This window comes from Adiantum capillus-veneris, chromosome 30 (genome assembly GCF_014529385.1).
Source record: "Adiantum capillus-veneris isolate H3 chromosome 30, ASM1452938v2, whole genome shotgun sequence".
NCBI lineage: Eukaryota > Viridiplantae > Streptophyta > Polypodiopsida > Polypodiales > Pteridaceae > Adiantum > Adiantum capillus-veneris.
Genome location: NC_140960.1, coordinates 746718 through 890896, shown reverse-complemented (window position 1 = coordinate 890896; position 144179 = coordinate 746718). Strand labels below are relative to the sequence as shown.

Sequence of the window (144179 nt, the reverse complement as noted above, 5' to 3'; positions counted from 1 at the left end):
AAATTTCTTTTAAATGACCCATGTTTTTGTCTTATAAGACTACTTCTCTTTTTTTACTTGTGCACAAATTTAAATAGTATGCATGCTTAGACTCATGTTTGTGATGAAAACATCTCTCAAACACCAAGTAGAATTTGTCACTCTACTTTGGGAGAATGAAATGGACTAAAGGGCAGACATGTTTGTGGCAACTATGTCTCCCAAGCACCAAATGGATTAGTCATCCATCTTGGAAATATGTCGTAGAGTAAAAAGGGATCCTCTACCCGCTAAGTAAGATTGACTAATGACTAAGGCTTTATCTCTTCTACCTCATAGTCGAGGATGACTATGATTTCAAGAGAAAGATACCATCATAAAATCTAATATCTAACCAACCCAAATGATTTTCTCATATTAAATTGATCATAATGTGGGATAATAAATGGGAACAAGGGTTAAGATATAGACATGTGCTTATAGATCTATCTCAACACGGGGCCAATGGTAAAGGGGGCCAAATGAGAGATGGTCTATCAAAGAGCAAGGCTACCAATGGAGCTTCGAAGACCTTAGGGTTAGCTTCATTAAAGACCTCCAAAGGTTAGTGTTTAAAGTCCTTTGACCTAAGTTAGGGCTGAGCTTGAGGTGGGAACCCAACCCAAGCTCAAGATGCTTGTCCTACTTGAGGTGCTTGTCATGCTTGAGGTACTTGTAGTGCTTGATTAAGGTGCTTGAGGTGCTTTGTTGTGCTTGCTTGAGATTCTTGTGGGAACACCCCCAAGCTAGAAGTTCTTTGTCATGCTTGATGAGTAAGGTGCTTGAGCACCAAAAGTCAAAGTGATCCCTACATAAGAGAGGGCGAGCCTGTAGGGGCTACTGAGAGAATACACACATGCACACTCAAGGTAACCCCAAGCATGAAGAGGCATCAAGGACACATGTCAAGCTCCTACCCATGTTACCTTCATGAGGTGCTTGAACCCTATTGGCCAAGCTTAAAAGGGGTCCAATGATAAATTACTTGAATTAACTAATTGTTTTTCCATTTATAAAGTCCTCTCTCTCAAAGGGGAAAGGGGGACACTTGTCCCAAGACTACCCCTATACCTAGAAATTCCCCAAGCTTGTGATTAGCTAGGCTTGGCATGAGCCAAAGAGCTTCAAGCATGAGCTAGAAGAGGGGGTCAACCAAACCAATAAGAGGCCTTTCTTGCAAGGTATACTCACCCACACACACTCACAAACACTCTCATTGTATGCTATGCAAAGTGCAAGAGCTCCATAGTTCTCCCTTAAGTGCTTCGATCAATGCATCCTTTTCATTCATGCGCTCTTCATTTTTTATTTCCAAGATTCAAACAACTTGCAGACATGGCATGATCGATGGGTCCGTTCACACGTCCATTAGGGCTCAAATCTTTTTGAGAGGGAACTTGGGATCACCAACGGCACCATTGATGCCCGGATTAAGAGAGTTTTTTTTTTTTTTGGGGGGGGGGGGGGGGGGGGGGGGGGGGGGGGGGGGAGGTTCTTTGGAAGGAGACAAAGGAGCTTTGAAAGGCCGTTTTCATTGGAGCTCAATGAGGAGCTTGCATGCAAAGTTCAGAAGAGCTTTTGGAGAAGCTTTAAAAGCCATTGAAGGTGCTAACAACGTTTTTTCGTGCCACACTCTCAGCGAGGAGATCCGCACAATGGTGGAACCAAAATTTGCCCCAATTTTTTTGTGCTCGATGTTGTCGTGCCAAGCCGGATTGTAGAAGAGGTTTTATTTGCTATCTAGTATGCCCAAATGGTTGAATGTAGCTTCAATTCCCAATCCGATCTAGATGCACTAACAATGTTTGTGAGCATTGTGCACAACACTTTTTTGGTACTCTTAGCCTCTCCCTTTTCTTGAGGATGATATGGGGCTGATTTTGAATGAACAACCATAAATTCATGCAACACAAATTCAATCATGTCATTGAGAAAGTATGTGCTTAGATCACTCACAATTTCGATCCAAAAGGCCATAGCGCATGAAAATGTTCTCGTATAAGAATTTTGTTGTTGTTTGAGCATCCTTTTTTTGTGTTGCCTTTGCGTCAACCCACTTGGTTAAGTAGTTCGTTGCCACGATAATGTATTGAGCATATGTCATATACATCGGTGGCAAGATAGGACATACATAGTCTACCCCATTTGGCAAAAGCGTGTGCTCCCATTATCGGTCTTAGTGGCATGTCATCTTGTCGAGCCAGTATTTTAGTATGTTGGCATGTGTCTCATTGTTTCACATAATATTCAGCATTCATGCACCAGGTAAGCCACCAAATCCCTACTGGGAGTATCACTTTTGAGGTTTTTTCTACCAAAAAGTGTCATCCTACTGGACCATCATGAGCTTGCTCGAGTATGGATACGTACTCGCTTTTTGTAACACAAATTCTTAAATTATCATCCATTCCTCTCTGATAGAGTTGATTTCCAGTAATAGCATATTTTTTAGCTTCATGTTGTATCGATCATACTCTGGCTTTGCTCAAGTTCTTTGGTAGAACTCCCTGTTCTAAGTACTCCACACCACACTTCTCCCACCTGGGTGCTATTGCTATCCTGAAAAATAGCATGCTTGATTGGCTTTTTGATTGCATAAACATTACATGACCAAACATAGTTGTGCATGCTTTCTGCATGTGAGGCCAGTATACCCTAAGTATCATCAGTTGATGATATGTTTGTGTGTTGGCATTATGTATGCTCGTGATTTGTACATCATCTTGTTGCAGATACATCTCTTTTTCACACGGCTCCATGCATAACCTGAGTATGCCATTGCGTTCTCTTTGATATAACCTCCCTGCAATCAACACTAAGTTGCAAGATTGCTCAATAATTGACGGTTGTCTCTTGATCTGCAGTGAACCTATGGTGAGCAAGGGTATGATTTGTTTCCTCCACCTTTGTACCATCTGGATGTTGAAGAGATAAGAGTCTGACAAATCGTCTTCAACCCCTATAGGAGCTTCCCCATGTAGCATTCGCAACAAATGATCCGCTTTCTGATATGTAGTTTCTTTTTTTACCACTATCGTGAAATCAAACTCAAGCAATATTAGGAACCATCAAATGATACGGCCCATGTTGCATGGTTTGTTCCATAGGTATAACAATGCTTGATGGTCTACAAAGAACACGAATATATTTGCAAGCATGTAATGTCTAAATTTTTTTATGGAGTAGATTATTTCCAAACCCTCTCTCTGTGTGGTTGTACAATTTTGTTATGCATTGTTAAGTTGTCTACTACTGGAGTAACAGATCAAAAAATCCATGTTGTTTTCTCCAGGTTGAGCTAAGATACAGCCAATAGCATAAACCGATGCATCTACATGGACATGGAAAATCTTGTCCCAATCAAGAGGTCTCAAACTTGAAGTAGAAATGAGCTTCTACTTTAATTGTTGAAAAGATTTTTCACATTTCTCGTTCCATTTGAATTTTTTTATGAGTGTGTAGAGTGGTTTTGCAATGATCACTTATATGTAAAATGAATGTGCGATAATACCCACAATAGCCGGTACCTCTCTAAAACTTGCTGGTCTCAAAAGAGAAACAATCACTTGTATCTTTTCAAGATCAGTGGAAATGCCATTTTTGGACACAATATGTCCCAAATTTTTCCATGTCTTAGCATGAAGACACACTTTTTAGGGTTTAGGCAGATACGATACGTTTTGCATTTCTCAAAGAATATCTTTAAGTGTTTGGCATGCTCATTTTTGTGAAGAGAATGCACACATAGGTCATCCATGTAAATCTCTAAGAATTGTCTTAGATATTCTCTGAAGGCATGACTCATCAGCCTTTGGAATGTGACACATGCATTGGTTAGACCAAATGGCATTACTTTATATGCAAACATGCCCCATTTTGTAGTAAAGGCAGTCTTGTGTTGATCCTCTAGCTTGATTGTGAGTTGAATATAGCCTGAAAAGCCATCTAGAAAGTTGTAGGCTTCCTTCCCAGCAACTCTTTCAATCACATGATCAATGATAGGTAAGGGATAGTTGTCTCTAATCGTGGCAATGTTTGAGATGTAGGCATACTCGTAATTTACCATCTTTCTCAGGCACCACAATAATTGGTGACACCCATTCCGTATGTTCATTGATCTCAGAGATGAATTCTGTCTCTTTCAGTTTGTATATCTCTTCCTTAATTTTCTTCACAAAGGTTTCATGGTAAGTATATGGACGTTGTTGGTGCAATTTTGCAACCCTTTTCAAAGGTTTCATTGTAAGTGTATGGATGTTTTTGGTGCAATTTTGCAACACTTTTCAAAGGTATCATATGTTGGTAAATGCTAGGATCCACCCCCTTCAAAGCTTTGTAAAACCAGGTAAACACATCCTTATATTGCTTGAGGGTAGCTACCAATAGTTTTTTGTGGCTATGTTGTTCCACCACAATACATCGATCATGAATTGTATATTTCTTATAACGAGAGGGTGCATCAAATTTTTCCAAGTTAGAGCCCCCTTAGTTTCCATTTTTGTAGTCCAAACCTCCATCAATGTTCATTTTAATTTTTGGTATTCACTCTTGCGTTCTATTTTGGACATTCTTGGTGACTTTCGGTTTCGTTGTTTGGTTGTTTCTTGCTCGGTTTGTCCGAAAACTTGTTAAATTCAATGGTTTTTGTGCTATTTTGTCTTGGACACAATCATCTGCTCCCACAAGCCTAAGATATTGCATTTTGGTCATCAACTTTGGCATTTTTTCTCAATTTTGTTTTGTTTTTTCTCATTCGTCTTCTCTGATATCTCTCTCGTCCCCGTGTTTTTTTGGTTAGGAAACTCGTAGAAAATTGGCTCATCCTCTCTTTTTGCAATTTCGTGTTCAAAATCACCTGAGAGTTCACCTTTTGCATCGTTTCCTAATTCCTTGCTCCTCAAATTGTGGTATTTGTCTTCATCATCATGTGAAAGGTCACATATAGAAACCTTGTCCACTATTCGTTTACAGTCGCTTACCAGTTCTGTTCCAGTAGCTTCCAAAAGGTTTTCAATATCTTGGAGCACCAAAACCATTAGAAAGGGTCTTATATCATAGCCATCTTTGTCGTAAAATGTGGTGTTGGTTACCTCATTAAACAGACATCAAGAGTCGCTATCATTATATCATAGCCATCTTTGTCGTAAAATGTGGTGTTGGTTACCTCATTAAACAGACATCAAGAGTCGCTAGTATTTGATCCCATCCAAAGGGTTCAAACAACTCCTCTGAAAATGGCTCCTTAATGTAAGCTTCATCTTCTACTGAACGCTCTAGGATGCAATCTTCCTTTCTAAGACTCTTGCATTCTGATGCTCTACACATCAAAATGTGAGCATTCTTTGCTAGCCAAGCAGGTAATTGTGTTCCCTTGTCTGTAGTTACAGGAAAGTCTTCTATTGGAGTTTGGTTTACGTCTCTATAACTATGGTCCTTGGTGTTCACCTTTGGTTATGACTCCCTTGTGCCGTAAATAGAAATGGTCATAGCTTCAATCTTGAATCATTTTGAGCTGACCTATAAAAGGTTTCTCCAAAATATCTTCAAAGTTTTTGCCTTTTCCAAAATCTACCACCACAAAGGTATGTTCGTATTCTATCCCACATGAGGATACGATCACTTGTTTTAACATTCCCAAGGGTCTCTCCACATACCCGTCAGCTAATTGCAATTTCATGCACGTTTTTATGAGAGATGTCCTTCCCCATTTCTCCCAAATTCCTTTTGTAGTGATGGCTATTACAGCCCCACTATCGAGTATTGCAACAATGGTCACTCCCTTATATTCCACAGGTAAGGTGGTATTTTGGTCTTCACCTTCACAATAATCACCTACCTTATTTATTGGCACAAGCTCCACTTTTGGTTGCTCATGATGGTTTGTTTTCTTGGTTTCTTCCATGGGTTTGTCTATTGGCTGGACTTTTGCCCCCATCTTCTCCAAGCTTTTGTTCATTTGTATCCACAAGTGTGGTTTGATTTTTAGCAACTCTACGAGGGTGATTGTACACCTTATAGGAGAAGACAATAAATCATGCAAGCTCTTTGTGTCCATCACTTGTGGAATGGACTTTTGATGTGATGGCACAACTCTTACTTCAGATTTTGTCTCATATTCACCTACAAAGGACGATACAGTTCTTATGGTTTTAGATTTGCTTTCTACATAAACCTCTGTTCCTACATCTTCGTACAATGACTGAATATCTCCCGGATAGATTTCATGGTCCAAGTTTTCAAGGATTGGTGCTGACAATAATGTCACACTTCAGTCGTTCCTATTTTTGATCATTTTCCATAATGATTGTGACCACGGTTCATCTACTTCTAAATTGGCCGCATCTCTAAATATATTTCTTCATCTGTTGTGTTTGCCACCACCTTCGTGGTCATAGCTTCTTCCTTGTTTTTTGTCTTGGGTTCGATTTTGTTGTCTAGATTTTGTGCACAATTCGTGAGCACATGATCTCTTCCACATCCATCACAGAATCCTTGAAACACATACTTTTCACCCATGTTTGTTTCTTTTCGTGTTCATGTGTTCTCTTTTCCACCCCCATGTTTTACAGGCTAAGGAAATTTTGGACCTTCAGGCTGCATTGGGCCTTGAGAAGTTTTTGCAAGTCTTTTGTACACCCCCAGTCTTTTGGTTTTGTCTTCTAGCTGCGGATAGGTTAGAAGTCTTTGTTCTAAAGTCTGGTTGTTATTGTGCCTTGCTGCATACGCTTGTAGCATTGCGTCTAGTGGCTCGTTTACCGTTTCCACCAAGACTAAACTGCCAAACTTAGTCTTTAACTCCTCCAATCCCTTCGCGTTTTTCTTGCTTTCTTTCTCATGTTTAAGTTGTTCTTTTGTTTGGTGCAATTTTGTTTCCAAAGCTGTTTTCTCCTTCAGTCTCTTTGCCGTTCATTTTGTTCCTTTTGGCTTTCCATGATTTTCCTTTTGGCTTTCCATGATTTTTCCATGATTTTCTTTGAGTTCTAATTGATGTGTTTTAAATTTTAGTTTGTTCTAGAGGTCTCAAATCGTCAGCTTTAGGTCAATTTTTAGTTGTTTCTTGAGCTTGATCTCGAGTCACTACTTTGACTGGAACTCTTGGCTCAGATTCCGATCCACTTGTGCATGGTAAAATTCCTATTACATTGACGGTCACTTTCCCCGGATTGTCAGGGTTCTTAGCACGGTTTTGAATTAGGTGATCTCTTCCACACCTGTCACAAAAGTCAAAAAGTTTTGTTCGTTGACCTTTATGCGAACACTCCCGTGCCCAATGGTTCATTGACCTTTATGCGAACACTCCCGTGCCCAATGGTTGCCTCCGCATTCATAGCATGGGCCCTCTGGTCGGGTTGTTGGTGGTGCTCTTGTTGGCTAGCCTACTCTAGGTGGATAACCCTTGGGCTTGTACTTCTGGTTTGCTATGAACATGAGTGTATTTTTGTCCATTGTGAACTGATTTCTAGATGTCTGAGCCACATGAAAGTTTTTGGTTGCTTCATTGGCTCTACGGCACACCACTTCAACACTCTTGGCACATTGACTACTTGTGGTTGTTGCAGTCTCATGTTATGATTTTGCCAATAGGTCTGATTCATTTTTCGGACCACTTCCTCCACCAACTGGTCCATGTTTTGTGTGACTGAAGTAAGAGCACTCCGTTTTGCAGTAGATTCAATGATGGTAGATGAGGCATTACTAGGATTGGTCTCTATATCCTCAGTAACCTCACTGTACATTTTGCAACTGTCAATTAGGTACAGTGCTTCCCTAGTGACTTGTTCATATGTCATGCAGGCTTTTAAACGCAAGTCCTTTTTGAGAGTTTTATTTTTCAAACCCTCAATAAAGAGAACCAATAATCAATTGTCATGTGGAAACTCTCGCACTGGACATCTTCCGATGTATTGTTTGAAACGTAGTGAAGCTTCCTTTACCTTTTCATTTTCTTTATGTCTAAAATCATAGATCTGAGAGACAGTGTGTTATGCTTGATTCCATTCTTAGAGAATTCCTCTACAAACTCTTGTAAGAGTTGATCAATGTTCAAGAAATCTCTATTGTTTAGCGGTTGGAACCATGTCAATGCCGTTTCCTCCAATATTAACCCAAATCCCTCGTATTGTGTATGGAAATCCGCTACTTGTTTCGCTCTTAAGACTTTCTTAAAGATGGAGACATACGCATATAGATTGCTTGATCCACCGTACTTCTTTGGCATGCACTTAGCCACTTGAGAAGGTTGCATTTTTTGAATCCTCATCAATCTAGGTTCTCCACCCATAGCATCTCTCATTTCATAACCATTGAAATGTGTTCTGGAAGGGACTTGTTCAAATGCCCTTTCCTCAGGTCTTACATCTCAACTTTCAGTCTTGAAATTTTGTACCCTTGAAATGAATATCGTGTCTGCAATGGCACTACCTTGATGTGTTGACATAGGAACTTGGGAATACAAGAATCGCATAGGTCTTGGTAAGATAGATGCGGTCGACTAAATGAGTCTTCCACATGAGATTTCAAAGGACTCGCTCTCGTAGGTTCCTGTCTCGTGATTTTTAAGACTGTTGGTTTGAGTACGCTAGGGGTGACATAGTACTGATGAAGTGGGCCCCCAAAGTACGTATATCCCTTGAGCTCATTACGACTCACTACGAATATTTCCCACCATACTTGTCTAGCATGATTATTTGTGTATCTCTCTCAACCTCAAATGTAAATACGTACAAGTATTTTTGTCCTGTTAATTCCCTCACATTGGGCTCCTCGCACCTATGGTAGAGCATTTGCTTCTTGTTGGCATACTTATATAAGCCCACACGTGTGTTGTCGATGTTGACATGTGTAGTCACATTTACTAGTCTAAGCTTGGCATTTGGAATGTCAAGCTTGGGCGGCTTTTCCTCGGGCTCTTCGTCAACTTTGTCTTTGGTGCCAATTAATCCCCATGTGTCCACAATAAAAGGATTGAGCACAACAATATACATGTTTTCCTCTTCATCAAAGTATTGATCGCCATTCTAATCTACGGGCACTACGAGCTTAAGCTTACTAGGACTCTCTTCAATTTTTATGCAGTAATGATCCATACCATCTTTATAGATTTGATCTCCTTGCTCATTCTTGAATTGATATTGCAAGTGTAAAAGTTTTTGGTTTGGTGCAGGTTATGATGGTCACGCTCCCATTTTGTTTTCTTCTTTAGAACTCACAGTTTTGGTTTCTTCAGCCATATAGGTGTATGATCTCTCTGAAGAGGTATCAGAAAGACTCTCCTCCAAGATTGGCTTTAAAGTAGGTGTGGTCCCTTTTGACACTAGCTTTGGTTGAAATATGGCTCGATTGGTCTCTATTGCTAGGGCTTCTATTCTAACATAATTTGCATGACCACAAGTACATCAAGTAAACTAAGCTTGCAATCCTGACCGGTTACCTTTTATGGTGCATTCAGTACTTCGACTAAAGGCAACTCCTTGCAACTCTAATCCACAAAACCTGCACAAAAAACTTGGTGGCTATATCTTTACAGCCGCTAGGTTACTCAAAATCTACAAGAATTAGAATTTTGTCGCACTTTTGACACAATTACTATTTTGCTTGCAACTTGCACAATACAATTCCAAATTGGATATTGAAAATACCATTGTGCTCAGAAGACTACTGCTAACTATGGGATGAATCTGGGCACTTTCAGTATCAGGGGTTCATGGATCGCAATCCATATACCCCAGGATAGAGTAACTTGATATTTGACACACAAGGTCCTCACACACTCTTAATTGCTAGGTGAATTTTAGATGATTTGATGACTTGTAGCTCTCCAAAAAGTCCCTTGATCAATCTGTTTGTGGATTTTGGTCTAGATTGTCTCTGACTTGGTTTGAGCCTCCTTTGAGTGTTTTTTGCTATCCTTGTTTTGGGACAAAATGTTTGTGTTGGCCTTTGCTACAAATCTATGAAGTTAGAGTCCCAAAATCTACCAGGGGGTCATGGATCGCGAGCCATGTTCCTCCATATCTGGACCCAAGACTTGGTCAGTATGTTACTTGAAGTCTATGTGGCCTACTTATCCACTTCTTTTGGATTTGAAACCGTTTTACCTTGTCAAAAGAAGGGTTTACTAGCTGCTTGTGGTTTTCAACTTGTTTGTGGATGTTTGGTCAAGTTTTTGTTGTTTTTTTATATGAAGGTCTCCTTATGTGGCCTATGTGGCCTACTTATCCACTTCTTTTGGATTTGAAACCGTTTTGCCTTATCAAAAGAAGGGTTTACTAGCTGCTTGTGGTTTTTGACTTACAACTTGTTTTTGGGTGTTTGGTCAAGTTTTTGTTGTTTTTTTATATGAAGGTCTCCACAAAAGTTGTTTCAAATGGTATCAGCTTCTCACTAGTCAAATCTCACTATCAAATCTCTAAGGGGGTAATGGACCGTGATCCATGTTCCAATGCATCTGGACATGAATCTTTGTCAGTTGTATACCAAGACCATGTACAAGTCATATTTTCACTTCTTTTTGAATTTGGATACCAAAAAGTAAAAAGGACCAATTTTGGTATATTTCCAAGGTTCTTTGTGTTTTTGCCCAATTTCCTTGATTTGGTTGAGTTTTTGTGTCATTTTAACACATTTGGAATCACCCTGGGCCCAATGGTATCGGGTCCTGCCAAAAATGTTACAAGAGGTCATGGATCACGATCCATATTCTTGCACCAATCTGCATGGAACTTTCCAGATTCACTCTTTATGATTTGGTTATGCCTTTTATACTATCGAGGGCTCTCTTGGACCATGGCCGGATTGACACAACTCGGACCTTTTACAGACTTTACAACTTAACATCTTAGAGCTTGCCCATTTATAATCACGGACTTCAAATAATTACAAGGATTTTTGGAAAATAAATGAAGAGATAAAGAAATTTTAGGCTTATGGAAGAAGGGGTCGACTCGAAGGGCACCCTTCTGGCTTGACTGCCAACAACAATAATCAAGAACTAGGCTTTAATACCAAAATACACACAGAAGGGTAGGAGGCAATCGGCAAGTATGTACTATGATGCTAAATGGAAAACGTGTAATACAAGAGTGTGTAGGGGATTTATATGGAAATGTATACAAGATGCTAAGCTTGAGAGGGAAATTCTACTACGAGATACTATACTGAATTGACATGATTTACAATGAGATGTGGCCTCCTTTATATAGAAAAGAATGATATCTTGAGTGGCAAGTTAATGCCTTGGTAAAAAAAGTAGTGGATGTTACTTTACAGTAGTGGGTATCACTTTACACTATTGGGTGTCATTTCCCAAGGTGGTTTATTTCTTACAAAGTGGAGAAGTCAAAATGTGGTGATAGGTGAAACATCTTATTGCACATGCTTTTTTCTGGTCACATAGTGCTAGCACAAATGTAGCGTATGACATAAGTGATTATGTCCCTTGTAAGACTCTTCATGACAATGATATCACCCCACCCTACCTCCAGAATGAGTCAATTCTTCTCGTTGGGAAGTTGGGATGTTGGGAGTTGAGATCATCATTGGCTTGGGTTCTACGAGTTTTCCATTTGGTTTTGATATTGGGGTTTTCCTAGAAATATGCATTGTTTTTTAGAAATCTTCATGAATGAACCTTTCATTTATTTTTTTCAAGTTGGCTCCTACATCCAATATGTCATTACAAGAATTCTAAAAATTTTCATTTAAGATTATAAAAATGGATTCTCTTTTAGTGTTGAAGGATGGGTGTCCTCATTTATAGTTTCTTGGATTTCTTCTTGATGTGACAAGATGAATTCATGTAGATGACTTTCAATATTTTTGAGGTTCTTTTAATTTTCAATAATAAATTTCTTATTGTGACATATTCTAGTTTTCTGTCATCAACTTCCTTTAGAAACTTATAGTTGGGTGAGGTCCAAGCTTGTATCCTTTTGACTTCCTAATGGGGTGACCGTTGGGTAGAACCATTCTTCTTCTAGTTGCTTACCTTTTCTTATGCTCTATATAGATTATCTCTTTTGGGTTTGATTCTAGATTTCCCATTGGAAAAAGGTTAGAAGCTATGTTTGGTACTTGTCTATTGATAGTATTGATCCTTGCTTTCTTTAGAATTTCAAGGTTGATTGGCATACCATGTTGAACATCTGATTTCTTTGGAGGTTTTCTTCTTCAAAGACATTTGATTCTTCATCGAACCCTATATAGTTGACGTAAAACCTTCTCTAGTCATTGTGCTATGATGCTCTTTGTATTTAAATAGTAGTGTCAATCCTTTAGCTATTTTAGCTTTATCATTATCAGAATGAGATCTGAGATGGTATTCTAGATTTGAAATGGGTTCATATTTTTCATAAAAATCATGGATTAAAGAGTGTACCTTTTCTTTAGGCATGAGCAGGGGTAGGTCTTCTACAAAAATATCATCAAAGCTAATTATTAGAGATTCTAAGATAGCTTGAGATTATTTACCTTTACTTTTTTAAGAGTTTGGGTGTGATTTTTCTAGTGGAGGATTTTTTCCAACTACTGCAACATCTACCTTTAGTGGTAGGACATTTTTAACTCTATAGATTCTTCATTGGGCGGTTGAATACTTTGCTGCTTGGAAATAATTATTAATTCCTTAAGGCTATGAACATCTTCTAGTAAGAGACGATTGCCTATTGTAATTGTAGTTGCTAATGTTGATGGATGAAATGTATTTCACACCCCACCTCACCCCCCCCCCCCCCCCCCCCCCCCCCCCCCCCCCCCCCCCCCCCCCCCACCCCTCTAATTGTGAGATTGACTTCCATCAAAGCAGTGCCTCTTGTTTTACAAGAAGTACTTCCCATGGCTTAATGTCTTTCTCCTTTTGAAGGAAATGGTCATAGGACAAAGTGGATGGTTGTTGTGAAGTAGAGGGAAGATTTGTAGGATATTCACCATCTTCATTATAAGAACCGGAGAAAGAGGAGGAAGGTTCTCTTCCTCGTGATAGTTCATTTACTGATCTAACCTTTATCTTTCCACTTACCAAATTACTGATGAAATTGGTATCAAAGAGAGGTTTACTATCTTTGATTTTTTAATCTTCATTTTATTGGCTAAGTCTAAAATGACCATTCTGTCTAAAGCACCTTCTTTACTATCAATAGAGACATTTGTTATCTTTGATTTGTTTCATCTTCATTTTATTGTGGCTAAGTTCGTTAATGACCATTTTGTCTAAAGCACCTGCTTTATCTTTGCTTGCTTATTTGAGAGCAACATTTGTTTCATCTTTGATTTATTTGATAAGTTCAGAATGATCATTTTGTATAAAGCACCTTCTTTATCTTTGCTTGCTTCTTTGAGAGCAACCTTTGATTCTTTTTTATAAGCAGATACTTCATCTTGGGTATTCTTACTTGTTTTTCTAGATATTGAAGTAGAACTTGAATTACTTGCTTTTGATTCTTCAATCTTCTATTCTTGTAAGGAATTTTTACTCTAGGCTCATGATATTAAGAGCTATTAGGAAATCTTCAAATCTTGAATTTAAGCTAGAAGAAGCTTTTGTTGATGAATAGGCTACACTTTGAAATTGACTAATGCTAAATTCAATTAATTTGATGATAGCTCTGAATAATTCTTTAAGGGTTTCATTTATTATTTATTTATTTATTTATTTATTTATTAACCTTTTTAATTCAACTAGAGGAGGTAAATTTAAGCAAAAAATACACTCTATACACTATACACATGAATTCTCAACATCTTGTAGCTTATGATCTTGTAGTAGGTAGCTACATATGCTACTACTCCCCCTTCCTAGTCCGAGTCATCCTAGATTAAGGTTTGTGCAATGTGCATGGGTGCAAATATTATGTCTATGCAAGGCCATGTAATGTGGCCCTATTATGCCAATGGAAGATATGCATGGGATAACAATATGTTGTGCAAAAGATGGTGCACTTTGTCCTTGATTGATGGTTTGATGAGGACCATTGGCTTGTTTTCCATGGTTTTTTTTTTTCTGGTACCCACTTGTACCTCGGTAGTGTAGACAGTTGAGCTGGTTGTCTAGGTGACTTGGGTTGGCTTGCTTTAGTTTTTTTGGCTATTTGGGATGCCATTTTCATTTATATTTGCATTAAGGTTGTTGATATTTTTCTGTTTGTGGCGGCGGCTACTTGGTTTTCTTTACCACCATTGGCAAATTTGTTGGCTTTGGTAACCATATTTGCTACGGCTTGTTTTCCATTAGGGATTTCTTTACCCATACTTGTCTAATTGGTTGTCCATTGTATTTCCAAGTAGGCTAAGGCTCCAACTTTGGTTGTGGTGTTGTATGAATGGGCTATACGTACCAAATATGATCAATTTGTGCCAAAGGAGTGACATAAGAGGTGCCATTAAGGTTGAATTTTAAGGTTTTCTCTTGCTAGTTTGGGACTGCTTTGTACATGTCATCCATGATACACGTAGGATGATGGATTTGTTACAATTTGTTACGAAATTAATGTGGACATTAATGGTCATCTATGTTGATTAAACCATTTGCTTGTAAGCTCGCCATCATCCTTTGGTTTGCAGCTTTGAGGTCAATTTGATTTGTTGTCAAACTGTACATTTGACATCTTTAGGTATGTAGAGTACCTTATGGCATTGGCAGGTACACCGGTGTCAACAAGTGCTTGCACAATAGGTCAATGAGCTAGCTGTGTATATCCATACCTCCAAGCCAATTTGGCTCTATGTGAATTGCTTCAATAGAAGGAGGTCGTGTTGCAAGTTGCTGAAATTGGACATTGTGTTGTTGTTCTCTGTGCCTTAAAATCCACAACCTTGCTTCCTCTTCAGCCCGTGCTTGATTTTCTTGATCTTGCTTCTTTTTGTTTGTTGTTAGATGGATCTTCTTTAGCATTTCTATGGTTAGTGGTAGATGATATTTCCTCGACCTATAGCCACTAATCTAGTTGGGCATCTCTTCTCCCTCTAATGTCACAAGTGTTATGGCGCCACTAGATGATATGTCACTAATCACAAATGGGCCATTACCTTGCTTTTTCAACTATTTGGAGTTTTGTTTTAAGGTGTAGATTAATACATAGTCACCCTTTTTAAACTCCTTACTCATCACATGTTGATCACATGGTATTCCTTCATGTGTCGTTTTTTGCACGTAGATGCCAGCAACATCTCAGAAGTGTACTTCACTTAGCTTTTCTAGCTCGATCACGCCCTTTGATAGCTCATGACCTATCCACTCTAGGTTTTTGCATACTCAAAGTGTAGGAATCAAGAATTCTATGGGCAGTATTAATTCCAAACCCATATTGAAAGGTTGTGTTCCAATTGTTGTTTCATGAGAAACTTGGTATGCCCAAAGAGTTGAATGTAGCTATTGGTCCCAATCTACTCTTGACTCATTCCCTATCTTTGTGAGCATTGTGCATAATATCTTGTTTGTGCTCTCCACTTTTCCGATAGCTTGAGGGTGATATGGTGTTGATTTACAATGAATTAGAATGAACTCATGCAGCAAGAATTCAATCACTTCATTTAGGAAGTGATCTCCCCTTTCTTATACTATCTCGGTTAGTAACCCATATCTTGTAAAGACATTTTTATACAAGAACTACACTGTTGTTTTCATCATTTCTTTGTGTCGCTTTGGCTTCAACCCATTTGGTTAGATAGCATATGGCCACAATGATATATTGAGCATGTGTTCAATATGCAGAAAGTGCTATAGGTCCAACAAAGTCTATGTCCCACTTGGCAAAATCCCTTGCCACCATCATCGATTGTAACAACATTTTGTCTCTCTGCATAGGTACTTTGGTATGTTGATATTCATCACATCTTTTCACATGTGCTTCTGCATCCATGAACAAGGTTGGCCACCAAATTATTGCAACAAGGATTGATTTTGTAGTTTTATCTACAAAAAAATATCTACCTGCCTATCCATCATGAGCTTGCTCAAGAATTTGAATATATTTATCTTCCGTGATGCACATTTGCAAGTGATTGTCTTTTCCAGTATACACCCTCTCATCAATCTCTGAAATGTTTGCGCTTTCCCATTGTGAATTTCCATTGTTTACACATGAGATTGGCTCAAGTACACGTTCCTTTCTATGGGCTCTATACATAGCCTCAATAGTTCCTCAATCCCCTGCTTGTATAGCCTTCCAACTATTAGCACAAATGTTCATGTTTGCTCAATGACTGGTGGTTGTCTTTGAATTTGTAGTGAACCAATGGTGAGGAAGAATATAAAATGTTTGCTCCACCTTGGTACCATCTCAATGTTAATACATAAGAGTCTGGTAGGTCATTATCTACTCCTTTTGATGCTTCTCCATGAGTCACTATCTACTCCTTTCGATGCTTCTCCATGAGTCAATCTAAACAAATGGTCAGTCCTCTGGTGTGTAGTTTCCTTTTTTACTATTATTGTGAAATCAACTCAAGCAATACGATAAACCATCAACCAGTACATCATGTATTGTAGATTTTGTTCACCAAGTATAATAGTGCTTGATGATTCACAATGAGCACAAAGTTGTTCGTGAGAAGGTATGTCTGAACTTCTTCATAGCAAAGACCATTCCTAGCCCTTCTCTTTTCGTGGTCGTGTAATTCTATTTTGTTGGAGTAACAGATGGAAAAATCCATGTTTTTCTCTTTAAGTTGTGCTAAGATGCATCCAATAGCATATGCTGATGCATCCTTGTGGACATAAAATATCTTCATCAAATTAGGAGCTTTCAAAATTGGAGCAAAAATCAATCTCTACTTCAATCATTGGAATGCTTCTTCACATTCTTCAATCCACTCAAATTTTGTGATTAGAGCATAGAGAGATTTGGCAATGAGTGCATATATGTAGATGAATCTTCTATAGTAACCATGATGGCCCATGAAAGCTTGTATCTCCCTAACTTTTGTCAATCTTGGTAGAGAAACAATCTCTTGTATCTTTTAAGATTAATAAATGCGATTCTTGGACACAATGTGCCCTATAATTTTTCCTTGTCTTAACATGAAGAAACATTTCTCTAGGTTTAGGCAGATGTGAGTTTCTACACTTCTCAAAGATCTTTTTTAGGTGTTCAATGTCCTCATTTCTCAGGAGAGAATACACACATAAGTCATTCATGTAAATTTTCAAGAATTGTCTTAGATATTCTTTAAATGCATGACTCATCCGCCTTTGGAATGTGGCAGGTGCATTGGTCATGCCAAATGGCATCACTTTATAAGCAAACATATTGCATTCTATTGCAAAGGTCGTCTTATGTTGATCACTACATGTGACTCTCTTAATCACATAATCCAAAATCGGGAGGGAATAGTTATCTCAAATGGTGGTATTGTTTACCTATTTGAGATTTACACAAAGTTACAATTTGTCATTCTTCTTGGGCACTACCATGATTGGTGACACCCAAAATTTGTGTGTTCAATTGCATAGATAAACTCTGCTTCTGTATCTCCTCTTTGATATTTTTGGCAAACGTTTCATTGTATGTATAGGGATGTTGTATGTGGGGCTTTGCATTACTCTTATAGTATGTTGATAAATACTCCATCCAATCCCTTAAGGTCCGTGTATTACCATGCAAACACATCTCTATACTATTTTACCATAGCTAAAAATAGCTTCTCTTCCTCATCAGTGAGGTTGGTGGCAATATATGTCGACTTTGGTTCTTCTCCTAGTTCAGCTATGTCAATGCACTTGGATTTTTCAGGTTTGTCATCGGATATCCTAGGTTCCTTAAGTTCCCTCATCAATTATTGAACTATGATCTTTTGGTCCTGTATCGTATACTTTTTGTAGTGAGAGGGTGCATCAAATTTGTATGTGTCCGATCCCTCCTCACTCGACACATCACTGAATTCGGCCTCTATATTATTTCTTTGTACTTCGATCAAAGAAAGCTTTGATCAAAGATTTTCTTTGATCGAAGTGCTTAGTGTATATATGCAACCACCGGTGCTCCTCCACCAATATTTCACACAATGGAGTATTAAGCTATTTGGAAAAAGTAATCCTCTTCTCCTCTATAAGATAAGAAATTTTAAGAAACACAAAAAAACAATATTTAGTTATTTATTAAATTTAATTTCAATGATATGATAAAATTGCAATTTTACAATTTTTAGCAAAGTTTTTTTTCTCTTTAATTTTTTAATTGAATATTTTTGAATCAAAATATAAATTAGAATGTGCTCTTTCTGTGTTGGAGTTTTTTCACATCAAAGAGGAGAAAATTAGGTTTGTAACCATCTATCATTGTGTTGGAGTATATACTCACACTTGAATATAGGTACATATCGTAAATAATGATGATTTACTTTTGTGCTAGAGTAAAAGTGTTTACTCACATTGAAGATAATCATTTGTTTCACTTAGATTAAGATTTAGAAATTAAGAATTTCTTTGAGTCCTTGTATTAGAGTGAGATCCTCACACATGGCAAAAGTTTGACGCAGTTTCTAATTGAGGCTTTTTGGTTGTACTTGATGCTTATCTTGTACGGTTAGAAGTGCTTCAACTACGATAATGTTTTTACCTTGTTGTGTTAGAGCAGTTGCTTTGCTCACACTTTTGAGTATATTTCCAATTAAAGTTTTTTGGCCATACTTAATGTTTATCTTGTACTGCTAGAAGTGTTTCAATTACAATGATGTTATCACCTTGTTGTGTTAGAGTAGTTTCTCACACTTCTACGAAGATATGCAATGATCAATATAGATTGTTTTTACCAATGTGATTTGTAAAAAATCATGATAATGTAGCTACAATCCAAAATTGATCATTAGTAACCATCACGTTGAGCTAGAGTATTATGCTCACACTTCAAGATGATTTGATGCAACAAAATATTGTTTAGTTTACAATTATAATAATTTGTAGGTGTAAAGTATCCAAAACTTATTTGAAACACCTTAACAATAAATTATATATGTGGGTACAATGAAAAATTGTTGTTGGACACGAGTAACTATGTGCTTCAATTTTTTGACATAATCGATTAATAAATTGTCTACTTCAAGTGTGATTAATAAAAATATCAATTTACAAATAACAATTGTTTATTTTTTACAATTCTCTTTCGTGCAACATGGTTCGTGGTCATGAGTGGACGTACATGCATGAAATAGTAACAGGACCAACTGCATCTCGCTTGAAGTACAAGTCTTGTCACAATGTGTTTACTGGCAATGCTACAAGGATCAAAGAGCATTTTTTCAAAGTTCTAGGCAATGTCGGTCTTTGTACCTTGCCTCCACGAGACATGTATGAAAGATTTCCGGATTATGTACAAAAAGTAAAGGCTATCCTTGAGGGCAAAAGTAAAGGGGTAAGCAAAAGTGATCGTACTCTAGGAAGAGCAGATCCAATGGATGAAGAAGAACCTATTACAAATGAGGAGAGGGATCCGATGTGCACTAAGAATAGAGAGCAATATTCCTTTAATCCTTGTTTTCAGAGTGAAGTGCACGGTACAACATCCTTCGAAGTAGATTCATCTAGTAATGCATCTAATTCTAAGAAAAATTGTACCGATGGTATTGGAAGAGGGTTATCTATGGATCAAACACTCCATCAAGCTTTTGATAAACAATGGTTATACATGCTACATTTGAAGTGGACACAAGCATTACTCTCATGTGGTATTCCATTCAATGTAGTGTGTAACCCTATCTTCAAAGATGCATTGATGAGCACTACCAAAAAAGGATTTATGATTTTAGATTATAATAAAATCCACAGAGTATGTTGACAAAGTCAAAGATGAGGTAGAAAGCATGCTCAAACATGTAGTGTTGGAATATGTTTTTACTTTTGGATGTACTATAGCTTTGGGTGGATGGACAAATTGTCAAAAGAAGCCTTTAATCTTGTGATGTTGAAGTTTCCGAGGGTCAGTATGTTTACAAGCCATTGACACGTTCTTGAAGGAAAAAACCATTCCCTTCCTTTCAAAGAACTATATATGAGCATGACATATCAAAAGCTGGAGGGCCAAGGAATGTAACAACCATCGTCACTGACAATGTTGCAAATTACAAAGGTGCAGGTCTTGTAATTCAAGAAAAGTACCCAAAATTAATATGGGTATCATGAGGTGCACATACTATCAATCTGCATCTGAAAGACATTGGCAAACTTGACAAAATAAAGACTACTTTGTTGGAAGAAAACACAATAGTAAAGTTCATTAGAGAGCATCAATCTTCATATGCTCTAATTAGAACAAAGTCACCTAACAAGGCATTACAAATCTTTTGTGCGACTCGGTTTGCTACTGCATATTATGTGTTGTCAACACTAAAAGATGTTTGACATGCGTTGGTGGAGACAATTGCCGACAGGCGGTGGCATGCATGGCTTAGAAACTATCCCAGTTACCAAGCTACAGCATTAAGGATTCATCAACTCGTCAATTCTCCAGTGTTTTGGAGAAATGTGGAAAAGGTTGTCAATGTTACTAAACCCTTTGTGGACTTGCTGCGCTTGGTGGATAAAGATTCTTTTGTCTTTGAAAAGTTCTATTGGCATATGTTAGAAGACGTTGAAAAGCTCGAGGACTTTCAAGGCTACACTGGTAGAGTTAAAACATTTCTAGTTTCATGCGCAAAATCTTGATGGGTGCAAATGCACACGTCATTAAACAGCGCAGCATTTGCTTTGGATCCAAAATTTCAGCTCCATGAACAATCCTCCAATTCAGAAGTGATGTGTGGTTTCAAAGCTATGTACATGCAACTCTTAGGGTCGGAAGAGGAAAAAGATGCATTTCATCAACACGTTGACTATCCAAATAAGGTTGGTATATTTGGTGATCCTTGGCACATTGACACCATCAAAAAATTCAATGCACCTATGTGGTGGAAAGAATATAGTGGAGAAAAGACAGAAGTGCAACACATAGCTATCAGAGTATTATTTGTTGGTGCTTCAAGTGGTAGTTGCAAGAGAAATTGATCTGCATTTGACTTCCTACACTTAAAACCAAAATGAGTTGAGGCTCTGGTATATGTGTTTTGTAATATGAGATTGTTGTAAGCTCTAACCAACATTGCTTTGGTATAAAGCAAACGCATGAGGCAATTGCTACTGAGGTGCAAAGTGGTGGTGAGTCAGAGTGTGAGGTAGCTTCAGAATGTTCAGACATGGAAGAAGTTCAATGACATGATTCCAATGTTTGATTGTGACGACATTGTGTAATCACTTTTGATACAACTTACTTGTAAAAATCAGCTTGGTTTTGTTGGCCATATCTTATGATCTCTCTCTTTTTGCCATGTCACTTTGTGCTGTATTGTCTATCACTTTTATTTTATACTTATTGTATATAATTTATAGCCAAGACGAAAAAGACACAAAGCAATAAATATTTGAGTTGATTTTGTAAAATGATTAGAAAATGTTGGCTTGAAGGATTACAACAATAGAAGTGGTATCTTTTGCAATTCAACATGTTGAGTGAGATCTACCAAAATCTCATTCAAGAAAAATTCATTAGAGCCAATAGATGTAGAGTTGGAAGGTGTAGCCAAAAATGCATTGAGATTGGTTGTGGAAGTTGCAACGTCTTCTTCTGCAAGGAGACCAAACTTATTGTTGTACTTTGCAAGCTTGCTTTGAGCTAGTACAAACTCTCTTCTAGTGGTATTGATCTATGTCTCAAGCTCTAATACCTTCAATCTCAAGCATGCAAGAGTTTCACCTTGGCTTGCTAGTTCCACTCCTTAGCTTGCCATCTCCACAATGATTTCATGCTTCTCTAGCAAAAGGACGATAGAGAACGCTTTTGTGATTGTTAGTACCTCTGCTCGTTTTGCGTTGAAACCTTGTCGGCAATGCGACCAAGCCCAACGCTTCGGTGTAGGAGACTTATTATCGCCGTAGACTCGCTTAACCAATATGTAATGTATGTAGGCTTTTTGAATGAAGTATATGGCAATCTGGTTATTATTGGGGATAGCTCATTGTTGACAGATAAATCGTTGGAGAAGAACTCGAGCTAAGCCCACATGTTGCAAGTCAGAGAGCTTCACTCGTGGGTTTTCCTTTGTGTGGCCACTTGTTCTAAAAAGTATATTCCAAACAAAGTAGTTTGCATTGTTTGCAACTCAAGGGCTCACCCTCCAGCATTGATTCATTCTCCTAAATGTTGGCAATAATTGATAAGTCCGACTATCCACATCAAACTTGCTTCCCACTGATAATTCATTGTGCCATGTCGTAATCAAGGTCTTCAGCCATATCTACAAACAAAACACCAAAATTCAACAACCATATAACCAAGGCAAATCTTTTGCAAGTTGAAATTGACAAATTAATACACAGACAATGTTGCAAACGTTACTTAAACCAATTTCAATGATATAATGTAACAACTTGAACTTAAAAACAATACCATAAACTATCACTTGAATCATGATGTGATACTTAAATTAAAATTGCATTAACAACACAACAATAATTTCAATCCAAAAAAAAGGATGTTTGTATTCATTCAACATTTGGTCGTAGAACAAAAAAAGATACAACATTTATGACAACTATGTGGGCTCCATTTACACAAAGGGACAAATCAAAAGCTAAAGGTCAATTTTGGGGATTTCTATCTTTGCCTAAATCAAGAGTTTTATGTATTTTTTTTACAAAGGCTCTTTGATATAGATCACTTCGCTCTCACATGCAATTAAGTATGCGTTTTGGAACCTAGCATAGAGAATATACATTTGTGGATTTCGAAAAGGGAGGAGGGTTGGTGGAGATACACTCCGGGGCAGCCCAAGGATAGTCTCGAAGGTGATTGTTTTGACACTTCAAAGATAAATCTGTTAGCTTTGAAATGTCTTCATAGTTGGGAATAAGCTAGAAGTGCCCCAATCTATAACGCCATAATAAACACCCTTGTCAACAAAAAGCAACATAATGTTGTAAAGGTGAAGGTCGTTGTGCAAAAAATCATGGTGATGTAAGTACTTCAATGTTTGCAGTAGAGCATTAAAAATGAGTAAGATATTGTCTTGGAAGCACTCTATACTGCCAGTTGTCTGCAAAAACTCTTTGATGGTAAGCTTGATTCCATCCGAGTGACATGCTTGTATCCACTGCTCCACATGGCCGTCGTTCCAATATCTGAAGATAAGCATACTTCTAAAGCATCGAGAAAATTGAAGAATGAAATGCCTTTTTTATCTCACATGCAACTCTCTTTGCCTCTCTAGAGTAGATCTAACAAGTATCCAACTTCTAGCCTCTAGCAAGCACTAAATCCCGTGTCTAACTGCTTCACTGCCGAGGTAAAAACAGAATGGGTAACAAAATCTCCATCGCAATCAACAAATCAAAGACCATCTTGGGAGCAATTAGGGGATTAATTTTGCAGAGGAATAATAAAGCAACTCAAGAGTGTTGTTGCAGGTCATGCACCCCTTTCTCAACAACATGACTTTGCTAATCTAGTGGATGCAGCAATGAGAGCTGAAAGGAGAAGAAGAAATCTAGACAAGATTCAGATTTAGAATAGGAAGATTCAGATGAAGATGAAGATGAAGATTCAGGTACTGAAGAGTCGAACACTGATGAAGATGAAGAAGATACATGGAGTGCAAAGAAGAAAAAGAGGTTAAAGGAAAAGAAGGATGACAAGCCAAACAAGCAGAAGAGCAAAGGAAGGAAGAAAACTAGTAAATCAGATTCTAAAGACACCTCTAATATCACCAACTGATTCTGAAAATCTAAAGGAGACCCAATCTTCACCTTTTACAAATCCATCTAAACCACCATTTTTCCATGTATGTCAGAGACCTGGACATGATAATGAAAATTCCTACGATAACCCTAACGTCAGGGGAAGGAGACCAACACATATTCTTGCAAATATGGAATCAAGGGCAAATGTGGTAGCACCACAACCCTTCAAGACCACATTTTAGAATATAGGCCCACCAAGGATAGTTCAGCAAGGAAATTGGCAAAATGTGCACTGGTAGAAACAACAAAACAACCTATTGCAACCCTATACTTATTGTGGAACTTTGGGACATATACAGGGAGTTGCAACATAGGAATGAGAGGGACATCACAATTGTGAATTACACACCTACAAATGCAAGAGCTAGTACCTCCAATGAGAGAAGAATGAAGGCACCTGCACATGTGAATGTAGTGCTCTTGGAAGAGATTTCTCCTGAAGCTAAAAAGTAGGAAAGCCAGTCAAAAGGGGAGAGTAGGAACCGGTCTCTTGAAATGGTTTCAATGGGATTGATAAGTGCAGAAGGTGATAGCCTGCATTACTTTCAATGTGATTAACTTGCATGCATCCGAATTGAGGAAGTGTTGGAGAAACCTTTGGAGGTGGAAAGCTTAGCAATTACAAGGTCAAAAGTCAAATTGAAGGAAAAACAAGAAGAGCAAATAAATAGTCCTGAAGAACCCATTGATTGGGAATCCTAGGATAAGATCAAAATGGGGGTACTAAAGGAAATTCAGTTAAACCAAGACACTAAAGAATCTATAAATTCATGGCCAGTAGGGACAAACTCTCCTTCTTATATGTATGATCTCATCGGCGGGTACTAGTTGTCTAACAAAAGCTAAATTTTTTGTGATCAAACCTCACTTTGTGTTGTCCTATGAGCATCTTGAAGTGACATGGCTAATGTTTCAGGATGGCACAACCACAATTCAACTATTCTACAGAAATATTTCCTAGGCTCTCCTGTTAGTGTCAAGATTTCTAGATCACCCTCTGTGAAAACAAGAGAGCTGGTTGTAGATGCTCCCGTGCCCCTACCATGCCTCCCAATGATGACAAAAATCTAGATCTGTTTGGTGAGGAAACAAAGGAGGAGAAGAAAGAAAATGCATAGCGGGAGGCATAGAAGGCTGCATCAAAGAAAAAGAAAAAGAGTGGGGAAACTTTGATCCTTATGGATGTGAAGTTGTGGGATGATGAAACTGACATGGTGAAGCTTGAAAAAGTGGTTTAAAGTGTCTCAACACCTAGACTTTTCTTGGGTGCTTCCAAGCTTATGATTGTTGGGTTTGGCATCAAGAAATTGGAGACAATGATGACTATTGTGGATGACTTGATGCGTCTCAGCAACATCATTGAGGACGCAAGAGGAGTATTTGACCGAGGAGTCAAGGAACAAGTTCATCCAAAGTTGTGATATTGTTGCCTTCAATAAATCCTAAGTTGTGAGGGGGTTGCGGTTCTGTTGATGAGAGTGTAATAGTACCTTCGTGGGATGGTGAGGCTGAGGCTTGAGCCTCTCGATACAATGTGATAGTGCGTTGCGATTCCGTTGATGAGAGTGTAATCGTACCTTCAATAAAGCCTAAATTTAGGGTTTATTGTTGCCTTCAATAAAGCCTAAATTGTGAGGGTGTTGCGTCCGTTGATGAGAGTGTAATAGTACCTTCATGGGATGGTGAGGCTGAGGCTTGAGCCTCTCGATACAATGTGATAGTGTGTTGCAATTCCATTGATGAGAGTGTAATAGCATGGGATGGTGAGGCTGAAGCTGAGGCTTGAGCCTCTCAATACAATGTGGATCATGATTACAGATGGGTTATCCACAAGGATTTTTCCTACTTTATATTTTTGTTTCTATTTTCTAGACCTTCATTAAATGAAAGTAAGTTGGATTACTTTTTCCCCAGAGAGAGAGAGAGAGAGAGAGAGAGAGAGAGAGAGAGAGAGAGAGAGAGAGAGAGAGAGAGAGAGAGAGAGAGAGAGAGAGAGAGAGAGAGAGAGAGAGAGAGAGAGAGAGAGAGAGAGAGAGAGAGAGAGAGCACTCATGATGTGAGTGTAGAGGGCGGGGGGGGAAGGGGCAAGCAAGGAGGCACATGTTAAGGAAGAGGAGCAAGAAAGAGGTTGCACAACGGCCATTGCTTCTTCTTCATTGACACTTTTAGGCATCAAGTAGATCAACGCCGCGAGAATCCCATGTCGAAGTGCTTCTTTCATAAAGTCGTATAGTAGAATACTTTCAGTCCATCAGTATCCCTGAAATCCAAAAGAAAATCAATGACTTTATTCCATCTAAGTAACATGTGACAAAGGAGCGGAGTGACTCCCCTCTTATTCAGTCTTGTCTGCACCAGATTCAACCCTATTGATCCATGGGATCTCTCAAAATAGACGAATCTAGACTAAAATCCTCAAGGTAAAGTTCCAATATATGAGGAGTATCTACTAGGTCATCTTCCTCCATCCACTTCGCATCCAATGTCGGATAGTTCTTGACTAAGAATTGCCGTTCACTTTACCTTTCTTGTTCCTTTCCTGGTGAGCCGGTATCTGTTCTAGAACAAGAATCTCCTCACTCTCTTCCACTTCAGGTTGCTCCTCACGCTCCCTGTCGATTGGCACCTCACCCTTGAAAGGTCTCAAAAGACTCACATGAAAAGCATTGTGAATCTTCTAAGTATCTCGCAACTTTAGTCTCAAGGATACATCATTTATCTTCTCTTGAATTTGGAAAGGGCCATAGTACCACACTTGTAGCTTTGGAAAAAGCCACTTCTTTCCCTTTCATTTCCTTAGACGTGCCTTCTCAAACCGTAAGAGCACCCAATCATCTTCCTTCAGCTACAAGCTGCATCAATTCTTATCGATTGCCTTCTTATGTCATGCTTGAGACTTCTCAAGAGCCTCGTGCACCTTGGCCAAAAGCAATATCCATATCTAGATTGTATTGATCTGCTTCAAAAATATTATCCTTGGTCTGGGGAATTCTTTGATCTAGCATCTGATTTCCTTTCTTTCCTTGTGTCCTAGGACTTGTGGGTAGCTTTGCTAGCTTCCCCTGTCCATTGGCATGTCAGTCTCAATCATCAAAACCCTGAGATGCACTATCATCTAATTCCCTTTCTTCAAAATCCTCTGATGAACTTGCATCTGGTTCCCTTAGTTCGTCAGAATCTTTGGATGTGCTACCATCGAATTCTCTAGAATTCTCTGATGAGATGCCATCCAGTTCCCCTGATTCCTTCTTTTTCATTGGTAGACTCTTACCCTATTGAGATGGATACTATCATGTTCTTATGATGTCAATGAGCCGCCGTGCATTCCAAGTTGTTGCTTAGCATGTTCCATAAGTCTCTAAATACAGTTAGACTTCTAGTTTAGATAAAAGTCTCGAATCTCTTTTAGCAAACCGCAACAAAACCGTCCAATCTCATCTCTCAAAGTAATCTTCCGAAACAAAGACACTGGCAAATAAGTATCCCAAAACCTCTGCTAGATGGCCTTCGATGCCTTGTAGAATTTATCAACACCCTCGACTACCTCAAATGGCACCTTCAACGTCGAAGAATGAACCATGTTGTTGTAAATATAAGACTTCAACAAATCCAAAACCATTGAATTGGCTATCTCACATTGCCCCTCTGTCTGTGGGTGGAACAAGAATGAGAACTGCAATCGCGTGCCAATGTTCTCCCAAATTTCCCTCCAAAAAAAACTATTGAATTAGGGAAGCTTTGTCCAAAAGAATGGACTCAAGCATGCCATGAAATTAGAAAATTTGTGAGACAAACAGCTTTGCCAAATGATCAGGCTTAACTGTCTTCTTTACCGAAATGAAGTGGGCCTCGAAGGATTTGTAACACACAACATTGTTTTTCGCATCAAATAGCCATCCCATATGGAATAGCATGCAACTGTCTCTCCATTCTATATCCAATGAAAGTATCTACAAAATTAGGATATGTGGCGTACTGATTTACCATATCCTCGAAGCTTCGATGATATATCAAGGAAATAGCCAAACCTAAGAGCTTTCAAACATACTGGCGCCTAATCGCTCCGTGTAAAAGAAATTCATTTCTTTTTCAGATTCCCATCTTCAAATCCAAACAAGAAACCATAGACATTTGCAATAATTTTTTGAAAGGAGTAGAAATAGACCCATGGCAATTCAACTATCAAAGAGAATATGATAAGAACTTATTTATAGAAAAAGCTGATATGAAGACTGTGAAAACAAGTCGTAGCCCCTACTGAGGTTAATATATTCAAAAGTTGAACGATAACAATAACTCCTTCTCATAATAACAATGAGAAGATAGAAAAATAGATTATTACAAATTTTGCCTTGTTCTAATTACTACTCTAGCGTTTACAATTGAAAATTTTGTGATGCTATGTTTCCAAGCCTGACAACTACTACGTTCAAGCAGTTCAATTGTGCCTTGAAAGAAACAATTTCCCTAGACAAAGAGTTTATTTGTTGTTGCAACTCTACAACCTAGACATCTTGTAGCATGTCTTTCACACTCTGTGTGCATTTGAGTACACAAGCACGCAGAGTGTCATTGTCATCAACGTTGCTACCATGGAGCTCTTGCCAAATTTGCATTAGTTCATCTTCTAATCTTTGCAATATTGCATCGTTTGTACTCTCATGTTGACTCTGGTCGATTTCAATTCCCTCAGCTCCACAACAGTCCTTGTTGCTCACTTCAATGCCAATGTCAAGGTCGTCGTCACTGTCGGATATAGTCACCACTTCCTTCGCTTTCGTGTTCTCTCCCTGCTCCCTAATTTTCATATGAAGCAATATTAACATCAACACTTAAGCCATCAGTACATGCGAGAAATTAATAGTTTACTTTTCACTGGTTTCCATGTGTTCAAGAACCAATCCAGACGGGAATGAATAGCACCTTGCAGCACGAAAACGTCTAGTATATCGTTGTAAGTAACTGTGCTCGAAAATGCCATACACTTCCAAAGAGCGGCAATTTTCCATTGTTGCATTCCACGTCCTTGGTACGACGTTATCCAAGTGGACGACGGATGGTACTTACCGCTCTTAATCATGCGGTGCAAGGTTCCAAGAAAGTCATGGCCAATAGGGTGGTGCGAACTATATTTCCAGTACATAAGTGCCATGTCAAACACATTCGTGTGTGTCAAGGAGACTCTATTCTTTAGGTCATTTGCCCCATGGAGCATGTAAAGCTCGATCTCTTTATTAATGTCATCAAGAGATATGTTATGGCCAACATTTTGAAAATGCTCTTTGCCTATGTCTTTTAAGCAGTACCCAATCATTCCCTAGAATGTGTGCATGTTATTTTGTTTTTTTGCCTTGTAGAGAATAGTAGCATCCACATGCGATTCTCTATCCCATCCCAAGTACGTTTTTATCTTTTTGTTGACCAAAATATAGATGTGGATATGATACACATAACCATTTGGAAGTGCAGGTGGAACACTGTGCCACCACGCTCGATGGAGCACATTTCAACAATGTCTCTTTCTCTAGGAACTCTTTCAGCACATGGAGTAGGCCAGTGTCTCTTTCAAACAACCTCTTCAGATGCCTACTCGCAGCCGCCAGTAACTCCTCCTCATTCTTTCTAGGTCTATTTCTATGGACCAGAGAAACGAATGCGTCGTTGCCATCACTGACTAAACGTGCAACTTTCTTCATCCTCGCCATAAGCATCTACAACAACGAACAAAACACAGTGCAACAACCTCCCGCTTTGCAACGTTTTGCAAACATGAACTTCAAATAAGTCAAATAATGTGCATAAGCAAGCTATACTTTGTCTTAAAATATGTATATACCTTCAACACCACTCTAGTGCCTACTCTAACTTTGTTTGTTGTCTGTCGCGTAGCACCTCACATGCCTACTTTTGCTCAGCAGCCTCTCCGCAAAGTCCAAAACACGGCACATCCCAAAAAGTAGCCTGCTCTCACTCTGTCGCCAGTTTGCACAGCCCAAAAAGTAGCACACTCCAAAATGTTGCTCCCCTCACGTGTAAAACCCCTCACGCTCTGCCTGCTGTCTGTACAACGAAGCGTGAGCTACCCCTCACGTTCATCGTCGCCTCTCCCCTACTCTGTCAAGTGCTTAAAAAGACTGCCCGCATGCAACTCCCCCACCATGTGGGTCGTTGCCTCCATGGTTGGAACTACAGAGCGACGCATGCGTGTTGACAACGGGTAGTGCAAAAAAAATGCGGCGACTCAAGTTTTTCACGGTGGCTTCTTCTTTTGTTAAACAACTCCACATGAGGAGAATCTCCCTTGATTCTCTTCCTCAATCCCCCTTTATTCTCCTCCTCTTTTCCTTTAAAACAAGTGACAAAATCACGAGGCCTGCCCATTGAAAATGTACGTGGAATACATAAGAGCAGAAGAAGGAGATAAAATCAAAAGGTTGAAAATTAATGGGTACATGTGAAATTGGCATTCCATCAAAAAAGAGAGTTACAGGATTTGTGTGGAGAGGGGTCAAAGCTCCAAAACTATTTTTCTCTATGTACACCATGGGGCGAGTAGGGATGGAGGATCATTTGCTCTTTATTTTTCTTTCTTGGGGGGGGGGGGGGGGGGGGGGGGGGGGGGGGGGTAATAAGAAGGGGATGAGGCCCCTTTTAGGTGGTGTTTATTACGGGAGGAGTATGTATACTGAGGAGTGATCAGACTAGAAGCAAAATATTGTCCCACTCATGGAGTTCGATCTTGAGTTCTTCACCCAAATATGGTCAAGGATTGAATTGTAGATAGTTGTCGTTTCTTGAATTGTTTGGGTATAGTTGTTTTCGTGGAGAAAGCCATGTAGTTTTTTTGTATTGGCTATTGTCATGGTCGATGTGGATGTTGAAGTCACCTATGATAATGCTCACAATGTTGCTATCAATGGTCTCCATGAGGTTTCTCAATTGTGAAAGCAATGATTCTATAGATGCCTTAGGTGATTTGTAGACATTCACTATATGGATGATGTTGTTGATGTGTAGGGAAAAGAAGGCTTGTAGTATCTCAATGCCTGGTGGTGATGAAAAGAAAGATTTATTGTGCAACTTGATGCAAGTTTTGTGATACATTGATAAACCATATCCATTGTGATGATGTATGGCTCAAAGTGTGTAGGTTGGTAGGGTCCTTGATACGCGATAATGCAGTGTAGACCAAACCATGGGCCCGTATGCTAGTAGGGTTGAAAGCTAGATAAGTCATGGTTAGACCTTGTGATATGTGGATTGTGCGTGCATTGGCAGGTTGTATTGGCAGCTGCTTCCTGGAGACTATGTTGAGCTAATTTCTCCCCACTTGGAATTCTTTTGTTGTCTCGAATATGGATGTCCAATGTGGCTCAAAGTGATTTTTGAGTAGATGTTGATATTGAGATCTTTGTCTGTTTCCAATTTTTCTATCAAAGAAAGCTATCCTTGCAACATGGGAATGTCCATTATTGTCTATTGCTTTAAGGATTCCATTAGCTCCATTCACTAGTCCATCTGAAATGTCGATATTCCCAGAGCACATGTCAGTAAAGAAAAGATGGGGAGTTGCCACGATGTCAAAGCTCTTGTTTATGTGCATGGTGTTGATGAGGACAAGTCTTGCTCAATTTGTTTTGCAAATCTGATTCAATTCAAGATCTCTATGAATATTGTGTTTGATTGGCGCATGGTATCTTAAGCTCGCAACACTTTATGTGAGAATTCCAAAATGAAGTGGCTAGAATATCAAGTGTGTTTTTTGGATAATTAAATATCCAACGATCACTCACAAGGCTTGCTTGATAGAGGTCTCCACAAAAAATTACATATAGCCCTCCAAATGGTTGAGTGTGATTATGCTTGAGCGTCCGAAGCCATGTATCTATGATATGAAGCAATCTATTGCCTATCAAGGATGCCTCATCAAAAACAACTAGCTTGAGATTTATGTACATTTATGATGGATTGCTCAAGGTCTCATTTGAGAGAGCAATGTTGTCATTGAGCATTAATGGAATCCGCAAAGCTGAATAAATTGTGGTGCCACCAAAATTATAAGATGCCTTGCCTGTGTAAGCCATTAGAAGTGTTGTTGGGAGGTTAATGTCACTTGCAATCAATGTGTTGTAGTGTTGAACTAAACCTTGGACAATGGCATGTATTGTGAATGTCTTCCCAATGCCAGCACCACCTGTCAAGAAAATGTGGATGGGAACCTTTGAGTGCACCCTTTTCTTTGTCATGATATCATCAAAAAGTTGTCTTTGTTCTGTATTTAAGCTCATGTGACAAGTGCGTGGTACTCTTCATTTGGGGTTCCAAGCAATTTTAATGATGTTGCAATACTTGTGTTGTGAGGTCTAGTTGTTGGCAAGTCAAGGTCTAGTTCATAATTGAATGTCTCTTGATGATTGCCACTTGTGGAAGAATTAGATGAGGATTGTTGCTTACTACTTGCCAAGATCTCAACTTTCATGAACTTTTCTTTATTTTTAGTATGTACCAATGTTGGACTCAAACTTCTCTCTCCATGTTGTGACACTTGCATCAAGTTCATACTCACTGCTTGTGAAAGGGAGAAAGAGCAAGCAAACCTCATGATAATGTCTCTCAGTGTCGAGCTGTCTATTGAAGTTCGAATACCTTACCACTTGAGACTTTTTTCGCTTGCGTTGCACACCATTTGAATTGGTAAATTGGCTTGCAAATTCGGCCAAGCATAGATGTGATAAATATTGTGGTCTTTTGGTGTATTTAATGACAAGATCATTAAAGAAAATGTGTGTGTCATCAGCATGAAGCATCTCCAAAGTAGCTCGTCTTTTTAGCAACAATGTCCTTTGAGGTTGAAAATTTGCATTGATGAAAACAAACTGTCTGCTAGCGCTATGCAATGGCAAGGAGAGTGCAATATATGCTGCTTGTTGTGCTGAGATTTCTTGGTTGTTGACAAGGGCACTCCCAATTTTCTTAAGTCATTCTAAGGTGGGCACGTTGTTTTCCTTGCAATTGTTAAGAACATTTTTTATCACCTTGCTTGTTGTCGAGTCGTGTTTTGTCATGTAGGATGTGCAATATGTTGCAGCTCCATGAGCATTGAAAATTAATTGGATATCAATGTTACCATCCAATAAGGTGCATTAAGATTTATTGAAATTGTTTGTGTAGATGTCCTTTGGATGTTGTTTAAGCAAAATTTTTGGTTATGAAAGTGTGAAAGAAAGTGTTTCTAGGTATGAGTTTTCATCCATACATAAAGAGTTCAACCATTCATCAAAGTTCAATGCTAGTTCTTGGCCAAGGCTTGTAAGCAATCCATCAAGTTTCTTTTTGTTTGCAAGAAGTATCTTCTTGCACTTGCTTCAATTGGATGCAGTATAATTGTTTTCTTGATAGCAGGACGAGGAAATCCAAACCGACAAGGTTTTTTATGGCTTTTACATGTCTTTCAGTGTGAATGGGTATGAATATTCTTGAGCTCGTCACTTAACTCATCCTTGTTGATGGAGATGAACGTATCAACAAAGCTAATCACGTTGTGATCTTCAGACACGCAACTGTGGTGCGTACTCAATCCAAAGCAAACTGTGGTCATGTTGGCTTCCACTATGTTGGAATTCAGCCACGAAAAAGAAGTTGGCAATTTCACCAAGTATTTTGGAGTTACGTTTGAGCTCTTTCTTTAGTGATTTGAATATATGAACATAGTAGCAAGTAGTAGTTGTCGGATCAGAATGTACAAAGGCACAAATAAAAGCACTATTGCTCTGGAAATCACATGCGTGTATTTGTGGGTTGAGAAGTGAAAGACATCTATGCAGAGGCTCCCACCTTTGCTATGCGCATGATATGGTGATGAAGAATGTGGGTTGACCTATTTGTCAAATCATTGCAAAGACATTGCGCTTGAGTTTGGCCTTGTTATCGCATGATGTGGGCAGAGTCTCAAAATCACGATAGCCAAGTTGAGATTGGAGAACTTGGTCAATGTTAGTATTGTCTTGGACGTCACTTGCACACAACTCTTTTCCTTGCAGTTTTCCTTTTTGTAGACGAACCCATATAGAGCCTAAAACCTTGGCAATGATGATTTTCATGACCTTGAAGAAAAGATTCTCAATGTCCAAAGCAAACCGTCTATCTTTGTGTTTAAGCTCCCATTGCGCAGCCTTTTGATACTTAGTCTTAGCAAGTTGGACATAAGTTCTTTTTTGTCCAAAGAATAGAGATGGAAATGATAGCTCTTCACAAGCATCATCATCAAAGAAGCTAAGGGGACTAAAACCTTCAGATGGTGCAACGCTATGCGTATGCACACTATGATCAACCACTTGTTGTGAAGAGTAGATCCCATGCACAAGTTTGTCAAATTGGTCACCCATTGATTCCACAAATTCACTTTCTTCGTGCAGCTCGATATCGGGGAACTATCTGGATAGTGGCAGCCCAAGATTCATCTATGGAAGTATTATGCTCAATATACAACGGAGTGTGAATCAACAAAGCCAAAGCTCTAAGCACATAAAATGGATGGACTGTTCCACTAAGGTATGCATGATGAAACTCAAGCTTCCGTTTCACCTGGACCAAAATTGTTGCATGTTGATCTGCAAAACGGGGCAATATTCTTTGAATCCTAGATAAGTCTGCCAAAACATTCACCACACTCCCATGCAAAACAGATTGCCCCTCATAGTTGAGCTCTCTTATTTGCGCGAAGGGGATACAAAGTGATACAAGACATCTCTTAATAGGGTTCAACATCATGACCTCAGCAATGGATTCATTGAGCTTAAAAGAAGCATGCATGCAAAGAGGAGGATTCCTATTGGCTCGTAAATGTTGCTTGCAACCTCTACACACTTTAACACCAAGACCCAAATTCGACAACTCTTGTCCCACAATGTTTTGCAAGCAGTCTCCTTCTGATAGAGTCAAACGCTGAAGACTATTCCCAAGGATGAGAGCACCGCAACACAAATAAGGAAAAGAAGGTGTATCAAGTATTTCCTCTGAGTATTTATGTTTTTTGTGTCGTGCACATGAAACAAAGCCCTCATTGGCGCGTGATGATTTCCACAAAGAATAAATCTTTGTTTGGATTTGTTTCAAGTTAAAAGGCCAAGCTACTTCTAGTTGAAATTTTGATGCTATCTCAGGAGCACTACATTGTGGAAGAGAATGAAAAAAATCTTCTAAACTCGACACAAGTTCTTCTGACCACACACAATGCTTCGTCTTGGATAGAAATTTATTTTGAGGGAAGAAGAATGTGCCAAATTCAAAATAGAACACAAGAAAAGCTTCTTTTTCTTTCACTGCAGCTCCAATCGGATTGTGAACAAAATATTTCTCAAAGGTCAAACCATTAAACACATGAACAATGCAGTGTTTCTCTTAGCACACAATAGGCAAGAAAGACTAAACGATTGGACATGACAAGAGAAGTATTACTCCTTCTAAGATAAGATTGCAATAGAACTTGAAGTGAATTTGTGTCTAAGGGTGGAGGCGTATTATCATGCTCCCATCTTTTCAACCAGAAATCTAAGGTGTCTTCATTATTATTTTCAACATCTTGCACAATTTCTTGGACAATAGATTCAAGCAACATATTTGACATCCAATCAAGCTCAAACATATAGAGCAAAGCACACAGCACATCTTGATTAAGAGAATATTTCTTCAAGTAAAGGGGATCAATTTCAATATTCTTTCCATTGACATCAAAACTTGACTTTGCATTAAATATCACAGCTCCTTCATGGACAGGCATTATAGATTGCTTGGGTGGGTGGTTTAGCAGACAAAAAGGTTGTTGATCAAAGTAATTAAATGTGCAAAATCTACCAAGAAAGGAACTATGCCTTTGGTTTGAAGCTAGCCACATAACCTTGCTTGTTGATGAAAAATGTGTCAATCTTCTTAAGATTAAGAAGTGTACACTTTATATCAACAAGGTTAGTGTCGTACAGATGGAAAAATTGTGAGGCAAACGCGGAACCTCATCAACCACTTTACCATGGAGCACGACAGCTATTGCTTTTCCATCACGATCTATGATGGAAATGGCCTATGAACTTTGAGAATAGAGAAAGGAGAACTAAAGAGAGCATTTTTGGGAGGTTACTTTGAGAACATAGAGGGTGAACTTAATTGATGGTAGCAACATAAACATAGTACTTAATTAACTTGGCATGAACAATACTTTTGCAAGAGAGAGAGTTTAGAGAACTTGACAATAGTTGAGGACCGGATTTATGTGGAGCCGGTCCCCCCTACAATAGGCATTTGTATTATAGATTCTCCCATTAAGAGAGACTTAGTACAATACAACTTCTGTGTTCCTTGTGACCTATGTGATGCAATGAAGATGGAAAGCTTCATGCATCACGAACATAACATTAACTTTGTAAAAATCATTAACAATCCCAAGCCTCGGTCCCAAGGCCTCAAACACCTTCAAAGGTGGAGAGAGCTAGCGGGAAATGAGGGTAGGGAAGAGGAAGAAGAAACATTCCATAGGAGAAAGAAGTAGTTCCTCACTTATCATCAATCTTCTTGCTAGCATACATAATAGCATAGTAATGAAGATAGAGAAGATGGCAAGCTTAAGCATTGAAGCATGGCTCTTGGTTGGATTTGCATTCCATAGCCAAGAGTGTTGGTGTAGGCTCTCAACTTCTCTACTAGCTTGGAGAAGAAGATGGAGCTCTTGCACTTTGCACTTCACACGATGAGAGTGTTTGTGAGTGTGTGTGGGAGAGTATACCCCCCAAGAAACCCCCCTTCTTGCTTTGGTTGACCCCCCCCTTGTAGCTCATGCTTGAAGCTCATTGGACGCCAATCACATGCAGCAGGCATATCAAGCAACAAGGGTAGTCTTGGCACAAGTGTCCCCCTTTCCCCTTTGAGAGAGAGGACTTGGTAAATGCAAAATCAATTAATTAAATCAACTAAATTATCATTGGACCCCTTCGGAAGCTATCCAATAGGATTCATGCACACCTTGAGGGCAACATGGGTAGAGGCTTGACATGTGTCCTTGCTGCCTGTTGAGGCTTGGCTTACCTTGTGCGTGTGTGTGTGTGTGTGTGTGTGTTCTCTCTCATCCCCCTAGTTTTAGTGCTCGCCTCCTCCTTTGTAGGGATGTTGTTGACTTTTGAAACACAAGCACCTTAGTCAGCAAGCACAACAAATCACCTCAAGCATGGGTAGTGTTCCCACAAGCACCTCAAGCTCCCTAGTCGGCAAGCACAAAAAGCACCTCGAGCATCTTAGTTAGCAAGCACGACGAGTATACTACCTAAATCTGTGCACAATAAAAAGAGAACTAGTCTTATGAGACAAAAACATTGGTCATTTGAAAGAAATTTGTACATTTTCCTACTCTAATGTAGCATTGTAAGCATTGACAAGGTTCATACTATACTTAAGTTGTATTCCTTGCATCCACCTAGCATCTTCAAAAGGATAATTTTTGAACTTAATCAAATACCATCAGATCATCTTACCATGTCGCAGTACCTTGTCTTCATGCCGAAGAATAGCTTTGGGTTGTAGCACCTCTTCTTGGTCTTCGATTTTGGGAGGGTCTTCAATAATTTGTTCACTTGGTGGCTCTCCTTTGTAGGGATTAAGTAGTCTCACATGAAAAGCATTGTGTATGAGCCAGTGGTTAGGCAACTTGAGTTGATAAGCCATCTCATTGATTGGCTTCAAGATTTTTGCCAGTTTAGCATAATACTTTTGATGGCCCGTAGGATTTTTACCCGTCGTTTGCCTCAATCGAGCCTTGGGAAACTTAAGTAAGACCCAATCATTTTCTTTGAACGTTAAGGCCCTTCTGTGCTTGTCAGTAGCAAATTTTTTCCTTTGTTGAGAGATGGATATGGCCTCCTTAATCTTTTGAAAAGATTCTTGTAGGTCACGGCTATACTCATCGATCGACAGCGAGAAGATCTTCCCATGTACTTTAAGTAGCAAGGGACTTTTAGGTCTTCCCTCAATGATTTTGAAAGGTGCTTTTCCCATAGAAGTATGGACAATATTATTGTACGCATACTCTACAAGAGGTAAGTACTTTTCCCATTGTGAGCGTTGATCTACTTCGATAACATAAGTCTTTAGTAGATCGAGTATCGTAAGATTGGCTATCCCACTTTGGCCATCTATCTGTGGGTGATAGGCCTAAGAGAAATTCAATCTTGTACCTAGATTTTCAAAGAGACCTTTCTAAAAATTATTGGTCAGTCTAGGATCTCTATCTGACACGATGGATGTTGGCAATCCATGGTGTTTGAAAATCTGGGATATGAAGAGAGTGGCCATTTGGTGTGCCTTAGTAGTCTTTTTGACAGGAATAAAGTGTGCTTGTGTTAGCAGCATGCTAACTTGGAATCATTTTTTGGAGCTCTCATTGTAAAAACACTCATTATTTTGATCAATCGCGAATATTGTAACTCTTCTTTTCTGGATAAACTTTATAATTGATGAGCTGGGGCTACAAGCTTCCAGATTGTAAGTTAATTAAAAGTTTTGGATTAAAAGTTAATTAAAAGTTCCTCTAAGATCTCCTAGAGTAAAAACCTTCTTTTTAGAAACCCCATAGCTTAAAATTGTCGTCTTTTGCTGTGTAGAGGTAGCTTGGAGGTAAGTTGTACTTGTCGAGTGCCTTTAGGATTGTAGTATTGTAGAACTAGATTAGAATTTTCAGAATGATTAATAGACGGGACAAGTATTAAGATCAATGCTCAGAAAACCATAAAAAACAAGAAAACGAGTGTTTGTGGACACTTTCCACAACCCCATTGCATGAGAACCTAGGAGTAGGGTAAGTAGGATCCGAGGTGGATTTCAGAACATTGCTCTCTCCGAAAGAATCATTGTGAGTTGTTATTTGAAGTTGCAAAATTTTTGGTCTACGGCTAGAAATAGCACAAAAAGACTCCAAACCACTCAATCCGATTGGAGAGTATGCTTAAAAGTTGTATGAACCAATGGGTAAGCTCAAGGACACATTGAGGTAAACATTTTGCAAAAACTCAGATTATTTATTTTTTCTTGACATTTTAGGCCAAATTAAGTTTTGATTTGATTCATAGGCTTAAAATAACTCATGAAAAGACTCTCCTTTGAAAAAGTGCAAAAGCATGTTCATTTTTTGAGCCTGAAGTAAATAATCACGATTATTTACTTTCAGCTCAAAATTGACCAAGGTTTACACCAGTGACTCATTACATGTGTACAAACAACTTTTGTAAAAGCACAAAAGATTTGGATCACCAAACTGACAAAAAACTGGGTAGAAATTCAAGTTTGTACTTACTTTCGGGAACTTGAGTGTAAATTTGAGAAAAATTTATCCAAACTCAATGAAATTTGATTCATAGGCTTATATTGATGTGATAAACATGTGTACATGCTCAGTTGACCAAAAAGATGTAAAACTTTGCCAAAAGTAAATAATTGTGATTATTTACATATGCCCCATTTTTTAATTTTTTTGACCAAGTTAGCATACCACTGTTTTTACCATATTGTAATAAATCCACAAACCATTTGGTAAGATTTGGATCGTTGGATTGAAAATTGTAACCAAATTTGCAAAGTCAGTCTGCGGACACAAAATTGATGACCATTTGACCAAAAATAGTCCAAACTTGATGAAACTTGGCTAGCGACCTTAAGTTGAAGTGCTTAACAGACCTGTGTCAAGGTTGGAACAAAAACTTGCAAAAAATTAGCTGGAGTAAATAATCGCGATTATTCACATCTGCTTCAAAAATTGACAATCTTGCTCATTTGAGTATACCACACAAATCAATTTTGGTGAAATTTGGATCATAAAAGTGAGACTTAAGCCAGATTCTTGAAATCAGAGTCTGCGGACACAAAATTGTTGATAAACATGAACAAATTTTATCCAAACTTATTGAAACTTGTCCAAGGACCTTAACAGGTTGTACACTTGGCAAACCAAGCCAAAAAGTACCAAAAACTGATAAAAGTAAATAATCACAATTATTTACTACTGCTACACAGAGATATCAATTTTGACTTTTGGACTTGTACAATGTTAGACCAGCATAATACAAGGCCACCGTGGAATTTTGGGTTCAATCGGATCCAAATTGGTACATGTTCACTCTTTTTTCGGGTTGCAGATTAGTCCTTTGACTTTTTGCAAAAGTCGAGTCTGAAAATCTTAATTGCTGACTCCCATAGCTCGATTTGAAGTGATCCACATAGACGAATCACAATAGGTAGCAAAAACTATACAATCTTTGCTAAAGAATAGCTAACTTGATCAAAATTGATATAGGAATCAGGTTGCAGCCAAGGAATTGACAGCTTGACAGAAGTTGCAATCAAGTCAAGTGGAAATTGACAACATGTCAATCCAAAGGTAAGTGCTCTATCCAGGGCTTCACAAGTCTATATGAACCTTAAATCTAGTCGTGTATTAGGAAACCAAGGCATATTTGGAGAAACCTCCAGTAGAGTATCCATCGAAGAGAGTGTGAATCAAGGCAATCCCTTACACACTATCCTTGAAGAAGTCTCAGACACTTTTTCCGATTCAACATCTGAAATATCATCCTACACAACTCACTCAAAAATTGAAATGACGATGCACTACAAGCATATACTCTCATTTTATAAGACTAATAGCCATGGAGTTCAGGTTTACCTGGATCCTAACGAAGAGTATGCTATTCGCATTGATGACCATGGTATTGAGTTCAAAGAAGAGATCAAGACAAACAAACAAGGAAAAATGTACATGGATAGAAACGGGACTCAGTATTTACAAGTCAACAACCCTGACGTGATAGACAAATGGGGGTTAGAAGTAAACACCATAATTCTAGATATGGTAGCAAAAGAAGAACCACCAACTTTAGAATTTGAGGGATACGATCAAGTTGAGTTGAAGCCTTTGAAATGGCTTAGTATATGGATAATTCTAGGATCGGAGTCTATTGTTGGGAGGATAGAAATGTAAAAGATCTTCTGTGGACTTCGCATGTCAAATCAGGACAACTAACATCCATAAAGATCATTTATATCTTCAAGATTAAAGATAAGGGATCGGCAAAGCTAACAACCTACCTGTTTAAGGATTGTTATAACAACAACTTTGTTATGATGACTCCTGAGGAGGTAGAACAAACCAAATATCAAAGGTATTCCATAAGGGATTGGATATTGGGACAAGGGCCATAAACTACTCCAAGAGATGAACACCATGAGAGATCTTCTGAGAGTAATGTTAAGAAACTAGAAACCACCTCATCACAAAGAAAATCGGGTGACATTAAAGCCAGTCCAGGGCTACATGAGTCACTATTTCCAATCAACTGGTTTGATGGACTCGGAACAAGACCAACTACCAGGAGACTGGGATTTGAACCAAATAGACGTGTCAGACCAGCTGATTTTCAGAAATGGGTCAGAAAATACAATGGATCTGGGGATCCATATGACCATTTAGCAAGCTTTAAGCAAGTGCTAAGAGTAGAATGCATATTCGATTTCCATACTCAATTCGAGGGGTTTGGAATGACATTAGAAGGAAAAGCATTAACATGGTTTCAAAACATTTCACCAAGGTCAATCATGGACTTGAACACATTAGGCTCAAGGATTTGTAGCTGCTTGCTCCAAAATGGGGATCAAACACAATACGGTAGCTCAAATCTATAGCTTTAAGCAGAAACAAGGTGAGTCTGTTAGGGATTGTGCAACTCAAATGAAACAATACATTGCCAGATTCCCAGGGCTAGAGATAGCTAAAGAAGAACATTTAGTATGAACTTCACGCTATATTGTATAGCAAGAAGCATACCACCCTAGAAGAGTGTGTGTCATATGCTATTGACTTAGGAAGAGACACTAAAGAAAAGTTTGAAGTGGTGATAGAACCCCACCTTGAAACAAAAGAGCCGAAACTTATAGTGCCGGACAGCGAAGATGCCTTAGACGGAATTCAATTCGCAGAAGAAGACTGGCCAGGACACTTATGGGAAAACGTTAGAGAGATCAATGATGGGAGCCTAACTCTAAAGTCAGCTCCTATAGAGGAAGTTTGGTTAGACAATCTACCTCCTTATATGGACATGGATGTACAATCCTTATATGGGGATTGTGAATCTGAAGCTTCAAAAACGTCTAAACCATTGACCTTGAAAACTTTACCCTCATACTTGGGAGATAACAAAGATTAATCCATAGTGTGTAAGACCACTCAAGTAAAAAGAGCGGAACAAACCCTAGAAGTAAACAACATTCATTCAATCATGTCTACACCCATCCAATGCACTCTTACTTTGGGAGAACTGTTGAAAAGAAGACCATACCTATGGAATGATCTACAGAAAACCCTAGAGAAGGTGGGAATAACGGGCTAATCTCAAAAAAATTGGGAAAATTGAAACACGAAATGGACAACAAAGAGATTAGATATGTTCCAATGAACAAAGTCAGAGAATACTACGAAGGGGAAGAAGGAAACACCACTCTTCCAGTGAAATATAATGACATAGAAACCATGGCAATACTGGATAGTGGGGCAGGCATAGCCATAGCCACGAAAGTAGTATGGGAATCTTGGGGACAACCAGCCATTAGACAAACTCGGATGAAATTGCAATTGGTTGATGGACACATTAAAAGACCCTTAGGACTGCTTGAAAAAGTGATAATTAATTCCTGTGGGATTCAACACACTTTTGCCATAGTAGACTTTGGGAATAAACTCAATTACGAAATCATATTGGGAAGACCTTTAATGCGACAGGTACAACTCATCCAAAATTGGGAAAACAATTATCTGTACTTGAAGCATGTGTGATCAATAACAAGGGTTAATCTAAAAGATCACACTTATAGAGATGACATGAAAATGCCCATACAAGAGTTTGATTCAGTCTCTTTGGCTGAAACTAAGCTCCCATCTTGGTTGAACAAAGACACTCCTATATGGATGTGCGGCGCTTCAAAAAACGGAAGTTTAAAATGAGAAGAATGTATCTTAGAAAGTGATTGCACAGACGAAGCCTATGTACCTGAATCCTTTCCAGAGAACTTTTTTGAGCCATTTGAGTGGACTCAAATTTTAGCTACAATGGATGTATGTGTGAATACGTCATGACTACTTAATTTTGCAATGAGGACGGCTATGACATAATTTCCATCCAAATGATTTCAACCCTCCACATTGAAGATAAAATTCAGGAAACCAAGGACTTGATGAAAGCTCAACAAGTCTTTTCAGACCTCTACTACGATGCAACAGATGAGCTAGAAGAACATTCAGCTACCTCAGATGACTCGGGATCGGAAAAAGAATATGTGAGCGCTAAGCTACTCATGAAAGGAGGGGAGGAAAAGTTTTTTGACTTTCCTAACCAGAAATCGAGAAGAAAGAAATGGTATAGACGAAAAAGGGACACCAGAAATGTGAAAACTAGACCTATGCCATCAGTTTCCAGTAGAACACAGTTACTGATGCAGATAGATGCACATGATTGTGTCAAGGACAAAATCACTGGCAGGTATCCTTCAAACGAAAATCCAGAAATGTCAAAAACATCGAGAAAAACGAGGAAGGATACTCAAGCACAGCCAAAAAAACAGGACAAGGAGTCAACCATGACACGAGCTGAGTGGAAAAAGAAGTATCAAGAGTTGAAAAAAGCTCTAAAGGAGATATATACAATTGAAATGAAACCATAGAAGAGGATGGTAACGATGTAATGAGTGTTCCATCCCATTACAAGAAATATACTCTCCAAGATCAAAGAATCATAGTTGAACAACCTATTAGAGAACTACCAAAACAGGGTGAGTCCTACAAAGGGCCTGAAAACGCAAAAAAATATAGATTTAGCTGAACCGGGAGAAGATCCTAGGCCTACCTACATTGCAAATGATCTAGCAGAAGAAGAAGAAGAGCTTTTTTAAGCTTGCTAAAAGAATATTGAAATATCTTTGCTTGGTCTTACAAGGATCTCAAGGGTGTTGATCCAGAAATCGTCAACATACCATACCCATGAGAGATGGTGCGAAACCAAGTAGACAAAGGCCATACACATATAATGAGACATTCACCAGGAAGATTAAAGAAGAGATTGAAAAACTAAAGGAAGCCGAATTCATTTAGAAAATTGAACACACAGATTGGGTGTCTCCAATTGTGATAGCACCCAAGAAGAATGGAAGATTACGAGTGTGTGTCAACCTCAAGAAAGTGAATGCAGCTACCATTAGAGACAACTTCCCTCTTCCAATCACTGATCATGTTTTAGAACGAGTTGCAGTAAAGAAGCTTACAGCTTCTTAGATGGCTTTTCGGGATACAATCAACTTTTGGTTGACCCAAACGATCAGCATAAGACTGCTTTTGCAAAGGAATGGGGTATTTTTGCCTATCGGGTTATGCCTTTTGGGTTAACTAATACTCCTGTCACCTTTCAAAGATTGATGAGCCATGATTTTAGGGAATATCTTAAGAAATTCTTGGAAGTTTATATGGATGATCTATGCGTACATTCATCAATCCGGGCTGATCATTTTGAACACCTCAAAAAGTTATTCGAAAAATGTAAACTTTATAGGATTTTCTTAAATCCTGAAAAGTGCACGTTCATGGGTAGACAAGGAAAAATTATTGGACATATAGTGTCTAAAAATGGCATAGCTACTGATATGGATAAAATTCATGTTATTGTTGATTTGCCTAGACCAACAACAGTTAAGGGGGTTCAAGCCTTCATGGGACATTGTGGATATTATAGACGGTTCATTTACATGTACACTATAATTGCAAAACCCATGTATAGCTTGATTACACACTTGAATGGATTGATGAGTGTGAAGAATCCTTCATGAAGCTTAAGCAAGCTCTTGCTTCAGCTCCAATATTGAAAGCACCAGATTGGAATAAGATATTACACATACATGTAGATGCTTCCAATCTTGCCATAGGGTGTATACTAGCTCAACCAGGAGACGGGAAAATTGATTTCCTATTTCTTATGCTAGCCGAAGGTTGAATATGGCGCAAAAGAACTATACCACCACAGAAAGGGAAGGATTAGGGATTATCTATGCCGTAAAAAAGTATAGACATTACCTATTAGCAAAAAAAAATGTGTTCTTTGTGGACCACGAAGCCTTGTTGTACTTGGTTAACAAGCCATGCAGCACATGCAGAATAGTGAGATGGTTCATCATTCTTCTAGAATTTGATTTCACTGTAGTTGTAAAAAAGGGTGCTACTCATCATAGAGCAGATCATTTTTCAAGGATTGTTTCAAGAGAACCACCTAAAGGAGTAGATGATGATCTACCAGATGCCTATCTGTTCTCCGTGGAAATGATACCTCGATGGTCAAAAAATATGGTATCATTGATGACCATAGCTCAAGTGGATTCACAAATACCACTTCCTATCACAATCGGATTAATTGAGCAATCGACTATGTATTAATTACTAGCTAGGAGGCTATACAAAAGAAATCGAGATGGAATATTGCATTAAATCCTAAAGACAAAACCCAATACCTAAGTCAAGCACATATTACCATAGTAGGACTTCACTTTGCGGAAGACCAAACTATGTGACGAATCTTGAGACTTGGATTATTTTGGCCAACTATGAGGAGTGATGTTCGCTCTTTTGTAAAGGATTGTCCTCAATGTCAAAAACAGACACCCGTACCTCATGTAACATTGTTCCAAATGTCTCATGTTCCTAAGTGGAGTAACTATCTAGTTACTTACTTATCAAGCCAAACATTTCTTGAGGATATGATTAAACATCGTCAAAGAGCAATTGAAACTGAAGCAAAAGACTATGCTTTTATTGGAAATGAATTATATTGGAGAGGTAAGGATCAACATCTGCGTCTTTGTGCAAATGAAGATAAGTATATTTTAATTATAGAACAAGCACATGCGGGATTAGCTGGAGGTCACTTTTCTAGTGAGACCACCACAAGAGCAATCTTAATGGCAGGCATATGGTGGCCAACACTTTTTGCAAATGCCAAAGAATATGTTCGAAGGTGTGATGCTTGTCAACGAAAAAAAATTCCAACAAGAGTAGATAGCATGCCCTTAAGACCAATGATGGGAGCTAGAGATTTCGCAAAATGGGGTATAGACTTTGTTGGGCCAATACAGCCACCTGCTTATAGAACCCAAGCTCAATATGTCATTGTAGCTACTGACTATTTGACCAAGTGGGCCGAGGCTAAAGCAACTCAAAAGAATGATGTCAAAACCATTGTCGCATTCTTATACGAGTATGTATTCACAAGATATGGACTGCCAATAGAAACTGTTAGTGATAGAGGAACTCATTTCCTCAATGAGGTAATCGAGTATCTACTTAATGAATTTATGGTCATCCATAACAAATCAGCTCCCTATCACCCACAAGCAAACGGACAAGCTGAGCATACGAATAGTATTCTTAGCTCGGTACTGACTAAAGTGGTTAGTTCAAGAAGGACAGACTGGGAAATGAATCTCCATGCTGCTCTATGGGCTTATCGAGTTTCATTCAAAACATCTTTAAATGCTATACCCTTTAACTTTATTTATGGTCTTGATGCCATATTGCCAATAGAATTTCTATTGCCGACATTAAGGGTATCTAAGGATCTTGAGTGGATTGGACATGAATTGTAAGAAAAACTTGAAGATTTAGAGAAGCTAGATGAGCAAAGGCTAACTGTTGTAGCTCACATCTATGCACAAAAGCAGAAACAAAAACAGTTTTTTGATTCCCATTTAATCACAAAAATCTTCAAAAAAGGGGACTTAGTTTTAGTCTATTTCCTTAAGCAACACATTCCCAAGTTTAAGAAAAAGGGAAACGGACCGTTTATCATTGAAGATGTATCTCCAAGTGGAGCAGTTAAGTTGTCCACCCTAGATGATGAACCAATAACTAATTGGATTAGTGGATGTCGCTTAAAGAAGTACAATTTGTCACTAACCAATGAATTGCTAGAAAGAATGCATGCAACTAAACAAAAGAAGATAAAATGACAACAGGTTATTGATGAAGCCCAAGAGGAAGCTCGGCTTTGGGTACTCAAAAGGAAAGCTACTCTCAAGAATCAACAAATACCTATTCCCATCAACACATTGGAAATAGATGACCGACAATGGGAATTGCAGAAAGATGCAGTGTCAACAGATGATGAATGGTTAGATGGAATGGACCTTCGCATCAAAGTACAACTCAACAACCGTATCACCAATGCATTGGTTGATACAGGAGCTAGAGTAAATGCAATCAGTTATTTCACGTACAAGAAAGCAACAAGCCAGTCTTTGACAGCAGGAATAGCGACTATCAAAGGATGCAACAAGAACCCAACACCAACATTGGGAGTAGTCAACTTAAATGTGATAGTACATGGATGTTCATGTCCTCATCAGTTTGTATGCTTACCAGATGAACACATGAATGAGACAATGATTCTTGGAATCCCATGGATGCGGACGTACAAGGTAGTACTAGATTGGGATACGAATCAGCTCAAGCTATCACCTAAAGACGGGCAACTCATTGTTCCAATTGCACCAAGCAAGGAGGAATGGAAAGGAAGTTACTAGTAGAGCAAACCACAAAGTAATCAATCTACTCCATCCTATCAACAAGTAAATGCTACAAGTAACATACAAGGAGTCAGGCAAATTTGGGTACCAAAAGCACAGCTTAAGGACAAGCCATTCAAATCTGGGTGCCCAAAACATCATCGACAATACCAAAGACGGTTCCAAAGATCAAAACACAGAGATGAGCATCTCCGAACAAGGAACCTAACATGAAATGGATTTGGAAGAAAAAGGAGCATTTATCTTCTCCGCAAACTGTAAAACCAATCAAGCAATGGAGAGTTAAGTTTCAAAAGACTCAACCATGACATTCTGCACCAAGCAAACCAAGATATCAATGGTGGGTAAAAGCTCAACAACAGTCAAAAGTGATACCACCAGCTCAGGCAATCACTGTGCTAAAGCATCCTGATGGTACAAACAAGCAGAGAGCACACAAGCTACAAGATTTGCTCTTTGGACGACAGCATCCGAAAGCCTCGACATCAGAAACCCTTGAGTTCATTACTCAAGACCCAACTCTTGCACAGCATATTGGTTTGAACTGCATTGATCTTCAAATCATGGTAGAGCCAACCAAGGCTATGCATAGACACGATTGTTCATCCCATGCACACAGTCGTCCCGGCGTACGCCATCTAGGAGGGGTGGAAGGGCACTAAGTAATTAAGGGCAATGTTTGAAGAGGGAGGAAAAAGTTTGATGTTAATGTGTGATTTTTTGCCAAATTACCTAATAATGCCCTTATAATTCATCAACTCGGGAATTTAACTGATAATATCTCCCCGATGAGTGTAAATAGTGTATATATATACTATCAAAAAATCATCCAAAAATAGTCCTTTTTGGTTATTTCTCATCATTTTTCTTGATATTGAGACTTAAAAATAGACAAATCCAACAAAAACAATAAAGCTGTGTTTTTCAATGGATTTTTTTAATTATTGTATTTTCACTTTGCTTTCTTAGCGCATTTTGTTATTTTCTTTTATTTTTACAATAATAAATAGCAAATGAGCTCAGATGGAAAAACTGAAGATACGCTGATGATCAAAAAGACAAGGTGGACATGCACAAAAAATTCCAATCAAATCGGCAGATGGAAGCGGGAAGCCTAAATTAGGCGGCTAGACCTACTTTTATAGAATTCTTGCAGAATGAGCCATAGGAATCCGATTGGGAAAATTTTTGAGTCTAACATAGATTTCACGGCCTAGTAGGACTGGAAAAATGATTTGGGAAGTCCGTGTATAGATACCCAAGGTAGTCTAAAATCACCTCATTTCAATTTGTTGCTTTTGGAGAGAGAGCTTTTCGACCCTCTTCGCGCGTATTTTCTGGAGTCCACAGTCACCTGTTTTCAGTGCCATCTCACACAAGACATGAGGGGTAAGTTCTATAATTATCAATGATCCATTTTGTACGGCTGGTAGCTAGTCTAAACCCTTGGAAAAAACCCTAGAATCCGAGCAGTGCACGAGACCTACGACCAAAAATCGACAATAGCTGCCTGACAGCTCAACCAAATCGGATGAGACTTGAACTGTAGCATGCCCCAACATAATAGAACACTTCTATATCAACAGTTGACCATTCGGCAAGGGTCGAAGGGGTCCCAACTAGAAAAGCTAGGTTTTTGGCAGATGCCAAAATTGGATTCTGACTCCACAGACAGCTTACATACGAGGTCTATACACAATGTATATGATTGGTTTCATAAAATCGATCGAGCCAAGCCCTCGAAAAGCAAAAAACGGCTCTAAAGCTACAAAGCATCAAATTTGACATACAAGGTCAAACTGACTCCAAATGGGCCAAAATTGGATGAGTTGCTTCACGACCATGTTCCAGACAAGTCCATAGCCTCAAAAGTGACTAGCCAACTCTACAAGCCATGTAGTTACAAAGTTGGTGATTTCAGAGTCGACAAAGCACAAAGTGATGCCGGCAAGACCAAACTTTACCAAATTCAATTTAGAACTTGTTTTAGGTGTATAGAATATGTTTAGGTCAAAATTTCCAAGTTTTGCAAGAAAATGTTGACTGCTATAAATAATCGTGATTATTTACTTTTGCAATATTTTGGCTTGAAAATTATATCATCACCTCACCTATCACTTGTACACACCTATTATATGTTAAATTTCAAGGATGAGCCAAAATGATCAATTATAACTTAAGAAATTGCCTAAAAAGGCAAAGAAGTCCTTGTAGACCAATTTTTGAGTTATGAGTCACATTTTTTGATCCAAATCTCCTCATATCACATACACAGGGTCTACATCATGCTTAGAACCAAGTTGTACCAAAAAATGTTCATTTTGATGAAAAAGTTAATAATCACGATTATTTACTTTTTGGCCAAAATGGAGGCATTTGCAACTTTGCCATCATGGGACCAAAGTACATGATGTCCTAAGCCCACCAACCAAGTTTGAACAAATATGGAGCTCAGAATCTCAAAATTCCTTTACATCTACTATTTTAGAGACCTAAAGCCTAAATCTGACACCATTCTCAACCTGTGCACTCAAATGAGCCCATATTTCACTCAAAATATGTATTTGGTATGTACTTCAAGCCTATAATGTCAAATTTGCAAAAAGTTAAAAAATTTATTCAACTGTAAATAATCACAATTATTTACTTTTGTTGTATTTTTTTTTTTTGACTTCATGAATTTGACCTTTACATGTTTTTATGCATCTATGCATGTTCAAAAATTGATTTGAAGCAAATTGGACTCAATTTGTCAGCAATTCAGAGTGAAGGACACTTCAGAGAAGAATCTGCCAAATTTGCTAACTTTGACACTCTATTCACTTCACATGAGCCATGCAAGCTGTAGAGAAGGCCAAGAAGAGGGTTTCGCAAAAGGAGAAGCTGCAAGAGCTACCACCATACCAAATGGACCCCAGTTCAGTCAAAACAACCAAAGCGACCTACCTGCCAAAGGAACAGTTGGAGGAGAACAACACCACAGTGTTCACGGGTAGATTCAAAAGTAAAGAAGGACATCTGGTAGAATTGCAACTTCTACCAAAAGAAGTCTATGATGTCGCCACAAAGCCCGAGACAAAAGAAGCCAACAAAAGATTGCGGCTTTGAGAGTTTTACGAACAAGAGCCATGTGAGTGGATCTCCAAAAAGCTTATGAGCTCTTGTCCACCACCAAAGAAGATGGAACTGCACAGATCTCTGACCAGCAAGGGAACAAGGTAGAGTTGTCATTACAAAAGAGATGGTGGCAGAAGCTCTCAAACTCCCAACATAAGGAATGACCATGAGGGCAAGAGATAGAAAGATGGCAGGAACCTTCACCAAGGAAACCGCTGCTGCGACATTTGTCAATCTCATCCAGAAACAGGTGGAAGAACCTGCAAGATTATACCACCAACACTTCCACTTCTTCGCCAAAAGACCGCCAAGGTACACAACACCCAATCATGCGGTTGCGACCACTTTTACACAAGTTCTGAAGTCGACAACCAGGCAACCAATCGACCACGCCCAGTACGTGTTGTCCACACTAAAAGGGACAAAGAAAGAGGATAAAATAACATATCTTGGAGCACCAGAGGTACTCACAAGAATTGCCTACCATGCTATCCGCATGGCAGACAACTTGCCACCTGCCCCAGATCAAAACACTTGGATTGTGTCCGCACAACCTTCCCCTTGAGCCACGAGATCAACCAAGAGGACATACAAATCTAATGAAGAATCTGCCAGAGCTCTCCAGATAGGCATAGCAGTGAAAGCTCCGACAATGAGGAAAGAAGAGTCCGAAGGGAAGAGATGAAAAGAAAAGCAGTGGCAACACATCAAGAGGAACCTCAACAGAAGCAGGCCAAATTTGAGAGAGAGAGAGAGAGAAGCACTCTTATAAACGCAGCCGCCAAGCTCAAGGCAAGGACCCTGCAAAGTGGGTACCCATTGAACTGAAAGGACCAAGAACAAAGCACCGTGCTAGGAAAGAGGCCGAAGACCCCACAGAGTTATTGAAAAGAATGTATCAGGAGACAGAAGCATTGAAGATGAAAGAAGCCCAAGAGGCAAAATGAAAAGCTAAAGAGGCGACGGAGCAGCAAAAACAGGCAGAAGAAGCAACCGCACAAGGAGAAGCCCAGCATGAACAAGGTGACATGTCTCCACGACCTTCTTCACCTGCTACAGAACAACATGATCACCCCATGCCAAGCCCACCACCGTCACCAGTAGATAGAACCATAGAAACTGAGCCCAAAAAGAAACAGAGCCTGAACAGAAAGAAGACACTACTCAGGAACAAGCCAAAACATAAGAACCAGAGCTCGAAAGAGAAGCAAGTGCTGCACAAGAGAAGTCAACCAAGTTTGAGCAGACACAGGAACACGAAACAGAGGAAACACCTTCGACCTCCACACAACACAAGACGGCCAAGGCATCGACGAAGCCTCAAGATGACAAAGAAGAAGAAGGTCAACCACAGCCTCAAGGGCAAGAACAACCAACCACCACAACACCGCCGAGAGAATCACAAGAGACTGCCAAGATGTCTAGGCAGCTCACAAGAAATGAGGATTGGCAATCCAATGATGAGGTAATCCTGCAAGTCAATGAATATGCAAGGTAAATGCAGGATATGATGGAAAGACTCCGATCAGCAGCACTTAGCCGCAGCACAAAGGCTAAAGAACTGGAGATGGTGATTGACGCTCTCCAAGGAGAGTTAGAAGACAGATTGAACGTCATCACCGATCTACAAAAACAAGTGCAGGAATTAAAAGCTGAAGCTGAACAATATCAGCTAGCAAGAGATAAACATCAAAAGGAAATGGAGGAGTTAGGTGAACTGCTCATGAAGTTGGCAGATGCTTGAAAAGCCAAAGATGAACAGCTGACACAGGTTACCAACGAACTTCTAACTACAACTCTGTCAGTTCAAAAGATTCAAGTGCAGTTAGATGTAGCGAACGTCTTCCTGCAATATTCAGAGCAGAGAATAAATGATCAGGCAACTTTTTTGCGATAAAAAAATCCCGCAGTTGCCTCAATCAAAAGGAAAGATGAGGTGTACAAAGCATTAGAGAAAAAGAACAAAGACCTCGAGCTAGAGCTAAAGCTGGAGCAGTCTCAACGCAGAGACCTGGCATTAATGCGGGTGCAACGAGAAGAAGAGCTATTAAAGGAAATAGATGAGCTTAAAAGAGTCAACCATCTGCTGAGACATGGATGGTAAGATACAAGGAGGAAGCATGAACTTCAGAACAATCACATATAGATATCCCTCAGTTTCTTTCGCTGAGATGGAAACACAACCAGCAAAAGGGCTAGGTGGTGAAGAGGATTTCAAAGTACCATTAACCGAAGCAGATGAGGTGCCAATGGTCCAGCTGTCAAAAGCTGAGGAAGATGCACTCAGAGAAAAGATTACACAAGAGAGAGATGAGTAGTGGAAAGCAACGATGGATTGGGAGTTGAGAGTTCTTCACTCTATCAATATTACTCAACTCACTCCCAATCAAATCAATGCGCAATGGCATCAGCAATTCCTGCCATATCCTTTGATAAAGGTGGAGTTGCTCCAAGTCATAGAGAGGCTTTACAAAGACATGCAAGTAGAAGGCGCAGACGAAGACCATCCAAAGTGGAGGTTGAGTTGGTTGAACAAGATCCAAGGTATCTGATTCTGTGCACAAGAGCACCTGCGGCACTTCAAAAGGATCCCACTTTTTGTCATGTACCAAGAGTAAGGACCTGGCAAGCAGATGAGTCAATAACAAAGAAGCGGCCAACATGGCTAAACTACCCAAGATTTCCAGCTCCAGAAAAGGGACCGCCGATAGAAGAATACATGGTGAAAACCCTAACGGGTACCATGTCATTCTTCAGAAGTCTTTTTGATCTATCATGTGTGATGCTTTATAAAATTTGCCACATGTTGCTCACCTGCGTCGAAGTATTTCATGAGCCAGAGCAAGCAGGAGCCCCGTGGATGTCATTCCTCGAGGGCAATAAAGGTTTATGCTACGATCTCAGTGATCAACCTTCCAAAGAAGTCCTCTATGGCTTCTACGCCCGCTGCATGTTCTTACCTTCTCATAATATGCTGGCGTTTGAGGAAGCGTTCTACACTGGGTGCTTCACTTGGCGAGCAAAGGAAGGAAGAAAACTAGTAAATCAGATTCTAAAGACACCTCTAATATCACCAACTGATTCTGAAAATCTAAGGAGACCAATCTTCACCTTTTACAAATCCATCTAAACCACCATTTTTCATGTATGTCAGAGACCTGGACATGATAATGAAAATTCCTACGATAACCCTAACGTCAGGGGAAGGAGACCAACACATATTCTTGCAAATATGGAATCAAGGCAAATTTGGTAGCACCAACAACCTTCAAGACCACATTTTAGGAATATAGGCCACAAGGATAGTTCAGCAAGGAAAATTGGCAAAAGGTGCACTGTTAGAAAACAAAACAAGGAACAACCTATTGTGCAAGCCTATACTTATTGTGGAAATTGTATCAAACTGTCATTACCCATCTTTAGTTAGAGCTCGCAGATTATTAGTTTTGACCACCAAAAACCTTGGCTAAGGTATAAAAACCAATTTTTGTAAGTTAATTAAAAGTTTTGGATAATGAAATAACATCGTGACCTAATGGTGCTCACTTCTCTCCTTCTCGCACTTCCTACTCCCTCCTCGGTTATCACATTGCAGTCGCGTTTATTGCATTGCAACCGCAGGTAAGAGGTCTACGCATTCACGTAAACACTTAACGGTATTTTGTAGCTTTTGGCATCGTCCACCCGCGGCCTAATTTCATCATAAGTAAGAATTTACACGTCCAAATCAAAAACTAAGCATAGGCGGGGTATTGGGGCATCATTGCTAAGCATTTAAGTGCATTCTCGGTCAAAAACGACTAGGTCAAAAATCCAATGTTCTTAATAATCGTGATTTTTGCACTTGACCTAGTGGGATTTGAGACCATAAGCATGTGTGCTTAGGTCTTATAAACTTTTCATAGAAGTCTCGTTACGTTTGGATGTCATTTGATGCTGTAACGGATGTGATTTGCTTGTCGGATGAGCAATTGGCTTTTGGTGATTTCAGTCACTTGAGTGTAGCTTGAGTTAAATGCGAGTTTTTTGTTGTTTTTCGAGAGATTGATAACCTCTTGTAGCCTCTATGCACTAGTCGAGTCAACTTTGTCCCATGGATTGACAATCACAGCTTGCTTGATAATCCTATCGGCTATTGTCCATATTCCCGTATTCCCATGGATAGACTTGGGTAATCCAAAGATAAAATCCATGGATATACTCTCCCATGGTGAATTTGGAATAGGCAATGGCTGGAGTAATCCAGGTTGCTTCTCTCTATCATACTTGGTCTTTTGGCATACCACACATTTTGAAACATACTCTTCTATGTCCACTTTCATGGTAGGCCAATAGAAATACGTCTCTACTCCTCGGAGAGTAGGTTGAATGCCTCTATGCCCCGCATAAGGAGGAGCATGGGATTCATACATGACTTTCTCATGAAGGAAGTGGGTAACACATAGCCTATTGCCGTGGAGAAGATAACCATCCTGCAAGGTGAATGGTTCCTCTTTCTTCCCCAAAGCAAGGGCTGACATTATGTCTCTAAAGTCAGGGTCAGTAGCATACTCATCTATCATAGAAGATAGATCATTGTGAGTTGCTATAGACACCGCATTAACTTGTGGTTGTCGTGAAAGTGCATCGGCCACTTGATTGTGCTTACCAGCAATGTGAGCAATATGAAAATTAAATTGCGAAAGAAAATTTTCCCACCTCATTTGTTTGTCGGAAAGCTTTGTTTGTGTCATGAAGTACTTGAGACTTTGATGGTCTGTTCGTAAAATGAATCGAGTCCCCAATAAATAGTGCTTCCATGTGTCTAGGGCATGTAGAACAGCTAAAAGCTCTTTCTCATAAATGCCTAAGTCCCATTCATCCATATTGAGCCTTCGGCTCTCATATGCTATGGCATGCGCTTCTTGACGCAATACTGCTCCAGGGCAATCACCACAAGCATCACATTGGACCTCAAATTTTCTTTTCTTTCGATTGAGGAAAAGCTTGTTGTCCCTCAATGCTTGAAAAATCACTTGGAGATGTTGCTTGTGCTCCTCCAAGGACTTAGAGTAGATGATGATATCATCAAAGAACACTCCAGTGAATTTGTGGTAGGGTCTAAATATTTTCTCCGTTAGACGATTGAGCGTGGCTGGTGCATTGGTCAAGCCAAAAGGCATGATTAGATATTCATAAAGACCAAACGTTGTACGAAACGCGATCTTTAGGATATCTTCATCCACTATCCTTATTTGATGATAGCCACTTTTAAGGTCAATCCTAGTAGGTAGAGCCTTATAGCTTATCAAACAAATCTTCTACCCGAGGCATGGGAAACCTATTTTTGATAGTGATATGGTTTAGTGCTCGATGGTCCACACACATACGGTATGTACCATCTTTCTTTTGCACTAAAAGGATTGGAGAACAAAAGGGAGAGGAGCTAGGCCTCACCATCCCTTTGTCAACCAATTCTTGTACTTGTCTCATGATCTCCTCTTGTTGAGCTTGGGAAACTCGATAAGGAGGCTTGTTAGGTGGTGAGCTTCCTGGTAGGAGCTCAATTCAATGGTCATCATCCCCTCGTTTTGGAGGTGAATTCATAGGGATATCATCGATGAACACATCTTGGAATCCTTTTAGAAAATTAGACAAGTCTAACTCTTCTTGATTCCTACCATTTAAATTTTGATGAAACATTAGGACCTTTTAGGGACTCTTTGACAATAATCATGCACGAAAAAATTGTTCTCTTCATTGATTTATCAAAAGTAGGAGGATTTACAAGTGGTATATGTGGAGGAATGGATCGCAGGCGTGCATGTGTGCAGCGAAGATGGAGAGAGTGCGAGAGAGACAGAGAGCATGACACAGGGATGTAGGGTGGAGCTCCCAAATCTCACTATATGAGCACAGTGTGAGAATGAGTGAAAGATCCTTATTCTTTGTATGTATAAAGAATAAGGAGATAAATGTGGGTTGTCGGACACTAGCCAGCGGACACGGGCAAAGCACGAGAGAGAGAGAGAGAGAGAGAGAGAGAGAGAGAGCATGACACAAGGATGTGGGTGGAGCTCCGAAATCTCACTCTATGAGCATAGTGTGAGAATGAGTGAGAGCTCCTTATTCTTTGTATGTATAAAGAATAAGGAGATAAATGTGGGTTGCCAGACACTAGCCGGCGGACACGGGCAAAGCACGGTGAGGCACACCGCCTTTACCTAACATTATCCCACTAAAGGCTATGTGTCAATAAGTGGCAAGAAGACTAGCCTACAACTAGTATATACAAGAGGTGAGAGAAGATGGCTCTCAACCTATGCCCATTGGCTCACTCCAAACACGTGAGTGCATTTGTAATCGCTCTAGTGGAAATGCAACACCTATACCACTAGGGCTAGGGCCACGATGACACTCTTGATGCACATATCAAGTGACGATCTGTATGGCTACACAATGCACAATCCACAATGCACAATGCCAGTGTCAGTCATTGCACAATTGACAACTCCCATTGCAAATGCACGAACCGCATAAGCAAGATCAGGTCTTGAGACCAAAAGGTCAGACACAAGAGACCCAAAAGCCGACAAAACATGCACTATGTGTGCCAACCTATCCCTGTCAGCAATCTCAATGCCATATGCATCCTCATCAAGAACCACCTGACAATGCATCACCATGTCAGCATCGTCTGGCAAAGACATATCTACTGAGAATGACTGCAAAACCAAAAAATCAACACCATGCAATCACACATAGCTATCTGAAGGACACTCTTGCCCTCAAACGTATTAGATGCATCATAGAACAATGCATCGATCTCTGGCTCAATTGATGACTGACCAAGTTGTGCATCCTCAGAGATACCACTATTTGCGTGAACGTCACGACAAGACAAATGCACAACCTACTCTCCATGCAGCACATCCGCAAAAGAGACACGCCTTGTCTCTCGCTCGAAACATGGCTGCAAATACACAGAGACTACCCCGCCTCGTGTATCAGAAATATGCAAAGGGTATACCAGACTACTCTTAGCACCTCTGGCTATCACCAGTGATCCCCCATGCATCTGAAATGACCACTCTCCAAGCAATACACAATGTCCACTACTCTACAACTGACGCACTAAAATGAGACTCTGGCTGAGTCCTGGTACATAATGTACATCTCCTAGCGTAAGCAATGCACCGCTAGGTAAAGACATGCATACATCTCGAGCACCCTCTAAACTATATGTTGAACCATCAGCAAACTGCACACAACCAAGTCTCCCACTAGAGAAAGAGCAAAACAAATCACGACATGGCATCACGTGAAAAATTACATGCTTGTCTAGTAGAAAACACGTAGACAATGTGCTATCCCAAGACACAAAATAGTTTGAAGGCAAGCTAGACTCAAAAGTGAAATGCCCATCACATGCATACTCTCTAGAATCTGTCCTCATAGTAGAACCATGCATCTACCTCTTCCGCTGCCTCATACACCTGAAGCAACGGTGCCTAATATGCCCATCGTGGCCGCAATGCCAACATGTCAGTCGCGATCGTGAGTGAGAACCGCCTCTAACCTGAAGTGTCTCCATATCCATGCCAAAACTATAGCAAACAATGCTCAAGATCACAAGACTCTCCCACCCGAGAGCAAACCACTGTCTCAAGCAAAGAAGGTAAGCAAACAGTCAAGCTCACTAGCCTCTACAATAGGCATACATATCTGGCAAAATTTTGGCAGAGTCTCCCTTGAACTGGAGCAAAAAACTCAACAGTAAATCGCAATGGAGACAACATCAAATGCCCAAATGGCCAATCCAGGAATGTACTTGTCCGAAATCACCTCACAAAGTCATACACAGACCCAAACTGCTCTAGCCAAAGTATCACTTAACGACGCCACAAATGACATACATGTGTGAGTGAAAAACTACTGCCAAAATGTATCAATGAATGAACAATGTGCCAAAAAACTGTAGCATACACAACCTGTGTAAAAGTGGGGGTCAAAACTCAACCACTATCAAGAGTAACAAGAACTGTACTTGTAGAGTAACACAAGCTTGTGTATGGCTAAAAAATATGGCTGCAAATCAGTCCCAAAACAATCCCAAATTCAACTCTCACATAGCTAAAGAAACAGGTCACAATTGTGCCGCAAATTAGCTTACAATTGAGCCATACATAGGCACTTGCAAAGAGGGAAAGATGGCTAAAAAATTTAGCTCACAAATGATCCTCAAACCTGCTTATAAACCTGTCAAGGTGAGAGCTAAGCTTGATCACAAACTATGGCGTGTAAACTCCAGCCACTATCCCACAAAAGCATACACAAATCAAAAGCTCAAGACATCTATAGTGTTGAAACCAATATGCAAGCCAAAACACTGTAGAAGATGTCCTCAACTGCAAATGGCAACACCTGTGGGAGTACTAGACTCAACCTGTAGCTGGGAGTCAATCTGAAAGCTTCACATGGCCGAGCACTCACAGCTCAAGACCAAAAATGCAGAGCGAAACACGCTCACGATGCATCACCCTAAAGGGAAAACACTGCATCCAACTCTTGAGTGCTACAAGCAATCACAATCTCGATCGCACCAACAATGCGCATAAAACTGCTAGGAAAATGTCACCAGAGTTCCGTCAGCAAAACGGCTACAAAACCAGTAACCAAAGTGACTGCACACTCAAAACCATGAGCAACCAAAGCGCATCAAACCGCACTCCAAATGCATGCACCAATCTCCACATTTTCACATACAATGGCAATCCGCACTCAGCGTACATCAACGGAGTGACCGCACATAAGCAGGCGCCAAAAGAGTTGCAATCCAAAAATTGTGAAAACAATGCTCTCAAGAGAGCTCACTAGTACTTGAAAGTGCTCGCCAAAATGCATGTACAATGGGCGTCAACCATGCGCCATAACCATATGAAAATCGATCCGCAAAGACCATGAATCCAAGCCACAATCACTGCCAAATTATCCTTTGAAAACCTGTGAAAGAAGCTCCACCTGTGTGCTCCTAAAATCGTGTCTCTCAAGATAACCGCTTTGATGGTGTGTAAACGCCTCCGTACTTCGTTGCCCAAATCTACCAAAAACCCTCAAACCACAAGCTCTGCACAAGTTGAAATTGTATCTTCATCTCAGAATTTATGCACCTAACTTCAAGCACCTGCCGTGCTTCCAAAAGTGCATCAAACTTGCACACTATGCAAAAACAAAAAACCAGCAATTTCTATATACAGTCAGTCTGAGCTGAATATCAGCAAAACGGTAAGGAATTTGCAAAAAGTTTCTTTTGCAAAGTTGTAGCTTACGTCGAAACAGATGGGACGAAGAGCAGAATATTCAAATACGTCTTCTACAAGGAGAAAATGGAATCTGAAAATATTGTTGCTACACACACAATTTTGAAGGCAGCACCTTCAGTTACACACAATCTTCCACACACCTTACTAAGATTCCACAAGAGCATACATCACTCTCAATTGAGCTCACAAGCTCCCATTGCATTCTCATAAAGCTTCCAAGATTTCTTAATCTCTCCACCGCCGCCAAAGCTCAAGCCGCCATAGCCGAGCTCTGTCACTTCCGTCTCATCAAGAAGCTGTCACGCACGTGCGGACACTAGCCGACGGACATGGGCAAAGCACGGTGAGGCACACCACCTTTACCTAACAGTAAAGTACGACCAGACTCATTAGCATCTATATACATGTTCTTTCCCTATAGGTGAAGTAGATTCTCCTTTCAGGGAACTTCATGTTGGCAGCCATGTCGTTGAACCATGGTGCCCCTAGGATAGCACCCTCATGTTGGAGAGGAGAGATGAAAAAGTCTTCTTTGTCGATATAGCTTTGGACATGAAGCCTCAACTTCCCAATCAAGGGAGTAACGGAAGCTTGTTGTCCATTGAAAGCGGTGTCGGCCGTTACAGTATCTCCCATCTTGAAAGCTTGAATGCCCAACTTGGTGGCCACTCAATGTAGGGTATGATTTTCAATGTCCTCCCCTCTTGTATTCTCTAGGAGGATAGCCATAGCTTTCGTCGGAAGAGGAGGAAGGTGAAGAAGAAGGAGAAGAGGGTGACGTCTTTCTTGCCCTTTTCTTCCTTTGTTTTCTCTCTTCCCTTTCGAAGTGATGAGGACAAGGACTAAGGGTTGACCGTTTTTTCTTGGGAGGAGTTGGCGACCGTCTAGACCACCGTCTTCGTGGAGCCACATCTTTAGAGGAACTTAGGGATTCATTACTTTCTTGTTCTTTGGATTCCTTCTCTCATATGGGAGAGAGTCTTCTTTTGGGGTCTCATCGAGAGGCCTCCTAAGGTCTCTCTTCTCTTGGAGAGGAAGGGAAATCCCATAAGCAGGAAGTTGTTAACTTTGTCTTGCAAAGTAGGGTTACCCATAGCTTGCTGCAACCTAGTAACGAGATAATTGACAAACATGGGGACATCATCATTAACACAAAATCAAAGTTATCAATGTTCATTCTACTCCCTTGGTTATTGTCAGCCATGTTAATTAAACTTTCTTGTTCTTTGGATTCCTCCTCTCGTATGGGAGAGAGTCTTCTTTTGGGGGTCTCATCAAGAGGCCTCCTAAGCTCTCTCTGCTCTTGGAGAGGAAGGGAAATCCCATAAGCACAAAGTTGTTAACTTTGGCTTGCAAAGTAGGGTTGCCCATAGCTTGCTGCAACCTAGTAATAAGATAATTGACAAACATGGGGGCATCATCATTAGCACCTTCATGTGCAAAATCAAAGTTATCAATGTTCATTGTACTCCCTTGGTTATTATCAGCCATGTTAATAAAACTTATGTGTACTTAGTGTATTCTTTGGCAATTCAAAACCCTAGTTGCTACTCCTCTTAGCCTTTGAAAATCAACACTTGAGTATCTACACCCACGGTTCGAATTGGTTAATTATAGAGAGTAGTGGAGTGGGTCTAATATTGCAAAGTTGTTGAGGGATAGCTCCTTTAGGACTTCTTATGGCTCAATAATGGTAAAGCTATAGGCAAGTCTAAAAAGACCCCATTATTAAGACCAAAGCTTTCGAGGTGTGCACCATATCCCACATAGTGGGCTCAACAAAACCGATAATAGATCCCAGTCCCACTTACCCTAATATAATTAACAAAATCAACCATTAATAGGCTACTTAAGGACCTCTCTTCTTAAGCAAAAAAAGAGAAACCAAATGCTCTAATACCGATGTAATAAAAATGGCTTATGAACTTTGATAATAGCGGAAGGAGTACTAAAGAGAGCATTTTTGTGAGATTAGTTTGATAACATAGAGGGTGAACTTAATTGATGGTAGCAACATAAACATAGTACTTACTTAACTTGGCATGAACAATACTTTTGCAAGAGAGAGAGTTTAGAGAACTTGACAACAGTTGAGGACCGGATTCATGTGGAGAATTAAGAGAGACTTAGAACAATACAATCTTTGTGTTCCTTGTGACCTAGGTGATGCAATGAAGATGGAAAGCTTCATGCATCTCGAGCATAACATAAACTTTATAAAAAGCATTAAATATCCCAAGACCTCAAACACCTTTGAAGGTGGAGAGAGCTAGCGGGAAATGAGGGTAGGGAAGAGGAAGAAGAAACATTCCATAGGAGAAAGAAGTAGTTTCTCACTAATTATCACTCTTCTCGCTATCATACATAATAGCATAGTAATGAAGATGGAGAAGATGGCAAGCTTAAGCATTGAAGCATGGCTCTTGGTTGGATTTGCATTCCATAGCCAAGAGTGTTGGTGTAGGCTCTCAACTTCTCTACTAGCTTGGAGAAGGAGATGGAGCTCTTGCACTTTGCACTTCACACAATGAGAGTCAGTGTGTGTGTGTGTGTGGGAGAGTATACCCCCCAAGAAACCCCCCATCTTGCTTTGGTCGACCCCCCCTTGTAGCTCATGCTTGAAGCTCATTGGACCCCTCAGGCCTAGCCAATCACATGCAAGAGGCATATCAAGCAACAAGGGTAGTCTTGGGACAAGTGTCTCCCTTTCCCCTTTGAGAGAGAGGACTTGATAAATGCGAAATCAATTAATTAAATCAACTAAATTATCATTGGACCCCTTGGGAGGCTATCGAATAGTATTCATGCACACCTTGAGGGCAACATGGGTAGGGGCTTGGAGGTCTTCAATGAAGCTAACCCTAAGGTCTTTAAGCTCCATTGGCTAGCCTTGCTCTTTGACATATCATCTCTCATTTGGACTGCTTTACCATTGGCCCCATGTTGAGATAGACCCATAAGCACATGTCTTCAATGAAGCTAACCCTAAGGTCTTTAAGCTCCATTTGGCTAGCCTTGCTCTTCGACATATCATCTCTCATTTGGACCCCTTTACCATTGGCCCTATGTTAAGATAGACACGTAAGCACGTGTCTATATTCTAACCCTTGTCCCGTTTATTCTCCCACATTAAATGATCAATATGAGAAAACCATTTGGGTTGGTTAGATATTAGATTTTATGACACGATCTATCACTCGGGCTTGAACAATGGGGGCACAAACAATCTTCATAGCTTTGTTGCATGCAAAAAAAAAGGGATTGGGCGTTTGATGTCTTACTTAGCTACTTTTACAACCGCCAGAGCTATACTCAAATCCGAGGCTATTCACATTCACCACCTTGAGAGTGCCAAAGACCTGAGCCAACACAAAATGAGTTAAAGAGTGAAAAAGAGAAGAATTCATTAGGAAGTGATGGATCACCTTAGCAGCAAATCCTAGAAGAGAAAGCTGCTTGCATGTATTTCCTTGAAATTTCTTGTCAAACTCTCGGGCAAGGGGCATATAATTGTGTAGTCCACAATCGAAAGAGTATTAGAAAATTGCTTGTAGACGTTAATGTTGTGAGGTACACATGCATGCATAGAATCCATGTTCTTGGACTTCGTGTTGACGATGTTATGATAATCACCTCTCCTAGATGGGAGAAAGACAAGCTGCAGCAAAGGAGAAATAAACCAGCTCAACACAAAGATACTCACACTACCTCTATCGATGATCTGGACCATCAGCAATAGTTAACAAAGAAGAACTTGTGCCATCACTTTTTGCAATGTTTTCAATTTGCACCATAGTGAACGCGATCGTCAGGACAATATCCACCAAAGAAGAATCTTGATCAACCAAGTCCTTGATTTTGTGCTTAACAAACAATGCCAAGACGCAATCGAATGGCTCACCCTTCACAATAGAGGTAGTGGCATTGACATACAAAGAAAAAGGAGATGTTCCCCCATCATTTGCATTTCTCTTTCACACAACGGCACCCTCTATGCGCACATAATCACCCACTTCAAAACACTCCATAAACAGAGAGATATATCTCTCACTAACAGTGAAGGTGATAGTATGATTAGCTAGCCTATGAATCAAATCAACTTTTAAGAACCTGCTCTAGGCTGCTTTTTGGACTTTATAAGTCCCATACTTAACAAGGACTTTGCCCTCAAATGAAAACCGAGAGTAGACAGAGTCAGAGAGCTCGAAAACAAGCAATAATGGGAGGGGCTTAACAAGAGCAAGCTCAGAATTGAAAATTTCAGCCAAAGGTTCAGCTTTTTCAATGACATGCACACCAACTTTCCCACATTCAAAGACTTCATTCAAATCCTGACGACTTTATTAGGAACTGAACAAGAACCATCATTTGCTCGACCTACATAGAGAGAAAAGTCAAGACCTACAAACCAATAAAACCAATGCAAACATGAAATTACCTCTGACAAAGGAGAGAGTCTTCTTTATTAATTTAGAGGGAGAATACTTTTTCAGCTTGCATTTTGAGCTGAGAAACTTGGATGGTAATGTACCCGACAAACCACCAACAGTAAGCGAAGGCTTGGCATCGAAAAACGAGAGAGGTAAAAGTACTCCCTCTACCTTCTTATTAGTTTCACATATATCAGCGATATCTCCACTAACGGATGACTTTCCACATCTGATGAGAAATTAGAGTAAGATTCAATAGATTCAAAATCAAGGAAGCAAGATAAATAGAGCAAGTTGCCAACCATTCATGGTGGAATCCATTCAAAGCTAATTGAAAGATGTTTAAAAGTTGTATTTAGCGTTTGATATGCAGCAACAGCCTAGCATGAGCTTGACAATGGTTCTATAGTAGAGATTCGCTAGCAAGGCTGAGATGCCCAACCAAAGAGCAAGAAAGAACGACCTAGAGCTGTTGCATAAGCTGATAGAGAACATACGCCAGTATAAAGGTGATTGAGCTCTAAAACGAGTGCTAAGTAAAGTAGGCTGGCAGAGACAAAACTTGCAGTAAATTGTAAAGGAGACAAAGGCTTCTATCTTTTTAAATAGACAACCAAGATGAGGTTAAAGGTAAAAGACCTTTTCACACCTTGTTATGGCTCCACATTATAATATCTTATAATAGGAAGTGAATCAAGGAAGAGAAGGCAAAGATTTATTTTAAAGTTAAAGAAATGGCTTTAACTCGTCTTTCAAGGCAAAATATGTATATAGACTATGTAAGAAAAAAAAATGTGAATATAAAGACCATCCATGATAATTCTCCGGCACTCCCTTCTTTAATGCCTTGGCTCATCCACAATAATTTTCTAGCACTCCTCTTTCATGCTTACCTACATTCTATTAAGAGATGAAAGACAATCATAGAGAGATTTCCATGAGTATTTTTTGTAATTATAAAGAGAATACATATTGACCATTTTTTTTAAAAAAAACTAATAATTAAACTATACATTAAAATACGTTTCACTTAATTTGCTAGAGCTCTCGTTTTAACATTGTCATACCTTTTAAAATACAATCTCAAGAGAGTGGTAATCCAAATTTGTTAAAATTGACAACTTTACCAATTCCATTTCTTGACAAGCAAGAGAATACAAACGAGTGACTTTAATACACTCGTGCCAAACATCTAAACCTCAAATCCCTATCGTATACTTTGAATCATAAGGCTTGCTCTGGTAGTGTGGAAACACACTGTAAAACATGGCACTTTGGAAAAAATCCAAAGTCATGAACACCCATCATAGCAAAACCTTGTATCTTTCTTGAACCACATGACAGAGACGTCAAAATTAAATATACTACTCAAATACATAATTTCTCAAAATTCACCTACTTTTAAGCCTATAAAAAATTCATTACTAAATAATCCTCCAAGAAGTTGGAGACTATTCCAAAACACCTGCAACAAAAACATAACATTATAAGCGCAGGGAAAAGGACACAAGACACATCAGTATGAGAAAAGTTGTGAACACACCTTCCAAAGCATTTTTCCTCGCTCATAAGTCGAGACAACACAGACAACCCTCTGGTTTTCTTGATCGTAGAGCTATGGCATTATGACATCACTATGGCATCATCAATATCTACCCGTCGCATCACACAACGGCTAGCTGAGGCTCAGACGAAATCAGAAGAGTTTCGGCGTACACCCCAAATCAAGGAGCCGAGTTAGATTTTCTTGTAGAAAAACCGACCACGAACATGGAATACACTGATTTCTCTCTCTCTCTCTCTCTCTCTCTCTCTCTCTCTCTCTCTCTCTCTCTCTCTCTCTCTCTCTCTCTCTCTCTCTGGGTACCAGATAGTCAAACAACCCCCCCCCCCCCCACTTGGAGAAGCACGCAAGAAATAGAAAAACATTTCATTATCTCTCTTTCTCTCTCTATGTGCGGGTACCTCGCCTTCAGATCAAGCCCATCTCACACGGAGAAGCATGCCTACAGCGCAAGACAAGCCCGTTCCATAGCGAAGTACATTTCATTCTCTCTCTTTCACTCTCTCCTTTCGGGTACCACACAGTCAAATGGTCCCCCCGCTTGGAGAAGCACACAAGAAATAGGGTACATTTCATTCTCTCTCGTGTGTGTGCGCATGTAGAGAGGACGCAGATCCTGAGCCATAGGAGGAAGGTGTGCGTGTGTGTCTGTGTGTGCGTGTGTGTCTCTAGTTGTGGAGGGGGCACAGAGCTAGAGCCAAGAGCTAGCCACAGCAACTGTGCGGCCGTGGCCTCGACTCCCTCAATCTAATGATCACTCAATAATATGTTGCTCCTAACCCTAGCTCACCCAACGAAAATGAGACATACAAGCTCCCCTTCTATCTTGCCACAGACATAACAATCATTTTATTTTTTTTGTCAAAAAAACCACTTTATTTTTCATAAGCAAAAAAGAGAAACCATCACTAAGGCCTCCCCCCTTTGGGGCAGGCCAAAAATTGAACCGCCTACTTTATCTCTTGTTTATTGGCACTGCCGTTAGGCAGGGTCTATGGGGAGGAATTTTGTCACCATGGCCATAGGGCCTCAGGCCAATGGGGAGTTGCCGAGCAAGGGTATGTTTTTTAGGTGGACGGCATGCATTGGATTGCTATTTTTGTTGTGAAGGCTTGTTACCATAGAGGTAATTCTCAATTAAAAATTGGTGCTAGGAGGGTTTTGTGAGTGCTACGTGCTATTTTTGGAATGCAGCTGTCGCTTTTCGACAGAACAATGAGCTGCAATCGTGCATGAGAACAATTTGCAGGCGCTTTGATTGTCCTCTGAGAGACCAGGTGCTCTCTCTCTCTCTCTCTCTCTCTCTCTCTCTCTCTCTCTCTCTCTCTCTCTCTCTCTATCTCTCTCTCTCACACACACACACACACACACACACACACACATACTTTCTTTACACAAATTACAAACTGTTTGGCAACTCACTAGCCAAAAGGCCGCTCAAGGAGAAGTGACCGGGGATTGCCCGGTTGGTTGTCTGTGTGCTCGATGCACACCTTTGGTGCAATTGCTTTATTTGTGGCATGTTTTAGTCGTCGCCTTTGTCGTCAATTATGTCCATTGAAACTTGTTTGTTGTTTTTTGTTTATGTGTGTAAGGGCGTGTAGTGCATGGTGTTCATGTGCGTGTTGCAAGTAAAAGTGTATTGTGAATGTGTATGTATGCATTGTGTCTCTGTGTTTTAGGTGTTTTTATATTGAGTGCGTGTAAGATGGCGAGAGTGTGTGCATAGTAAGTGTGTGTGTATGACTATGAATACAAGAGAGAGATGTTTTTTTGCTTGGCATCTTATGAGAGCAAGAGAAAACAAGAGGGTGATGGTGTGTGAACAAGAGTGTATGTGTGTATTGAGGGTGGTGAGAACAAAAGAGAGAGGGAGAACCTTTACATGTCAAAAGGGGAGAGGGAATTCGCCTCTGGCGGGCTGATCTGAGATAGAGAAGGCAAGGGAGAGAGTGAGAGGGCAGGAGGATGGGGGAGAGAGAGAAAAGTGTGCGCGTGTATTAGAGATGAAGAGAGACACTGCTCTTTGGTTGATCCAAAGGAGAGTAATGAAATGAAATATTATATCAATGGGCCAAAATGACCATGAATCTGAAACAAGTTTGGATAAAGGAAAGAAATTATACTAAACAAGAACACCAATAGAGATGTAAGAGGTGGGTTGCATGAGCCGAGGGGTACATATACAAAAAATGGGTAGGTGTCTCAAAATATATATGGTGGATATGCATGTATCAAATTTGGTGATGGCTCGCATCAATCGATGAATGATTGTGTCGATGTCCTCCATGGTGAGAATCCACATAGGGAGTCTCTTATGTCGTGCCAATATGAATCTGATCCTATGTTGCAACCTCCTCCAGTTGGGCCTCCTAGATCTCCCCAGTTTGCCTACTCGATCAGTTAGAATATCTCTCCTAGTCCTCTCTGGTTGCGCTCATCTCTGCTCACTCTATGGATGAAAGAACACTGAGATCTGTCTCTGGGTGTGTCTCCTGGTCTGTAGGCCTCTCTCTCTCTCAGTAACCTTGCTCAATATTGTTGAATCTCCAATAGATCATCCATGGAATAATTAACGTACATCAATCCCAGTTTCTCTCCCGAGATGAACTCGCAAAAGAGGCTGGTTCAAAAAGGAAAGAAAGAAAGCTCAGTCCTAGCCAGGTGAATAAGAAAGAAGTTCCAGCCCATTTGATCTGATAATTCATTACCATGGACATTTTGTTCGGTCCATAGTACTTTTGTGTTGATGGTCGTTTAGTTTGAACAATCTGCATTCAAATCTCTCTTCTTTTATTCAATAATACTGAAGTCATGCATAGCCAATTCTGACAAAGCTCTTCTTCTTTGCAGGTATCTTTGATTTGTAAACCAGATGTTCATTGAGCTCACTGAAGACTAGCATTATGGGTTTGTTCAAACTTGTACCGAGTCACCTGAAAACTTAAGACTAGCATTATGGGTTGCCATTAAGTTTTCTCCATGACCCCTATTGTGCCCTGCCAAGGAACTTGTAATGATGCTGATGGGTATATTTTCACTTCATCTCTTCGAAGGTGTCTCCTTGGTTGTGTAGCTTTGAACTACCTCTTGATTTGTACATTACTACGTGGTTATGAGTACATAGTTCTTGGAAAGGGAAGCAAGACACCCGTCGAAGAGTGAATAGTGGCTCAAAAGGAGGCATTGCTTCTGCTTTGTCCTTTCTACTTCCAAGTATATATCATTTAATAATACCTGTGCTAAATTCTATGACATGCTTGAGCAATAATGTTGAAAGAGACAATGGGATCTTAACCTAGTGGTTAAGTGGATGTGTGTCAAGTTCAATTCCCAGTGGCACCTTACAAGTTTTGATTGTGTCTAAAAGAGAAAAAATGGTAAGGAAATCAACAAAAATTATGTGAGGAAGGCAAGTGCCATCACATGTGTATCGAGTTCCTTGCCATGAACTTGATTGTTAACTTCAGTCTTTTTTCTTGATTTTAGAATGATGGCAACTGTCTATGGATCTGTCAAAGAAGTTTGGGTTGTTGATGTAGAGTAGAAAAGTTTAGCTTATTTTCTCTATTCTATCCCGGTTTATTGTGCTTTCTAACAAACCTTCCTAGAAAAATTGGCCCCTCAAAGAGTTTAATACCTCGTGCCTTACGAGACTTGCCTTAAACTACTCAAAGAAGGTTAACTCAGTGCGACAGTGCGAATTTCTACTCATAGGTCAAATCATGCTTGAGTTGTAGCCAACACAAAGGTGACCTTAGTTGTCAGGACAAGGGTCCCGTACCCTAAGAACTAGGATAGTCATGGACTACGGCCAAGGGTCGGGCTAGGCAGTGTGGACAAGGGATCCGTCTAGGGCAAGGGGCTAGGAGCCCGCCTATATAAAGGGAGGTTGGGAGGAGGATCTCAGGTCTAGTTTCCCTAGTTCTTACACTGGTATCAGAGCTTAGGAGTCTCTCTTCCACTCTCTCTCTAGGCGTGGTCACTTTTAGCTCCTAAAAAATAGGGTCTTTAGGTGAGAACCGTGGCTTTAGTGGGGTTTTTTCCATTTTTAGCGAAGCACTACCTAAATCGGGCAGTCTTGCCCGTTTTGGAAACCACTGTGTGGTGCACGGAATCGCGAGGGCTTGGGCTTGAAGGGAGCGCCTTGTGGAGGAGGGGGAGGATACACGACCTCGCGGCCGTAGCCGGCCTGAGCAAGCCACACCCTCATCTCTTGCGAGCTCACGCTGCTGCAGCACGCCGTCTGTGTGTTTTTGCTTCAAAAAAATTCGACATATTCACATTGCAAGGCCTTTTGGCCATTCTAGGTGGCCCTTCCCACATGCAAGGCAGCACAAGGACGAGCCTTTGTGTGCCGGCAAGCCTCCCCTCAGTTCTCATCCTCCGGTGGAAGGCAAACGACCACAAATTTTTGTTGAGCAGGAATAAGAGCCGGCTGCAAACCAGATTTTGCAAGTTTCGCACACCACAAATTCCAACCAATTTGCCGTTTGCATAAGATGCAAATCCAGTTATCCGCCACTATGAATTGATTGGAGTTTTCGAGTGCATCCTCAGCTACAAGCCAATTGCTGATTTCGCGGTTGCTTGGGATTTACAATCCAACTTTGAATTTGGCGTTCGGTTCAGTTGAAGACATAATTACCCAGTTAATTATCGCAACCTGCTATGAGCTCATTCTGAATCAGGGTTTCAAAACGTTTGCAAGATCGTTCATCAAGTCTACATTAGACGACTTGCAACTTGCTGGACTGTACACGATGTGAACAAGTTTATTGGTAAGCTCGACTTTCTCAATACCTTCAATGTCATCGGCAATTTGAAGTTCCTCGGTGATTTCACCTCTTGCCAATTCTACCGTGGCTTGAACTTCACCCTCTTTACGACCGCCGGCGAAGTTAGCACGACTCACCACCGGCCTCTGTGTTCAATACGGCTACGAGCTTTTTTGCACTCTAAGGTACTGTTTTCTCTTTTGTTCTCACAACACAGATTCGCCATGAGTGCGGAAATTGATGATCAACACATGTGTGACTTTGAATACGTGGAATTGGCTCCACCTGTGGATGTCATGGGGCCGGATACTCTCACGGAGGGTACCATCGTGGCAACAGGGATGGATGGTGCAAACCCAGGTGATCAATCTCTGTCTCCTCATTTATCAACCCCTCCTCCTCAGAGCGTGTTGGATATTCTAGAGGATGACAGTCAATTGCCAGATGCCAGGGAGTTTGTCGCTCGACAGGACTGGCAAACTTTTGCTGCCCGATTTCGCAAGCTCGCTGTCAAGGTTCAAATATTGGTTACGAAAGTAGAAAATCTTACACAACTAATTTACAGAATGCTACCAGAATCAGCTCCCCACTTGCCAGCAACCCAAGGGGTTGCCAATCTACCAGTTATGACCAAAGAGGTCCAACATGTCCAAAATAATTCGGTTGTTGGAACAAATCGGAGCACGAACAACGTGGTCATGAAGCAACTATCACCATCCGACTTTCAACGTGCAAAAGTAAAAAATTATGCTTTATTTGGTTAGGAATTCATCAAAAAAAGCAGTGTCCACATGTCCGACAAACGTAAACATGATGCATTAGTTCGTGATTCGACATAAACTCCATGTTTTGGTGCAAGGCACAGTAGTTATATGTTTTTATACGTACAGGTGACTTTTTCAGAGTATTGTCTATTTTTTCCATTTGGGAAGGATTATGCCCTAATTTCGTTTCTGAAATCATCATTTTTTGTACAACCAATTCCACGTGCAACACGATTTCTAAATCGTGTTACCATTGACTTGGGGAGCAAGAGCAGTGGCAACCAAGTTTAGGGCATCTACATTAATCAGGACCTCATTTCATCAAATCACTACCAGTCCCATCGATGCAAGGCATTTTTGGTAGTAACTTTTACGATAGCAACGGGCTTCCACTTTTATATGCAAGGCATGAAAGGAGGAATGACCTCCACCACTTCATGGATTACGCTATCACACTTGCAACTCTGTCTCACGGACAAACTAAACGAAGGGATTGTTTAATATGATTGTTGGTTGCTATCACCACACAACAACACTAAAAGGAACCTACCTCTAGGACTTCCTTTACGGGCAAAGAGCCGATGCTAAGTCTTCCTCATACAATCCACGACCCCTGCAAGCTAGGTGGATTGGAATAAGTTTTATGTTACCTCCCTCATCGGGAGATTTATACCGAAAAACTGGGAAATGCTTATACAATAAGCTGCGAGTCAGGCATACGATGCGTAAGAGCACATAGCTTAGGCACACACTCTAAAATCTTAAGGAATGTTCCTTAGCCCAGCATGCTCTTCTTTTCGTTCTTCATGTCTTTCTCTAAGGAACAACATGAAAATTTTCTACGAAGTTTTGTTACATGTTTCACTAGTGAGTTCTCTTGAGCCAAGATGCTCTAAAAACTCCCAACTAGAAATTGGGCAAGGTGCCATCCACATTAGTCTTCATCGGTTCGACGATTGAACACTAATTGCCATGATGTCTATGAACCACGCACGCTGGCTAAGAGCCATTGCTAAACCTAGGATAAGATCCACTTGTTGGTATTCCTTGGACGATTATTCTCAAGATCGAACAACTCTACCCAGGGAAGTACACATCGACATTACTGGACAAGCAAGAGTCTTGTCATTACGGATGTCTAGGGTGTCATTTTTCCACTACATGTTTTCAGTGCGACACTCAAGTTGAGTTTTTAATAATCTTCAACTCACAACAACTGAGCTCTACAAAGAAGTATCGATGCAGCAATCATTTGCGATAGCATGGTTGTCCATAAGAGCTTGGCAGTTCACTTGTGTGGATTTCCTGCTCTCTCTATAGCACTATGGAGTGTCTATGGACATACTGTTTTGGGTAAGACCCGGCGGGTGATTGTTACATCCCCCCATAGGCATTAAGGATCACAGTTTGATCTGCATTGAGGATCACAATTGATCTCTCCCAGTTATACTTTCAAGGAAAGAATTCCGCAATCTACCATACGCGGTAGCGGACGGACACACTCTTCAAGTTGATTCCAATCATTCTGTACACGGTTGACTATGTTGGTTACTGTTATTTGCTAGTTGAGTAGTTTCTACAAAGAGTCTTACCAAGGGGTTTGACTACGTAGATTCTAATCCAAGGGCTTGGATTGCAAAGGCAACACCCAGGGTTCCTAGTGCAATGCTGTTTGTTTTTTAGGTAGGGGACGTGTTCTTCTCCATTAGCATACAGGTAAGTGTACATTATGTTATCCCATTAGCATACATGTAAGTTTACATTATGTTATTCCATCTGCATACAGGTAAGTGTATTGAATTGGTGTCATTCCATGTTTAATATGATTTGCTTGGTTTTACAAGACGTCTAAGTACGCTTGAATGTTACAGAGCCATGCCAAGGGCATGTCGGCACAAAGTATTTTGGGCCAAGTGTCCAATCTAATCTTTCTGCCTTATGCTGTTACGAACCTACTTGTAGGGTTCAATTTGGCATATGTTGTCACATGGGATACAACATGGTCCAGGAACTCAAGGAGTTCGGTTTAGCCAGTGTGGAGCAAGATAATGAGGGTCCCTCTCACTCTTGTCACGGAGTGTTTGCAGTTCCTCCACACACAAGTACATCTTATACTTGTTGGATGTCGTTTTTTCGACCATCTTTATTTGAGACATATTCCACATGTGGGGAATATGAGTCTCTGGGACTGACACTAGCGCCTAATCCTTAATGATGTGTCGTGGCGAAGCCCCTATGTGCTGGTCGCATCCGTTTACTCAACCATTTGGAGCACACCGCATCACGAACAATTTCAGTGGCCATAAATTGTCGGGTACTCGGTACAGACTTGTTGCGATGACAAGTGCTGTGAAACCACCTTAACGGAGGGTCATTTCTACATATAGCCAAGTATGCTAAGTTACTGGGAATGTCTCATGGTTGGTACCTAGGTGTGACTGAGCTTTCACATTCTGCTATGGTCCAACTCTTGTTGAAAGGCTTTCATTTACGTACCGTGGAAAGTCTTGTCATGGAATTGCGGTTTGGATATATTTGTGTTAAATGCATGCACACTAGGTGTTATGGGCCCTAGTGTTTAACACCGATTTATTTGGAGCGGCATACCAATTCATGGACTTTATTCTCTCTGCACCTTTTTGCACTGCATGTGCAATCTCTCTTGTAGATTTATTATGAGTTTACACCCTGCCATACAAGGCACTGGCTCAGGATGGGTGTCTATGGTTGGATGGTCTAAACTCTAGGAGCTTACTCCAGTCCACCCCGCTTTCAACCTAGTTGGTTGTCTTCACTCCATATAAAATATATGGCTGGATACTCAATGATTGAGTCCTAGTTTAGTCGTGGAAGACTGTCTGTAAGTTGTTGGGGTAAAGCACCTCACTCTTACTGCTACTATTCATCTCGTGTTGGATGGACAACTTACAAATATTTCTTTTGCTAAAGGATCTGCTAAGAGCATACATTAGCACAACGCATTTCTGAATAGATGATTTTCTCCCTATTCTAGAATTGCTTAAGTAAGGATTTCAACTTTGAGCACCTGTTGTGGTGGGGTTGGATATTGTTTCAATAGTTTCATAAGTGAAGGACTTACCAGGTGTGCCGACAAAGTATGTTGGCAAGTAACCTTCATTAGGGATGAACACGTAGTTCTATGTGTTCCAATATGTTCAAAAGTCTGACATAAGGCCACACCCTACTCTACTTCTTTTTAGCTACGAAGCTTTTTAAGCTACTCACGCGAGTTGGAAATCTGGCTCTCAACTTCATGGACAGTTGCGTCAATGTTTTCTTGCATTATTCCAGTACCTTCAGAAGATCTGAACACTGGTTATGCCTTTGGACAACTCTTAGTTATGGTTCTTCCTTTACAGTACTCAAGTGAGTTATAAATGGAGTTACCATTTAGACCCAAGTGCTTGCAAACGGACAACAATGTTGAAAATCAAGATGTTGCTCTTGGTTTCATTGAACCTCCTCACTGCATCACGTTTGGGATACCAACACAGAAAACATCAGTCTTCTTATGAAGATATCACCACTTTTGTTTTCGAGGACGAAAACTCTTCTTTAAGGGGGGAGTAATGTCAGGACAAGGGTCCTGTACCCTAAGAACTAGGATAGTCATGGACTACGGCCAAGGGTCGGGCTAAGCAGTGTGGACAGGGGATCCGTTTAAGGCAAGGGGCTAGGAGCCCGCCTATATAAAGGGAGGTTGGGAGGAAGATCTCAGGTCTAGTTTCCCTAGTTCTTACATTAGTGAACACATAAAATGATAGAAAAAGGTTTTCGACTATAACCCTCGTAATGTGTATTTTTCTTCTTGCTGGGAAGGTTGCAAACGTTAGGACACAATGCAATAAATAGTCATTTTGCAACGCTGTTCTCAAGAAATTCTCTCAGCAAGAGTAAGATACAACACATGGCATTAAGAGATTTTGGAGGTCATTTGTAGGGCTTTCTAAGAAATTCTATTTCTCTCTCTAGAAAATGTTCTTAAAATATACTTGCACTTATTGTGTACGTCCAAAAGGACAACTGGACACTCTCAAAAGTGAACCTAAATTTTCAAAAATCCCTGAAAACGGTCACTTTTTCATTCAATGCGTGTGTTGTTTTCATGAATACACGACGCTCATTCAATATAGCTTTTGTCATTATTGAAATTAAAAAAATCACAAAATTATCAGTTGGTGTTAGAATTTAAAGTTTTTGACACTGCCAATGCGTCCCAAATGACCAAAAATTTAAAAAACGTCTATCTACTTGGCTCAATCTGACACCCAAAGAGGGAGAAATTGTCAAAATATCCCTAAAAAGGAGATTTTGCCTCACGGCACGCTAGGGGGAACCTGGAAAATTCCAAACGGCCCTCCACGTGAGGCAAAAAAAAAAAAGTTGGATCACAGCGCGCAGAGAATCATCTAGAATTCTTCAGATGGTCCCTCGCACACCATGATCCAAAATCCCCTTTTAGGAGTTTTTTAACGATTTCTCCCTCTCCGTGTGTCAGATTGAGGCAAGTAGATAGGCGTTTTTAAGGTTTTTGGACGCTCCAAACACATTGACGGTTTCAAAAGCTTCAAATTCTAACACCAATTGATAGTTTTGTGATTTTTTAAAATTTCAATAATGACAAAAGCCATATTAAATGAACATCGCCTACCTCATGGAAAAGACATTCGCATTGAATGAAAAGGGGACCGTTTTCAATGACCACTGACACATTTTTTATATTTTTCTACAACATAAGCTCTTCTTTCATTGGAGGAGCGCTTTTTCCTCTCTCTTCTAAAAGGCCCTCCAAAAAACCTCCGGAATCTCCTAATGAGAGTGGGTCATATTGGTTCAGCTCTTTGAATACTTTCTCTCCTACGCCACACTTTCAGTAAGTTACTATTGTAAACCACATATCTTCCATAACCCATATCACCATTTATATCATTTACTACTATGAACCGCCAAGCATTATTTACTAACACTTTGAACCAACAATTTTAATTTTTACTTTAAAGCAGTGCCCTCGTCTACTGAGACGACCTTGTTTTTGTTTTTGTCTAGCTTCTTGTCATTTGCCCATGTCCTTGGACTCAACTGTCCTACACTCTCCCAAGTCCTGGTTGTTCCACGTTCATACGCAGGAGGCAGCTAGAGCAAGAGAGATGAGAAGTTTTTGAAATGGCTTTGGTCGTCGTATGTGGGCAACCTTGCAGTGGCAAGTCCACAGCTGTGTCATGGTTGATCCAAGCCCTGAACGATACTGCCATCTCCATCAAGCTCATCAGCGAACCCTCCCTCAACTTAGATCGCAATACGAGTTACTGCGGTAAGTCCCTCCCCTTGTTTGCCTGTGGCAGTACCTGTGAACTACTTATATAAACTAGTCGAGAGCATGAGCGTCGAGCGAAGATTGTGACTATGGCATCCATGGGAACAGATTCAATTTCTAGTATCTTTTGTACAACATCAACCATTTCATCTGTCCTGTATTTAGGTATGCCAGCAGAGAAAAATTTGAGAGGCGTGCTGCGATCTGAAGTGGACCGTTCTGTTTCCAAGAATACCATTGTAATTATTGATTCTTTAAACAACATCAAGGTTTGTTCAGTTGCCTTCAGATTCTGTTTTGTTGTTATTATGGGCTCCTTCTTCAGGGTCAGCATGAGTATTTTACATGCCAAGATCTTTCGAATCTAAAGACACGTAGTGCTTGTTAATCAGTTGTAAATTTACATATTCTATGTATGCCTTTTTTCTGATGAACCTCTCCAATGAGAATAAGGTTTTTCCCTTTAGATAGGGTTTTCTCATTTAACCTGAAACTTGACCCAATGGTAGCTGAACCTAAGGGAAGGTCATGGCTTGGACCGGGTCAATGTTTCAATTTATAGAAAAGCAAATGGCAAAAAGAGATATTGCTCCAATGTCATTTTTAAAACCAAAAACTCAATTCTCATATTTTGTGTAAAGGTCAGATAACAGTGTTTGCTTTGGAAAACGGATTGAGAATAGGGCTTCTCAAATGAAAAGGAGAATTTGTTTAGATGAATAGTGCTTTCTAAGAGAAAGTGATCGATTCTTCTGGTGCCTAAGAGAGCAAACCCCTTGTTCAGTTGGGCTGAGATCCTAGAGAGTGGCACTAGCCTTTGTTGAGCAATGATGAAGCCCTTCTATCCTTTTTTGAGTGCACAGTCTCCTGTGGGAGGAGCTTCTTTTACAAACCCATCATCCACCTCACCATCCATGCCAATCTTAGGTGTGGTAAGATTAGTGCATCCTACCAGCTTTCCAATGACAGTTCTGGTCCTAAATTTGGACCCTCCGGATCAGCCCTCTTCGCTCGCTCCTCTGCTGCTCTTGAACTCTCAGGCTTGTTCTCTGGCTGTTCTTTTGGTGCCTTGTTAGGGCACCTGGCTAGAACATGCCCATGTTCGCCACAACCGTAACATTTACCCTCCTTGAAGTATTCGGCCCATTGCTCTGCCGATAGAAATTAAAGACCAAGGATTTTATAAGTTGTTCCAACTTATGGAATCCTATCCGATAGGGCCTAAGGGGACACGAGATTAAAAGTATCCCAAATCGCGTGGAGATGCTGACGTGGCATTGTTATATGAACGTTTCGCGATTTGCGTTGGCTGTTGACGTGGCACATGTTGCAAGCGCTAGCAGCAGAAGTAGGAAGCGCTGGCTGTTTTGCAAGTTATGAGCATGAGAGAGAGAGAGTTCCATGCAGGTTTTGGTTGTGTGCTATGCGGCACACTTTTCCAAGCTATGTTTTTATTATATTGAGGGTACATATATAAGGGTCACTTAAGTGACCCTAGGGGTGGTTCACAACACCCAAAGAATAAGAACGTATAAAAACTATACAAGAGGGTGGCCATAGGGCCTTTAGACCCAACAACCTCACACTTAAAGGCCCGATGTGGTACCTTTAAGTAACTCCCGCTAAGTGCAAGCAATGCTGATGTTGTGTCTTAGCAGGACACTTAGTGAGAACATCTGCAGGGTTATCCTGTGTTTTGACCTTTGTCAGTGTGACAAGGCCATCATCCAATACCTGTCGTATGAAGTGGTACCGAACATCTATGTGTTTGGTATGAGCATGGAACATGGCATTTTTAGCCAGGCATACAACACTAACTATCACAACCAAGCATTGGAGCACGAGAGGCCAAGCCAAATGGCTTCTTTCGAAGCTTCTGTGACTGAAATATATTCAGCCTCTGTAGTGTTCAGTACAACAATCTTCTACAATCTTGAACACCAAGAAATAACTCCACCAACCAATGTAAAGACATAACCACTGTGGTAGACTTCCAAGTGTCAAGACCTCCTGCCATGTTTGAATCACAGAATCCCCGCAATGACAATGTACCCTTTCCATAACATATGCATGTGTCCTGTGTACTTTTCAAGTACCTAAAAATGCTCCACTGCCTCCTAATGTGGTTTGTCAGGATTAGACATAAACCTGCTAACAACTCCCACTGCATAAGCAATGCCCGATCGTGTAGTAACCATGGCATGCATCAAAGAACCACAGGCTGATGCATAAGGAATACTTTTCATAGCATGGATAGGTGCATCATCTTTTGGGCAATCATGCTTGCTAAGCTTTGTGTGTGGTGGTAAAGGTACACCAAGAGGCTTAGCATTAGCCATATTAAATCTCTCAAGCACAATGCGCATACCCAAAATATGTTCAGCTGCACCCAAATCTTTTATAGAGAAAGCTGAATTCAGCTCCTTTTTAAAAGAATTCAAAGTTTCCTTATGCTTGCCTGCAATCAGCATATCATCCACATATAGGACTAGCACAATAAGATTACCATCAGGAGCCTTTTTAGTGTAAAGGCAATGATTTGCATGACTTCGTCTGAACCCAAGGTTAAGCATAAAAGTATCAAACTTCTTATACGACTGTCTAGGGGTTTGTTTCAGCCCATACAAGCTACGTTTCAATTTGCATACCAAATGCTCTTTCCCTGGAATGACAAAGCCCTCAAGCTGCTTCATGTACAACTCTTCATCCAAGTCACCATGTAAGAAAGCAGTGATTACATCCATTTGATCCAACTCCAAATTCAAGAGAGCACATAAAGCAAACAAAACATGGAGCGTAGTCATCTTCACCACATGGGAAAAAATCTCTTGGAAGTCTATGCCTTCCTTCTATGCATAACCCTTAGCAACCAAACACGCTTTGTACTTGGGTTTGTCTTCTACACATTTGAACTTATAAACCCACTTGTTAGGAATAACTTTCCTACCTTTGGGCAAAGGCACAAGCTGAGAGCTCCCATGTATTATGCGTCGCTCGGAGGTTTTCTAGCATACAACGGAACGCTCCCCAGGCATCTGCTTGCGTCGTTCCGAGGTTCAAACAATACCAAAGCATTATTTCTCACTTCTCCACTCGGGAGTAAAATCACCAATCAATGAAACCAGTATTAAAACTAGAGTCAAACATTTCAAATCGGCACCAAGACAGGTTCAAAACAGATACCATCCATTTCAAACAAAGTTTCAAACAATACTTTTTCAAACAAAGTTTAAAAGTATCTAACTATAAAACAACTAGAGAATTCATTCAGGATTTTGTTCGGACAACCGAACTTTGAGGACGACTGGCTTGCCCTTCTGCATCACGGTGATGGTTCGGTTCTGGACTTGGAGAGTCGCATTATTCTTGTCATGCCAAGGCATGCCTAATAGAACGTCACAATTGCCCAACTTCATGATGTGGAAATCAGTTTTTCCATGATAATCTTGAATAGTCACTGGAAGAGCACCAATGAGCGGTACTACTTTCTAAGTTTGCCTTGTGGCTAGCTCAGCTTCAATTTCTCCACCCTCTGCATCATAATCAAAATGCATCTGCTTTAAGAATTCTGGATGGATGAAGTTCTCTGTAGCTCCGGGATCAAAGAAAATAAGGGCTTTGAAGCCATTTACTTTGCCATATGCTCGACACAATTCATTTGTACTCTCAAGGCGTATGCCATAAATATCAGAAACTAGTCCAATAGCGGGTCTAGCTCTCTTAGCAAGAGGTGGCATTGGGGTTCTGTCGATCGTTGGTGCGGGCATCGGCTCCTCTGGTCTATCAATGCGTTTGGGACAATTAGAATGATTTTGCCCTGTTGGAAAGCATCCAAAGCATCGGCCTTCTTGTAGTAAGGTGTCTCGTTGTTGAGACGTCAAACGAGGCCTTTGCGGTTGATTTTCACGAGATTCTCGAGAATTTGTTCGTTGTTACCGAGAGTTGTGGTTAGTGGCCGAGATTCTTCTGTGGTAAACTCTAGCTTTCCCTTCATCAGTTTGTAGCCGACCGCGGCATGGTCCATAAGTTCTTGCATGGTAGAGACTTGCTTGGATAGACAATATTCCTGCAATGGTGATGGTAGTCCAATGGTGTATCGCTCGCATTGGGGCTCCAAGGGAACAAATCTAAAGAAGGACACCGGAAGGTACACATCGAGAAACCTTTGATTATATTTGTCCATGGTTTCAGTGGCAAGCATTTTCAAGTTGTCCCACTCTGCCAAAATCCAGACTTCAAACATAGAAGTCATGTAACTACGTGCAAAAATTGTATTGAAAGCTTGCCAGGTCCTTGGAGCTAGCGGTTGTGTCGTGATTGAACTCCACCATTGCATAGCATTATCTTTAAGAAATCCCGTTGCTCGAGAAATCTTGGATTCTTTTGTATAGTTCCCTAAAGCATAAATGTTGTCGAATTGCTGTAGGAACTGCAATGCTTTCTTGCGATCTTTCACCCCGGAAAAAGTGAAAAATTTGACTATCGTGCCACCATCCTTGAAATCCTTGGCTTGGTTTGACGCACATCCCGGGTATGGATAATAAGGGTATCCATATGGGCTCCAACCATTGTAGCCCGGTGGCGGTGGCGGTGGCGGTGGTGGTGGAGGTGGGGGCAATGGCGGTGGCAAAGGCGGTTGCGCTGGATGAGGGTCAGATGGCTGCACCATATTCCGGAAGACACCCCCGATCGGGACAGACGGCTGAGAAGGTTAGGTGCAACGGAATGAATATTGTATTTTCTCAAGATTAGTGATCCGTATTTGCTCAAGGTTCCTTTTAGTTCTTAGGGAAGGAGAGAGCCTTCCGTCTTTAGTGCTATGATCACGAACAAAATGAGTCGATATTGTGCGTGCAAGTGTATGAGACTGAGAGAAAGAGGGAAGAGAGATACGACACCCAAGAGTTTGTAAAACCCTCCTCCGAAGGCCCCACTCTCGTCGGCAAGAGTGGTCTACTTTTGATTGCACAAAGGTGTACAATGATGATGCATGGACTGATGCAAACAAGGACTATGCCGATGACGACGATGATGACTTTAAGGATGAATTCGATGCTCTTCTATCTGTTGTCCACAAGGGGGTAATGGCTGAGAATCTGGGAGAACTTGGGGTTGAAATCTGCAAACTTTGGGGCTGTTTCATATGGCTGAAAATTCCTGGTTTTGTTGAGGGTCTTATGGCTGATAAAAACACTGAAGACTAGCAGGACAAGGCTGTGTTTTTATGGCTGCTGTCGAAGGCTGAAAACGCTGAGGATTAGCAGGTTTTAGGGCTGAATTTAATCGCTGCTGTACCTGCTATAAAACGCTGTCTTGCTGCATTTTTCAATGCTGAAAACACTGAGGTAAAAACGCTGAATTCTGCAGCTTGGCTGGCGATCCAAAACGCCAATGGTTGGGGCTGCTGAAGGGGTGTAAAAACGCCAATGGTGCTGGCCTCTTAGGCGATGGTTGCTTGTGGAAACGCCAGGGTGGGAGAAGTATGGCTAGAGCAAAACGCTAGGGGCTGGATCGGGATGGCTCACCAAGGGAGGCTTGGAGAGGGTCTTGTTGAGAGAGGGAGGGAGTACCTGTTGCTTGAAAGCCTGTTGTGCTCCTTGCTCATCTGCCCAATTGTGCTAACTTGGGTTTGCTTATATATTAACTTACCCAATTTGCCCTACTTAGTTCCCAACAAAAGTCACTTAATAAATAAGTGAAAAATGTCAAAAATAGGGAAAATAGGATAAAGTCATTGGAAAAATCCCCAAACTGACTCTGATGGAAATGCTTATGCTTATGCAGTGTGCAACCAGAGGACATGCATCTACACTAAGTGACTGCGCATGCACGGTCTACGAATATACTCACAAAAGTGCCAGATCACTTCTAATCTAAACCGAATGGACTTGATGGAAACCCTGTTATGGTGTAGCTTGTCAACGGACATATAGGGTTGGATATGTCACGTGACATCCCCTCCTTTTCAAAGTGAGGTACTGGTACCGAGCTGCATGGCTTCCTTGTAGTCTGCCAACAACTCTGGATAATCCTTGAAGAGGTAGCAGGAGCTTCCCACTCAACAGGCACCTTCTCAGCAAGAACCCCCGCAGAACCTTCTCAACAGGCACCTTCTCAGCAAGAACCCCCGTAGGACCTTGGCGTTTGCAGATTCCCTTCATCGCCAGACAGTTCCCCCACTTGGCGTTTTCAGCCCTACTTGATCGCCACAGATACCCCAACGTTTTCAGTTTGACCTCACTAAGACCTCCAGATCCCTGGCGTTTTTTAGTTGTGCACCATCGCCAGCACATCAGAACAGCCAGCGTTTTCACTAACGCTAGCAGTCAAATCAGCATTTTTGGTTTTCAGCCCTAGATGCATCAGATGCAGCAGCATTTTCAGCATTAGACACGACAATAAATTCAGCCCTAGTTGGTTGCAGAGGATCCCCATTTTCAGCCCTCGAAAACGCAGCAAAAACAGTCATTTTCAGCCACCCAAAACAGCTCAAAGATTAGCAGATTTTCAGCAGTTAGAAGACCACAGATTTCAGCCCGAAAGTCGTCGTCGTCATCACCGTCGTCGTCACCGGCATGGTCCCAGGTTGCATCAATCCATTGCATCGTCATTGTACCACTTTGTGCAACTTGTTTTCTTAGTTGTCGCAAAATAAGCATTAAATTGATGCAACCAAGAATGAATAACCGTAGCATCCATCTTACTGTCATACTTACTGAAGGTCAACTTCTTTGTGACCAGGTTGTTGGAGTCTGAATCGTGGCTTGCGCCACTTGATGAACTCCCACGATCTTTGGGTTGGTCGGACTTTGAAGCAAGTACTTCCCGAAGCAATTCTTGAGTGCGGCGTTCTCGTTGAGCTTCACGCTCAATCTCCAAAGCCACTCTTTGAGCTGCACGCTCGGCCTCCAAGACCACGTTTTGTGCTGCCTCTTCCGCCTTTCTTTGTTGTTTTCGTTCTTTGCGTTCGTCGCGCTCACGTTCTAAAGCAAGGCGATTTGCTTCTTGCTCGCGGTCCTTAGCAAGGCAATTTGCTTCTTGCTCGCGGTCTTTTGCAAGGCGATTTGCTTCTTGTCTATCCATCATGGCTATCATCTGCTTGACCATTTCCTCCATAGGGTTTGGTACACTTGGTGGTGTAGATGGCGAAGGGGGAGGGTCGAAAAAGTCTCGTGGTGGGGAAAATTCTTCGTCGCCTCTCTCATGCTCATCACCTGTATGCGAAGTATACATTCCGCTTCGGGTGACGACCATGCACTATGATCTTTCACGAGGAACTTGGGTTCTTGAGGTTCTTGGGTTCTTGAGGATCTTGAGGTGTTCTTTCGCTTGCAAACCGTGTTTGAGAAGGATCTTCTCTTCAGCCGAGTTCTACTCTTTTCCGTGGGCGCACCCCTTAGCAGCCTTGCGCTCACACCAAGGTTGCTTTTTCCTACCTCACGTCGATTGGCCGGCCGCTAAGTGCATGGTCCGCTCTCAATGAGTGAAAAGAGACACAAGGGGAGGTTGGGACAAGCCCTTCTTTCTTGGGATTCCTGTCACTCTTCAACAAACACGATTAGGAATCGACACGCCCAAGCGAACTTGGGTTCGTGCGATCTCAACAAGCAAAAAAAATTCTTGTGGTTCTTCCCTTGAGTAGTATAGAACACTTCCAAAGCTCTGATACCAATGTAAGGTGCAGCGGAATGAATGTTGTATTTGCTCAAGATTAGTGATCTGTATTTGCTCAAGGTTCCTTTTAGTTCTTAGGGAAGGAGAGAGCCTTCCGTCTTTAGTGCTATGATCACGAACAAAATGAGTGGATATTGTGCGTGCAAGTGTATGAGACTGAGAGAAAGAGAGAAGAGAGATATGACACCCGAGAGTTTGTAAAACCCTCCTCCGAGGTCCCACTCTCGTCGGCGAGAGTGGTCTACTTTTGATTGCACAAAGGTGTACAATGATGATGCATGGACTGATGCAAACGGGGACTATGCCGATGACGACGATGATGACTTTAAGGCTGAATTCGATGCTCTTCTATCTGCTGTCCACAAGGGGGTAATGGCTGAGAATTTGGGAACTTGGGGCTGAAATCTGCAAACTTTGGGGCTGTTTCATATGGCTGAAAATTCCTGGTTTTGTTGAGGGTCTTATGGCTGATAAAAACACTAAAGACTAGCAAGACAAGGCTTCGTTTTTATGGCTGCTGTCGAAGGCTGAAAACGCTGAGTATTAGCAGGGTTTAGGGCTGAATTTAATCGCTGCTGTACCTGCTATAAAACGCTTCCTTGCTGCGTTTTTCAATGCTGAAAACACTGAGGTAAAAACGCTGAATTCTGCAGCTTGGCTGGCGATCCAAAATGCCAATGGTTGGGGCTGTTGAAGGGGTGTAAAAACACCAATGGTGCTGGCCTCTTAGGCGATGGTTGCTTGTGGAAACGCCAGGGTGGGAGAAGTATGGCTAGAGCAAAACGCTAGGGGCTGGATCGGGATGGCTCACCAAGGGAGGCTTGGAGAGGGTCTTGTTGAGAGAGGGAGGGAGTACCTGTTGCTTGAAAGCTTGTTGTGCTCCTTGCTCATCTGCCCAATTGTGCTAACTTGGGTTTGCTTATATATTAACTTACCCAATTTGCCCTACTTAGTTCCCAACAAAAGTCACTTAATGAATAAGTGAAAAATGTCAAAAATAGGGAAAATAGGATAAAGTCATTGGAAAAATCCCCAAACTGACTCTGATGGAAATGCTTATGCTTATGCAGTGTGCAACCAGAGGACATGCATCTACACTAAGTGACTGGGCATGCACGGTCTACAAATAGACTCAAAAAAGTGCCTGATCACTTCTAATCTAAACCGACTGGACTTGACGGAAACCCTGTTATGGTGTAGCTTGTCGATGGACACATAGGGTTGGATGTGTGACGTGACAAGGTTGCCGGTTGGAAGCTCTCGTACTATCTGGTGTTGGAGGAGGAGGTACCACCTGGGGCATCAGAGGTGGTAACATGTAGTTCAAAAATTGTTGAAAACTTTGTAGTATCGGAAGATTCTAGTGAGGATGCTGCGAAAGAATGTTGTGGAGTTCGTTGAGCAAAAACTGCAAATATTCTACTGAATCCATGAATTCCAAGTCTTGGGTTCTTTATGGCTTATGCCCTGTAAGACATGAGCGGTGAAGACGGGAGCGCGCTTGATGCGCGATGAAGTAAGGGTGGGAGTGGCTAATTGTTAGGTGCAGCGGAATGAATGTTTGCGCTTTGCCCAAGATGAGTGCTCCGAATTGTGCTCAAGGTTCCTTTTGTTCTTATGGAAGGTAGAGCCTTCCGTTCTTAATGAGAGAATGCTATGATCACAAACGAAGTGAATGGACACTGTGCGTGCAAGTGTATGAGACTGAGAGATAGAGAGAGAAGAGAGATACGACACCAGAGACGTTGTAAAACCCTCCTCAGAAGGCCCCACTCGTCGACAAGAGTAGTCTACTTATGATTGCACAATCTGGTACAAATGAGATTGATGCAAGTCTAGGCTATGTCGACGATGACGACGGTGATGACGAAGGCGACCTAAGGGCTGAAATCTGCAATCTTTCTACTGCTGTCCAAAAAGCGCTATGGGCTGAAATCTGCTAATCTTCTATCTGCTGAATTCTGACTCTATGTCGGTGACGATGTCGATGACGACGATGCGACGACGACGCACCGAAAATGCAGATGCTGAAATCTGCGTTTTCCAGGCTGAAACTGTAAACCTTGCAGAAACTGACTGTGCGGCGAGGAACTGCTGCAGGAAGGTGAGATCTGCGAGGTTCGGGACTTTTTTGCGGGTGCTAACTGCTGAAAACTGAAAACGCTGATGTTCCTTGCTGTTCCGTCGCGGTAAAGCTGCAAAACGCCGGGGCTGATTTGCAAACCAAAAACGCTAGGGCTGAATTTCTGCTGTTGTCACCAGTTGCTCTGCAAAATGCAAAACGCTAGGCTTCTCTGAGGTTCTTCTGTCGCCGGAATCTGCAAAAGCAAATCGCTGGCTGATCTGGTGATGAAAACGCTAGGTGATGGCTTTGCTCCAAAAACGCTAGGCCTCCTGGGGGGGTTCTGCTGAGAAGGTGCCCGTCGAGCGTGGAGCTCCTGCTGCCTCTTCTGCCAACTAGTGCTAGCTCTAGTTTGCTTATATACAAACTTAGCAAAATTGCCCTACCTACTTTTGTTGGAAAGTCACTTAAATTAATAAGTAAAAAATGCCAAAAAATAGGTAAAATAAACTAAATGCACTGGAAAATTCCCCTGATGGATTATGATGGGAATACTTATGATCATGCTGTGTGCAACCAGAGGATATGCATCTACGCTAAGTGTCTGGGCATGCACGGTCTACGAATAGATTCACAAAAGTGCCAGATCACTTCTAATCTAGACTGACTGGATTGACGGAAACCCTGTTATGGTGTAGCTTGTCCACGGACACATAGGGTCGGATGTGTCACGTGACATCTCCTCCTTTTCAAAGTGAGGTACTGGTACCGAACTGTATGGCGTCGAGGGAGATCGCCAATAGCATCCGAAATCCTGGAAGGGACTCTTCGCCGGCCCACTTTGATGTGTGGGTTGTGCGGTACTTGAACTTCATAAAGGTCTGCAAAGCCTGCTTCTTTGGGCCGCGCCGAAAGCGACAAAGTCTTCTGAGTCTCCTTCAATGCTTCCACTTCTTCTATGGACGTAGGTTCACCTTCTTCAAGAATCTCCGAGGCTGAAAATTCCTGAAACCACTTCCAACACAAAAACATGAACATACCTATTCCATGTAAGGTGATTGGAAAAAATCTCGTCTTCCTTAAAGATTGTGCATGCAATGTAGGTGAACAAAGAGACGAAGTGCCAAACCGTTCACCACACACACGCAAACAATGAGATGGAATCTTTCTCTTTTGATCTAATTCAATCAACTGTGGCAATTTACAATGGAAATGCCCATGCTTGGTGCTCATACTTTTATGTGCTCGTTCTACCACTTTGTCGTGTCAAGGAAGAGACATGGAATGTGACTTCCTTACATATATACTTTTCAGCTTTTCATGAACAATCCGCATACATCCGTGCAGATTCATGAGTGAAACGTGCTCAACGTACAATATGTAATGCCTAGGAAAAGGGATCACATAAAGACGCTAACTAAAATACAGGAAACGATCACGAATGAAACACTCGAACAATGCGTGCGTATCAATGATGCGAACACATAATACTTCCTGTAATGGTTCTCTGGACCTAGGCTCGAGAGCCAAGATCGGTTCTTCGTGACTGATCGAATCTGCAATGAGGTTAGCTTCGCTAGAAAAAGCATCAACTAACACATCATCCTTGTGAACAATCACATCATCTTCATGCAACTCATCATGCTTGTGAGAAATCACATCTTGATCATGCAAATCATCATGCTTGTGAAAAATCATATCTTGATCATGCAAATCATCATGCTCATCATTATCATCAAAATCATCATGCAAATCATTATCATTCAAATCATCATGCTTATCATTGTCATTCAAATCATCATGCTGCTCACAATCATGCAAATCCTGTGTGTCATGCTTTGGAGAAGAAGAGACTAAGAGAGTCTCCTTTTCCCGAATCTCTTGCATCTGTGCCTGAGCTTGAGAAACGAGTCGCAAGAACTCTTTCATGTGTTGGTCGCTCTTTCCTTTGACGGCGGTTACCATTCTTTCTTGGTGTCTGCGCTTCATTTCTGCTTTTCTTTTGGCCCTTCTTTCTACGTGTCTGCGTTCCATTTCTGCCATTCTTTCTGCATGTCTTGCTTCGCGTTCTAACTTCCTTTCCATAAACATCTGATCCAAAGCCTCCATAGGAGTTAGTGCAATCCTTGACGTAGATGGGAAAGGGGGAGGGTCGGAAAAACCTCCTGGTGGGAAAAATTCTTCTTCGCCTCTCTCATGTTCATCACCTCCAAGCAAAGTATCCATTCCGCTTCGAGTGATGACCATTATGAAGTCGCGGTTTCTTATGGGTTCTTTTGGTCTTGGGTTCTTAAGTTCACGAGGAACTTGGGTTCTTGCGGGTCTTGGTTTTTGAGGTTCTTGAGGTTTTCTTTCTCTTGCAAACCGTGTTTGAGAAGGATCTTCTCTTCACCTGAGTTCTACTCTTTTCCGCGGGCGCACCCCTTGGCGGCCTTGCGCTCACACCAAGGTTGCTTTTTCCCACCTCACGTCGATTGGCCGGCCGCTAAGTGCATGGTCCGCTCTCAATGAGTGAAAAGAGACACAAGGGGAGGCTGGACAAGCCCTTATTTCTTGGGATTCCTGTCACTCTTCCAAACACGATTAGGAATCGACACGCCCAAGCGAACTTGGGTTCGTGCGACAGTAACAAGCAATTTTTTTTTTTGTGATTCTTGTGGTTCTTTCCTTGAGTGATATAGAACACTACCAAAGCTCTGATACCAATGTTAGGTGCAACGGAATGAATGTTTGCGCTTTGCTCAAGATGAGTGCTCCGAATTTTGTTCTTATGGAAGGTAGAGCCTTCCGTTCTTAATGAGAGAATGCTATGATCACAAACAAAGTGAATGGACACTGTGCGTGCAAGTGTATGAGACTGAGAGATAGAGAGAGAAGAGAGATACGACACCAGAGACGTAAAACCCTCCTCCGAAGGCCCCACTCTCGTCGATGAGAGTGGTCTACTTATGATTGCACAATCTGGTACAAATGAGACTGATGCAAGTTTAGGCTATGTCGACGATGACAACGAAGTCGACCTAAGGGCTGAAATCTGCAATCTTTCCACTGCTGTCAAAAAAACGCTATGGGCTGAAATCTGCTAATCTTCTATCTGTTGAATTCTGACTCTATGTCGGTGACGATGTCGATGACGACGATGCGACGACGACGCGCCGAAAACGCAGATGCTGAAATCTGCGTTTTCCGGGCTGAAACTGTAAACCTTGCGGAAATTGACCGTGCGGCAAGGAACTGTTGCAGGAAGGTGAGATCTGCGAGGTTTGGGACTTTATCTGCGGGTGCTAACTGCTGAAAACTGAAAACGCTGATGTTCCTTGTTGTTCCGTCGCGGTAAAGCTGCAAAACGCCGGGGCTGATTTGCAAACCAAAAACGCTAGGGCTGAATTTTTGTTGCTGTTGCCAGTTGCTCTGCAAAATGCAAAATGCAAAACGCTAGGTTGCTCTGAGGTTCTGCTGTCGCCGGAATCTGCAAAAGCAAATCGCTGGTTGATCTGGTGATGAAAACGCTAGGTGATGGCTCTGCTCCAAAAACACTAGGTCTGCTGGGGGGGGGTTCTGTTGAGAAGGTGCCTGCCGAGCGTGGAGCTCCTGCTGCCTCTTCTGCCAAATAGTGCTAGCTCTAGTTTGCTTATATACAAACTTAGCAAAATTGCCCTACCTACTTTTGTTGGAAAGTCACTTAAATTAATAAGTGAAAAATGCCAAAAATAGGTAAAATAGACTAAATGCACTGGAAAATTCCCTTGAAGGATTCTGATGGGAATGCTTATGATCATGCTGTGTGCAACCAGAGGATATGCATCTACACTAAGTGCCTGGGCATGCACGGTCTACGAATAGACTCACAAAAGTGCCCGATCACTTCTAATCTAAACTGACTGGACTGACGGAAATCCTGTTATGGTGTAGCTTGTCCACAGACACATAGGGTCAGATGTGTCACGTGACACTAATAGGTCTGGCTTGGAGGACGAAGATACCTCAGATAAAAATTCCAATAGCTCTGTCTGCTCTTTTGTAGGACCGGTATGCTTTCAGAAAAGCACACGCTTGATGCTCTGATACCACTGTCACAAGACGGGCACCACATGCCAATAGAAAAGAACAGACCGAATAGACTTTTAGCACTTCAATAACAACTGAACTGAGAGAGAGAGACGACACGCGACACGGAGTGGTGGAATTCCACCCCAGAGAGTATTCGCCCCAAACCTTGGTGTCCCTTTCGGTATTTCTTTATATCGCATCAACACAGTACAAGCCGGTACTCCAGCCTCTGCACCTTCTCCAGGAAGCATGCAAGAGAATGAGCCCTAGCCTCATATTTAAAGGCCCTTGGTCTGAAAAGCAGTTACAATAAAAAGCCTTTAAAACTCAAAAGCTTCTGGTCCAAAAGCAAAGCCAAAGAGCTGCCCGCGCAACTTATGAAAATCTGTACAGCCTGCCACGTCATCATGTCAACGCAATTTTTGGAAGTTTGCCACGTCATCAGTTTTTGTGTGTGTGCGGGTCCTGCTTTATTTTAATCCCTTTATGTCACTGGGGCCCCATTGGACGGGGTCCCCATAAGTTGGTAGGAGTTCGTCTTCTTCTGCTTGTTCTTCTTAGGGTTTAGGCCTCTCGGCCGGCATATGTAAGTTGGCCCCATTCTTTAGGCTTTGACACGTCAGCAGTTTGTGACACAGCCACACCATTAGATGATGGATTATAGGGGGCTGTCAAAATGCCATACATCTCACAAAAACTGTTACACTCACGTGATACTCTCCTCCATTATCCGTCCTGGTAGCTTTGAACTTTAAGCCCTTTCGTGTGGTTACAAATGCATGAAACTTTTTGATTGAGTCAAGCACATCACTTTTACTCTTTAGTACATACATCCATGTCTTTTCTATTGTGATCATCAATGAAAGACACAAAAGTACTATGCACCTCCATGTGAATTCACAGGCATACTGCAAACATCAGAATGTACTAAATCAAGAACATGAAATTGCGAGCGACGCCAGAGAAATAAGAGAACTTCACTTGCTTTCCATAGATACAATCATTACAAAAATCAAGGCCTGGGCCTTTTACATCAAACTTCCCCAAAGAGGAGAGAACATCAAGCCCTTTTTCACTCATATGGCCAAGTCTTTTGTGCCAAAGCTCCTTGTGGGAGTGAACTTCAGCTAGAGCCAAAAACTTGCCAGGTAATGCCTTGCAATGTAAATAATAAAGAGTTTACTTCTTGCAGCCCTTTATAATCAACATAGAGCCTTTAAGCACTTTCCAAGAGCCACCACCAAACATAGTGTGATAACCTTTGCATCTAGCTGCCCAATTGAAAGTAGAATTTTCTTAATGCTGGTATATACTTAACATCATGCAAAATCAACTCTTGACCATTTTCAAGCGCCAAGTGTACAGTGCCAACACCCTCAATCTCACATGCATGGTTATTGTCCAAGTAAACTTTACCCAGACTACCTGCAGTGTATGAAGCAAAAGACTCCAAAGATGGAGTAACATGAAACGAGGCACCACTGTCTACTATCCATGATTGTGAGAAACCATCTTATGTTGGAAGTAATGCATCAATTACCTTTGGTTTTGTGATATACATGTCACTAGCCATTGCCACACTATCATCATGAAGGCATGAGTCAAGAACAAGTGCATCATCTGTATCAATAATTTCTTCAATGACAACACTCGAAGCAACATTTGTCTTCGCATCTTCCTTGGAAGAAGAGTCATGATCATCATTTTTAGCATCATTAGAATCCTTCTTTTTCTTGCCCTACTGTTTCTTTCTTTCAAGTTCTTGCTTGTAGTACCTGCAATTGGGCTTTTTATGCCCTTTACGTCCACATTAATAGCATGTAACATCTTGGGACTTACCCTTGCTCTTACTCCTGTTCTTGCCTCTATTGTTTGCATTATTCTTCTTTTCTGACCTGCCTCTTACATTATACGTTGACCTGCTGCTTTCACCGCTGTTCTTTCTTCTAATCTCTTCATTGAGAATATAGCCTCGTACACCATCAAATGTCAAAGCAGCATTGTTGCTCAAAGAGACAACCAAAGTTTCCCTGTTGTGAGGCAAAGTCATCAATAAGAAAATAGCCTTTAGCTTATCTCCGATTGGCTGCAAACTAGAGTCTTCAATTGACTCAAGACACCTGTGAAAGCACTCAAGTGTTCAGATGCAGGCTTAGACTCATCCAACTCCTTGTTTACAAGCTTCCGCATAAGATGTACTTAATTCACAGGAGTTGTGTTCTCTTACGTATCTGTCAACCAGATAGCATAAGCAATGTCGAGACGCTTAATGTCCGTGAGCACATCATCAGACAGCCATCTTGATGTAAGCAATTGCTTTCTTGTTAAGCCTAGCCCAATCATCATCTGAGAGAGCTGCAGGTTTCACTTCCAAAAGTGCATTGTCGTAATCTTTCAAGGATAGGATTCCTTGCATTCTATCTTTCCACAAGTCAAAGCCAGAGCCGTCAAACCTCTTGATTTCAAGGAGAAGTCCTATCCATGCAACAATCGATGGGACACACAAAGCAAGGGTTCTCAATGCATAGGGACACTCTTACGTATCCTACAGATAGATTGGTCAGCAGTTCGAACCAGACAAGATAAGAACAACAATAACGAAAGGAAGGGAAAGCAACGAAAGAAGAGACCTTCAGGCCCTAGACTGTCTACAACCAAAGTACACATGAACCACATTTTTCACTTATTTATTTAATAAGTGACTTTTATTTTCCAATCGTGGGCCTGTTGGGGAGCTTGCTCGACCCAGGCAGATGCACCTATATAAGGAGGCCATTGGAGGAGAGAGAAGCTATTCCTCTTCCAGTGTTCGAGCGTGGCGAGAGTTCACCGCCACCCCTGTCTGTACCTTTTGTTGATTTGCATGCTCCACAAGGTCAAGGGTATGCGACTGGGCAACTAGACTAGGATGCGTTCAGGACACAATTGGTTGCCATTGTGAATGTGTTCTCTCGGTTGGAGTAGAATATAGGTTTATGGAATTTCTGCAAGCGCCACCAGTGTCACAACAGACAAGGCAACTGTCAGTAGAGCCGGTTGAGACTCAAGCCAGGTCCCTTGTGCATCTAAGCAGGGCAAGGAGCACTCTCATGTTGCGGAGTCAGTTGGGGCTCCAAGACAAATTCCCTTTGTCCATGAATAGGTGGTTAGGACGCCTATTCCACATGCTTTACTAGTTCAGCCAACCACCTTTCAAAGTCCAAACGTTGCATTAAATGGACAGGGAACGAGTTTCCAAGCTATGCAACAGGTTTTTCCACCACCCACGATACATCTTGGGTATTTCGGGGGTGGATCAGCGTTTGAGAGCATGACTGGTTATGCGCCTGGAAACCAACAATGTATGCCATGAACAGTGTTTGGGGGATGTAGGGCATGATGCCAAACCCCATGTATGGTAACATTGGCATGCAACAAGGGTTTCAGTGCAATCTGGACTAGTTTGGTGTACCATAGGGCAATTTTGGCATGGCTGGTTTTTCCGACCAGCAGGCACATATGGCACTAGTGACGCAAAATGTCAATGGCCAAGGGGCACCGATGATTTCTATTGCAGTGCCCATGTCGCAGACAATTCCCTATGACAAGTTGTGAACATTGGAAAAGCCAAAAGCATACAAAGAAGGTGGTGCAACTGTAAAGTTAGATACTTTCAGCGGCTTTGAGGATAAGGCAAAGGCTCTTACTTTCCTCCAGCAGTTTGATACAGCTTATGCAAGGGGGAATTTTACAGAGGCCTCCAAGGTTAGGAAAGCTGCCACTTCCTTGAAAGGCAATGCTCTTACATGGTGGACGACACTGTTGATGCAAGGACAGGCATCAACAAGGACAGGCACCCGCCACATGGGTTTACCTCAAGCAAATGTTTGTGTTTGCGTGGCTGTCAAAAGAATTTGAAGCCGATGTCATGACGGATTGCTCACTGCGGCTACTTGCAAGAGCCTATTGGAGTTGGTTGTTAAGTTGGGCATCAAAGTTGAAGAGATGGGGTACACATCAGAGGCAGGGTTGGCATGTCCTAGCCTCTCAAAGTGTGTTACGCCTATCAATGAAAAGCTGCGTCTGCATATTCAATCATATGTGGACAAAGAATTTTACATCATGCCAGTGGAAGGGGGCGATGCGCTGTTGGGAATCCCGTGGATGTTCCGTATACACGAGTGCTGGATGTCTTCAACAAAAAGATCACCTTTCAGCATAGGGGCAAAACTCTCATCCTGGATGTAAAGCTTAAAGGGGAGTCTGTCCCTACTGTATCTGCATCGGCTATCACTTCTGTAATTAAGAATCATCTTTCTGCGCACTTGATTTTTGCAAGTGATGTTTCAGATAATTATCAGTCAAATTTATGTGTTAGATAGAGAAAGGTCAGGATTTTTGTGAGAGTTTAGTGACTGTTTTTGTAGCCCACCAAATAGGCCTCCGTACAAGGTTAGTGCAGCTCAATAGAAAGAGATTATGGGCCAAGTAGAGGAGCTGTTAGAGAAAGGGCTGATTCAACCTAGTTCTTCACCCTTTTGCTCCCCAATGCTTCTAGTGCAGAAGAAAAATGGCTCTTGGCGCATGTGTATTGATTACCGTGCGTTGAATAAGAATACCATCAAGAATAGGTTTCCTATTGTAACCGGCCCGTGGTGGGGCGGTAGACTTTACATCAAACCTTGATTTAGTTTTCACCCAATTAGTCGTCTATTCTACCTGTGCTATAATGACACAAGAGAGGGGAATGGGATACAGATGCTAGAATGCATTTGTATGCGAGTCAGACACCAGATTGGCCCCTAAATAGGCACCCCTTTCGGTATTTCTTTATTCTTCAACAGAGGGAATAAAAGCTGTGGTTCCCTACAAGCTGCCCCGTACAACCTTGGCTGAATTTCAACTGTTCTGGCCCGATTTCGGCAACATAACTGTACTAGGACCCTTCACAGTCAGTATTCCCACGCATTAGATGACTTTCCCGACGCATACGGACACTTTGCAAAACCTGGCGAGAATCTGCAGCACGCTGAATTCTCTGTTTTCTGCCCCGAAAATGCGCGAGATCACCTGTACAGCGGTCCCCTCGCGTCCCCGAAGCTCCCGGGGTTATTAGGGTCCGTTTAGGGCCAAAACCCTAAGCCTGCAAAAATACACAGCAGGCTGTATTTCACTGTTTCGGGCTCCGTTTCGCTTGCCGGTCGCATCCATAGCAAGTCCTCGAGCTCCCGCACATGTAGGGCTACTTGCCGTTTGAATCGGACGAGATTTCGCACATGAAACCTCTCCGAATCACCAGTACCTGCGGGGGATTAGCCGCTAGCTAATCCAGTACCTGTGCAAGAGGCTCTTGCCTCGGCAATCGCGCATGAACCCACACAATTGTACATTGGTCAATTGAAAAGCCCACTAGAGGGGCATAACATACTGCCATAGGGGTGAGAGAGAGCAGTGAGAGGTGTGCAGGTCATGACATCTTGCACGTCACTGTACATAGAGGGTAAGCCAGCACTCCATTGAAGCTCTCCCACCTGTGACAGCACTCAAAAACGAGCTCACAGTTGAAAATCACATTTTTGCCTTCTCTTTAAGTAGTAAACTGGCCTCAGAGTGCCAAGTGTCACTCATTTGTGCATTTTCTCGCTTTAGACCCTCGGGTCTAAAAATATCTCACCTGCAGCTTCTGTTTACTTGGCCACAGAGTAACAAAATGATCCCCATGTCAAACTGCACGTAATGACGCGAAGACATTTTGCCGTCCAAAAATAGCAGTCCCTAAAATTTAGGAGTTTCTGCCATTACATTCTTCTAGGTCATCTGACCCTCTTTGTACACTGCAGCCACACCCAGACCTGAAATGTAGCCTATGTAGCAAAGGATTCCGCTTTGGCTGGCCAATGACTCCACTTTGGCTAACCATAGTCCTTGTCCAACCTTAGTGCTCTTTAGCCCTCAGGCTTGGAATCTCTCTGAACAGTTCCACACTGGCTATGCAATGAAGGGCAGTTAGGTTTCCAGAGGGGTGTTTCCAAAAGGTAAAACAAAGGAAATTCCCCAAAGAAACAGAAATACCCCCCTCTTGAAATCTCAAACGTCCTCGTTTGCACCTATGTTGTACATGCTTACAGTCAACACTGGGGTGTATTCAACACCTGTCGACACATGCACGACACATACATGCTGATTGTCAACACCTCGTTGACACATGTATTGCCTGCGTGTGAACCCTGTCCCAATGACATAGTGGAAGCGTCACACTCTGCCATTGCTTTGAGTCCATAACTTTCCAATGACAAAATGGAAGCGTCACATTTCGCCACTGTCTTTTAGTACAGGTTGGATCCAGTAACACTTTCGAGCATACCCAAACCGACAGTTTAAGAATGCAGTTACACATGTACCCTTTAATAGAAGCAATTACTGTATCCTTGACAAACTGACAAGAAATACTCACTTCTATAGCACTAACCAAACTTTTGGACATTCCATAAGAGCAATTGCCAAACTGACAATATGTACAGCTCTAACTTCATGTAACATGCACTTCATTTGAGCTCACTGTAAGTAACATGTACATCATTTCTTTCAGAAGCCATTGTCACACTGACAATCCATGTAGCTCTGAATCTCAAGGGGTCAAGGTAGGTTGCAAACCAAGGTTATAAGTTCCCATACTGTTAGTGACTTTGCAAGTTCACTTTTTTCCATCCACTTGACATCCAGAGGTAAATAGGTTTTGAACTTTACCAAACATCACCTTGCAACCTTGCCTTTTCTTTTCTTTCTTTATGTGCCAAAATCTGTTCCGAGACCAAGATCTCGTCGAGTTCCTCGACTTCCGGCTGATCTTCAGCTGGCATATCTTTTGGCACATCACCCACATAGGGTCTGAGAAGACTCACGTGGAACGCATTGTGAATCTTCCAACTCTCAGGCAATTTCAGCCTTTATGCAATATCACTGATTTGCATTCTGCGCATCGAAAACAATCTTTCTCTGCTCTTCATCTTGATCTTTGGAGATTAACCTGTGATCTACCCTTATGTTGTCACTTTTATTGGGCTGAGAATTCTCTTTTTGACCCAATTTTGGCAGCATAACTATAGTAGAAACCTTCACAACCAAAAATCCACATATCCAAGTGATTATCCACGCATAATAGAGCACTTTTGCAAACCTGTCCTGGAAATTCAGCACACTGAATTCTCTGTTTTTAGCTCCTAAAATGCTCCCGACCACTTGTATTACTGTCCTCTAGCTTCCCCGAAGCTCTTGGGACAAAAAGGCATCAAATAGGGTCAAAACCCTAAATCTACAGAAAAATACAGCAAGCTGTATTTTCTTCTTTCGGGCTCTGTTTTGCCTGCCAATCGCACCAATTCGTAGCCTTATATCTTCTGCATCAGCAGGACTACTTGCCCTTTGATTTACACGAGATTTCTCGCAAGAAATCTTGTTAAATCATCCTGTACCTGTTTTGAATTAGCCTTTAGCTAATTCGGTACCTGTATGAAATCATTCCAAGTGGAAGGAGTCTGTCCTTGTAACAACAGTGTATTCCACCACTGACTAGCATTTTTTTTTCCAGAAAAGTGGCAGCTTTCCTGACTTTAAATGCTCCTTCCAACACATGCTTTGTCAAACTGTTCGAGGAAAGAGAAAACCTTTGTCCTCTCATCAAAACCATTGAATGTGTCAATGGACTCACTGATCATCTTCTTTGTATGGCTTTAGCTTATCCATTGACTCCAAATTGTCAAAAGAGACAGTTTGCATAATGGGTACACCTGTGGGAGCCATCTATACTCCCTGGCCAGTAACATGTTGATGGCTAGGTGTCCTATTCACTGATGGGATTGAAAAACCAGCCATACCCAAGTTGCCTTGTGACACCTTAAACTGACCTTGTGTGCCCTGAAATCCTGGGTGCAAACCAATGTTTGCATACATGGGGTTGGGCACCATGCCTTGCATACCCCTAAACACTGTTCCTGGCATGCCAAAATTGCCATGAACTTGATGTGCTATTGATGAAGATTGTATGAACTCCATAAATCTTTGATTCTCCAACAATTGCTTGAACATGGTCACGGCAGTAACAACCTGCAAAGCTTTCTCTTCTTGGCGTGAACTCTCGCCAATTTCATGTGCAGTTGGAATAAGTTGTCTATCCTCTGAAGAGGAACCCTCTTCCTTGTTGCCATCCATCCTGTATCCAAAGAAAGACTCGTAGCCTTTCTCACCTGTATCCAAAGAAAGACTCTCGTAGCCTTTCTCACCTGTAAATCCAAAGAAACACTCGTAGCCTTTCTCACATGTATCCAAAGAAAGCCTCTCGTAGCCTTTCTCACCTGTAAATCCACTCGATCTACTTTCAAACTCTCTGTGTTTTCAAGGTCATCCCAAACTCTCTGTGTGTCCCTAACCCAAACTGACCAAGCCTCACTTTTTGAGGAAAAAGTGATTTAATCCCGTCGATGGAACCATGTAACCGGCCTGTTTAATCCAAAAAGGGCGGTAGACTTTACTTCAAACCTTGATTTAGCTTTCACCCATTATTAGTCGTCTATTCTACCTGTGCTATAATGACACAAGAGGGGGGAATGGGATACAGATGCTAGAATGCATTTGTATGCGAGTCAGACACCAGATTGGCCCCTAAATAGGCGCCCTTTTCGGTATTTCTTTATTCTTCAACAGAGGGAATAAAAGCTGTGGTTCCCTACAAGCTGCCCCGTACAACCTTGGCTGAATTTCAAATGTTCTGGCCCGATTTCGGCAACATAATTGTACTAGGACCCTTCACAGTCAGTATTCCCACGCATTAGATGACTTTCCCGACGCATACGGACACTTTGCAAAACCTGGCGAGAATCTGCAGCACGCTGAATTCTCTGTTTTCTGCCCCGAAAATGCGCTAGATCACCTGTACAGCGGTCCCCTCGCGTCCCCGAAGCTCCCGGGGTTATTAGGGTCCGTTTAGGGCCAAAACCCTAAGCTTGCAAAAATACACAGCAGGCTGTAATTCACTGTTTCGGGCTCCGTTTCGCGTGCCGGTCGCATCCATAGCAAGTCCTCGAGCTCCCGCACATGTAGGGCTACTTGCCGTTTGAGTCGGACGAGATTTCGCACATGAAACCTCTCCGAATCACCAGTACCTGCGGGGGATTGGCCGTTAGCTAATCCAGTACCTGTGCAAGAGGCTCTTGCCTCGGCAGTCGCGCATGAACCCACACAATTGTACATTGGTCAATTGAAAAGCCCACTAGAGGGGCATAACATACTGCCATAGGGGTGAGAGAGAGCAGTGAGAGGTGCGCAGGTCATGACATCCTGCACTTCACTGTACATAGAGGGTAAGCCAGCACTCCATTGAAGCTCTCCCACCTGTGACAGCACTCAAAAACGAGCTCACAGTTGAAAATCACGTTTTTGCCTTCTCTTTAAGTAGTAAACTGGCCTCAGAGTGCAGAGTGTCACTCATTTGTGCATTTTCCCGCTATAGACCCTCGGGTCTAAGAATATCTCACCTGCAGCCTCTGTTTACTTGGCCACAGAGTAACAAAATGATCCCCATGTCAAACTGCACGTAATGACGCGAAGACATTTTGCCGTTCAAAAATAGCAGTCCCTAAAATTTAGGAGTTTCTGCCATTACATTCTTCTAGGTCCTTTGACCCTCTTTGTACACTGCAGCCACACCCAGAACTGAAATGTAGGCTATGTAGCAAAGGATTCCGCTTTGGTTGGCCAATGACCCCACTTTGGCTAACCATAGTCCTTGTCCAACCTTAGTGCTCTTTAGCCTTCAGGCTTGGAATCTCTCTGAACAGTTCCACATTGGCTATGCAATGCAGGGCAGTTAGATTTCCAGAGGGGTGTTTCCAAAAGGTAAAACAAACGAAATTCCCCAAAGAAAGAGAAATAAACAAAAATGGAATTGCCACTGGTTGGGGACATACCCCCCTCTTGAAATCTCAAACGTCCTTGTTTGCACCTATGTCGTACGTGCTTACAGTCAACACTCGGGTGTATTCAACACCTGTCGACACATGCACGACACATACATGCTCATTGTCAACACCTCGTTGACACATGTATTGCTTGCGTGTGAACCCTGTCCCAATGACATAGTGGAAGCGTCACACTCTTCCATTGCTTTGAGTCCATAACTTTCCAATGACAAAATGGAAGCGTCACATTTCGCCACTGTCTTTTAGTACACGTTGGATCCAGTAACACTTTCGAGCATACCCAAACCGACAGTTTAAGAATGTAGTTACACATGTACCCTTTAATAGAAGCAATTACTGTATCCTTGACAAACTGACAAGAAATACTCACTTCTATAGCACTAACCAAACTTTTGGACATTCCATAAGAGCAATTGCCAAACTGACAATCTGTACAACTCTAACTTCATGTAACATGCACTTCATTTGAGCTCACTGTAAGTAACATGTACATCATTTCTTTCAGAAGCCATTGTCACACTGACAATCCATGTAGCTCTGAATCTCAAGGGGTCAAGGTAGGTTGCAAACCAAGGTTTTAAGTTCCCATACTGTTAGTGACTTTGCAAGTTCACTTTTTTCCATCCACTTGACATCCAGAGGTAAATAGCTTTTGAACTTTACTAAACAGCACCTTGCAACCTTGCCTTTTCTTTTCTTTCTTTATGTGCCAAAATCTGTTCCGAGACCAGGATCTCGTCGAGTTCCTCGACTTCCGAGTGATCTTCAGCTGGCATATCTTTTGGCACATCACCCACATAGGGTCTGAGAAGACTCATGTGGAACGCATTGTGAATCTTTCAACTCTCAGGCAATTTCAGCCTTTATGCAATATCACTGATTTGCATTCTGCGCATCGAAAACAATCTTTCTCTGCTCTTCATCTTGATCTTTGGAGATTAACCTGTGATCTACCCTTATGTTGTCACTTTTATTGGGCTGAGAATTCTTTTTTTGACCCAATTTTGGCAGCATAACTATAGTAGAAACCTTCACAACCAAAAATCCACATATCCAAGTGATTATCCACGCATAATAGAGCACTTTTGCAAACCTGTCCTGGAAATTCAGCACACTGAATTCTCTGTTTTTAGCTCCTAAAATGCTCCAGACCATTTGTATTACTGTCCTCTAGCTTCCCCGAAGCTCTTGGGACAAAAAGGCATCAAATAGGGTCAAAACCCTAAATCTGCAGAAAAATACAACAAGCTGTCTTTTCTTCTTTCGGTTTCTGTTTTGCGTGCCAATCGCACCAATTCGTAGCTTTTGATCTTCTGCATCAGTAGGACTACTTGCCCTTTGATTTACACGAGATTTCTCGCAAGAAATCTTGTTGAATCATCCTGTATTTGTTTTGAATTAGCCTTTAGCTAATTCGGTACCTGTATGAAATCATTCCAAGTGGAAGGAGTCTGTCCTTGTAACAAGAGTGTATTCCACCACTGACTCGCATTTTTTTTTCCAGAAAAGTGGCAGCTTTCCTGACTTTAAATTCTCCTTCCAACAAATTCTTTGTCAAACTGTTCGAGGAAAGAGAAAACCTTTGTCCTCTCATCAAAACCATTGAATGTGTCAATGGACTCACTGATCATCTTCTTTGTATGGCTTTAGCTTATCCATTGACTCCAAATTGTCAAAAGAGACAGTTTGCATAATGGGTACACCTGTGGGAGCCATCTATACTCCCTGGCCAGTAACATGTTGATGTCCAGGTGTCCTATTCACTGATGGGATTGAAAAACAAGTCATACCCAAGTTGCCTTGTGACACCCCAAACTGACCTTGTGTGACCTGAAATCCTGGGTGCAAACCAATGTTTGCATACATGGGGTTGGGCACCATGCCTTGCATACCCCTAAACACTGTTCCTGGCATGCCAAAATTGCCTTGAACTTGATGTGCTATTGATGAAGATTGTATGAACTCCATAAATCTTGGATTCTCCATCAATTTCTTGAACATGGTCACAACAGTAACAACCTGCAAAGCTTTCTCTGCTTGGCCTGAACTCTCGCCAATTTTATGTGCAGTTGGAATAGGTTGTCTATCCTCTGAAGAGGAACCCTCTTCCTTGTTGCCATCCATCCTGTATTCAAAGAAAGAGTCGTAGCCTTTCTCACCTGTATCCAAAGAAGGACTCTCGTAGCCTTTCTCACCTGTAAATCCAAAGAAACACTCGTAGCCTTTCTCACATGTATCCAAAGAAAGACTCTCGTAGCCTTTCTCACCTGTAAATCCACTCGATCTACTTTCAAACTCTCTGTGTTTTCAAGGTCATCCCAAACTCTCTCTGTGTCTCTAACCCAAACTGACCAAGGCTCACTTTTTGAGGAAAAAGTGATTTAATCCCGTCGATGGAACCATGTAACCGGCCTGTTTAATCCAAAAAGGGCGGTAGACTTTACTTCAAACCTTGATTTAGCTTTCACCCATTATTAGTCGTCTATTCTACCTGTGCTATAATGACACAAGAGAGGGGAATGGGATACAAATGCTAGAATGCATTTGTATGCGAGTCAGACACCAGATTGGCCCTTAAATAGGCGCCCCTTTCGGTATTTCTTTATTCTTCAATAGAGGGAATAAAAGCTGTGGTTCCCTACAAGCTGCCCCGTACAACCTTGGCTGAATTTCAACTGTTCTGGCCCGATTTTGGCAACATAACTATACTAGGACCTTCACAGTCAGTATTCCCACGCATTAGATGACTTTTCCGACGCATACGGACACTTTGCAAAACCTGGCGAGAATCTGCAGCACGCTGAATTCTCTGTTTTCTGCCCCGAAAATGCGCTAGATCACCTGTACATCGGTCCCCTCGCGTCCCCGAACCTCCCGGGGTTATTAGGGTCCGTTTAGGGCCAAAACCCTAAGCCTGCAAAAATACACAGCAGGCTGTAATTCACTGTTTCGGGCTCTGTTTCGCGTGCCGCTCGCATCCATAGCAAGTCCTCGAGCTCCCGCACATGTAGGGCTACTTGCCGTTTGAATCGGACGAGATTTCGCACATGAAACCTCTCCGAATCACCAGTACCTGCGGGGGATTAGCCGCTAGCTAATCCAGTACCTGTGCAAGAGGCTCTTGCCTCGGCAATCGCGCATGAACCCACACAATTGTACATTGGTCAATTGAAAAGCCCACTAGAGGGGCATAACATACTGCCATAGGGGTGAGAGAGAGCAGTGAGAGGTGTGCAGGTCATGACATCCTACACTTCACTGTACATAGAGGGTAAGCCAACACTCCATTGAAGCTCTCCCACCTGTGACAGCACTCAAAAACGAGCTCACAGTTGAAAATCACGTTTTTGCCTTCTCTTTAAGTAGTAAACTGGCCTCAGAGTGCAGAGTGTCACTCATTTGTGCATTTTCCCGCTATAGACCCTCGGGTCTAAAAATATCTCACCTACAGCCTCTGTTTACTTGGCCACAGAGTAACAAAATGATCCCCATGTCAAACTGCACGTAATGACGCGGAGAGATTTTGCCGTCCAAAAATAGCAGTCCCTAAAATTTAGGAGTTTCTGCCATTACATTCTTCTAGGTCATTTGACCCTCTTTGTACACTGCAGCCACATCCAGAACTGAAATGTAGGCTATGTAGCAAAGGATTCCGCTTTGGCTGGCCAATGACCCTACTTTGGCTAACCATAGTCCTTGTCCAACCTTAGTGCTCTTTAGCCCTCAGGCTTGGAATCTCTCTGAACAGTTCCACACTGGCTATGCAATGCAGGGCAGTTAGATTTCCAGAGGGGTGTTTCCAAAAGGTAAAACAAACGAAATTCCCCAAAGAAAGAGAAATAAACAAAAATGGAATTGCCACTGGCTGGTGACACCTATCCCAATGATTGATTGACCTACTAGAGGGTGCTGCAATTTTCAACAGGATAGACCTTAAGAGTGGGTACCATCAGATTCGTATCAGGCAAAGAATGTGCACAAGATGGCATTTAGGACGACATTTGGTGTGTATGAGTTCTTAGTGATGCCGTTCGGTGTAACAAATGCTGTTGCCACGTTCAATAGGATTATGGATCGGATTTTCCGCCGACATCAAAAGTTTGTTGGCACATTCTTTGATGACATGATAGTCTACTCAAAGAATGAAGAGGAGCATAGGCGTCACTTGACCATTGTCTTCAAAGAGCAACGCAGTCATAGGTTGCTTGTTAATCCTAAGAAGAGCGAGTTCTTCTTAGAAGAGATTCACTTTCTTGGCCACAGTGTCTAAGGATGGTGTCCGAATGGATCTTGCCAAGGTTGAAGCAAGACATTGCATAATGTCCGTAGCTTCTTGGGCTTATGTGTCATAAACTGGTGACGTGGCATGGCCCTGGTGTCACAAGACGGGCACCACTTGCCAATAGAAAAGAACAGACTGAACAGACTTTTAGCACTTCAATAACAACTGAACTGAGAGATAGAGAGAGAGACGACACGCGACACGGAGTGGCGGAATTCCACCCCAGAGAGTATTGGCCCCAAACCTTGGTGCCGAAAGCCCTTTCATTATTTCTTTATATTGCATGAACACAATACAAGCCGGAACTCCAGACTCTACACCTTCTCCGGGAAGCATGCCAGAGAATGAGCCCTAGCCTCATATTTAAAGGCCCTAGGCCCCGAAAGCAGTTTTACATGAAAAGCCTTCAAACTCAAAAGCTCATGGTCCAAAAGCAATGCCAAAAGCTGCCAACGTAATTTACAGAAATCCGTACAGCATGCCATGTCATCAGCCAGTGCAAAACGCGGAAATCCGTACAGCTTGCCACGTCATCATGCCAGTGCATTTTTCGGAAATCTGTCACGTCATCAATTTTTTCGTGTATGCGGGTCCTGCTTTATTTTAATCCTTTGTCACTTGGGGCCCCATCGAACGGGGTCCCCATAAGTTGGTAGGACGACTTCTTCTGTTACTTGTTTTTCTTAGGGTTTAGGCCCCTCGGCCAGCATCTGTAAGTTGGCTCCATTTTTCAGGGCTTTTGACACGTCAACAATTTGTTACACCTGGACACACATTACCAAGTGGGGCAGCAGACCTGGACACACTCACTGCTGGACAGGCCCGGAAAACGCGGAGGTTGTGACACGTGGTAGCTATACGGCAGCTCCGTGATTTGTGGCGCAAAAAGTGGACAGGTTGTACGAAAATCTGCATTTTACGCAGGCTGAATTCTACGCAGGCTGATATAGGAAGCTTTTGGGATGCTTTTGAGTGAGAAGCTTTTGGGGCTGTGCTTTTGGGCATCCCTTGTAAGTTATAAATGAGTGGGCAGGGCCCTCACATCTCAGAGCATCTAGACCCAGTCTGAGAGTGAGAACCTTCCCACTCTCTTGTACTTTGAACACAGATTAATACAAAAAAAGAAATACTGAAAGGGACGTCAGTCTTTCTAGGCACGAAACTCCCGTGTCGAATCACACTGTGAACTGTTTTGAAGTGAATCTTTGCTGTGTCGCAATAGAATCTTGACTTGGAGTGTCCAAGTTTGTTACATTGGTATTAGAGCGCGGCCGATTTCTCTTCTACCGGGAAATCCAATCCTTTTCTCGCGACACTTATGGATTCCAACAAAGAACAGTTGACTTCCTCTGCATCTGGGAATGTGGGACGAGATCATGAAGAAGATTCAGTCATAAACTGCCGACGTATCAAAGCCCTGAAGAAGGGAGCCAACTTGCAGATGTCGGCCGAGGGGCCTAAACCCTAAGACGAACAAGTAATAGAAAAAGAAGTCCTACCAACTTATGGGGACCCTGTCCGATGGGGCCCCAAGTGACATAAAGGATTAAAATAAAGGAGGACCTACACACAAAGAACTACGTAGCAACTGATGACGTGGCAATTATACGGAAATTCCAAAAATTGCGCTGACATGATGACGTGGTAGGTTGTACGGATTTCCGCGTTATATGTTGACTGCTGTACTGAAATTCCGTGATTTACGCTGGCAGCTTTTTGGCATTGCTTTTGCATGAGATGCTTTTGAGTTTGAAGGCTATTCACTGTAAACTGCTTTTGGGGCCTAGGGCATTTAAATATGTGCTAAGGACTCATTCTCTGGCATGCTTACTAGAGAAGGTGCAGAGACTGGAGTACCGACTTGTACTGTGTTGATGCAATATAAAGAAATACCGAAAGGAGCGCCAAGGTTTGGGGCCAATACTCTCTGGGGTAGTAGTCCGCCACTCCGTGTCGCGTGTCGTCTTTCTCTCTCTCAGTTCAGTTGTTATTGAAGTGCTAAAAGTCTGTTCAGTCTGTTCTTTCCTATTGGCACGTGGTGCCCGTCTTGTGACAGTGGAATCAGAGCATCAAGCGTTTGCTTTTCTGAAAGCATACCGGGGTCCGGTCCCACCAAAGAGCACACAGAGCAAGATCGCACTTACAAAATTTTAGCCTTGTGCTCCGACCCCGGACTTATTAGCCACTCCCACCCTTACTTCATCGCGCATTGGGCGTGCTCCCGTCTTTACCGCTCATGTCTTCCAAGACATAAGCCATAAAGATCACTTACAAGAGAACGATCCAAGATTTGTTTCGAACTGTTGTTTTTCTCAGAGACAGTACCATGCAGATGTTGATAGCTACCAAGCAGCATACTCCAAGTACTTGGCAAGCTTTCAAGAAAAAAATTGCCCGAAGTTATATGGTTTCAGACATCTTCCTTCGGAATTCAACTTCTGGCAGATTGGGGTATTCTGAAATGCTTGCCATGGAAACCCGAGCAGATTTTGTCTTGAAATTTCTCTACATCTCTCAGTAGATGTCTCTTCTCGAGTTGATAACTTTGGAGGTTTGGTGCGATTGCTATCTTGGGACTACCATCGCCGCCAAAGAAACACTGTCTGTCAAAGATTTGATGGACCATGCAGTGCTCGGCTACGACCTTATGGAATGAACCTAACCCTAATTTTTGGTGCAGTTCCAGGATGGAAAGTCAGTTGACTTTTCGAGCTCGGCTAATGTCGAGATTGCTTTTTAAGTTTGAAATGTGTTTGAGAACTTGTTTGGTGATCTTGTTTGAATTGGATGGTATCTATTTTGAACTTGTTTTGGTGCCGATTTGAAACGTTTGACTCTGGTTTTAATACTGGTTCCATTGGTTGGTAATTTTACTCCCGGGTGGAGAAGTGAGAAATATTGTTTTAGTATTGTTTGAACCTCGAAACGACGTAGGCCGATGCCTAGGGAGCGTTCTGTTGTATGCTAGAAAACCTCCCAACGACGCAGGCTGATGCTTGGGGAGCGTTTGGTTGTATGCTTGAACCTCCAAGCGACGCAGATTGCGGTCTGCGGAGCGTTTGGTTGTACAATCCTCTGAGCTCATGGCTCGGACCTTTTTAGGTTATTTGCGGGGGGAGTGACGAGGTGGTCGTAGAGTAGCTTCATATCGTAGACTGTTTGTCTAGGGGGAGTGCTCAACGGTGCTGTTTGTTGTGTCTTGTAACATGTATATGTAAGCATTTGTGTTGCATTGTGATGTGCTAACTATTGAATATTCCTAATTGGATCAGATTGCATGGGTATGTAATTTTAGTGCATTAAGACACCCGAGGAAGATCAGCACGGTCTGGGTGTGATGGTTAATTTTACTACGCCGGAATATCAAGAGTTCTGATCTAGACGAAAGGAGAAGCTAACTCCTTGATCAAAAGAGCCGAGAGGAGAAACTAACTCCTTGATCAATAGAGCCGAAAGGAGAAGCTAAGTCCTTAATAAAAAGAGCAAACTGATTGTCCCTCGGAATGACCCTCGGAAATTTTTGAGCTAACTTGAGTTGTTTTGCAGATATGCTATAATCGCGGACGATTACTCTCTTTCAAGAAGGGGAGATGTCACAAACTGCTGACGTGTCAAAGCCCTGAAGAAGGGAGCCAACTTGCAGATGTTGGCCGAGGGGCCTAAGCCCTAAGATGAACAAGTAACAGCAAAAGAAGTCCTACCAACTTATGGGGACCCCGTCCGATGGGGCCCCAAGTGACATAAAGGATTAAAATACCTACATACAAAGAATTACGCAGCAGCTGATGACGTGGCAGCTGTACGGAAATTCCAAAACTTGCATTGACATGATGATGTGGCACGTTGTACGGATTTCTGCGTTTTGCGTTGACTCGTGTACTGAAATTCCGTGATTTACGTTGACAGCTTTTTGGCATTGCTTTTGCACGAGATGCTTTTGAGTTTGAAGGCTATTCACTGTAAACTGCTTTTGGGACCTAGGGCCTTTAAATATTTGCTAAGGGCTCATTCTCTGGCATGCTCCCTGTAGAAGGTGTAGAGACTGGAGTACCGGCTTGTACTGTGTTGATGCAATATAAAGAAATACCATAAGGGGCGCCAAGGTTTGGGGCGAATACTCTCTGGGGTGGAATTCCGCCACTCTGTGTCGCGTGTCGTCTTTCTCTCTCTCAGTTCAGTTGTTATTGAAGTGCGAGTAACAGCAAAAGAAGTCCTACCAACTTATGGGGACTAATGAACAGCAAAATAAGTCCTATCAACTTATGGGGACCTCGTCCGATGGGGCCCAAGTGACATAAAGGATTAAAATACCTATATACAAAGAATTACGTAGCGGTTGATGACGTGGCACGTTGTACGGATTTCCGCGTTTTGCGTTGACTACTGTACTGAAATTCCGTGATTTACGCTAACAGCTTTTTGGCATTGCTTTTGCACGAGATGCTTTTGAGTTTGAAGGCTATTCACTGTAAACTGCTTTTGGGGCCTAGGGTCTTTAAATATATGCTAAGGGCTCATTCCCTGGCATGCTTCCTGGAGAAGGTGCAGAGACTGGAGTACCGGCTTGTACTTTGTTGTTGCAATATAAAGAAATACCGAAAGAGGCGCCAAGGTTTGCGGCCAATACTCTCTGGGGTGGAATTCCGCCACTTCGTGTCGCGTGTCGTCTTTCTCTCTCTCAGTTCAGTTGTTATTGAAGTGCTAAAAGTTTGTTCAGTCTGTTCTTTTCTATTGGCACGTGGTGCTCGTCTTGTGACAGTGGTATCAAAGCATCATGCGCGTGCTTTTTTGAAAGCATACGGGTCCCACCAAAGAGCAGATAGAGCAAAATCACACTTCTGAAATTTTAGCCTCGTGCTCCGACCTCGGACTTATTAACCACTCCCACCCTTACTTCATCGCGCATCGGGCGCGCTCCCGTCTTCACCGCTCATGTCATAAGCCATAAAGATCACTTACAAGAGAAGGATCCAAGATTTGTTCGAGCTGTTGTTTTTCTTAGAGACAGTACCATGCAGATGTTGATAGCTACCAAGCAGCATACTCCAAGTACTTGGAAAGCTTTCAAGAAAAAATTTGCCGGAAGCTATATGGTTTCTGACATCTTCCTTCGGAGTGCAACCTCTGGCAGAGTGGGGTATCTTGAAATGCTTGGCAGGGAAACCCTAGCAGATTATATCTTGAAATTTCTCGACATCTCTCAGTAGATGTCTCTTCTCGAGTTGATAACCTTGGAGGTTCGGTGCGATTGCTATCTTGGGACTACCATTGCCGCCAAAGAAACACTGTCTGTTCAAGATTTGATGGACCATGCAGTGCTTGGCTACGACCTTATGGAATGAACCTAGGTGCAGGTTCCAGGATGGAAAGTCAGTCGTCTTTTCGAGCTCGGCTAATGTCAAGATTGCTTTTTAAGTTTGAAATCTGTTTGAGAACTTGTTTGGTGATCGTGTTTGAAATTTGTTTGAAATAGATAGTATCTGTTTTGAACCTGTTTTTGTGCCGATTTGAAATGTTTGACTCTGGTTTTAATACTGGTTTCATTGGTTGGTGATTTTACTCTTGGGTGGAGAAGTGAGAAATATTGTTTTGATATTGTTTGAACCTCAGAACGACGCAAGCCGTTGCCTGGGGAGCGTTTGGTTGTATGCTTGAACCTCCAAGCGACGCAGACTGTGGTCTGGGGAGCGTTTGGTTGTACAGTCTTCTGAGCTCATGGCTCGGATCTTTTTAGGTTATTTGCGGGGGGTGTGACGAGGTAGTCTTTGAGTAGCTTCATATCGTAGATCGTTTGTTTCGGGAAGGTGCTCAGCGGTGCTGTTTGTTGTGTCTTGTAACATCATATGTGAGCGTTTGTGTTGCATTGTGATGTGCCAACTATTGAATATTTCTAATTGGATCAGATTGCATGGGTATGTAATTTTAGTGCATCAAGACACCCGAGGAAGATCAACACGGTCTGGGGTGATGGCTAATTTTACTACGCCGGAATATCAAGAGTTTCGATCTAGACGAAAGGAGAAGCTAACTCCTTGATCAATAGAGCCGAAAGGAGAAGCTAAGCCCTTAACAAAAAGAGCAAACAAATTGTCCCTCGAGATTGCTTTTTAAGTTTGAAATCTGTTTGAGAACTTGTTTGGTGATCTTGTTTGAAATTTGTTTGGAATGGATGATATCTGTTTTGAACTTGTTTTTGTGCCGATTTGAAATGTTTTGACTTTGGTTTTAATACTTGTTTCATTGGTTGGTGATTTTACTCCCAGGTGGAGAAGTGAGAAATATTGTTTTGGTATTGTTTGAACCTCAGAACGACGTAGGCTGATGCTTGGGGAGCGGTTGGTTGCTTTCTGTAGAAACTTTTTTGTCTCTCCTCTCTCAGGATGTTATATGATTTTGGGCATTCGATGGTTTCGTGAGCATAACCCTCTCATTGATTGGGCAGAAAATACGTTCACTTTCAATGCCAAAAGTGACTCTCCCATTGTCATTCATAGAGAGGAAGTTGTTCATTCTCCCTCTCTCATTGCAAATGTGCAGGCGAAGATTCAACGGATTCAGGAAAAGGAGACTCTCTGAGTCTCTTCTTCTCCCAAGCATGACACAGGATTTGCATGTTGATTTGAATGACAATGATAAGCATGATGATTTGGATGATAATGATGAGCATGATGATTTGCATGATCAAGATGTGATTTCTCACAAGCATGATGATGAAGATGATGTGATTGTTCACAAGGATGATGTGTTAGTTGATACTTTCTCTAGTGAAGCTAATCTCATTGCAGATTCGATCAATCACAAAGAACCGATCTTGGCTTTCGAGTCGAGGTCCACAGAACAGGAAGAATCGATCTTGGCTCTCAAGCCTAGGTCCAAAGGATCTTCACAGGAAGTATTATGTGTTCGCATGATTGGTACGCACGCATTGTTCGAGTGTTTCATTCGTAATCGTTTCCTATATTTTCGTTTGCGTCTTTATGTGATCCCTTTTCCTAGGCATGACATATTGTACGTTGAGCACGTTTCACTCATGAATGAGCACAAATGTATGCGGATTGTTCATGAAAAGCCGAAAAGTATGTATGTAAGGAAGCCACATTCCATGTCTCTTCCTTGGCATGACACATTCGTAGAACGAGCACATGAAAGTATGAGCACCAAGCATGGGCATTTCTGTTGTGAATTGCCACAGTTGATTAATTTGGATCAGAATGACAAGATTCGCTCTCATTGTTTGCGTGTGTGTTGTGGACGGTTTGGCATTCCGTCTCTTTGTTCATCTACATTGCATGCACAGTCTTTTAGGAAGACGAGATTTTTTTCAGTCAGCGTTGCAAACCTTTATGAAGTTCAAGTACCGTACGACCCACACATCACAGTGGGCCGGCGAAGAGTCCCTTCGAGGATTCCGGATGCTTGGCGATCTCTCTCGACGCCATACAGTTCGGTACAAGTACCTCACTTTGAAAAGGAGGGGATGTCACGTGACACATCCAACCCTATGTGTCCGTGGACAAGCTACAACACGACAAGGGTTCCGACAGTCCAGTCAGTCTAGATTAGCAAGTGATCTGGCACTTTTGTGAGTCTGTTCGTAGACCGTGCATGTCCAGACACTTAGAGTAGATGCATATCCTCTGGTTGCACACAACATGATTATAAGCATTCCCATCAGAATCCATCAGAATCCTTCAAGGGAAATTTTCAGTGTATTTAACCTATTTTTCCTATTTTTGACAATAATCACTTATTATTTTAAGTGACTTTTGTTGGGAATTGAGTAGGGCAAATTGGGTAAGATAATATATAAGCAAACCAAAGCTAGCACTATTTGACAGATGAGCAAGGAGAGCACAGGCCCTCGGCAGCAGGTTCCCCCTCTCTCTCAGCAAGACTCCCACTCCTTGGGCAATTTCCCTCACAGCAAGCGATCCCCTTCCCTAGCGTTTTCAGCAAGTAGCAGCATCGCCATAGCCTCTCATCAGTAGCGTTTTTCAGCAATAACACCATCGCCATAAGATCCAGCATGCTAGCGTTATTACACCTGCATACTCAGCCTCTTTTTGCATGGCGTTTTCAGCAAGCAAGCATCAACAGTCTTCAGCCTTTGACCAGATAAAGAACCAGCAGATTTTCAGCGATAAAGACCAACGAATCAGTGTTTTTCTCTTGCGTTTTCAGCAGTAGCAGAATTCAGCCAGCAGCGTTTTTGGACAGCAATACAAGAACAACAGAATTCAGCCCTTAGATTGGTCTCGCCATCCCTGTCGTCGTCGTCGATCTAGCCTAGACTTGCATCAGTCACATGCATCCACTTTGTACCAGTTTGTGCAATCAATCGTAGACCACTCTCGCCAATGAGAGTGGGGCCTTCGGAGGAGGGTTTTACATAGTCGTGTCATATTTCTCTTCTCTCTCTATCTCTCAGTCTCATACACTTGCACACACAGTGTCCATTCACTTTGTTTATGATCATTACACTCTCTCATTAAGAACGGAAGGCTCTCCCTTCCATAAGAACAAAAAGGAACCTTGACCATATTATGGAGCACTCATCTTGAGAAAGAACAACATTCATTCCGCTACACCTTACACCTACCAACTTATGGGGACCCTGTCCGATGGGGCCCCAAGTGACATAAAGGATTAAAATACCTACACACAAAGAATTACGTAGCAGCTGATGACGTGGCAGCTTTACGAAAATTCCAAAAATTGCACTGACATGATGACGTGGCAGGCTGTACGGATTTTTGCGTTTTGTGCTGACTGTTGTACTGAAATTCCGTGATTTATGCTGTCAGCTTTTTGGCATTGCTTTTGCACGAGATGCTTTTGAGTTTGAAGGCTATTCATTGTAAACTGCTTTTGGGACCTAGGGCCTTCAAATATGTGCTCAGGGCTCATTCTCTGGCATGCTTCTTGGAGAAGGTGCAGAGACTGGAGTACCGGCTTGTACTGTGTTGATGCAATATAAAGAAATACCGAAAGGGGCGCCAAGGTTCGGGGCCAATACTCTTTGGGGTGGAATTCCGCCACTTCGTGTCGCGTGTCGTCTTTCTCTCTCTCAGTTCAGTTGTTATTGAAGTGCTAAAAGTCTGTTCAATCTGTTCTTTCCTATTGGCACGTGGTGCCCGTCTTGTGACAGTGGCATCAGAGCATCATGCGTGTGCTTTTTGGAAAGCATACCGTTCCCACCAAAGAGCACACAGAGCAAGATCGCACTTCCGAAATTTTAGCCTCGTGCTCCGACCTCGGACTTATTAGCCACTCCCACCCTTACTTCATCGCGCATCGGGCACGCTCCCGTCTTTACCGCTCATGTCTTACAAGGCATAAGCCATAAAGATCACTTACAAGAGAAGGATCCAAGATTTGTTTCGAACTATTGTTTTTCTCAGAGACAGTACCATGTAGATGTTGATAGCTACCAAGCAGCATACTCCAAGTACTTGGCAAGCTTTCAAGAAAAAATTTGCTCGAAGTCATATGGTTTCAGACATCTTTCTTCGGAATGCAACTTCTGGCAGATTGGGGTATTCTGAAATGCTTGCCATGGAAACCCTAGCAGATTTTGTCTTGAAATTTCTCTACATCTCTCAGTAGATGTCTCTTCTCGAGTTGATAACTTTGGAGGTTCGGTGCGATTGCTATCTTGAGACTACCATCGCCGCCAAAGAAACACTGTCTGTCAAAAATTTGATGGACCATGCAGTGCTCGGCTACGACCTTATGGAATGAACCTAACCCTAATTTTTGGTGCAGTTCCAGGATGGAAAGTCAGTTGACTTTTTGAGCTCAGCTAATGTTGAGATTGCTTTTTAAGTTTGAAATCTGTTTGAGAACTTGTTTAGTGATCCTGTTTGAAATTTGTTTGAAATGGATGGTATCTGTTTTGAACTAGTTTTGGTGCCGATTTGGAACGTTTTACTCTGGTTTTAATACTGGGTTCATTGGTTGGTGATTTTACTCCCGGGTGGAGAAGTGAGAAATATTGTTTTGGTATTGTTTGAACCTCCGAACGACGCAAGCCGATGCCTGGGGAGCGTTCTGTTGTATGCTAGAAAACCTCCGAACGACGCAGGCCGATGCCTGGGGAGCGTTTGGTTGTATGCTTGAACCTCCAAGCGACGCAGACTGCGGTCTGTGGAGCGTTTGGTTGTACAATCCTCTGAGCTCATGGCTCGGACCTTTTTAGGTTATTTGCGGGGGGAGTGACGAGGTGGTCGTAGAGTAGCTTCATATCGCAGACTGTTTGTCTCGGGGGAGTGCTCAACGGTGCTGTTTGTTGTGTCTTGTAACATGTATATGTAAGCATTTGTGTTGCATTGTGATGTGCTAACTATTGAATATTCCTAATTGGATCAGATTGCATGGGTATGTAATTTTAGTGCATCAAGACACCCGAGGAAGATCAGCACGGTCTGGGCGTGATGGCTAATTTTACTACGCCGGAATATCAAGAGTTTCGATCTGGACGAAAGGAGAAGCTAACTCCTTGATCAAAAGAGCCGAGAGGAGAAGCTAACTCCTTGATCAATAGAGCCAAAAGGAGAAGCTAAGTTCTTAACAAAAAGAGCAAACTGATTGTCCCTCGGAATGACCCTCGGAAATTTTTGAGCTAACTTGAGTTGTTTTGCAGATACGCTATAATCGCGGATGTTTACTCTCTTTCAAGAAGGGGAGATGTCACAAACTGCTGACGTGTCAAAGCCCTGAAGAAGGGAGCCAACTTGCAGATGTCAGCCGAGGGGCCTAAACCCTAAGAAGGACAAGTAACAGAAAAAGAAGTCCTACCAACTTATGGGGATCCCGTCCGATGGGGCGCCAAGTGATATAAAGGATTAAAATACCTATACACAAAGAACTACCTTGCAACTGATGACGTGGTAGCTGTACGAAAATTCCAAAAATTGCGATGACATGATGACGTGGCACGTTGTACGGATTTTCGCGTTTTACGTTGATTGCTGTACTGAAATTCCGTGATTTACGCTGGCAGCTTTTTGGCATTGCTTTTGCACGAGATGCTTTGAGTTTGAAGGCTATTCACTGTAAACTTATTTTGGAGTATAGGGCCTTTAAATATGTGTCAAGGGCTCATTCTCTGGCATGCTTCCTGGAGAAGGTGAAGAGACTGGAGTATCGGCTTGTACTGTGTTGATGCAATATAAAGAAATACCGAAAGGGGCGCCAAGGTTTGGGGCCAATACTCTCTGGGGTGGAATTTCACCACTCCGTGTTGCGTGTCGTTTCTCTCTCTCTCTCTCTCTCTCTCTCTCTCTCTCTCTCTCTCTCTCTCTCTCTCAGTTCAATTTGTTCTTTCCTATTAGCACGTGGTGCCCGTCTTGTGATAGATTCACGCGAAGAGTACGGCCCACCTAGGCCTACTTAGGCAGAGATTGAAGTGATGGAACGTCGACAATTGGTCGACGACGCGACAAAGATGATGATCAACATTCCGAAGGATCCGAAATTTGCAAAATTTTTGACTTAGACATCCTTCGACGAGGTGCACACCCAGTGGCAGAAGGCCACAGAGCCACCCCTCAAACCGGCATTGAAGAAACCTCCTACTCCGAGGATGTTTACAGAGCAAGAATTGAAAGAGGTGGTTGATACACGGATTAGTCAGCTTTTTGACGTGAACAACAAAGCCAAAAAGCAGGAGAAAAAGAAGAAGAAAGTAGGAACTGACTTCCCTGGTTATTTGGGTGGTTATTTGGGTCGTCAACCTACTTTTGCCTCGGCAAGAAAGCAGAAGAAGTGTGTGCGGTTTGAAGGAGTATCTAGTTCTTCTTCTTCGGATCTTCTTCTTCTTTTGACAGTTCTTCTAGGTCTTCTGACTCGAGCGAAGAAGACAGGAAAGGGAAAAAGCGAAGCAAAAAGCAAAGCTTCGGAAAGGACAAGGAAAAAGCAAAGAAGCCTAAGTTTAGCCCAATTTCTGACAGTTCTACAGAGGACTTGTCTTCAGATAGTTCGGACTCTGACGATCACAGATTTTACGCAAAGAAAAGCATTTCTATAAAGCCAACCAATATGACTTCCTCGAAGATAAAAGTAAGAAAGTTCGAGAATTTAAAGAAGGTAGACAGTCAATTAAGTTTGACACTTTTTTTGGATTCCGAGATGCTTCGAGGGCTTTGGCCTTCATAGAACAGTTTGATATAACTTTCTCTGGAGGGCATTACTCAGAGCACTTTCAAAGGGCTACCTCTTTCTTCAAGGGAAATGCTTGAACATGGTGGTCCACCCTTCAATTGAACAAGAAGCGCCAGTTAAATGGCTTTTTATTTCTTCTTGGCTGACTCGGGAGTACGAACGAGATATACGAACTGCTTGGAATCATCTTCGGATGACCAAGAGAGATTCTTTGGACGCATATTGCGAGAGATTTTGGAGCTCTTTTCTGCCAGCCTCTTCATTTAAGAAGATCTCATTAAAGAACAGATTGAGCGATTTTGCTGCGGACTTCCTACAGAAATCCGAGATCACTGCTTAGAACAAAAGTCAGATTCTATTCAACAATTAATGGGTCATGCGAAACGGGGTTTTGCCATACATTTAGGCAATCTGACTTATCCCACAGATGAGATCATGACGCAGAGAACCGAACAGACTTCTAATAATGAAAGTAGAAAGAAAAAGAGCCCCCAAGAAAAGAAAGATAAGGATTCACGACCCCGGCTTATTTTTCGAGAGAGCGCCAGATACATCAAAGAGGGGAAGTGTTTCGGATGCGGGGAACATGGGCACATCTCCGCGAAATGCCCTAAAAAGGCACAAAAAGAACAAGATCAAGAAAGGCCAGAGAGTTCGAAAGCAGTTGAGGAAAGTGGACGAAAAGGCAAGATGAAAGTAGGACTGGTTCCAGATTGCATGGGTACTGACCCAAGCATGATTGATGAAAGTACAGAACTTCGCCGAGCTTGGGGCAAAGTGAAAGATCAAGAAGCCCTGATTTTCTTTGATGGAGGAGCCAAGGCCGACTTCATTTCACCTGAACTGGCGGCGCGGCTCGAGATTACCCCCGATCGGATGGGACCACAAGCAGAGGCAGTTCTAGTGGCACCCGGCAGGGACGTGGCCATTACACCTATCATTTGCAAACTTCGGTTGCATTGTCAGGGGTATTTGGGGCACGAGGACTTCTACATAATGCCCTTGGAAGGTTGTGGTGTCCTCCTGGGTGTCCCTAGGTACCATAAGAACAACGCCGTGGTCGATTATCAGGCGAAGAAAGTGACTTTGACTACTGAAAAGGACCGAAACATTGTACTCGATGTGAAACTAAAGGGCGAGTCTGTCTCTATTGTATCGGCTTTGGCCGTTTCGAAATTAATGAAATCCAGTCTGTTTGTTTACTCGATCTTTTTGAAACTGAGTACAATAGGCTCCTTATATAGGAGGTGAATAGGTTCATATGAAAAGGTATGACCCTTCACGAAGAGACACATCCTTTAGGCGAATAGACATGTCTTTAGGCGAATAGACACATCCATTCGATGAAGAGCCACAACCATTGGTTGAAGGGGCATGCCTAGTCGTCGAATGAGTGGCTATTGGTGAAGAGGCATGACTTTAGAGCGAAGGGTTGTGACATTTGAGAGGAAGGGTCCTCTTGGGTTAGTCACACTTCGCATCTGCATGTGTAATGAATCAAGAAGAGTGTATAATGTTGTTACGTGACACATCCAACCCTATGTGTCCGTGGACAAGCCAGGGTTGAGTTCAGTCAAGTCACTCTAGAATAGGAAGTGATCTGGCACTTTTGTGAGTCTGTTCGTAGACTGTGTATGCCCAAGCACTTAGTGTAGATGCATATCCTCTGGTTGCACACAACATGATCATAAGCATTCCCATTAGAATCCATCAGAATCCTTCAGGGGAATTTTCCAGTGCATTTAACCTATTTTCTCTATTTTTTGACATTTTTCACTTATTAATTTAAGTGACTTTTGTTGGAAAGTAGGTAGGGCAAATTGAATAAGTTTGTATATAAGCAAACCTAGGCTAGCACTAATGGGCAGAAGAGGCAGCAAGAGCACCTTGCTCAATATGCCACTTCTCAGCAAGATCCCCTTGGTGGCGTTTTCCCTCCAAGCAGAAACCTCACCTTCCCTAGCATTTTTCATCATAGCACCATCGCCGTAGCCTCTCAGCCCTAGCGCTTCCAGAACCCCAAATTGCCCCCTTTGCATTGCGTTTTTCAGCAGAAAAAGTACCAACAGAAATTTAGCCTTTGACAAGCCTAAGAACCAGCATAAATTCAGCCTTGGACAAGCCTCAGAACCAGCAGATTTCAGCCAGCAGAGATCAGCCCACATCAGCATTTTTGGTTCCAGTGATTTTCAGCCATTAGCGTTTTTGGAACATCAGCAGATCGGCAACAGATTTCAGCCAGTAGCGTTTTTGGACAGCAATAAGATTGCATCAGTTTTCAGCCCTTAGATTGGTCTCGTCATCCCCGTCGTCGACATCGACCTAGCCTAGACTTGCATTAGTCACATGCATTCACTTTGTACCAGTTTGTGCAATCAATAGTAGACCACTCTCGCCGACGAGGGTGGGGCCTTCGGAGGAGGGTTTTACAACGTCTCTGGTGTTGTATTATCTTCTCTCTCTATCTCTCAGTCTCATACTATAACCGGCCCGTACAACGTAGAGGGCGATACTACTTCAATTACGTGTTAACTTTACACAGAGCACTGAGAAGGGAAGAGAACACAGTTGCGTCCAGCGACTAGAATGTCACTGCGCACACAAGACTGACACCCTGTAGGCCCCAAAGATTGACGCCCCTTTTGGTATTTCTTTATTCAAATTAAGGTAGACGATCCGACCACTTAGCACAAGCTTTCACAAAGCTGTCGAAACCTGGCGAGGGCTGAAAACGCAGGTTTTCGACCGGATTTCGACAGCATAACGGCACAAAAACCCCTGTAGGTCAAAAACACCTGTCTAGGACGGATTCCCTCGATATCTGGAAGCTTTCTGGTGAGCTGTCACAGAAATTCAGCAGGCTGTAATTCTCTGTTTTTCACTGCCGGGAGCCCAAAAGCCTCTACACGCAGCCCAAGGCTCTCACGAGGCTCCCCCGATGTTCCCTTGCAGTTTAGGTGCGAAACCCTAAACCTGCAGAAAACGACAGCAGGCTGTAATTCCCTGTTTCGGATCGTTTTTAGCGGAACGAACACGCCTACGCATGTCCCAAGGGCTCCCGCACGTAATGGGACAGTTCCCCTGTGAATTGGACGAGTTTTCACGCGAGAAAACTCTCCAAACTCGCAATCTTTCGTGATGGAATTGTGCGTACCTGTGGGGGATTAGCAATTAGCTAATCCGGTTCCTGTTCAGAAGGCTCTTGCCTTGGCAAACGCGCATAAACCCCCAGAACTGTACATAGGTCAAATGAGAAGCCCACTAGTGGGGCATAACATACTGTACGTAGGGGAGAAAGAGAGCAGTATGTAGCGTGCGGGGCATCACTCCCGTCACCATACTGTGCATAGAGGGCAAGGTAAGCATTCCATAGCTTCTGTGCCTGCTACAATCCACCTCAGGCTGAAAATGGCGCCCCCTTTGTTGATATGCAGCTCGTTTTTGCCTCGCAGAGTGGCAGAATCGCTCACAGGCTGACACGTCGCTCAGTTTCCGAGTTTGGGCTTTCCCTGCTAAAAATATCTCAACTGGTGCGTCGGTTGACTTGGCAGCAGAGCAATAAAATGTTCCCCTTGTCATTCCAGAGCTAATGACGCGAACACATTTTCCGGTCAAAAATAGCAGTTCCCTAAATTTTAGGAGATGCTTCCATGGTGTCCCTATCGGTCTCCTGACCATCATTGAAGACTACCATTTGACCAACATCTACAATGTGGGTTAATTTACTGGCCCCTTTCAACTTATAAAGTTGTAGTGACTTGACGAGTGGCCCAAATTCCAGTTTGGCGCACACGAGCTTCCATACTCATTAGAATTCAGTGCTAACTGGCCCGGGCAGTCCCTGTCTGACCGACCTAGATCCCCGATGTGAGAAACCCATTTGGCTGCAGCCGTTTCACACTGGCCATGCAATGTCCACTTGCACCTTTTCAAGGGTTTTGGGACAAACAAGTAAAAATAAAATAAATATATCTAATACTTATTTACGGAAGGCAACAAGAAAAATACACCTTCTGGTGACACATCCCACCCTTGAAATACTGCAAGCGACCTCGCTTGCATGCCAATAATACATGCAGATATCTCTTGATATCACATATATTCTATGATGGGAATCCGAGATATACATGCTTCCGGAAATGTAGCGTTGGACGATTAAACAATCCCACCAACCTGGCTACGACACATATATCAAGCATAGAAGTCTTCTAGTGTACTCTTGAGCACAAACTTCTCTAGCTAAATTCTGTATGGAAAGAGTAGATACAATTGCTAAACTACTCTCTTGAGCATCATGAACCATGCTCTTGCCTTGCTCCAAAAAGGCTGCATCAAGTCACTGTGGGTTCCATTTGAAAGGCTTCAAGATACAATTGCAATAGCTGAGGTGAATCAAGCAATTCAGACTCTTCCATCCATTTGGCATCTAATGATGGATAGTTCTTGAACTTCACCAAATAGCGTCTTGCAACCTTTCCTCTAACCTTTCTTTCTTTATGTGCGAATATCTGTTCAGGAACAAGGATTTCATCCAATTCTTCCACTTCAGGTTGTTCCTCATCAAGCATATTCTCTGGCACATCACCAACAAAGGGCCTTAGAAGACTGACATGAAAAGCATTATGTATTTTCTAGCCTTCTGGTAGCTTTAACCTGTAAGCTACATCGCTGATCTTTTCTGAAATCTGAAAAGGACCATAATATCGCATACTGAGCTTAGGAAACAAGTGTTCCTTGCCTTTCCTTTTCCTTAACCTGGCCTTTTCAAAGCGCAAAAGTACCCAATCACCAAGTGAAAATACAAGTTCACGACGGTGATGATCAGCAGCTTTCTTTTGCTTAGCCTGAGTCTTCTCAAGAGCAATCTTTATCTTCCTGTATGTTTCATCCATATCTTGCACATACTTGTCTGCCTCAAATCTCTTGTCCTTAGTGTGCAAAATGGGTGGGACTTTCTTTCCTCCTTCCACTATCTCAAATGGTGCCTTACCTGTTGATGTATGCACAGTGTTATTGTAAGCATATTCAACCAATGGGAGATGGTGTTCCCAAGTTGCCTTGTGCTCTGAGACATAACATTTGAGTAGGTCCAAGACAGTAGAATTTGCCTCTTCTGACTGTCCATCAGTTTGCGGATGAAACGAAGAAGAGAACTTGAGCGTAGTGCCCATGTTCTCAAACAATGCCTTCCAGAAAAGACTCGTCATACGTGGATCCCTGTCACTGACAATTGACTGAGGCATCCCATGATATTTAAAGATATTGCTCATGAATATCTTGACCATGTGTTCTGGCTTTATCTTCTTCCTAACAGGAATGAAATGGGCCTGCTTACTGAACCTACAAATGATAGTCCAAATCCCATCATTTCCTGTTTGCGTCCTTGGAAGATCAAAGATAAAGTCCATTGCTATACTTTCCCATGGCCTATCAGGGATCGGCAATGGCTGCAACAATCCCGGTTGCTTTTGTCTGTCAAATTTGACTTTTTGGCATACGAAGCATGATCTTACAAATGTGTCAACATCTTGATGCAAAGCTGGCCAATAGAAGAATGCCTCAACCCCTTTCACTGTCGCATCAATTCCACGATGCCCAACATAAGGTGGAGCGTGACTTTCCATCAAAATCTTTGGCCGTAACTGTTTAGTAACGCATAACTTTCCATGCATCATGAGAAAGTCATTCTTAAGCATATAGTGCTCATGATGTTGCCCATCAACAAGCTAGTCATAGATCCTTTCAAAATCTGAATCTTCAGCATATTGTGTCTTCATTTCGTCTAGTTCACAATGGTACGGAATTGACACTGCTGAAATTTGGGGCTTTCATGACAACGCATCAGCCACCACGTTCTTTTTCCCTTGCACATGCACAATCTGAAAATGGAACATTGACAAGATGTTTGCCCATCGCATGTGCTTCTCAGACAACTTCGTCTGTGTAAGAAAATATCGCAAGATTTGATGATCCGTTTGGACAACAAAATCAGCCCCTAGCAAATAGTGTTTCCAACTAGTGAGAGCATGAATTACTGCCAACAATTCTTTCTCATAGACTTGCAAGTTCCTTTCAGTCTTCAAAAGAATTCTGCTCTCATATGCGACTACTCGGCCATTCTGCATCAGAACTGCACCAAGACTATGGCCACACGCATCACATTGAACCACAAAAGGTTTAGAAAGATCTGGCAAAATAATTACCGGACCTGAAGTCAGCTTCTCTTTCAAGTGTTTGTAACGCTAAAATTTCCTTGGCTGTGAAAGTAACTCCTTTTCCTTGCAATGCATGGAGTGGAGAAGCAATCTCAGCAAAATTTCGGATGAACCTCCTGTAATAGGAACATAAGCCTAGAAAGCTTCGAATGTCATGTACGGACTTCAAGTCTGGCCATGACCTAATTGCTTCCACTTTAGCGGGATCCATGCGTACCCCATCCTTTGAAACAATGTGCCCAAGGAAGTGAATTCCTTGCAAAAAGAACTCACTTTTCTTCGCATTGATGAGTAGCCTATTCTTACGTAGCTCATTGAAAACTGCGGTCAAGTGATCCCTATGCTCCTCTTCAGACTTTGAGTAGACAATCATGTCATCAAAGAAGGTACCCACGAAGTTTCTATGTGGTCTAAAAATTCTGTCCATCATTCTATTAAATGTGGCAGGAGCATTTGTGAGACCAAATGGCATGACAAGAAACTCATAGAGACCAAATGTTGTCCTGAACGCAGTCTTATGGACATCTTCTGGTCTAATGCGTATCTGATGATACCCGCTCTTTAGGTCTATTCTTGTAAACAATGACGCTCCCTCAAGCCGATCAAGAATGTCATCTATCCTCGGTATGGGGAACCTGTTCTTGATAGTATTCTTATTCAAGGCGCGATAGTCAATGCACATGCGCCATGAACCATCCTTCTTCTGCACTAAGAGTACAGGCGAACAAAAAGGGGATGAACTGGGCTGAATCAGCCCCTTCTCTAAAAGCTCGTTGACCTGACCCATAATCTCTTTCTGCTTGGCTGCACTAACCTTGTATGGTGGTCTATTCGGTGGACTAGAACCTGGCACAAGATCTATAGTATCAAGATCTATAGTATGATCCTCAGGTCTCTCAGGAGGTAACTCCCCTGGCAAAGAGTCCGAAAAACAATCACTGAAACCACTCAAAAAAGTTGACCTGTCTTTATCTAAGGTAGACAAATTAGATACAACTTGAGGTACTTCTTTTGCAAAGATCAAGTACGCAGAAAGATGATTCTTTATTACAGATGAAATAGCAGAAGCAGAAACAACTGGAACAGACTTGCCTTTAAGCTTTACATCAAGGACATGAGTCTTTCCTCTATGTACAAGGGTAATCTTTTTGTTGTAAGTATCCACCATAGCATGCAACCTGTAACACCATGGGATACCCAATAACACATCACAGCCCTCAAGTGGCATAATATGAAATTCTTCCGCATCCACATAGCTCTGAATGTGCAGACGAAGCTTTCCCAGAATGGGAGTAACAGGCTCTGAATGTCCTGGGCATGCCAAACCTGCTTCGCGTGTCATACCCATCTCCTCTGCACGAATGCCCAACTTTGATGCCAATTCTGGTGATATGAAATTTGCACGGGCTCTTGGATCAAAGAAAACCAGCACTGTCTGGTCTCTAACTTTGTCCCAAGCTCTGCACAGCTCTGTGGCATCTGTGTTTGGCTGATCTCCAACCAAATCTAGAACAAGTCCTGCACTCGGCTTTGGCTTCTTCCCTTTATGGTCTGACTTGTCATCCTTATCCAGTGACTTCTTCTGTGGGCACTCATTTGCAAAGTGTCCTTCCTGTTCACAAATGTAGCATTTCTTGGCCTCCCTAAGAGCTTTCCTTTCTTGAAAAGTTTTGCCAAAAAAATGCCTTTTTTGTCCTTGTCCTCGTTCCGAAGAAGATTTAGACTACTTCTTGGACGTATCAGCTTCTTCAGTGGAGGGCTTCTTTGCAGGAGACTCAGAAGGCTTTGCTGCAACATTGCCCTTGGCTGAAAACTGTTTGCCTTGGGCCCCTTTGTTGTGGCTATTAAATCCATCGGAATCTCCCTTCGACAGATTGTTGGCCACTCTTGCATTCTCTATCAATTGAAACATATTCATGACAGTAGTCTTTGTGCAGTGGTCCCTGATTTTCTTGGGCAATCCGCAACATTACTTCTCAATTTTTCTGACAAAGGCACAAACCTGTAAGAGGTGACTGGCAACAGTGCGGCCCAAAACCGTTTATTGTACTCTTCCAGATCTGCACACTGTTTAGCATTCAACTCATGCCATTCCGTCATTACATCCACTTCAAAAGTGTTTGTCAACCATGCAGGCGCAAAAAGTTGTTTGAATTGGACCCACGTTGTTGGGGCTTGACCCTGGTTCAACAATGCAGTCCACCATTGGAGCGCATTCCCTTTCAAGAAAGTGGCAGCCTTGCGTATCTTTGAAGATTCCGTGAAGTTGCCTCCAGCATAAGCTGCATCGAACTGCTGTATAAAGGTCAAAGCCTTTAATTGGTCCTCAGTTCCTCTGAAAGTTTCAAACTTCACTCCCTGCCCACCTTCCTTGTAATCCTTAGGCTGACTCAAAGGAGCCACATTATCATAAATAGGTGCCTGTAGCAGTGGTGCTCCATGAGTGTTCATTCCAGCACTCGCATCAACTGTTTTCCCTGTCATATCTGCATTTTGTACGTATGGATGCGAAAAACCAGCCATACCAAATTGTGTTCCAGGCACTCGAAACTGGCCATAGGCACCCTGAAAACCAGGTTGGACACCCATGTTCGCGTACATAGGGTTACCCATGCCTGTTTGCATTGTCCCGAACACATTCCCTGGCATATAACCTGTGGAAGGTCCAGCCATAGCTTGAAACACTGAACCACCTCCAAAATAACCAGGATAAGTATTAGGTAATGGAAGGGTCTGACGCATAGCCTGTTCATTGCTCCCTTGACCATTCACAAATGGTTCCTGTCCAGCTAAAGCAAGTTGCTTTGGATCGTTGGACACCGCTAGTTGCTCAACCACATGGGCTTTCCCTCGAGCATCATGAGTCCTCTGCGCATTGGAAATCTCCTTTTCCTGCAACGGCTCAGTCATGCCCTGTGTAGGAGGCTGAAAACCCTGTGTTGGAGCCTGTAAGAATTCCTGCATCCTTGGGTTGTTAGCCAACTGCTGAAACATGTCCATGCAACAACGCAGTTGAGTTCTAAACAACCTGTCCTCTTCTTGAAGAGTTGAAGGAATTTTCTCTGTGCCATGTGAGGAAGATCCCTCTTCAGGTACTTGGTCTCTCTTCTCTGCCATATCGACAAGCTCTGTGTTGCTTTCACCCACAACAATCCATGCTGCACTTTTTGAAGAAAAAGTGACTATCCCGTCGATGGAACCATATAACCGGCCCGTACAACGTAGAGGGCGGTACTATTTCAATTACCTGTTAACTTTACACAGAGCACTGAGAAGGGACGAGAACACAGTCGCGTCCAGCGACTAGAATGTCACTGCGCACACGAGACCGACACCCTGTAGGCCCCAAAGACTGGCGCCCCTTTCGGTATTTCTTTATTCAAATTAAGGTAGACGATCCGACCACTTAGCACAAGCTTTCACAAAGCTGTCCAAACCTGGCGAGGGCTGAAAACGCAGGTTTTCGACCGGATTTCGACAGCATAACGGCGCAAAAACCCCTGTAGGTCAAAAACACCTGTCTAGGACGGATTCCCTCGATATCTGGAAGCTTTCTGGTGAGCTGTCACAGAAATTCAGCGGGCTGTAATTCTCTGTTTTTCACTGCCGGGAGCCCAAAAGCCTCTACACGCATCCCAAGGCTCTCATGAGGCTCCCCCGATGTTCCCTTGCAGTTTAGGTGCGAAACCCTAAACCTGCAGAAAAACACAGCAGGCTGTAATTCCCTGTTTCGGATCGTTTTTAGCGGAGCGAACACGCCTACGCGTGTCCCAAGGGCTCCCGCACGCAATGGGACAGTTCCCCTGTGAATTGGACGAGTTTTCACGCGAGAAAACTCTCCAAACTCGCAATCTTTCGTGATGGAACTGTGCGTACCTGTGGGGGATTAGCAATTAGCTAATCCGGTTCCTGTTCAGAAGGCTCTTGCCTTGGCAAACGCGCATAAACCCCCATAACTGTACATGGGTCAAATGAGAAGCCCACTAGTGGGGCATAACATACTGTACGTAGGGGAGAAAGAGAGCAGTATGTAGCGTGCGGGGCATCACTCCCGTCACCATACTGTGCATAGAGGGCAAGGTAAGCATTCCATAGCTTCTGTACCTGCTACAATCCACCTCAGGCTGAAAATGGCACCCCCTTTGTTGATATGCAGCTCGTTTTTGCCTCGCAGAGTGGCAGAATCGCTCACAGGCTGACACGTTGCCCAGTTTCCGAGTTTGGGCTTTCCCTGCTAAAAATATCTCAACTGGTGCGTCGGTTGACTTGGCAGCAGAGCAATAAAATGTTCCCCTTGTCATTCCAGAGCTAATGACGCGAACACATTTTCCGGTCAAAAATAGCAGTTCCCTAAATTTTAGGAGATGCTTCCATGGTGTCCCTATCGGTCTCCTGACCATCATTGAAGACTACCATTTGACCAACATCTACAATGTGGGTTAATTTACTGGCCCCTTTCAACTTATAAAGTTGCAGTGACTTGACGAGTGGCCCAAATTCCAGTTTGGCGCACACGAGCTTTTATACTCATTAGAATTCAGTGCTAACTGGCCCGGACAGCCCTGTCTGACCGACCTAGATCCCTGATGTGAGAAACCCATTTGGCTGCAGCCGTTTCACACTGGCCATGCAATGTCCACTTGCACCTTTTCAAGGGTTTTGGGACAAACAAGTAAAAATAAAATAAATATATCTAATACTTATTTACGGAAGGCAACAGGAAAAATACACCTCCTGGTGACACATACACTTGCACGCACAATGTCCATTCACTTTGTTTGTGATCATTGCACTCTCTCATTAAGAACGGAAGGCTCTACCTTCCATAAGAACAAAAGGAACCTTGAGCACAGTTCGGAGCACTCATCTTGAGCAAAGTTCAAACATTCATTCCGTTGCACCTTACATTGGTGTCAGAGCTTTGGCAGTGTTCTGTATCACTCAAGGAAAGAACCACAAGAATCACAATAATTTTTTTTGCTTGTTGCGATCGCACGAACCCAACTTCGCTTGGGCGTGTCGATTTCTAATCATGTTTTGAAGAGTGACAGGAATCCCAGGAAAGAAGGGCTTGCCGAGTCTCCCCTTGTATCTCTTTTCACTCATTGAAAGCGGACCGTGCACTTAGCGGTTGGCGAATCGACGTGAGGTGGGAAAAAGTAACCTTGGTGTAAGTGCAAGGCTGCCAAGGGGTGCACCCGTGGAAAAGAGCAGAGCTCGGGTGAAGAGAAGATCCTTCTCTAACACAGATTGCAAGTAAAAGAAGACCCTCAATAACCCAGGAACCCAAGACCCGCAAGAACCCAAGTTTCTCGTGAACTTGAGAACCATGGTAATCACCCGAAGCGGAATGGATACTTCGCATACAAGTGGTGAGCATGGGAGTGGCGAAGAAGAGTTTTCCCCACCAAGAGGTTTTTCCGATTCTCCCCCTTCCCCATCTACGCCACGAGTTGTACCAAATCCTATGGAGGCGATGGTCAAGTCGATGTTGGAGATGATGGCACAACAACAAGAGACGAATCGCGTTGCGATGGCACAACTAGAAAGAAAAGCAGAACGACAGGAAGCCTTGGAGCGTGAACGCCAACTCAGACAAAACACCTTTGAGCGTGAGCGTGATCAAGCGCGCTTTGCGGCCGAAGAATGATAGGCCGAGCGTGTGATACAGAGTGAACAACGCATGCAAGAGTTGGTACGACATGTTTTCGCTTCGAAGTCCGAGCCAGCCAAAGATGTTGGTAGTTCCTCAAGTGGTGTAAGCCGCGATTCGGACTCCAACAACCCAGTCACAAAGAAGTTGACTTTTAGTAAGTATGATGGTAAGATGGATGCTACGGTTATTAATTCTTGGTTGCATCAATTTATTGTTTATTTTGCGACAACTAAGAAGACAGGAAATAGCAAGGTTTTGACGGCAGCCATGTACCTTGCCGGTGATGCCATCAATTGGTACCACGCATGGCAAGAGGAACAGTTAGCCGCGCACCTAGAGGAAGCCGACGAATTCACGCCCCTTTCCTTCAATTGGACTGATTTCCAAGACAAGCTCAAGACGCGGTTTATGTCACCTCAGTACCTCGCATGATTGAAGGACGATTGGCATGCTCTCAAGCAAAATGGTATGCCAGTTATGTCTTTTTCTAATCGTGTTTTGCAGCTAGGTACCCAATTACGCAAGTCGGGTGATGAGCACAAAGAGGCATTCCTTTTTGGGTTAGATGAGTATATCAAGTACGATGTCGAGGTGCTCGATCCAATCGATCTCAACAAGGCGGTAGCGATTGCTCTCGCACAAAAGATGAAGCACACCAAGGGAAAGCCTAAGGAGAACAAGACTTCCACAAGCACTTCTCAGAACCCTCAGAACGGTAAGAATGGTAAGAATGGTAACTCTTCTAACCAATCTTCCAATAGTCTCTCAGAAAAGAACTCTCACAATGAACCTAAGGGTAAGGCTAACACAATTGCTAAACCTAAGCTTACTCCAGATGAAAAGGTAGCACAAGGAATTTTAGGAGGATACATCACGTCGGAAGAGCAAAGCACTTATTCTAAGGAAAGTCGTTGTTTTCATTGTCACATTAAGGGTCACATAAAAAGAACATGTCCTAAGCTTGACTCTAATGAATCTAAAGAATCCACTGAACCCACTTCCGCTGTCAATGCAATCAATGACAACACGATTGTGCCCCAAGTTTCTCTTGACCCTTCCATTGATGAGTCTCTCATTAAATGTTATGGTCATATGACGGGGCAACGTTTTGTCATATTGTTTGACCCAGGCAGTATGCATGATGTGATCAGTCCCTCTCTTGTTGAGAAAGCCCGCCTAGAGGTTAGTCAGAAATCTCTTCTCGAGGTCTCTAACTTTGCTCCCCGTATGGACTCTCTCGTCACAAAAGAGTGCTTTGATGTGTTGTTTACAGTTCAACAAGCTGCTTTTTGAAGAAAATTTTTAGTCTCTCCTCTCTCAGGATGTGATATGATTTTGGACATTCGATGGTTTCGTAAGCATAACCCTCTCATTGATTGGGCGGAAAATACGTTCACTTTCAATGCCAAAAGTGACTCTTCCATTGTCATTCATGGAGAGCAAGTTGTTCATTCTCCCTCTCTCATTGCTAATGTGCAGGCGAAGATTGAACGGATTCAGGAGAAGGAGACTCTCTCAGTCTCTTCTTCTCCAAAGCATGACACACAAGATTTGCATGATGATACGCATGATGATTTGAATGATAATGATGAGCATGGTGATTTGGATGACACTGACAAGCATGATGATTTGCATGAAGATGATGTGATTGTTCACAAGGATGATGTGTTAGTGGATACTTTTTCTAGTGAAGCTAACCTCATTGCAGATTCGATCAAACACGAAGAACCGATCTTGGCTCTCGAGGCTCGGTCCAAAGAACCCTCACAGGAAGTATTATGTGTTCGCATGTTTAGTCAGTAAGCATTGTTTGAGTGTTTTATTCGTGATCGTTTCTTGTATTTTAGTCAGCGTCTTTATGTGATCCCTTTTCCTAGGCATGACATATTGTACGTTGAACACATTTCACTCATGAATGGGCACGGATGTATGCGGATTGTTCACGAAAAGATGAAATGTTTGCATTCACGGAAATCACCTACTATGTCTCTTTCTTGGCACGACACAGTTGTAGAACGAGCACAAGAAAGTATGAGCACCAAGCATGGGCATTTCCGTTGTGAATTGCTACGGTTGATTGATTTAGATGAGAAAGACACTAATCGATCTCATTGTTTTCGTGTGTGTGGTGAATGGTTTGGCACTCCGTCTATTTGTTCATCTACATTGCATTCACAGTCTATTAGGACGACCATATTTTTTCCAGTCACTTTACATGGAATAGGTATGTTCATGGTTTTGTGTTGGAAATGGTTTCAGGAATTTTCAGCCATTGAGATTCTTGAAGAAGAAAGAAGCATGACTCTCGACGAAGTTGAAGCATCGAAGGTGCCACAGAAGACTTTGTGTCGCTTTCGGTGCAGCCCAAAGAAGCAAGCGTTGTAGACCTTTATGAAGTTCAAGTATCGCACGACCCACGCATTAGAGTGGGCTGGCGAAGAGTCCTTCCAGGATTCCGGATGTTATTGGCGATATCCCTCGACGCCATACAGTTCAATACCAGTACCTCACTTTGAAAAGGAGGGGATGTCACGTGACACATCCAACCCTATGTGTCCGTGGACAAGCTACAACATGACCAGGGTTTAGTTTAGTCAAGTCAGTCTAGAATAGGAAGTGATCTGACACTTTTGTGAGTGTGTTCGCAGACCGTGCATGCCGAGGCACTTAGTGTAGATGCATATCCTCTGGTTGCACATAGCATGATCATGAGCATTCCCATCAGAATCCTTCATGGGAATTTTCCAATGCATTTAACCTATTTCCCTATTTTTGACATTTTTCACTTATTAATTTAAGTGACTTTTTGGAAAGTAGGTAGGGCAAATTGAGTAAGTTTGTAGATAAGCAAACCTAGGCTAGCAATAATGGGCAGAAGAGGCAGCAGGAGCTCCTTGCCCAACAGGCAACTTCTCAGCAAGATCCCCTTGGTGGCGTTTTCCCTCCAAGCAGAAACCTCACCTTCCCTAGCGTTTTTCATCATAGCGCCTTCGCCATAGCCTCTCAGCCCTAGCGTTTCCAGAACCCCAAATCGCCCCCTTTGCATGGTGTTTTTCAGTAGATAAAGTACCAGCAGAAATTCAGCCTTTGACAAGCCTAAGAACCAACAGAAATTCAGCCTTGGACAAGCCTCAGAACTGGCAGATTGCAACCAGCAGAGATCAGCCCACATCAGCGTTTTTGGTTCCAGTGATTTTCAGCCATTAGCGTTTTTGGGACAGCAGCAGATTGGCACCAGATTTCAGCGAGTCGCGTTTTTGGACAACAGTAAGATTGCATCAGTTTTCAGCCCTTAGATCGGTCTTGTCATCCCCGTTATCGACATTGACCTAGCCTAGACTTGCATTAGTCACATGCATCCACTTTTGTACTAGTTTGTGCAATCAATAGTAGACCACTCTCGCCAACGAGAGTGGGGCCTTTGGAGGAGGGTTTTACAATGTCTCTGGTGTCGTATTATCTTCTCTCTCTATCTCTCAGTCTCATACACTTGCACGCACAGTGTCCATTCAATTTGTTTGTGATCATTGCACTCTCTCATTAAGAACGGAAGGCTCTCCCTTCCATAAGAACAAAAGGAACCTTGAGCACAGTTCGGAGCATTCATCTCGAGCAAAGTTCAAACATTCATTCCGCTGCACCTTACAAATGTAATACAAAGACAAAGAATGCGTCACAATCGTGACATTCCCTCCCATTTAAAATAAAACCCAGGGTGATAGTAGAAACTCCGAGAGAAGGATGTGTATTGTTGTTGTGCTTCTGTATCCAAAGCTCTTTTCGTTAAGTCCCATATCATGGCACTGTTATTGACTATAAAAATTGAAAACTGATCATATGTGCAACTTGCTCCTTGTGGGGAAAATTCTTCTTCGTCTCTCCCATGCTCATCACCTCCAAGCGAAGTATCCATTCCGCTTCGAGTGATGACCATCCACTGAAGTCGTGGGTTCTTGTGGTCTTGGGTTCTTAAGTTCACGAAGAACTTGGGTTCTTGGGTTCTTGGTTCTTGGGGGTCTTGAGGTTCTTGAGGTTCTTGCGGGTCTTGAGGTTCTTCTTTTGCTTGCAATCTGTGCTAGAGAAAGATCTTTTACGCGAGTTCTGCTCTTTTCCACGGGCGCACCCCTTGGCGGCCTTGCGCTCACACCAAGGTTGCTTTTTCCCACCTCACGTCGATTGGCCGGTCGCTATGTGCACGGTCCGCTCTCAATGAGTGAAAAGAGGCACAAGGGGAGGCTGGACAAGCCCTTTTTTCTTGGGTTTCCTGTCACTCTTCAAAAACACGATTAGAAATCGACACGCCCAAGTGAACTTAGGTTCGTGCGACCTCAACAAGCAAAAAAAAATTTCTGTGGTTCTTGTGGTTCTTTCCTTGAGTGATACAGAACACTGCCGAAGCTCTGATACCAATGTAAGGTGCTGCGGAATGAATGTTGAACTTTGCTCAAGATGAGTGCTCCGAACTGTGCTCAAGGGTTCCTTTTACTTACGGAAGGGAGAGCCTTCCATTCCTTTAGTGAGAGAGTGCAATGGACACAAACGAAGTGAATGGACATTGTGAATGGAAGTGCATGAGACTGAGAGATAGAGAGAGAAGAGAATACGACACCAGAGATGTTGTCAAACCCTCCTCCGAAGGCCCCACTCTCTATGGCGAGAGTGGTCTACTTAATGATTGCACAAATCTCTACAATGCTTGGACTTGCCGCGGATGTCGACGACGATGAGGACGACAACGAGACGGGCTGAAATCTGAAAACGCTGAGGGCTGAAATCTGCAAATCTTCTATCTGCTGAATTCTGACTCTATGTCGATGACGACGGCGATGACGACGATGCAACGACGACGATGCAATGACGACGCGCTGAAAACGCAGATGTTGAAATCTGCGATTTCCGGGCTGAAACTGCAAACTTTGATGGATCCACCGTGCGGCGAGGAACTGCTGCGGGAAGGTGGGATCTGCGAGGTTTGGAACTTCTTCTGTGGGGTCTAAAGGCTGAAAACTGAAAACGCTGGTCCTATGGTTGATTCTGTCGTGACGATCTGCAAAAACGCTGATGTTGTTCTGTAAACCAAAAACGCTAGGGTGAAAACTAACCTTGCGGGGCAATCTGTTGTGTTGCTGTGGGAATCTGCTAACGCTAGGGCTGATGTGCTGTCTACTGTCGCCGGGAATTTGCAAGTGCAAAAACACTGGCTGATTTGGTGCAAAAACGCTAGGCCTTCTGTTGAGAGAAAACACCAGAGTTGTCGCGGGGGTTGGTCTTGCTGAGAAGTTGCCGTCGAGCAAGGTGCTCCTGCTGCCTCTTCTGCCAAAAAGTGCTATTGCTAGGTTTGCTTACATACAAACTTAGCAAAATTGCCCTACCTACTTTCCAACAAAAGTCACTTAAAAGTAATAAGTGAAAAATGTCAAAAATAGGGATAATGCACTGTAAAAATGCTACTGATGGGATCTGACTCGAATCTGATGGTCATGCTGTGTGCAACCAGAGGATATCCATCTAATCTAAGTGTTTGGACATGCACGGTCTGCGAACAGACTCACAAAAGTGCCAGATCACTTCCTATTCTAGACTGACTTGACTGAACTGAACTTTGTTAATGCTGTAGCTTGTCCACGGACACATAGGGTTGGATGTGTCACGTGACATTAAATGTAGGGCATGGCTCGCGAGGGGGAACTTGTCCAGCATCGCGACATTCACGACCGAGTACTTGACTACGGTCGGATGTATGTGCCACTAAGTAAGCCCATCTTGGAAGCTTCATGTTGTTGCTTTTGTTATTGATGATTCCAATAAGGAGGTTGCTTAAAACTGAAACATTTCCAAGTATATTCATTCTTAGACTTTTGCTGCACGCAAGAAGATACTTTGTGTTTAGTTGTCTTTTAGAAACCATGCTTTGGGTGAGGCTTTGGTTTGAGTGGTTCTTCCTGGTCAACCACTAAAGCTTCAAAAGAAGATGGCAGAGAAGCAACATGAATAGTCTGAGAAGTAGTACGGTCACTCTGGAGAGAGGTTTGCATCTGCATCTGATCCAAGCGAGTGTGAATTGATGCGAGGCTTGTGGAAAGTGCGGCCAATCTGCTCTTTGAGAACTGCTATCGGGTCCTCGGGTAAATTATTGTTGTCGCCATCTTGTGATTCAGTGATGCTGATTCCTTATAGAAAGTAATTGATAACTTGGAATAAGCTCACGTCGAGGCTCGAGAACTAGAACCTATGCGGGAGTAGGTGCTGCTACAGGAACAGGTTCTGGAATGAGTACTCCGGGAACAAGAACAGTATATGCAACGTGTTCCGGCTCTGGGGTTTCGGGAATCACAATTACTTTGGGTTCGGGAGTGTAGGGTATAATGATCACTTTGCGTTCCGGAAAGACTTCTTCGGGAATCTCGTCTATGTACGAGAGAAATAGGACGGGTATGTCGAATTCTCCGTCGGCCATGTGGCTCGCATGTAGAAAAGCCCCAGAAATCCAGCACTGAGAGGGCTAGTAGCGTAGAATTTCTGATATCGCTGGTGTGTAGACATTGTTGCATAAGTTGAAGGGGTGTGTTCACATGGCATTTTTAAAAATTTGGGGTTGGGTGGCCACTTGGCATCAACATTAAGGTCAATCGACTAATGTTAATACTCTACGCTGCTGTGAAAGGTTTTCTGTGAAGAGGCAGCCAGCGTTTCCGCATGCGTCAAGAGGTGTCCAGCGAAGGGTATCCAACCAACGATGTATCATCCAAGGGTGTCTTCTGCTAGTGCGAGGAGACACCTGCCTGCCGGGAGTGTGCCCGTTGACATGAAAGGGTGCGAGCACACGGGTGCTAAGGGTTGTAACCCGACGAAGGGGTCCGAGCTTTTCCGGTACGCCGCACACACACACATGGCTCTTCTTTCTTTTATTTTATTGAACCGAAGTAATAAAAATCAAGTTACCTCATGCTCGTATATGTGTGTACCATCTTTTTCTTAGATCGAAGGGTTGTGACCATTCGAGAACAGGGGTCTTCCTGGGTTAGTCACACTTTGTATCTGCATCTGTAATGAATCAAGAATAGTGTATAATGTAATACAAAGACAAAGAATACGTCACAATTGTGACAATACATGCTTCTTGGATCTGCCAATTGCTTCGAATGTGGATTTCTGACCTAGGTAGCCGGGGTATTCCGCTTCGCAACTTTTCTTTCAAGAGCCGTTCAAAGACTTCATAACTTGGTTGACCTTTTGCTCCACGGCATTGTCAAACGCATCCTGCGAGTACAATCATTGCTTGTCTGCACTCGGCTTAGATTTCTGCTTCATGGCCGACTTGAGAGGTGAGTGAATGGCCGGTTGTTGCCATCTCGAATGAATTTCTTCAAGTGAATTATTCTTCAGAAATTTGGCATAATGCGGGTCTTTGGCATATTTCAGCATTTGATTGGCATAGATGTCAACTTGAAGTTGCCATTGTGCCTCCGTCTTGTCGATGTCGTTCGGCGAAAAGGGCCGTAATCTTCCCCCGAAGTTTCGGAAGAAAGTACAAGGTCTGAGGGTCCTCTCTCTGGCGATGCCCCCAAGCAAAACTGCCCAAGAGATGAGGCCCTGCCACCCTTATAAAGGCCCTTGACATAGTCAAGAGCAATTACATGAAAAGCGTGAGTCCCAAAAGCATCTGATGCCCAAAAGCAAGTGCCCTCTGGGCTTTCCGTAAAACGCAGAGCGTCCGTACCTATATTATAATGGGCCACTTGGCTGAATTTTGTAAGTTAGTTGAAACTTTTTCTGCTTCTTTTTGAGAGGTCTAGGCCCCTTCTGTCCGGCCTCTGTCCTTTAGGCCATGCCATGTCATCGCTTTGTGACAATTGCACTGATTTCAAGTGCTAAAGTGTTGCCAAGTGTGTAGATTGCAGTTATCTCTGTGTTTCCGTCCGATCACTTGCTGGAAATGAATACAACTAGAGAGTTGAATGCATCATAAGATTAAAGCCATATCTTGTGATAAGAGCAACTTCCTTGCTTGAAGAATCACCTGCTGCATCTCTTGCATCTAGTGGATGTGATTCTTCAAGGATTTCAACTCTTGTGGATCCAAAGTCCGCAATTATATTTCCAGGTAAGCCCTCTTCATTGACGTCATCATTTTGTAAACTTTCTCTTGGTTCAAGATCTCGCGAGCATTGGTCATACTCCAAATGTCCAGGTGCTTGTTGAGTAGAATTGAGGAAGATAAAAGATTGTATCCTTGAATTAAGCGGATCCCAAAGCGTTGATACTTTGCATGCTTCTCCAACTCCTTGGAAGAAAGAGACCAGTCTGTAGGAGCCTTTGGCTGCTCAACCTCACCGTGCACGATCAAGATAAGGTTGTAGCCTGTAGGTCTCCAATATTGCCTCCATAAGCACCTTCCAATTTCGGTAGTTGGTGACATCCAGCTTTTGAGCGTGAAATGCTGGCAACATTGGAACCTTCTTCTCTTGCAACTCCTTGCCATGCTATCGAGTATCTTTGGCAATGTAATGGAAGTTTTTGATGGAGAGCTGAAAAAGTTCTTGAGACTTTGCGGTCATGATGGGTTTGTGAGCTGATGGTGGATGGCTTGGGCATGATGTGTTCACGGTTCATGCTATTAGATTAACGGGAATTGGATGTGTTGATTATTCTAGTATAATGGAAATAAGACGGGTTCAATGCCGGAGGATAAAGAAAGGGGATGTGTTTAACAATTTGAAAGTGGAGTTTTGGTTTGGGAGGTGTACACGAGCCTTGATTATCAGTTGGTGTAGACATATTAGTGACAAACTGTTTGAAGGATGGTCGACAATTGTATTCTTTGAGCTGTATCCAGTAATTCTCAATGTTGGTGTGTACATGGATTCAACTATTTCATCAACTTTAGTCCATCATGAACTGTACAGTGTAGAGAGGGTGTTGAAGTTATGCATCAGAAGAACGTGCCCAGTTTATAATTGTTTTATTACGCTAGTCATTTCATGTATTTGACATAATTTATTTAGGTTGAGTTGGGTAACTTTCTATGGGAAGTATATAAGAGCCCCTTGGGCTATCACGTTGTATCCTTCTGGTCAGAGTGTATTGGAGCAATCTCAAGCTTGGCTTGTCAATCTTTCTTTGTTCTCTCTTTTTCACTCTCATGCATGTCTGCTACTGTGGTGTGTCGCATCTACGCTTCCGCATTGTGCTATTGTGACATCATCTTCTTTCTTCTCTTTCAGCATATACATGTGAAGCTTGGCTGATAATCTTGTTTATCCTATGCGTGTGTAACTGCTCTTAAGTTCTTGTTTGGGCTGGATTGATGTTTGGAGTCATTCTCACTAGATTCCAGATTGTGTAGTTCAATTATCACCACATACATTCTGTCATCAAGTGTGTTCTATTTTCATTATGACTGCTCAAATTGCTTATTATAGGGCTACAGGTATGAGCTCTGGTGTATTGCACGGGCAGCAGGCATACGTTATTGTGTGGTAAGCTTCAACTCTTGGAAATTTGAAGGAAAAACCAACTTTTTCCTAATTTCATAATGCGATTTTGGCAGTTGTATTGTGATACAGAGGTAGACACATGCAGGACATGGAATAGGGTGCGGTCAGAGCAAGAATCCTCCTCCTATGATAGCTCTATGTGCGTTGACTTTTGCTTTCAGTTTTCACAAACATGAAGCTAGACATTGAGGTGTGGTATACTCTGACGATGTTGATCATGCTTGCTCTTTCAATTTGTGTAGATTTGAAGATCTGGTTAGGCGCTTTGAGGAGCCAGATAGGAGGAACCGCTGGGATTCTCCATTATTCCATCTCAAGATCGGAGAAGGCATGATTCCGACCTTGCTTTGGTTTCGAAGTAACAGTTTACTTTTGTTTATTTGGCTTTGTATGTATGCAGAAACCATTGGTGATACTACCCCGGGTATACCGGAAGCTAGTGCGTTTCTGAAGGGTGTCAATGAGAGTGCTGGTAGAACATCCTTGCTGAAGCCAACGGTAGCCACCCAGAATGTATGCATCTGCGTGTTGTCATTGAGATTTTTTTCCCTCTTTTTCGCTTAGCATGTGGGCTTTGGATTTTATTGTTTTCAGGCACACGCTTCAAATACAAATTCCTTATATGAGCTTGATCGGGCAACCCAAGTAAGCTTCACTCCTGTTAGCAGCACGTTACATTCTTGATGAAGGGCACTGTTGAAATGCATAGTTCAAACTTTTTATTGGATAATGTAATGCAGGAGGTCATCAATGTTCTAGTAGAAGCTCAGGCTCAGGGTTTAGGGGGTGCTTTGGGAAGAGTTGATGTTGGAGAAGGCATACCTCTCATATCCTTTTCAATTCCGTAAGTGCAAGTTATGTCATTTTAGTAGCTTCATTTGATCAATATTTCTTAACATGATGTCTCCATACATTACTCTGCATCGCTCTGTGGGATTGGCCGAACTTAGACGGCATAGAAGAACTTTTATTAAGCTTGCTGGACAAACAAGTCTATCTGGGCCTCCACCCCCCTCAGACGCCATGAGTGCCAAGAGAATGTTTGCTGACTATCTGATGAGGGAGCTTTCATCATGACGATAAAAAAACAAGAGATCATAGTTTTGTTTTTCGACACAACAGAGGGCCCCACAGGGGGAGGTGCTTATCCCTTCCAAACAAGAGATCATAGTTTATTGCTTTGTAAATTGTTGTCATAGGTTTATCACCTCTATTTTGCAGAGAGTGATGACGGACATCTTGTGTGACAATCCAGAGCCTGAGAAGTGCAAGTTATTGCTTTCAAGTTCGACCACCTAATTTCTGCTCTTGATAAAGAGTCCTTCGATTACACCTACAAGATCATTGTTCACATATAGCAGAGAACATGCACATATTTGGCCCACTTTCAAATTCGAGCACTCGTCTTACCTCCATCTTACGGTTCCAAATAGACCAGTATATCTCATGAATGGTGTTCTAGGATATTCTTCTTTTTATTGTCAAGCAATACCAAGTTTGTTTTCCCCCTTTTGAGCTTTGGACAATTGCATTCATTTTTCATTTGAGGACTTGCATGCCATGTCCTTTAAATGCAAGAGTATGTGATTTCATCATACATGGTTGGCAGTGGGACTGGCCATATTGTGGCGTGAACAAAAGATACGTTAGGACTGATATTCAAGAGTGTTTCGCATTGAATGTGGCACTGGATGGATCATGGGAGGGTGGCAACGCCTCAGCTAAATCTCACATTTGCATGGGATATTGGATCAAAGGCCTCCATCAATCTAGGGCCCCGACATTAAGTGGGTGTCGTAGATCTTGTTGCAAAAGTGAACTCGGGTACCCGAGTTTGCTTTTGTAACCTAGTTTACTTCCCCTTGTGGCGATATGTTTGCTCGCCAAAACTCAAAGAAGAGGTCTACATTCCATGAATGGCGTGCGTGGGCGATGTGATTAGGACACATGGCTTTCATCCCCAGTTCGTCCCATGCTTGTGTTAGATACAACTGTGTGTTGCGATGTTGGGTTTGCATCATCCCCTAGTTTTGTTGTTGGCTTGTCGTACTCTCTTTTCAAGAATGTGCATTTTTGGAAGCAAAGAAATCTTTGTTTTCTTGATTACATAATAGACTCTTTAAGGAAATGGGGAAAGGAGAGGAGTGCCACTTCTTGGCTAAAGCTAATGGAGGATTAAAGAAACAGGCGGAAGGTGAAAAACAACAAAAAATTGTATAGAGACGGATCATGATGGGATTGTTTTTGGAATTGTGTGTGTGTGTGTGTGTGTGAGAGAGAGAGAGAGAGAGAGAGAGAGAGAGTAGCAAGCGTTGCAAAGCAAGGGCCGGTGGAGGAAAGTTCTGCTCTCTTTTTGGTGTCACTTCTTGTAACGTTACTTGATAGCAAGGTTTAGTCATATCTTTTTCCTGTCCGGGGATATTGTCTCTTGGAGAGCATTGATTGCCAAGGCTAAGAAGATTTGGACTCTAGTAATAATTTAGCTTCAATTTTGGATTTGATTAGCTACAGCTCATTTGTGGCTTTATAAGAGGTTTTCCACTATGAAATGTACCTAATAATAGATTATGGTGTAATGCTCCCATATCTACCAGCTACTCTAAAGAAGAAGACTCGTAAGTAGAAGCTTTTGGATCTCCCAAAGTATCAGCTCGAAGAAGAGTCTGTTCGAGAAGCCAAGATGCGAGGGATACACTATTGGAGAAACACCGTGTGGACATCTTCCATGGCCGGTTTAGAAATGTAGATAATTAGGTAGTAGAGTTGTAGATGATTCCAAAGGAAATCTATGATTTGGCAAGAGTCCCGAGCTTAGAGAAGCCCACCGCAAGCTTGGTCTATTGTCATGTTACTAAATGGAACCTTGTGGAGTGGACGTGCAAAGAGCCTATGAGCAAGAAGATGGAACAACAAGAGTCTCAGATTCCACTGGCCAAGCTACTGAAGTAAACATCACCAAGGAAATTGTGGTCGAGGCTCTAAAGCTTTCGCGACAGAAGGAGAATTCGTGAGATCATAACACATGCATGTAAGGAACCAAGCAATTTGGGTACCAAAAGCTTAGCTGCAAACCAACACTAAGCAGATTTGGGTGCCCACGCAACATTTAGATCAAACTACAAAAATCACCACAATCAGCTCCACAAACCCGACCAAACAAGATAAGTCATCACAGACTAAGGGGGTGTTGGTGCCAAAGAAGCAATTTGAAGGAACGCAACCAACCAAGTTGGTCTACAAGTGGTTACTCAAGACTACACCAGAGTCAAAGACACCAAGTGAAGTGGTCTATAGGTGGATACCAAATTTTTAGCAACAACAACAAAAACAACACCAACACCAACAACCAATCTCTCTACAAAATGTTTCATCAGAAACATATGGTTGTTCACCGAGGACGATCAAATAACGAGCAAAATTGCTCCAAGATCTACTCTTCAAGTGAGTTAACCAACAGGATACTTTGACATCTGTAGCCCTTGAGCAATCCGCTCAAGACCCTTCTCTTGCACAACATCGTGTTTTGAATTGCATTGACACCAATAGTGTGGTAGAGGCACTCAAGGCTATGCCAAAGGAAATCTATGATGTGGCATAGACTCCCGAGCTCAAATAAGCTTGATCTATTGCCATTTTACCAGATGGAACCTTGCGGACTAGACCTGTAGAAAGCCTATGAGCTATTGAGCTCAATCCAAGAAGATTAAATAACAAGAGTCTCAGATTTCACCGGCCAAGACATAGAAGTAAACATCAGAAAGGAGATAATGGCCGAGGCTCTAAGCTTCTGACAGAAGGAGAACCCATGAGATCAAAAGAAAAGAAGCGAACGGGGGTTATCACTCGCAACACCACTGTGGCTACATTTTAGGACATGATTTACAAGCCGACAGAGGAACCCACCTTCGCTATACGTGCCCCAACCATGCGGTGGCATTAGCTTTTACTACAACATTGAAGACGAAGTTATAAATGTCCATAGATCATGCATCATATGTGCTGAATACTCTCAAGGGCACCAAGAACTCCAGTGGAATTAGCTATTTGGGACCCCTGGAGGTCCTTACCAGAATTGCATACCATGAAAAGGGCATGATGGACAACCTACCACTTGCCCTGGACCAGAATGCTTGGCTGGTATAGCAGGCACAAAGAATGAAGAGCAAGAAGAGGAAGAGGAATCAGAACCTCTTATCAACTTGACATGACTTGCACTATGTTTTTCACCGTCCTTTGTTAGCAATATTCTTAGGACAAGCTCCAAGAAAATGCTGTAGGGATGCGTTGTAGCACGACCTAATCACAACCCACAAAATTGTCAAATCGTGGATCGGCAACCTGGCTAGGGCATGGAAGCACGAGCCTAAGATGTATAGCTATACAGGATTCAAGGGATCCTTCTACTCATCATAGAGAGAAGCCATGGAAAGGGCTTCTTCTAATCAACAACACATTCTTACTTGCTAATCACTTGCACACAATCATGTGGTTGAAATTAACCTCTCACATCAATCACTCTTATTTATAACTCTTAATCACACAACTACACAAGCATGCAATTAACATACCTACTCCGCATTAGTGTGTCCATTCCGGCACAACCCCTCAATGCGACTACGTATGCACACACACTAACTGCACCTTGTAGAGAGAGATAAAGAGAAGGAAGGCATAGCCCTCACACACCATGGCCAATGGTGTGAATAGAATAGATAAACTCTAAAAAGGGATTAGGAGATCTACCATCACACTAATACAATCTCACTCCACACAATCAAACAAAGAAGACTAATAAGAAAGAAAGTGTAATTGATTATTAGAAATCAAGAGCTACATGGGCATGGAAAGCCCATGAGCCTCATGACCATCCACTCTACAAAGAGGAGAACTCACCCAAGAATGACTACTCATTAAGCATAGGGCTCTGTTATAGCTTTGGGACTCAAACCCTTCAATTATGGGATAGAGTTGAGCTCTCTAGTGTAAACTCATACAACTTTGGAACTCCTACATGAGTCCAAGGTCCTATACAATGAAAATGAAATATTGTGTACTATAGCACATCCACAGCTTGGTGTATAATTGGTGTAGCCTGTGTTAGCCGCTGCTAACATTCCCCCCTTCCTAATTTGACGCATGTCCTCGTGTGCCGGTGAAGCAAGACACAGTGACATGGTAGAAAGCAAGTCCATGGAAGAAATGTTGAGCTACAAAACATAAGAACAAGTAATGAGCATCAAAAGCCACCAAGAATGAATAAAACATGAAGGACAAATGAACAATCATACAAAGTGATTTTTTTGCTTTTAAAAGATGGGTCAATCATAGTAAAAAACTAAACAACATAAAGCAAAAAAACACTTAAACTATTGTGAAGATTAACCACTTGAAATTTCAGTTTTATGCATGAAACACAAGCAATCAATTATGACCCTAAGCTAATGCAAGTTCATAAACCTACTAGCTTAAAAACTATGTGAACAATCTTAATAAATCATTCAAGTCTATCATGTCTACGGGCTATAAAAAAGCTCCTAATCTATTAGTATATTGTCATAGCTTTTGTCATTCATTGAAAAAAGTAAAGCACAATCACAAGGCTACCACCCCAAAGCAAGTCTAGGTGCGACTCTTGGCTCCTTGAACCTTCAAGAAGGTGTTCCAAAAGCCTACTAGCTTACCAAGGCGACGGCTAACCCCTATCAACCCAGGGCATCGGTTTAGAGCCTTGACCAAGCGATCCAAGGTGATTCCCCTCGCCTGCCAAGTGCCAATAAGGCACTAAGCCTCACATAGACACAACATAACATAAAGATTTTGATTTCATGTGTATAGTAGCATTTTTGCTACTTTTTCTTGACACTTTTTTGCTTCATTGTTTCAATTTTTATCACTTTTTAATTGCTTCCAACATGAGAT

General features: G+C 42.1%; 1 protein-coding gene and 1 pseudogene across 4 annotated transcripts; both read left to right on the top strand.

Moving 5' to 3' along the window:
* The first annotated feature begins 19121 nt into the window (after nucleotides 1-19121).
* Nucleotides 19122-25222, top strand: LOC147417421 (uncharacterized; annotated as a pseudogene).
* Nucleotides 25223-76413: 51191 nt separating this feature from the next.
* Nucleotides 76414-139769, top strand: DRL1 (KTI12-like, chromatin associated protein). 4 transcript variants are annotated; one of them, XM_086506912.1, is made up of 9 exons: nucleotides 76414-76706; nucleotides 76875-76978; nucleotides 138186-138242; nucleotides 138314-138399; nucleotides 138503-138588; nucleotides 138661-138758; nucleotides 138855-138905; nucleotides 139001-139089; nucleotides 139175-139769. In XM_086506912.1, the coding sequence occupies exons 1-9, from the start codon at nucleotides 76559-76561 to the stop codon at nucleotides 139335-139337; spliced, it is 882 nt and encodes a 293-aa protein (XP_086363038.1). In that variant the 5' UTR covers nucleotides 76414-76558; the 3' UTR covers nucleotides 139338-139769. The 4 variants fall into 4 exon arrangements, with proteins under 4 accessions (XP_086363038.1, XP_086363039.1, XP_086363037.1 ...); XM_086506913.1 differs by having other exon boundaries at nucleotides 76417-76706; nucleotides 76875-76948; nucleotides 138661-138773; XM_086506911.1 differs by having other exon boundaries at nucleotides 76419-76706; nucleotides 138661-138773.
* The last annotated feature ends 4410 nt before the right edge of the window (nucleotides 139770-144179 follow it).

Excerpts from the sequence above, each read along its gene's own strand:
- DRL1 (XM_086506911.1), top strand. The coding sequence starts at position 76,559 with ATGGCTTTGGTCGTCGTATGTGGGCAACCTTGCAGTGGCAAGTCCACA. Across the intron at positions 76,707-76,874 it reads TCGCAATACGAGTTACTGCG|GTATGCCAGCAGAGAAAAAT; the intron begins GTAAGTCCCTCC and ends TCCTGTATTTAG. Across the intron at positions 138,906-139,000 it reads AGCTTGATCGGGCAACCCAA|GAGGTCATCAATGTTCTAGT; the intron begins GTAAGCTTCACT and ends AATGTAATGCAG.